We start from the raw sequence: 130,207 nt of genomic DNA, 5'->3' as shown, positions 1-130,207 counted from the left end.
GGTCCTGGAGGGGGTTTGTGCCGGCAGAGCAAGGGCCAGAAGGATCCTCATAAGGCAAGAAGGGAACTACCCTCTCTCCAGGGCTGGGGTGCCAAATCTCCCCACCCCTCTGCTTCAGAAGCACAGCTCAGCAAATTGATCAGCACAATCCAGCTGTCCACCCACGTGGTTATTAATGGATAATAAACAGCTCAAGCACACATGCACACAAACAGTACTTTTCTTACTAAGCACCAGCCTGGAATCAATTAAATAACAACAAGAAGGGTGCTAAGAGGTGCCATCAATTGTAAAAGTTACTACACTCACAGGATGTTTCATTGAAAACTCCCACATGAAGCAATCAGATGTCGACTGCTGCTGCGTCTTCATCAGAAGTTTTCAGCAGGGTCATAAAGCCCCCGGCATGCAGTGTCTCGCGCGGAGTGCCGTTCCCCTGCAAGCCTGCCAGCTCCCCAGGCCCCTGCTTCTTTAGCAGCCTGGCCTGACCACTATGCCGTCTTCAAGAACGAGAGAGAAACTGGAAGCGCCTGGAAGGAGCGCGGGAATGAAACATAGACACAGTGAACATTGATTTGCCTCCAGGAAGAAGCAAACCGTTTTGTAGGCCAGAAAGCAGCTGACAGCTGCCACCACCCCAAACTGTTGTGCACCTTCCAAGGAAAGCATAAGGAAATATGTGGTATCATGTTTTCACTGCTTCGTCTAACAGCTTAATGTTGTTGTTTGTGAAAAAAGAGATGGTATCATAACAGAGGGCAAACTCACCTGATTTTTCAAGGCCAATGCGAAAAACAGGTGGATAGATGTAACATTTATGCTCAGGAAAAAGCAAGACAAGGTTTCTTTTCCTGTTTGTCTTTTTAGCAATTAACAAGTTCTTTTAAGCAGTCCCCAGCTATGTTCTATAGTCTAAAATACTGTCGTATACAGTCTCGTACTGACTCTACAGTGACAAAGAAAAAGGAAAGGGTGATTGACTTCATGTCACAGGCCCACAGCAGGCGGAAAAAGTGAACAAGCATCTCCAGCAGAAGTCAGCAATATTGAACAGGTCTAATTTCTGCTGTGCCCACACTTCTGACCTAAGAAACAAATAGCCCAGAAATTTCAACAAGAATTATCACACAGTAAGCTAACGAAACATATCCAAAATGCCCACGTTTTTCTGTCATCAGGACAGAGAAGCAGGCGCACTGAACGACAGAGAAAAATAATGTACTTAAAGGAGCTTGAACGAACTTAGGAGGTAGCTGAGCGAGGAGTATGCAAATATTGAGCTCAGGCTTCTTATGCAGTAGTAAGATGGCGAGTAGAGGCCTAAGTTTCCACTGGTAAAACATCTTAAGTGCCTAAATACCTGCAGCTGCATTGCTAGCACTGCTTCAGCTTGCTGCACGCTGAACAGGGAGGCACTCAGTTTCTCCGTGAGCTCTGCTGAGATTCAGAAACTCATAAACAAACACTGCTCTGTCTTGCCTGAGGAAAGGGCCATGCAAAAAAAAAGTCCTCGGAGCAACCCGCCAGCCGGGGCCTGTCCCGCACGCTGCTAACAGGGACAGCACACCCCCGCTCTGAGCACCCTCCTCAGGTCAGGGGACTCCGGCAGAGCATGCCAGGCTCGGGCTAACGCACCTCATACTCCCCTTTCTCCTCTCTTGTCAGTGCCCCAGGAACAAGGTCGTTCTGGGTAGCCCAATGGGCAGCAGAGCTTTAGCTGGATCAGTCACTCTTATAAACTCAAATGGGAGGTGTATGCTGGAGTCCTCTTGGGCATGACAGATAAGCATGTGAAGGATGGTTTCCTAGAGCTGGGCAAGCGTTCCTGGGACACTGAACCAGTGCTTCAGGCTGGGAAACAGCAAGCTGGGACAAAGTTGCATGTGAGGACACAAAGTAGAAGAAAATACTTTTTTTTATTAAGCCTTCTTTTTTTCCTCAGTAACCCCTGTTGGCCAGAAAAAGCAGCTCCTCCCCAGCACACCAGCTTTCAGGGCTTCCCCTCTAAGGCACCCAGCTCCTTACAAAGGAAGCTTTTCAGGGCTTTAGGTACCCCTGCAGAGAAGTGTACTGAAAGGTCTGGCATTGCTGTGCCCAGCTCCTTTTGTGGCTCTAACTCAAGGAGTTTATTACTGAGATAGACAAATGTGTAAGAGGTCTGCATCTGACCAAATCCCAGAAGATCCTTTGCTGTCTGTGATATATAGTGGGAGCAATTAGAACCCAATAGAATAATTACTGCAGTAGCCTTAAAAATAATAATAATAAAAAAAAAAACTTACAGATCCTTTCAGTGCTCAGAGGATGCAGTATACTTCTCGTGACACATTCATCACTATAAATGTGTCTGTGTCTGCAGATGGTTGTTGCCTGATGTTTAATCAGAGGGAAATGCAGTGCAATGATAAATCATTCCTGTGGAGGAGTTTTACAGGAGACTCTCCCAGCTGGGGACTCCAGGTTGCCTTCCAGGTTGCTCCCCCACCTGTCCAGTGCTGCCAGACATCAGTCTGCCCAAATCAGATCCGAGGGGTTTTCTCTCCAGCTCTAGAAGAAGGATGTTTTATACACAGCTCTGTAACCTGATTTGCCAGTCAGCCATGAAACCAAAGCAGGCTAATAAGGATTTCATGCAGAAGCAGGCCTGGTAAGTGTGATGATGAATCAGCTCAGGTATCATCACTCAGCACTATTTGTTGAACGAAAATTAAACTCTTGATGACACCTGAACATCCCCAGACCTTCCACCTTTCCTTCTTTCCTCTCTTGCCATCCACCAGCATTCTCCTCAAGGAAAGACTTAGTGAAAATCCATCGCTTTGTTCCCAGTGGCACATGCTTTCAGAGTCGCAGAGATGCTAATAGCAATGCTCAGCATTGTGCAAGAGGCTCTCTTTGAACATGAGCTCCTCACTTGCTGGTAGCCAGCAATCTTCCTGGAGGCTGAAGAGACTGATTATGTTCCAGATGTGTGATTTCTCTGTTCATCTTTAGGACTACCAAACATACCAAAACCAGAGAAAATGGATTCTGAATCCCTTTTCTCTTTTACAGTCACAGTATGCAAAATTTAGAAAATAATGAGATTAGGTTATTGCCACACTCCTCTTCTAGCTGTGAAATGTTTATTTAGATGGCACTATTTATTTTAGAAATAAAACAAATAATAGTAGTTCAGATTCATGCCCAGATAATCCAAACCACGCACCGAATCTTCTTTGAGACTTAACCGATTTGCAAGCCTCTCATTTTACACTAGATAAGAGAATGTTCAAAAGAAATGTATTTTTAACAGTGTATTTGATTCACCACACATTAAGAAAGTGTGAGAGATGCCATTCCAGAATGTCATCTGTATATTTTTAGATACACCACCTCTCCCTATTCCTGGGAGCTTTCAGAATCTACTACATGCTTAGTAAGAAAACAAAGAACAGGATTTTCTGTTAAAATAACCATGGTTTTATGGTTAAATGGAATTTCCAAAAAAAAGAGATTTTTTGATCTTCTTCTTTTTCCTTCACTTGCTCATGTCCTCATTTCCCACATTTCTTTCATTTCCCAGTGTAGTGATTTTGTGAATTACATTTTTTTCTGGAATGATAAATTTGCATTTGTCGTACTTTTAAAATCTCCCCATACATAAAAGTGTGCTACCACCAGGAAAAAAAAAAAGAAGTATGTCTGCCTGTTTCTACCCAGGAATGTCCATCATTCAGCAGATGTAGATCATTCTATACCCCTTCTCTTTGATCTCTGGGAAAAGTTGCATGGGTACATCTCTGCATACCTTTTTAAACTTGTAGTATAAAATCTTGGTGAAAAGAGTCAGAAATTGGTCAAAATAATCTACTTCTTGTGCAGAATGTTTACACCAATGTCACTGATACTGGTGAGAGTCAGGGTTACTTGTCTCTTTTACCAGCTATAACCCTATCCAGCAGCGAGATAGTCTGACACTTACCTGTCCCTATCATATATATACATATACATATATATATCATTTTATCATGGCAGTTAAACACCCTGTGTTAAGCATAACTAGTGACCATCCATACAGAAAAGAGCTACAGACTTTGAGGTCATTTATCATTCAAGCCCAGAAAACAAGGTATGAACTCTTTCAGTGCAGGAATGAAAAACACAGATTTGGGTCAAGCAAAGTTATTCATGACAAGTTTCTCAAAAAAAGTTTTAGCTGGTAAAAAGGGAATACAAAGTTTCAGAATGAATAATTGAAATATTTTGATGAAAATGTCAAAAGGAGCAGTATTTTTGAAAAATCACCTAAATTATGTTTTAGTAAGTGAAAAATGTAAGGAAAGGAAGGGAAAAAAAACTTTGTTTCATTTAAACAGATTTTGACAGGAAATCTGGTGAAATTTATTTTGTTTGACCTAATATTTTTGTCACTCTCATTTACTGTAACTTATGAGCCAAGAATAATGAATTACAAACCTCCATCTAGAGAAGACAGATACGATCAACCTAGTACGAGCTTCTGCATAAGACAGACCATGGAATACCATGGAATGAGTCCTACAGTAGGTTCAGAAATTCTAGTTGAATTAAAACTTATTTCACAGAAAATCTTTTTGCTGAATACTGACACAGTCTTAAAATAATCCTGGTTTAATGACAGCAGGTGTTGGCAGATATAACCCCTTTCTCTAAAAGGTGTTTCAGTGATTGATTACCCTTATCTTAAACATTTGCCATTGATTTCTGCTCTGAATTTGAGTAGCTTCAGCTCCCAGCATGAAAGTCTCTTGCAGTTTGTTATGCCTTTAGAAGGTTAAAATGTTGTCTCCCAGTAGATCTTCTCCTCACATAGGCACTTATTTACGTGAACGGGCACCTTTTACCTTTAAAGATATACTAAAAAGACAGAATGTCATTATTTTTTCTACTGTAAGAAAGATTTTCCAGAACTCTAGCACTTCTTGTAGCTCTTTTCTGGACATTTCAGTTTCCCAATGGGCTTTTTAAATTATGAAATAGAGCTGATTGGGAATACTGTTTTATTTGAAATGCCTTTTCTCCATGAAAGCCAAAGCTCTTCATGAAAACATATTGTTTTAAAGGAGATTTCTGAACTGACTCAGAATTAGACCATCAAAGAAAATAATTTCCAGGGATGTGGCTGACACTTGTTCAAGTCGCCCAGTTCAAACCAGATATCTCAAATCTCTAGCCCCTGTAATCCGAGGGAATGCCCTAATCGCTGAGATACCGGCATTCCAAATCAATAGTCTCCAGATGCAGTTGTTAGTTTTTATAACTAACTGAATCTTGGTGGACCAAAACTGAGAAAATAGGTATTTCCAATGCACTGTGTTGAAGGCCCTCTCCTAGTGTTACTCCTGGCATGAAAAGCTCAGGCTCCAATCCCCGATATGAGCCAAGCAGAGCAGACACTTGCAGAGGTTGAGCAATGGCCCAGTAGGAAGTACATCCACCCTGGGTGTCCTCCCGAGGGGCTGTCAAAAAGGGTAGGTACGCCTGAGCACCACTGAGAGCGGCTGGCTGGGGTGGAAAGGTACCAGGGGGATGGCAGCTCCTTGGGGCAGGATAAGGAGACAGCTTTGGGTTGGAAAGACTCAAGGATACGCAAAAGAACTGGGTGCAAAGAAGTACCCCAGGCACCACAGAGCTCTGCTGAGACACCAGCCACTTGAATTTAAGTCCACGATGGCCTAGGGGAGTGGCATCACTACTTATCACTGGCTAGCATGGATGTCTTTGTGCGCTCTAGCTTTCACACAAAAAAAGTAGAACAATTGCAGTTTTGCAGGGTTAAAAATAATGACTTGCACCTCAAAACAACTCACAAAATAGAATTCTTGCTTTCTAGCTAATCTTGGTATATATATCAAAACTGTATGCAGTCATGCCACATATGGTAGTAAAAGCATCTCTACTTCCTTTCAAAGTTTCTCTGTTTACATGGTCAATGACTGCAGGAACCCTTTTTTTTCTACTACATCATCCTTAGAGCTCATATTGCAATGATTATCTACCCCGACCCTTCAGTGCTTTATTTCATCATGCTTTGCGAACTACAATCTTCATCTAACATAAATATGACCTATAGTTTTCATTCCTAGATGTGTGATCTTGCATTTAGCTGTCTTAAAAAAAGATGTTTGCTGTTCAGCTGAGCCTCCTACACTGTCATCAACATATAGCTTTGGAAAATTTCCATTTGTCTCGTCCTCCCAGCTGGAGAAAAGATTTCCACAACAGATGTGCTCTGAGGAAATCAAGCAAAGGGAAAGTGTTCAAAATGAAGAGAATGAAGATAGGAAAATCAGGGAGATTAGCCCTTACTTGGATATCTGAATGCAACTCAGAAAACTGCAGTGAGAAGATTTCTAGTCTCTAATTACCTACCAGCTATCTTTCCTGTCTAGGAAAACAAGGACTCTGAGAAATGTGGAGCATCCCACACCTTCTAGAGTCCCCTTTGACTCTGCAAATTGGCATTAATACAGTTCATACCTCCTACTGCTTCAGTCCCTGATACATACAATCAAATTTGATAGCTACTCATGGCCTTCTTGCTCTCTGTGACAAGAAATAAAAAGCAGTCCAGACAGGAGATTTGGTGTGTCTGTGTGGGAGTCTGTCTGTGCTTTCCCAAAATATATATATAATTACTGGGCCTCAGGCAAAGAGAAAGAGAGACAGGGAAAAAATATGTGCCTAAAGGCACCCCAGCTTCTCAACTCAGCTAGATTTCTGTATGACCCTTCCAGGTAAAGGCACTATTCAATGCTGAATTGCTGCATGCCCAACAACATATGGGAGTCAGGTTCATATTTTCTTTACGCATAGAGTAGACTTTAATTTTAACTTTTTTTTTTTAATAATTGACGAACTTGTATTTTCAATACTTGTTCCAGTTTCTTGATACAGAGCAACTTCCCATAACAGTGGTACAAACTAGTGAAGTGGCTGTCCCTGTCCCAGTCAAAATGGGTGTGCAAAGGAGTCTCTTCTATTTGTCCTGTATTTTATGTAACTGTATTCCCAACTCGATCTACAGAAAAGTGTAGCTTTACAAAGATGTGCACAAGCAGTCTTGTAGGACTATGGCTTACATGTGAGAGCAAGTACCTTGGTTGTGGAGTCTGTCTTTTCACTATATTCACTTACGTAGATTATTTGTAATTCATCAACCTGAGGTAGTTTTGAAGATCCCACAACTAAAAATACCTAAAACTTAAACTGACAAACACTCTCACCTTTAACCATAATGAAATCCCAGACTGCTGGGGATCAAGCTTTCTAAATACAAGCCAACAAAATTTCCGAGGGAAACAGATAGCTTTTATGAAAGCAATGTTTGAGGAAGGGGGGGAACATACCCATAAAAATGTGTACTTCAACAAAAAAGCTCCTCATTAACTCTAATTGCATGTTTTAGAAACACCAGCATCTTCCTGATCTCACAAACATGTGCAAAAGGAAATGTGCAAAAAGGAAAACAAAAAAGGCATGTGCAAAAGGAAAATACAGAGAGTTGTGCAGCCCCTCAAGACAAATCTGTGGGTAAAGGGAGGACCTTTAATACAATGTCTGTTAAAGGCACCTAGACAGTTAACATGAGACAATAATGGCGCGCTCTCACCCATGTCCCAGACCCACCTCCAAGTCTGGCAGTGAGGAAGCACAGCCCGCAGCTGCTGTTGCACAGCTACACCGAAGCACTGCACGCACCATCATTTCACACTGGGAAAACAATCAGTTTCACAACAGATTAACATAAAACCCCTTTCATTTCCAGAGTGGGGAATTTCTTGATTACCATAAACTTCAACCTCATTAAAATATCACAAGGAAGAGCATATTTCTGACATTTTCAGTGCTTTCATTTTTCTAATTCAGTCATCCTCACCAGGAGCAGTTATCAAGAGTGTGGGAGGACAACTCCTGTTAACCAGAAACAGCCTTCAAGGGAAAACCACTCTGATCCAGGCTCTTGAGGAAGAGTGAGAGAAATCCCCAAATAGAGCAAATCTTCAAAGGGGAGCAAGGAGACTATTCTAAGCAAAGCAAAATACCCCTCAAAGAGTTTAATATCATTTTTTGCCTTGGTTCTCAGCTTTTAAACCAGAGAAGAATATAAACTGGATTTTTATCTTTTTTTTACTGAGTACTGCTTTTTTGTTTTACTGAGGATTGAGGACTCCATTGGGCAATACTTTGCAAACAAACCCCAAAATACCGTAGCTGATTCTTGATCACCTGAATACTCTTGATGATGATGCAGAATATGAACAGGGTATGGGTTAGAATGAAGACACAATATGGGTTGAAAAAATAATAACCTTGTGAGAGGTGAGATGGCAAGAGCGCACGGAAATAGTCATGCCTCTAGTTTATAATTTTAGTAAACACATAGAGCTACTGGCTTATCAGTCTGCAGCTGGTTATGATTTCCATGCAGAATGGCAATGGAAAGAACGAAGACCAATTTAAGTGAATCAAACAATTGTAGATATGTTACACCTCTGAAGAGAACATGCCCTCATACCGTCATGGGCCAGATCCCATGTTACTTCAGTGCAAGGACAGAGGAGGGGCCAGCTTCTGGTTTTCTGTAGCACACAGAACAAAGAGATCATTTTACTGAATGAAGGAGCTGTTCACCTCCACTTTATATTCATTTTGCATTTAAATCTATATAAAATAGATGTAATTTTTACCTTATCTAAAGAGGATCCTTTTGCATCCCCTTTGAACAGGTGTAAATAAAATAAATCCAAAGAGACATATTTTCTTAGTCTACATCCATTTGAGGCTATTGGCTTAATTAGGAAATAAAGGAATAGAAATTTGGACTCAAAGTTTTCAGTTTATGCGCTGGATCCAGACATGGAGCTTGATTCTGCCTTGCCTTGTGATTTTTCTGTACAGCTGTGAAAGGGAGGTGGTAACGTTTCCAAATCCAGTGTAATAGAGCAGTAGGAAACTGTGACTATGAACATGGATTATTTTCAGTTTGAAATGAATGCATGTCTCATGAAAGTGTTGAGAATAGCTGGTGCTCTGAAGCCAACCACAATGAGCCAAGCAGGCACGAGCCATTTGAACTTCCCTCCACAACTCTTTTGCCTCAGCCCTCCCCATTTTCACCTGCCGCAGTACCAGCTACAGACTGCCAGAGGGGCTCATTACTTACATTTCAATTCTCACTGCCATCTCCAAGTGTTTTTGAACCTAAAAACAAATAATAAGGCTGATGTACTTGATAATTCCATTGTGGGCATTAATGGAAAAGATTGAAATCCCACCACCACCTCCTCCGAGCCTTTCTTTTTTTCCTTTACCTGTGATTTCAGGAGGAAATTGAGTATTGTTCTTTCCAATTTCCTCCATCCATATTTGCCCATAGTCTTCCAATACTTCTACAAGGTGGCACACGAAACAAATACTAGCAGTGGGCAACAGAAGAGAGTGTAATAAAATTTAATAAAATAAGTTCACTTGTACTCATGGGTCTCAAAGAAATTGTCATGTCTTTTTACAGGCTCAGGAAAAATATAATGAAACTTTTAAGAGCATTTTTCAAAACAGTCACCATTCTGTTACTCTGTGGATAATCTCAAAGGTACAGAGCTAACAGAGAAGGCCCTTGGAAAAGAAAAGGTAAGATTTCTTTAAACTGACTTAACTACGGGACTTTGAGCTAGTAGGATTATTTTATTCCCACCAAATGCAGGAAGGCTGGGAAAGTGTGTTCCATGCAATGAAACAGTTTGTTCCTGCTAAGCAAAGCTGGTCCTGAAGCAAGTGGGAGAATTACAGCTACACTTCTCTTGAGGATGCCACAGCAGAAAAGAAACATCCAAAAGTCCCATGTCTTCCCCCCTCCCAGTACTGGAGACCTTGAATTACAAAGAGCTACTGTGAAAGGGCTTGCTAAACCCTTCCTTACTTCCCTTCTCTCTTTAAAGAATTTCCAGGTCCACATAATGTAACAACCCCTTTTTTAATCCTCTGTCAGGGTTAATAAGTTGCCCCTAATACTGACATGATATATGTGTGAAGCCAATACTAGGTTAATCGTTCTTCCCTGCGTGGATATTAAGTTCTGAGGGTGAGGATGTAGCAAGCTTTTGCATGTTAATAGTTAAAATGGAATGGAAAACCTTTGCTTCCTTCTACATGGGTTTGGGCATGTGCCCATGCATGCCAAAATACATTTTTATATATATAAAATATATTTATATATGTAGTATGTGTATATGTATGTATGTTTGTGTGTCTATATATGCACACATATATATATATATAACTGATGCTTCTGTAAGTGTGTGAGTGTGCATTTCTTTGCTTTGTTTAGTTGTCCACCAGAACAAATGTATCTGATAGTTTATGCATGTTTATTTGTTGTGCACTAAAACTTTCAGCCATATACAGTCCTCCAGAGGCTCCCTTGGCCCTATCTGTTGGCTTGCAGGCAAACAGTTGTTGCCCACAGGAATGCTGCAAGGGAAAGGGAGAGCTTGTTTCCAATGTCAGTTTATCTGCAATAAAACCACTTTCACTGCCTCACTAGAGAAATAAATCTGGAACTTGTAGCTACTCCACAGGTTATTCTGAAATAGGTCAGTGACACATTGACAAATGAACTGTATTCATTCTTGCCTCTTGCTACAGGGAACTTCAAATTCCTTGAGAGATAGAAGAAATAATAAGGTGGAATTATTTGAATATTATCAGATAACAGATAATGTGTCTAAAATTCATCTTCCCTGTGACTCTTGACTGGCTGTATTGTATATGACGCCTTCATGGTCTCCTTGCACCACCTCTGAGTTATGCCAAATCCTCATCAAGTTAGAGGAGAATTCTCTCAGTGTCAGTGCAGAAACTGGAGATTAGTAGATACCCCTCCATCAGGATACAACAAGGATGAAATTTTCAAAGCTTCTTTTGAGTTGTAATGATCTTTCCTCATAGGTGGTGCAGCACAGCTGTTACAGGAAGGAGATTTCCAAAGACAGAGACAGACATCTTTTAAGACGTTGTGACACTTCCCTGAGTAACACTGTTAAGTGTACTTTTACTGTAATGATATGCCATGATGCCTTCTAAAAGATAAGAAAGGTAATTACAAGCATTGTGCCAAGACTAATTAAGAGAATTTATGAAATCAGAAGTTGAAAGTCAATGCAGAGATTAATTTAAATTAGGAGAGTTATAAAAAAAAGAGACACAGAGACAGGTGATAGATAGATAGTTTTCATTCTCTCTTACATTTTCCCACTCTTTCTTTCTCCTTCTGTGCATTGTTTAAAGTCTAGTTCAAATCACTGGAAAGGATGGTTATTCAATAGAATCCTCAAAATATTCTTTTACATTTTTTGATAATTCAGATTCTTTATCTTTTGGAAAAATTTAAGAGGAGTGAGGGAAAAGGTGTGAGCAGGTCTGAAAAAAGAATGAATGTATGCTTGGAATGTTCACAGTGAATTAAATTTTGTTTCTATACACGATATAGAAAATTAGCAACAAAGTTCCCCACAAACAAACCAATAATTACTAGCAAGACCATATTTCCCAGCTCTCTGAGAAAGGCCATCTGGGGAGGAAAAAATAATTTAATATGAATATGTGTCCTGTTTCTTTTCACTAAAAGAGACATTACACAAAATAGTATCATCATTTGTTTAGTCATGGTCGCTGAGGTTTCAGCATATTGCCAGTATTTATTTTTCCACTGGACTCACTCTCACATTTTTTCTAAATATGCATAAACAAATTTCTGACATATATTCACTTTCAACAATAACAGCTTAAATTCTTTGCCTATAAGAGTTTATAATTTATCATTAACTAAGAAGTTATGTTTTCATTGCAGTCATTCCTCAAACAAAAATGCCCCAGGCATTCAAGAGAACTGGCCCTTGCAAAACTCTAGGATATGGGGAAGAACAGCAGGATTTCACAGATTCATCTGAGCTCTCCAGCATGGAAAGCCCTATTTTAGACCAGCCTGGACGCACCTTGCAGGAATGCAAAAGTAAGACCTCTTCTATGCAGGCTACATAATCCTGAAGTCTGCATATACCAGCAAAGGGGCTGTGTGCCCCTTTGCTCCTAGCCGGAGCAGGGAAGAGTTTGTGGGTGGTTGATAGCTACCTCCACATAGAGCAGCAGCCGAGGCAGCAGGGCCAACACCAGGGATTTTACATAGTTTCAATTTGTTGCTGGTATCAGGAAGGGAATTTGGAGCTATTTAAATACTGCACTTTCCTTCCTAGCCCTCCGCTGCTTGCAGCCTAGCCTTCACTTCCCCGAGCAACTGGTTTCTCTGGAGAATGGAGGAATGAAGCACTTCCCTGAAGCTGAACAGGAGCAAGAGTGTTCCCTCATCCTTTGAAAATGTGTGTGCTACTGTCATCCGTGCCTGTGATTTTGCTCAGGTGGGAGCTGCCAAGACTTCCAGCAGGGTGAGCATCAGGAGACTTTCATCATTCAATATACCTAATAAGCTGGGATAGCCCTTGCCTACAGCTTTTTCTCTCTCATCCACATTGCTGGCTGGCGGCAAAAGAGCAGCAGGAGGAAATGAAGCCAATTTTTTTTCCCACATTTGCCTCAGTAGGTGGCGATTATCATTTCTCTTTAGTGCACAGCGACTGAGGAAAAAAAATTGGTTAAAAACAATGCCAGGAACCAATGAGAAATGATGTTTTCCTTCTGGAATAAAAATAAGAATGGTTGATACCTCAGTAGACAATGCCCTACAAATACATCCATAAAAGTCCCAGGACACCACTGTGATTGTCTAATGTGGCCAACAGCACAACACAGGTCATGGGGCTTAAGGGAGTGAATTTCTTTTGTTTGGATAACAGTATCCTGTATGGAAGCATAACCACTTTTAATGTAACTGTTTTCAAGAATGGAGACTCTATCACAAATCAGGAGAAATTCTTCCAGGGTTAATTATCTTCATTCTTTAAAGAGTGTTTTACTTTTTAAGAAATTGTCTGTCATGAATGTCATTTGAGATATTCAGTGCCCTAGATGGCTTCAAGTTTAGCAGAATTCCAAATAAGCTTTCTCTAGGACAGAACATACGGATTTCCTGAAGTATTTTTTTGCTTATTTTTAAAACTTCAAAAAATATAATTCTCAAACTGACACATCTGCCTAACCTTCTGTCTAGCCATTTGGCTGTTGTTGTAGAAGCATACGAGGCCTTCGCCTTTACTTTCACTAGAAACATTTACGCAGTTTGGAACTGATAATGACATATGTATGCTGGCTAACACTCCCCTGAAGGAACCTGGAGTGATGGGAATGTTTACTTCACTGGACCGACTTCCTGTAAAAGCTTATTCTCCTTGCAATAAGGCATCTGCCCTTGCTTGACCCTGCATTTGATGTCAAGATAATATGTTGCTATGGATGTTACAAGCTCAGCATAATTTCCCTTCCCTAGAAGCTCAAATAGAGTCAAAGGAGGAGATGGGCTCAGAGAAGTCAAGGTCCAATTTAATTGCAAATATCTATAAAATTAGCAAAAGAAAAATTGGTTTATGACTACAAATAAAAAAAAGCAGAGATTTCAACTTCTAGCGTGGCCCTTGATCTTTCTGTCTGGCACAGACATACACTTTTGCATGCCTTATGGGTGTGATAAGTTAATATAACGTTTGAAACAGCAGCCCTATCCATCTATTTTATAAGGAACTAGCATATTTACATATCCTAATTTACATATCCTATAATAAGTATACTAACATAATCAACGGCAATAGTTCTGTTTTTGTCTTTCAGGTAAAATATCAAAGGAAAAATGGTAATTTTTTATATTTTAGTTTCAAAATTAAGAAGCAAATCCCACATTTTTCCCACTGAAAGTTGTTTTTCTTCCACTTTAAGATTTACTCTTTCAAAGGTATTTTTAATGTAAAGTTTTGGCATGTTTCTTCACCAACTACAAAAAAAATTGTTTTCTCAAAATTAAAAAAATGTGGTAACTAGACTCTGGAACTTTCAGATAAAAAAAATAAAGACTGCATAAACATTTTAAATATAAAAGAAATAGCTTCAACTGTTTCACTAAATTTCACAGTTTCACTTTTCCCAATGCCTTCTGATACTAAAAAAAGATCTATGCCAGAGGCCCAAGCTGCAGTGTATTGAGCCCAGGTAACCTCAAAGAGGCACAAGAGCAACTGGCTGTTGCTCAGCTCTGGGTCAACAGAGGAAACTACAAGAAAGTTTCTCCAGCTCAAGTCTTAACTGACTGCTGAGAGGTTTGCCTGGTGAGGGCAGTAGGTCAGTGTCATGTGAAATTCAGAGTTATTCAGTTCCTCCAGAGCAAAATGACAGTTTTCCTTCTCTAAAACCTAGCCCCTGTCAGCACAAGGCCTGAAGAAAAGAAGCAGTCACTGTGTCCTTCCTTACAGAAAAGGAAAACAGTTATCTGCAATGCGACATGATATAACCGCTTGGAAACCCTTTGGACAGGAGATAAGGGGTTTTTTTCTTCTTTTTTTTTTTCTTTTTTTTTTTTTTTTTTTTTTTGCAAGTAGAGCGAATCTAGCATAAATCAAACTGAAGCTTTTCCTCTGCCATCTCCCTCTGTCATTGACAGTTGTTAATAACAATGAAATCACCCATCATAGATGCTGTATTTGTTTAAATCCTCACAAGTATAAAGTTACATCATGTACTTACTTCCATCATTTTTACATCACTTACATCATTTTTTAGTGGCACAGCATGATGGCCTCTCAGAGAAACCTGCACTTTGTCCACATGCCTACAAGGCTCATAGCAAGGTCATAGTTTTAATTGGCCACTGTCCTTCTTTACCTTAAATAAAAGTGTAAAGCGTTAACAAATGTTAGGGCAGTGTAAACGCCTATAAATAGCCTTAGATCAGAGCAAAATGTCTGCACTATAAAGCTTTGCCAGGGATCATGCTAAAGGCATGGTTCTAACAGAAAATACAGTGTACTTCTGAGATCTCTGAGTTTTGAAATGGGCCTATTTAACACCTGAAGATTGCTGAAGTTCAGCACTGCCTAAAACATGTCTTATTTTTTAAACTGTTCTCTTACACTCTTCCATCGTGTTTAGGTAAACTGTCAAATGCTCCTTTGACAGTTGAATGTCATCAGAATATTTCCCTTAGATAAGGAAATCCTCCAAAGGATAAAATAGTCACAGCAGAATTCAAGATGGGTCTGAAGTGTTATTTCACCGTTTAAGAGACAGCCTGTTTCATCTTTTTTCTCACTAAATATAGCTGGCTCTTTTCGTCCCTAAATAAGATATTTCCTCTGAATCATGTCTTTTACCACTGTCAAAGTTAATCTCTATCCTTCTTTCCTGCCTCCTTTCCTTCCCTCATTTCTTCAAATCATAGGCAAGCTTCAGTGCTGATTAAGTCTGGAGAATTTTAGGATAATACGGAAGAAGGATATGACCTTGAAATTATGAAAGGCTTACCACGGTACTCTACGTGCCATAAGATGCTAAAAAGGCATGCGTACCCAACATTGCAATAGTTTACAAGGCACACAAGATAATTTATAATAAATTATAGCCTGTTTCTAAGGTGATCTCATTTAGCTCAGCTGGCTGTGCTGTTCAAGTGTTTGAAAACAATTATAAATAAAAAATAAACTGGCATACTGTACAGCCACAGCAGAAATTGAAGAGGGAACGAAAAGGACCGTTTTGCCTGAAATTCCTGCAACATCCTTCTCAGTTGTCTTCAGGTCATTTTTCTAATAGGCACAAATTCACTTTTTTTTTTTTTTTTTTGGGGGGGGGGGGGGAGATGGAAATTACCTTTCCCTAATCCTGCAACAACATGGAAATACATTGCTGCCAGAATGCAACTCTAAAACTGTGCTGAAGACTGTGCTCCACAGTGCTACAGTCAGCATTTACCTGTACTGGGAATGTTGTGCCATCGCCAGGTATGGGAATAGGAGGGATCAGCACAGCTGCAGGGTGAGGTGAATGGGCAGAGCTTGGACACACAGACATTGCCTTAGGTAGCATGCAGATATAGCTGAGAGAATGCTCATCTTCTGGCAAGAAAGTGGACCAACATATAGGCCTGCACTGTTACTGGCTCCAGCTCTGTTTTTTCTTGTCGTATTTGCTTTCATTGCAAAGGATTTACTCCCCCTTCTAAACAAAGCAAACCAAACCCCAGAAGAGTGAAACAATCTTAAAGAAAGTGAACCCAGCTCTGTTCCCTAGAAGCAAGACTTAGTTGAACCAACAAGGCTTTGAAAGCTGAGCCAAGCCACTACACAAAGCTCTGTGAGATTGTATTAATACCTGATGTTTGTATTGTTTTAGCCGAAGAATAAAAGGAGAGCTGTAAATTATCAGAAGCAGTTTCATAATTTTTTCTCAGCTGAGCTGGGTTTGGCAAGCTAGCCAATCAGGTCAGATGCTTTGGCTATTTGGAGATAGACCACAAAGCATCTGTTACTTAGGGTAGAAGCAACAGGCGTCTTTTGCTGTACTGATCCTCAAAGCAGCCCATGCAAATCAGTTAGACAAGCATACAGTTATCCTTTGAGCAATGTTGGAGAGCTAAGGGCTTCTTGGATTATTCTAGGGTGCCAGGGGGGTTTTCAGGGTCACCACACCTGCAGGAAAGAAATGCCCAGTGACTGAAATTACTGAGAGTCAGTTTTATCATTTGACTTGAATGAAAACAAACTTTTTCGTTAAAAACACAGTTGTAATAAAATGGAAAGAGTTAACAAATACAGAACAACAAAACACCCTATTACAACACAGCTTTGCAATATACATGGTTCAGCATCTTAACTAGCTTTTACCTCCGTTTCTCCCTTTCTCCTGTGCTAAGCTGGAATATCCATCTATTAATAGGTAGTCTTCTTTATTTTAGTGGCCTATGCTGCCTCCTCCTTCTCCACTGCCTGCAGAAGAGGGGGAGGGCACAGAGCTCCTTCTTCATTAACATTAAGTTCACAGTATTCCTGCTAGAGTCATTCCTCTTTTTCTTTCTGTAAGTATTACATAAAGGTTAACATCACAGAGGTAACATGGGGAATTGGGACTCCACATCTATACTGTTAAACTCTGAGTAGATGTTCTCCTGGGCACTAGCATTTTCTACCAAAAATTTCTTACATTTTTCCTAAGCTTCAGTTAACTGGACTTCCTTATTCTGGTACAAGCATAAGACTAGATTCTGACATCTCTCCTGCATAAGTAGCTCCATCCCTGACACCTCCTCCTCCTCCCATTGTACCATAACCTTCAGTGTGAGCAAGAGTACCACAGGCCTAATTTATTGTCAATAGAAGTGGTACAATACAGATCATCAGATAAGAATTTCTTGGAATGAAGGAGGAGTGACAGAGATACCAGCCTGAAAATTGGAGTGAGAGCATTTTGCACAGGTAAATGTTAGCTTAAGGAAGGTGTACCTTTAGAGTATTTTGGCAGACAGCAGAGACACATGAGGTGGATGAGCCCTCAGATTTCCCCTCTGGGGAAGTCTCTCTCCTTCCCAACTGTCTACAGACAGTGTCTTTGGAGATTGTGCTCCTTAGGCAAGAGTTTGTCTGGAGTATTTCCTCAAATCTTCCAATCTGACCTTACCTCCAAGGTCAGGTTCAGGTAGGGATTACTTCCCCATTCTGGCTGGATAGGACACAGCAGTCATCAGACCAGCAATTCAGATTTCAGGTCACTGTGAAGAAGATCTTACAACAAACCTCATTAACGCCTTAGTGTCTACTTTTGAAACAGTGATACCTCAGAGATGAAGGACTCTATCAGCCACTCTATATAGCCACATGGCATTGAAGCAACAGGATTTCCACAACTGGGCAGGCCACTATTTATCCACACAGCAGCTCAGCGGATCCTGTGAGTGTATTTATTCTGCCCTAGTTGTGACAGAGGCCTTTCTACAGCCACTTATGTACCAGGCGTCTAATGCCAACCATGGCCTCCACTACCCATGGAAAGGCTGTTACCACTAAGTCTACAAACCTTAGCTACTTGCCAGGCCTCAGTTACTTAATGGACTTGCAAAATGTATACAGCTCATGTTTTCCTTGAATTACTGTCAGAGTTGAGGTCAAAAATAATCTCAAGAGACCCCAAACTTGACCTTTTCAAAATTTTATGCTCGTCAAAGTTTAATATAGAAGATGAATCACCAATACAAGCACTGGGAGAGCAACAGTTTGACATGTGCAATGCCTTGGACTACTTCAGATGTATAGATATGTATGTCAGTAGGGATCAGAAATAGGATGATCTTTCAGTGGCACTCACAATGGACTCTCCTAGCCCCTGTCCAAAATGGACCCATTATCATTAGCATATCCTTGAATTCATTCTACTCTTTCTGTGAGCAAGGAGCAGTCAAACTAACAGTAAAATAAGCCCATCTATAACATTTCCCACTCCCCTACAATTAGCTTTCCTTTTAAAAGCCTGCTACAGGCTATATTCACTCTGGGAAAGAACTGTGAATTGTGCAGGAAACCTATTTCCCCTTAGGGAGGGAATGGCCCATAATTTTATTCCTTAACATTATAAATTATGTCGTTCTTTGCTGAAAAACTTAGAAAACATAGTGAAGATTAATAACATCACTGTTATTAATTATGACCCACCAAAACACAAAAATTTCCACAACAAGGAGAGGGCATTCTCAACAGAACACTATTCTGCTGGTGAAGAGAAATGACTTAGAAAACAACCATGCCTGAGCCAACTGACAGAAAGCAATTAGAGCTTCTCTCCAGCACTTAGAAAACAGGCAATAGCATAATTGACTTATTGCACATTTTGAAATAAACCAGCCAGACAAAGCACAGAAAATATAACCATGATACTTGTGTCAAACTGGAGTCACAAATCCTGCAGAACAAAAGGGTAGCAAAGAAATACAGCGAGACTGAGGGCAATAAGATGACACTGACATCAGTGACACATTAGATAGCTAGACTGGCAGACAACTTGTAAATAATGATGCGGCTGTACTTAATGTGGCATATGAAAATATTTAACTTTATGAATCTACCTTCAGGCATTACACATCCTTTTGAGTCTGTGCCTGCACACACATGAAGAAAAGGACAAAGATGATTTATGAATGTACTGCACACGCAGTCCCTGTGATGCAAGTAACACCTGCAGTGCGAATAGAATATAATGTCCAAAAGCAGTTAGAGGTTAGATCCAAAAAGAAGCTTAGGTCTTACAGTACCGAACACTGAGCACTACAGATACCAAGGGGGATAGGTTGTTGGGTGCTGAGGCTCTTTGAACAGTTCACAGACAGACTGGAACCCCCAAGGAGCATATTTTGAGTATATATTGATAGGCCTAACCAAATAGGGAATGAAAAAGTAGGGGATTATGTGGAGCTCAGTGACATTGTGCTGTCTATCAGTTTCTGTTAGCAGGCCAGCAGCACCTGCCCTGGAAAAACAGAAGACGAGTTAAAGCTTTACGCTGGAGACAGCAGTGGTCAAAATCCCTTTCCTCACCACAACCACTTCATGCCTGTGCTCAATCAAAAAAAAATTTTTAAGTATATGACTCAGTTTACATTCATTTTCATGTCATCTGGATTTATCCTTTATGCTTTTTGCGTCATCTGGATATATCCTTTATGCTTTCTGCCATTTAGTTATGATTCAATGGCTTTGATGACTATTTCTCAACAATGTGCAATTAGATTAAACTTTAAGCTCATAGTGACTGATCTGTGATTTTTGCTTCCTGTATTTTAGGTTTCCTGTAAAGCTTTATGGTCAAAATAAAAATGTATTTTTTGCCACTGGTTGAAATAAGTGACATTAAGTACTATCTGGAACTTGAGACCAGTGATTTTCAATTAACATTAAATAGGAAACTGTTTAATACCAATTATTATTAAATGGGCACATTAGCATTAAATTAATGCTAAATGGCATAGATAAACTTTTCTATTAAGCAAGCCAGTATTAAGTGTGGATTCAATCTTTTACAGTATACATTATTCAGTCTCAGGTTTCCTTAGCTGAAAGATGCCACTTGTTAAATGGGCATTTATCCCATTTATGCCCCTCTTAGCTTCCAGCTCCATCTGATCCCCATTATAAATATTCACTGGATAAAACATTCTTGTAAATTTTGCTGTGTGTTAATCTTATGGCTCATGCCAACTAATTGTCCTTTTCTTTGAGCCCTTTCTTTGAGCTTCATCTCACACATATCTTTAACTATCTTTTCCTATTCCAGGAGATGAATTTATTGTGTTTGATACTTCTCCAATTTAAATAAGGACCAACCGCTGATATCAATAAAATGGCACTGCATAGGGGAGAAACAAAGGCAGAAAAAGACTTGCCGTTGTTAAAAGGACAACCAGTGCCAAAACATATTCCTCATTTATAGGAGCTGCCAACTTTTAAAATTCAAGAATCATTTTAAAAGGTGAAATCTCTATGAACCAAAAAATGGTCATTTCAGGATATTTATGTTTGCTGGAAACCTTGCCTCTGGGTGAATGTTAGATAAATGTTGAGCTGCAGAGGAGGAGGCTTCAACCCATGAGTATTCCTCAGATGAAAAAACCTTTAAGAGGACTAGGTGTGTTGGACTGCATCTGAAAGCTAGGTGCTTGGATAGTCTTAATGAGAGAGTTACCAGCTCCTTTGATGATCTGGAATTCTGAAGCATCTCTGAAATCCTGCTTGCTGGATATCTTAGGATACAACTTGAATTCCAAATTATTCATACTCAAAGAAGCCTTGCTTTTTTAAATACCAAATGGATCTTAAGCCATAGATTTGGTAAGACCTCTTGAACCAGAGTCCCATCTCCCATTCTCATGGAGACAATGTTCTTAAGCTCTCTGAACAAGTTTATCAAGCTTCATCTTAAAAGTTAGTATGAGAGTCTCTCAAAAGAGACAGCTATCTCTCCCACCTAGAGTTTTGAACTGAAATATCTTCCTAAAAGGAAACTAAAGACATAGGGTAGTGTATCACAGTATAAATACACTTATTTTTTAAAAGGAGCTTTTCATTTTTCCCAACTCAAGATGGGGAAATCAATAGCTTAAAGTATATTTTCCCATGAGCTTGTGAAAGCCTCAGTCTGTGTTTTCTCATATAGATGAGCAGTTTTAGATCGAATAAGAAGCAATTCTTCCAGTCGGCAAACACTGAGTCTTACTGAATTGTCTTCAGAGAGAAAACAAAATAGCATTATACAAGAATTTTGTGCAAAACAGCTTGTTCTGTGTTTGTGAAGCGGCAGCATGTTAGAAAACTGGTGCGACAGTTTGATGGGTTTCCATGGAAACTGCTAGACTTGAATGCATGGGTGCACAAGCAAGCTTGCCAAGTGCCCGTTATTGGTTTGGAGGAGGGAAAAATTACATTTCCATGACAGCTATAGATTAGCTGAGCAAGTAGCTTTCCAAAGTGATGTACTTGCAAAAATAGATAAGCACCATCCAGACTAAAATGTATTTGTACCTTTTACAGCAAGCTGGGTAATTTGATCTCCCCTTGAAAATGTCCAGATTGCAGTTTCTGCCCACTGACTATTTCACCCAAGATACTATGGTCTTCTGCTGCAAGGTAATTTTCTGGAAAAAATTCATAACACAGCAGGTAGGATGAAGAAACCAAAATTGAAATGGGACAGTTCTTTCCTCTAAGAGAAACACACAAGCATTTTTGACACCAAAACAGGGATAAGTAATAGAATGAGCTACATGTAGGGCTTATTTGATAATCCTTTACCTTTACTACCCTTGTCTGCTGGGCTTTTTTTTTAATCTCAACATAACCAGGCCCTCAGCTAGTATAAATCATCTTTGCTTTGATGAAGTCAATGTAACTCTGAAGGTTTCCAAGAGGTGGAAACTTAACAAGATACTCTTCAATGGGCAGACACAGATTAGGAACACAGGACAGCTTGAATTGTACCAGGTTCCTCATGCATTCTTTCTCAGTGTCAGGCAGTCACTGCCTTCTTCAAATGTCAAGTGTGCTCAAAGAGTTAATGAATAAGCAATGCAGATAACAGAATATCGCCGTCACACCAAGTGAGAAAGGCAGTGAACAATTCAGGAGGCTGGAAATGTAATCCTCGGTGATGGTAATGAGAGAGTTTCAAACCTCTGAAAAAATACATAGAAATTTGATTAGGGTAACTGGTTGTGCCCCTGATTACAGGTTGATTTATGCAGGGATCTACTAGATGAGAAGTCTTTTCAGAGGCCATTTTAAAAATGCTAGGAGAATGTGAATAAAATCTCATAGAAGTCAATTCACCAGTTTCAATCAACTAGGAATTTGGTTTTACACACTGGGGAAAACACAGGGAGGGAAAAGTGGGCTGTGCAGAAGACGTGCATAGGAGGAATTACAGAGATCCTAAAGCACCTGGCCTAAGTCCAAAGAACACAGCGCTAGAGAAGAAATTCAGATGTTTCACTGTTTTGCCTAGGTACATGAGTCTCTTATACAATTGGAAGCAAAAACATACATGTCAGCATGCAAGAATCTTCTAACATGCACTGTTTCTGGGGAAACTTATTTTTAAAGACTGCCTATAGGTATTGTTTTCTGGGAAATGACAGACAATTTGTGTGCCCGCACCTTGTGTGTCCACACCATTTCAAGTTAGCCAGAAATAGTTGCATCCCAGGAGCTCACTTCTCTGAAGGGAGTCTATGCCCACTGCATTTACCAGAGAAGTCAAAGCAGCAAATACTGTAACTTACCCAGATCAAAGAAAACTTGTAAGTACATAGGCTCTTTCTTATATATCCCAGAACAGCCTGGTAAGTCACCAAAAGTGAGCACCCCATTAAAAAGTCACTGAACAAAAGCTGAGGCCTTTCACAAAAGGACCTTCTGACTCGTTTCATTGCCCAGAAGGGCTACTATTGCACAGTTCTTAGCCCAGATGGTTAACTCTGGTTTTGAATCACTGTAACTATTAAAGTCTCATCTATAACAAGTCTTACAATTCAGAAACAAATTTTAATGGATATTTAGGCATACATTTAAATTAGAATGGCTTTGTACCCTCCTCAACATCAGTGAGACTCTTCACTTTGATTACTCGCACCATTCAAACCCACAAATCTGGATGACTGTCTGTCGGTATTTACCTGTGATTTAGATGTCTAACCTCTTAACACGATCATTGGAGATCAAGGGCTCAATTCAGTTGCCCATAGAGAGGCCTGCAGTGCCATTTTCAGAAGGGCACAGATTCTCTCAAGTCCTGCATCATATCTGCCAGTGCGAAGATGATACTTCGGATACCTTGAGGCTTTTCAGATGGTTAGACATTTACATGCAGACAGCTGAATCAAACATTGATTCTGCTTTGACTACAAAGGGGGCTTAGGCACCCAACTCACATGTAGACACTTCCTTCAGACATCTAAATGCAGGTGACTACAATCTGGAGCTGAATCTCATCCCAAGTTCCAGCCTCTGTCTGTCAACCATGGGTAGTTGCTTATGAGTCTCTATGCTTAGCCACACACAAAACAGCTTCTCCAGCATCAAATGCTCATGTCATTAATAAGAAGTTGTTTATAAAAATGTATAGGCTGTGTTTCACATAGCAGTCTCCTAATTATATATGCATATGGCTTCTCTATTAATTCAATGATATCTTTTTAAGAACTCCAGCTCCACAGAGTTTAATAGCAATACTCAATGGAAGCCTTAGCCCATACATTTTTTAATTACTTACTTGCTGTTTCATGCATGATTCCTTTCCAAGACACGCACTGTGTCTCTCAAAGTGTGTTGCTGCATTTGCTTAAAACTTTTATCTAAATCTGAGGGGTCCAGTCATGAGTCTTACTAAGGGATAGCTGTGGAGACACGTAACTGTTGCAGATGTCTTTTCTTTTCATATTACTTTTGTTGCAAATGGGCCACTTATGTTATAATGGTAAAGGAGGTGGGAATGAGTGATATCACAACACAGAGTGCAGCTGGCAGAAGTAGAAAACAGTCTCCAAGCTCCGTAGCTTGTCCAGTGGGCCAAGAATAGAACAGAGTAATAGTTTCAGAAAAGGCACAAATGAGTGCTTTGTACACAGGTCCATTATGCCATGTGGTACTTTTCCATTCTTTCCTTTGACTAAATCACAGTTTCAGGATAAAATGATGAGACAAAGAGAACCTTGTACAAATGTATTTAGTATAATGGCTGAATGAGCTGACTCTGGAGAATCTCGCATGTTCAAGCAATTTTTTCTTTCTGTTTTCTCTTGACACTAATTCTGTCTCTGGCTTCCTATAATACATAATTGATATGGAGATTAAAGCATGAGTGGAGATCAAGCAAAAAGTCACAGTACTTGAACTTTGTTATTCTTCCTTGCCTAGACCAAGTCATTCATATTACAGTAATGCAAACTCAGTTACACTAAACGCATACAAATATCTGAAACCAAAGACGCAATATTGGACAATGAGAGGCTGGTTGAAGGATTTGCAGAAGGTGTTCAGGTTAATAAAACATACAGCTTTACATATTTCTGAAGCTCAGGTTCAAACCAGGAACCTTTTAACCTGTAAGTACTGTATTTTTGAAAGGCAACAAAACACATGTAAATATTGCATGTATGTGCTCTTAAGGCACACACATGCAATATTTATTAAAGTTTTTAGCGTTATACTGCTAAGAAGCGTTTGTCAAATAAGACATTCACTAACTTACCTGTGCTTAGCTGCAAGTAACATTTTGTGACCCTTTCAAAACTATCAGATAAAGAAAGCATTGGTCATAATGTGGCTTGAAAACAGCTAAGGATGGTTCTGCAGTCGATATAACCTCTGTCTCCATGGCATAAGTGTATATCACAAAAGTACATGAGAGAGAGTGAACAGGAAGAGAAACAAAAAATAATTCTGAAAAAGTACATTGAACTTCCTGATGAGCATTTGGAGATTTAAGAGGCTTAAACTTACACACTCATGCACTCTTACAGACATACACATCATCCAAATGCTGCAATTAAATGAGAATGTTTCAACACACAGTTCCCCCCACCCCCCAACTTCATACAGAAGTACTCAAAACAGAACCTTAGCAAAGGTTTTCACATGCTTGAAGCACACTTTGAATTCAGGCTCTACACTTTTTACTCATACTGGCACTAGGTACTCTGAAATAGTATCTTTGGCTTTGTGATAGCAAATCAATCAGTCTTGCATATAATGAATTGACCAGAGTGACAACATTTTTGTCTTCAGTGCAACAAGCCAAAAACCTGCTGAAATACTAAAGAATATCATGGACTTCCTACATATCCTAACTTTACTTTTCAAAGTGCCCCTCGGCTGTTTTGGCTGGATTTTGCAAGGGACTGCAAACATTCTCACTGAAATATTTATTGCTTCTGCAGATGTTGAGGAGGGTGCTTTCTGGAAAGGCCTGTATTCATGAGGACATGGCTTATGTGTTCATGGAAGTTTCATTTGGAAGACAGATACGTTATTCTGTTAACTGATAACCTGAATAGGGAACACAGATATGCACAATGTGAAATGCATATTCAGCTTGTCTGACTTCATTCTTCAGACTGAGCCACATCTGAGGCACCTCAGGAGTAGAACTACCACCAGGAGCCAGCTAAGGTCTTGCAAAAGCTCTGATTCATCAAAGTATTCTATGAATACTTCTGGACTTTCACCTAAAAACAGAGAGATGCAATTCCTTAAAACAAAGTGCATGCTTAAATGTTGTCATATGCTTAGAAGCCATCCAGAACTGGGGCACAAGTCGGTAGGAAGAGTTGCCCTGTGTTCATCACATCTGGGAGTCATGTCTGTTGCAGCTCTATACTGTATGAGGCACGATTTGGGAGAATAATTTCCCCGTTGTAAGTGAAGATAAGGTTCACTACTCAGTAACAGTTCATAACTATAGACTGCTCAATTAACATTTGACTGCAATAGGAATTCTCTCAGATTGGCTTACTACATCTTGCAGATTCATACAGTCATAGAAGTGTTGGCTGGAAGGGTCCTCTGGATACCTCTGGTCCTATATCCCACATGAAGCAGGACTATTGACAACACTAGATCAGATCAGCTGTTGCTTCGCCTTGCTGAGTCCTGAAGTTCTCCAAGGACAGAGATACCCTGACCTCTCCAGGTAACCTGTTCCAGTGCCACCCTCCTGGTGAAGAATTTTTTCCTAATGTCCAGCCTGAGCCAGCCAAGTTGCAACATGTGGCTGTTGTCCCTTGCTATACCCTCTGTCACTACCGAGATGGGTTTGTCTGAGGTATCGCTGTAGCTCCTGCTCAAATAGCTGTATGCTGCTGTTGGATTGCCCCGTAGCCTCTTCACCAGACTAAAGTAGCCCAACTTCTCATCATGTCCCCTAGCCATCCCAGTAGCCCTCTACTTGACCCTCTCCAGTTTCTCTCCCTCGCTCTTTGACTGAGGGGGTCCCAAAACTGAAAACTATTGCAGATGCAGCCTCACTAGCACTGAATTATCCTCCCTCTAGGTGGTCTGCTGGCCATGCTCCCCCTGTCACCTGCTTTGTGATTCACCTTGTTTGCAATGAGAGCACACTCTTAACTCATATGCAAGTTGGCATACACTGTAACCCGTAAGTCCTTTTTAGCAGGGCAGCTACTCACTCAGCCTGTTCCCAGCTTGCACTGATGTCTGAGATGATTCTGCTCCAGGTGCAGAGTTTTGTAATTCTCCTTCTTGGACTTCACGTGCTTCCTGCTGGCCCAGTCCTCAAACTTCTTTGGACTGTAGCTCAGCTGTTCATCATGTTAAGCATTCCCCCAATCTAGCATCATCTGCAGATTTGCTAAGGGTACATCATGTCCCCAGAGTTGAGTAATTAATGTTAATACAAGCTACAGGAATTAGTATCGATTACACTGTTATTCCTTGGGGCTCCCAAAGCTCTTGTGATGAAAATGAAACAATCCAGTCACAGGATTTCTAGTTGCCAAAAAATAACCAGGCACAGAATATCAGAGTCCATAAAGCAGAAACATCTGCTAAATAGTTCTTGCTTGTTGCACGGAGCAGTCAGAATGAGTGCAAAATAAAGGGAGAAAAATAAGTGCTCGAAAAGAATAAATGAGAGCAGAACAGATACAATGGCTTATAAAATATGGATTGGAACAAGCAGGGTTAATGGTATTTACCATTTTTGTATATAGCAGTCATATTTTAGCTGGCTGTGACTCCATACAGGTCCTCTCAGCAGACATTTGAGCCCCTCACAGTGAACAATATGCCTTTGAGGTAAATCAGAAGTAGAAACTGAAAACGAAAACTAGCAACCTCCTGTGTTTTAACCATAGGTCCCTCCTTTAGTGTAACATATCAGTTTTTCCTCTCTGGAGAGTATTTCCCTGGGTGAGCAAGGGCTATCGATGTCACATGGGATAAGGTTTAATTTTTTAGGAGCCACACTCAATCTGAATGCAGAAGAAAAAGAAAGCAAACAATACATTGTCCCTGTGCACTGATTAATGTTTTGTTAGAGTAAATTTCCTGATTTACTCTTCATCTATTAAAAAAAATCCAATAGCCAGAAAAGGTATCAAGCAGGTTATTTTCACTTTACACAAGGCATTGCATTTCATCAGGTTGGAAGAAAACTCCATTTTGTTTGGCCCTACCCACTACATATCATCTTCCCTCAAGACAAGAAAGCTTCCATATTCAATATCACATCATAACACTATTGCAAATTGGTCATGGCAAGGGAAAGGAATATTCAAGATCCATGGGAGGCACAGTTTCTATTTTATTGTGATGACGGGATTGAGGATTTATATAGTCTTCAAAAAAACAAAACTCATGCAGTTTTTCTCCTGAAAGAGGGACGACAAACACAACAAACAGTTCCATCAAGACTGAAAGAGGACTAGGGGAGTGGCTAGCTTTGTTTGTGAATGCATCGATCCTGACCTGCATTTCAGAGACAGCTATCCTATTCTGTGGCAGAATAACTCCACCGGAGGATACACTTACACAGTTTTACCACTGAGAGGCTCCCATTGTTCCCGTAACAGCTCTTGCAATTTAAAAATCAGTTTGCTTCACACTTTAGCCCTAATCTCTGCAGGACCACTGAGGAAGGAGCATCTGTTCCTCTGTCCCTTCCTAGTCATGAGACTATCTTTTCACATGTTTTTTTTCTTGCATGGGGCCTTCAGTCTGGGCCATCAATACTGCATCTCCATACTCCAAGCAGAGGCATAGTCAACCCTCCTTGCACTAAGAAAAAGTTAATCCACAAAGAGAAAAAGGTACAGCCAGTTTTCTTGAGACTGATTCTCTACTGAAATGATCTGATGCATGCAGAAAAGCAGGTTAGTCCCCGCTTTCAATCAAGCTGATTTAGCATTCAAACATGTTAGTGTTATAAATCAACTGGCAATGCTTTGTGGGAAATAGCACTTTTTCCTCAGAGCTGTTTTTCGTTGATTACTGGAGGCAAATGTGAGACACATTTTCTGAAGCATCTCTACTCAGACTATGCTAAAAGGCGCAGTGAGCACCTCAAGGGACAAGAAGCATGAAGTTATCAAGACTGTCTTTTATCTGAAGTTAAATGCAGACTGAGGCATGGCAGTAACCTACCTCTTTACAGGAATCTTTTGGCTTTAAATATGAAGCACTGACTAGCCTAGAGCCTCACATATTCATCATCAGAACCCAAACTGCAAGTGAATTTTACCACAAAGAGCAGCCCTAGCAAAAAGTAGATCTCAGGGTGATGATTGGTCATGAAATGCTGAATCAAGGAGAATCTGAGGAGCTCTCCTTTGGCCCCAGGAGTACACTGAAACTTGATTTCTCCACATGTAGTATTTTCACTCGTTTACCTGCATCTCCCCCCTTAAACTGATGCTAAACTGTTAAATACCTCCTCACAGTGAAGAACACTTACTAATATGGGAATTGCATATGCAAGGGAGAACTCACTATCATGAGTAGTTGTTGCAAAGGGTGGGCTTGCATTTGTGTTTGGATCCAAGCTCAGCTAGAACAGCAGGGCATCTTGTGGACACGTGACTGAAGTGCATTGGGAAGTCAGATGCTGCCTCTAAGCCTGTCTGCCACTAGCTGCCATCATAAAAGGCTTCTTTTGTTTGATTTGTTTTTTATCAGCAATTTGTACAAGTTATTCCTGAGCGAAGTCCATGTGATGCATTGTGGCACATTGAGCACACACCTGGAAGGAAATGAATCTGTGACTTAGAGGTCAGTCTATTGAAGGATTGCTATCAGCTACTATCAAATCAAAAGTGAGAAATGTTAATAGTGAGAGCTGTGATCCTTTTTTTTCACTGGCTATGAATCAGTGCTCTAAGCTTGTTTATTGAGTTACAGAATATTGGCAAAATGCTGCCATTATGCCCAAGGAATATTCTTTCACGTTTTTTATAACTACCCTGCACAGACTGTAGATGTCTAACTGCCCTCCCCCTGGACTGAGACAGTCTGGGCTGTGAAACTCCTCACAGTTTAAAAACCACAGTGGTAAGAGCCTGCCTGTCAAAGACGATGGCTAGGCAGAAGGGGGGAAGACAACAAAATTGCATAGGACCAGAGCTCAATCAAAAGCTCTATCTGGCCTCACTCTCTGCTTTGCCCTGGTGTTCCCGTTCTCACAGTACCCTATACCAGGCCCACATATGCCTCCTCAAAGCACCAGCTGCTCTCCCATCCCCACGGCGCTCCTAGCAGGCCTCTTCTAGCCACTGTTCCCACAGACCCCCAGGCCCTTTGCCTGAAGTGCAGCAGCAGCTGTGGTCAACAAGGCCTAGCTCCGACTGCCTCTACTCAGTGCGCCCCAAGGTAGGGACCTGGAGGAGGGAGCCACTTTGCTGCAGCTCAGCATAAGACAAAAAGGCATTTTTTTCCCTGTACATAAACCTACATTTTTCCAGACCTATGAGGTTAATCTATAGGTTAACCCTTGAATAATGATACCTGATTGTCAACAATTGTAGGTAAGGCAGGGCTAGTACTGAAGGACGTACTATAAATATCAAATAAATTTCAAGCATATTCTACTGCTTGAAAGACAGACCAGAATCTAGGCTAGGAGAGAGAGAAGCTTTCTCCTACCTAATTTCATCTGTCTACAACGTGGATACTTGTAGATGAGCTAAGTACTTCAGGCTCACTGTAGAGTCAATAGGGAAAACATAGGCACCTTCAGAGTACCAGTCCCCTGAATCCTTTCAGATGCCTCCTTTAGGACAGGGTAGAGTACTGCAAAGTCTCCCACTGCTCCTCACAAAGGAGGCCCAGAGAGATACTGGTGCAGACGGCTATGTGACAACCAGTTCTTTCAGCTCAAAGATCTGTTTATCAAAGATGAATGGTTCAAATGAGAAGAGAGGACAGGTTTTCAGAAGAGCCTGGAACTATCACCCTCACATACTCAGTTTTCAAGAGCTGAATGACTGCTAGAAGTAACACCTCCTTGTTTTGTGATGCTGATGAAAAGAGTCTGGTTCTGCCACCAGCTACACTAACGGCTCTGGGCTTATTGTCATAAGAGAAGCTGGAGATCAGGGGACAAGTGCCAGAGTGCCTGATCCCCTGGAGATATGCTGAATGTAAAAGACAGAAAAGGTGGTGTCTGTCTGGGGAGCTAAATCTGGAGGAGTAGAAACTGTAGCTGATGAAGAGTGGTAGCTGATGCCCTAATGGCTGCTCATACAGTGACACAGAAGTTGGTTCCTGCTTGCAGGAACACTGCACGGGGCCAAGGTGATTCCTGAGTGAATTTCTGCCTCTCAAGTGTGAGAGCTTGGTATAACTCAGGAAAAAGAAGAGCTCCCACAGCCGCTTCTGATTAATAAAGTGGGCTTGATGAGTGCTGAAGAGAAACTTGGCTCCTATGTGTCATCTAGAAAGGTAGCAATTGAGGGAAAAGAAGATGAGAGATTCTTCCAGCTGTAAACTCAATTGCTTTTCCAGATGGTGAGAGAAGAAAGTCACAATATAGTCAGAGTGTTTGTGTCCCTGTGTATTCTATGATGTGTAAATGTTACTTAGGATGTGCTTCCTTCTGCAAAAAGAAAAGGTATGCAATTAAAGGAGCAAATAAGCTGAAACTTTGCTTTTACAAAAGCAGATGGTTTTCTGCAGAGCTCCCTTTTCATCATATCTCTGCTCCCCACCCCACTAGTGTAACCAATAAAATATTATCTGTCTCTCTAAATATGCCAACAGTTATAATTGCAGCTAGTAATGAACTGGAGATCTGAACAAGGAAGCAACAAGTCAAGAATATTGCCTAAACAAATATATCCCTCTATTGAGGGGCATTTGAAGGGTATGACAGGATAAAGTTAGAAGGCAGCATTGTCCTTGTATAGTCCCACAGTCATATGAAGTTAATGTCCAAATGACACCACCACTATAATGAGGTCCACATCTGCTGCTGAGTGATGGCTTAAACTGCCCAGTTTTACTAGGGCTTTGCATATTGTATGGTGGAAGATCTCTTCCTAACACTGGAAGGGAATTTTTTTTAGATTCAAACCAATACTTTTCTCTTAGTAATATAGCAGTCTCTTCCATTGCCTGTTTATCAGGCATATCCAGCAGATAATGCAGAGAAACAGGCCAAGTGGAGCCATAGTATTAATAGCTGTAAAGAAAAGAACATTATCATGTCTAATACGGTCATGGACAGATGACCTGCTTGTAGTACAGCAATCCTTCAGTCTTAATTCAGATGGTAAAATAAGTCCTCTGCCTCAAAAGAAAGCATACCGAATAATGATTCAGGATCTTCTACTTCCTTTACAGAGTGAGTCCCATCACAGAAAGAAGTTTCTACTTTTCCTGGCTGTTTAAATCAGCAGCTCTTCTTACATTGAAACAAAAGTTTTAAAAACATATTTTTCTATTCCTACATCCATTGCTTTCCTATTGAACTTGATTCCCTCTGCTCCATTTCAGCTGCCCTCCTTTCCTGAGGTGTCTCCAAGAGCCCTCACAAATGCAGTAGCTTTCAGCAAAGCTCTTTCTGGAACAATTACTCCGTTCCCTCCCACCACCATTCTCCCAGTGCCTGTTAAATCTCAGCAGTTAGGACTTGTCAGGTTGCACTAGAGCTTTGCATAGCTCAGTTTGAAAGAAGCCAGACAAAGTGAAAAGGAGAGGAATTTTTTCCAACTCCTCTCTCTTTTGACAAGCTGATGGTTTTATATGGAAAAAGATGAGAACATGATGATTTTTTCAAAAACAAAGTAATAATTAGAGAGAATGAAAGAAGGGGGGGGTGCAGCAATAGACTTTAATCATGTGATAATTGAGAGGCAGTGAATCACTGCTGGCATGTGTTGTGACAGAATCTTTGGACTGCCAAAAAGTCTTGCATTAAAAAGCCTTGTGTACCCCTCCAAGTTGCTTGCTGATGCCCCAGGCACACTGGCTATTCTAAGACAAAGCTGAGGGCAGCTCAGATATTTTTAAGATTCTTTTTTAAAATCTCATTGGCTTCCCCACAAGTGCACACATTCACTAGAGCTTTAAATATGATCCTGGAAGGGCAAAGTGGAGAGCACATTCTGTGGCAGGGTGCCCTTCTTGGCTGTCACAGCTCCAGGTTCCTCCATACACTCAAATCCAACAAGCCAAATACCAAACACCCTGACTTCCCTACCCTAGCCAAGAGGCCTTCTCTACAATGATTAATAATTGCAGAAGCTTTTGTGATATCTTCTGTTGTCTTACTCCTACAGTCTTGTACTTATATTGTTGCTAATATCTGTGGCTGCTGTTTCTCCAACATCTTTGAAATCTTTACAGTATCCTAAAACTCACATTGTCCTGTCTACTCCTAATGCCAGATCTTTTTATTGCTACTTTTGTTGGATGAAAGCGCACTTGGATTCAGTCATCTACATTTAGTGCATGCTTACAGTGCAATGGACTACAACATCTCAAGTGACCTCTAAACTATCTAGCCCAGATACTGAAAGCAGTCCCTGCTGTTATAAACTGAGATACACAGTAAATTAGTCCATGAAGGACTGTAGCTGAAGAACTTCTAGATTCTGTGGCCAGTCCATGAGATACCGTAACTAAAATGACCTCAGTTATCTCTATAATACTTTAATGTGCAAGCTAAATATAACCATTGTTTACTCAGGAGCAGCGCGCACACACACACGTGTGTGTGTGTGTATATACACACACACACATCTTTTCTGTGCACCTTACTTTGAAATAAAGGAAAAATTCAGTATGATGTTAGAGCTGAAGGTCTAAAAGCATTAAATGAGAAAATAGAAGATATTCACCCCCAGGAACTTGTGTTTGTCTATGAAGCAAAATATAGATTTTACAGCATAAAAAAATATGGGGCTAAACTCTGTGCTGAAGTGACTCTCATGTCCTCTCTTTCTTCTTCCCACCACTTCTTGCTATGTTTTGGATTTGTGGTTGATTTCCCACTGTTGTGGGGATTGTAATTTCAATGTCTTAATTTTGCGTCTTGCAATTGTTTAAATTCTCATGTGAGGTTGCTTGCAACTTCACCACAAAAAGGTCCTGAAGTAGGAAATGTGGCACTTACACGCTGCCAATCAATCCGTCAGCAGCAGAATGGCAGTAGCTTTAATGAAAAGCAATAGCAAAACAATAAGAACCAATGTACTACCCCTGTCAAACCGCCATGTTTAGCCAGTTTGTTGTTAGCAGGGCTCTGAAAAGGGCTAGTTGGAATTGTGACTAGTGGGCAGTTCTGTCTCCTGATAAAGGAAGCAGACATGCTCAATTTCCTTGTAGTCTGCAATGCTGGATTTCCTACCTTTCATGATTCAATCAATTTATGTTATTGAAAATAGGGGGTGGAGAATGGGAGGGAAGAGACCAGACAATTTTTTAAAAAGTTCATTCTTCACTTCTCTGGCCAGTCTAGTTCAATTTATTTTATCTTGACTGTAGGAAAGGATAAACAGCCTGCCTTAGGACACCTGTAAACATTATTAGTAGAAAAGGGTTGATTTGCTCTTCCCTTCACAATTGAAAGCTACAAGCTATTAACATCAGCTATCATTTTTAAAAAGGCAGAATATCAGTTGTATCTACAGTTGTCACTGTTCAAAAAATCCAGGCTTCAATATCACCCTGGCAAGAGATCTGTATAGGAGTAAAACTAAGTAGCTATACTGCAAGACTAGTCTAATCCTTGCTGAGGTAAGAGCACCAGCATCACCCCTCTTTCTCCCCCCTTCTCAATCCGTGGAATTCATAGCATTGCTTTCAAAACACAGATTTCCTGGTTTTGTGACTTTTAAAATATTTTCAGAGTTCACGTGTTAGCAACATACAGCTTTATGATAGAAAAGTCCTAAACAGCACTTGCCAACCCAAATATGCTCAGCTCCTATAAGCCAGCTTGGTTCCACTGCCTTCCATGAAGCGATGCTACCATAAACCGGCCAGAAACTGGTTCACACTGCAGACTTCCACAGCACTGCTCTGTTCCTCTCCCTTAATACTGCTCCAGACTCCCGTGCCCTCCTGAGACTACCCACTCAGCTAGTGGGCTCTAACAGCACACAAGCTGCATGCTCTGCTGGTCTTGCTCACAGATCTCCTCTTCAAACAAGGTGCATTCACATACCTGAGGCACAGCCTGGCCCTTAGAGCTAACTTGCTGTGATGGGAGCCAGTAGTCTTTTGCTTTGCATGTCTCACCTGGACCCAGGCTCATTTCTGCCCTCTCTCCAACAGCACCAAGCATCCTTTTCTTCATAAGGGATTCCAGATCTGTGTCCCTGCTGGGATCTCTGAGCCTCATTTTTAATTCTCAGTATTAGAGAATACCTATGTATTTGCTCTTTTCCAGCAAAAGGGATACAAATCTGCTTGACATCACTCAGCATTGCTTGACTACAAAAGCTGGAAGCTTGTTTTTACCGTGTGTTAAAGCTACATAAACAGCTGACAACAGAGACACCACTATGGCAAATGTGGCAGGCTGGATTTGCCTGCACTTTGTAGACGCACCTCACTAAAACAAGCTTTATCAACATGGTCAGGAAAATGGATCACCTCTATATACTCTATGCTAGCTAAAAGATATTTCAGTGAAAAACAGTTAGGCCTTTTTTTCACAATCCCTTTTTCTTCTACAAGTTCCTTTGGAGGAGAGGCATTTAGTTTTAGTCACCCTGAAGGTGTGCTGAACCTAAATGAAACAGCACACTTCAGGCTCTTGAAGCATTGTATCAATGGGTTTCTGAGACCAGTGCTCACCAGAGAGAGAAAGAAAGCCTCAGAAGGTTTGGCTGGAGTGATTTCTGGCTTCTGGCTTCCTCTCCCTGCACCATGGAGGGGAAATGTATTTAAGGAAATGCTGCAGAGTAACAGTTGCAAAATAAGATGCATCTTTAAAGTTATTCCAGAACAATTCCCTTGAGAAGGTATTTCTGGAGTATCACTTTTATCCCAGAATATTTACAGTGTGATTTTTTTTTTTAACAGATTTATGCCTTTCCTCTATTTCGGAATAATTATTGCAGAAATGCTTTTTTCTTGATAGCTCTTCTGGTCGATCACCCCACACAACCCTGAAGGTAGAAGAAAGGGAAGAAAGAGAGGATAATGCACTGCAAGAGGGAACTGTGGTCAGATGATTCCAGAGGGAAGCTGGATTTTGGAAGAAGGTCCACTCTAATATGTCCCCCCCCCCCCCATTTTTTTCTTTGCTACCCTTTACTGAAAACTTTCAAATCAGAACATGTTTGCTGATAGCTTCCACTGCCTTGCTGCCAGGCTAGTAATTGATTCTACCACCTCATTAACTAATCCATTTCCAAATTAAATATGGACAATTGCCATATAAGCAGGAAGGGGTAAAGAAGGCTAGCGTAATGGAAATGTACTTTTTGATGTGATGTGATGTCAGTAAACACTTTACATTAATTAGTATTCCAGGGCAAGTTGTCTGTTCTCCTACATAACCACCCATATAGGATGCTAGCTGATGTAGGAATATATACAGAGAAAGCTTTTTGGTCAATTCTCCTATGTAAACATCAGAATTAAATGATATTTGGATGGGAAAAGGATGTTGAATAAAATAAAGTGCCCATGACAATAGTGTGCTTTCTTTACTTAATCCACAAAGTAAATTTGTCCCCACTTAGTTAAGGTTTTATAAGCACAATATAATTGCTTGCAGTGATGTTCCACCCCCCCAACACTTTTCGTCCTCACTTGAAGTTTCAGCAAAGGCAGCAAGACAAAAAAAAAAAACAACACACACATACACACACACACCCCACAGTAATAATGTGTTCAAGGCCTCAATCACAAAAAACAGGCAGCAGTCAATTCATTTCACTATCAATTAACGATGTTTCTTTTGATCAAATTCACTTGCATTGTAGGCCAGCTATATTTAAGTAGTAGATTGAAGAGGAATGCTTCAAGCTGTTACTAGCCCCACTGAACCACCTGGATTTTCCACTTTCCCAGAAAGTTCATGTTCTCTTCAGCAATATACACAGTAGTAAAATTTTATTGTTTGCTCATGGGGTCATAGCACATTCCAGCCCCTGTCAGCAATGGCTGGTTAGCACTCAAAATACACTCTGCCACTTTATAAAAGTCAGTACAAGCTCAAATTGTAAATACACTACAGAAAAAACAGGAAAAAATGCATTCCCTAGGCAGAAAGACTGTCTCCCAGATTATATTTCAGAGTAGGCAGAATAATGAACTACACAGGGGTGTTCACCTGCTATTGAAGCTTTCCAGCTTACTAGAACTGAAATAAAGCATTTCATTACTCATCAAAATATCTGAGGGCATGATCCTTCAATTCCTGATTGTCAGGCTCCCATGTAGCTCTATGGAAATTTAGCCAAAAGCAGAAAGTCAAACCATAGCCCCAGATAAAAAAAACTCCAGGTAAGGCAAGTGTAAAGTGTATTTCACTGATAATAATTCAGATCATACTATCTGAATTCACTCTGAACACAGAGATTCCATTTTTCTGTTTATTTTCCATAGTCTAGCAGTATGGTTTGCTGGCAAAATATCAGAATAAATAGCTCATTTATATCAATTTTTGGATTTGCAACTGTTAATATTTCTGCCAGTGAGGCAATTTTCATAATTTCACAGAATCACTTACAGGACAGAGACACAGCTCATGACATACTGCACATGTTCAGCAAAGAAACAGCCAATGCAGCTCAAGACTTCACATAGCAAATCCCTGCAGGAGGATGCTTGCATTTAATTTCAGCTTATGAATCCCTCACTGACATGTTCTGATAGAGCATTTTAAATAGAAAAATATCTCTCAAGCACACAAGAAGCTGCTTAAAAACAGCAAAGGTAGAGAAGCGCAGATTGACCATCCACCAAAAGAAAAAATTAAGGGAAAATTATTTGCCCTTTTAAAAGATAGCAGTGAAATTGGGATAGATGTGACAGCTTAAAAAAAGACTAACATAAGGTTGATATGTGATGTGTTGCGCTTTACCCAAACCTGTGGCAAGGCTCTCTGCAGGACAGTGCTCCCTCGTACACGTGTAAGAAGTACAGACAGTGCAAAGAGGAGCCAAAGCCCTCACCTCAGCACCCTGCGGGCTGCAGGACACCCCGCCAGGGTAAAGGTCCTTCTCAGCTACCTGCCATTTTTGATCTTCTTGATCCCCATTTCACTATGCTCCTTGACACCAGGTTGCTGTTGCAACAGAAGGAAAGTGTGTTTAATAAAGGTTATGGTAAGGAACTCAGTGGGCTTACAGTTAAATACTGGAAACATTACAGAAAACGTGAGAACAGAGCTGCAGTCCAGCTAGCTCTCTGTGGTGCCTCAAACTGGCCAAAATGCTTTTTGTCCCCTTCTCTCTCTCTCTTTTTTTTTTTTTTTTTTTTTAATAAAAATCATTGTTCCACAACATCCTTAGTTTATCTGCTATTTTTCCCCCTTTTTCTGCCCCAGAGGGGATGGGACTGTTTTTAGAGGGTCAAGCCCTGGGATCAGCCAATACAGACAGTGGCCAGCAGCACCTGGAAAAAGGATAGGGACAGGACAAGTTTGAAGATGTCTCAACTGCCAGGTCATGTCTAATCCCAGCTCACTAGTTGCACCCTGAACACTGCTTAGGTCAGCAGGAGTAACTTTTCATTTAGTAGTCCTGAGTGGACTTTTTTTCCTACAAACTTGTCCAATCACTTTTTGAACCTGTGTAAACTTTCAGCACCTGTACAGACCTGCCAGGAGGATTCCCACAACTTAACCACATGTTAAGTTCACAAAAAGTAAATAATGAAGTGTTAATATACAATGTTAAAAATATGTTTAGATATAGATATATCTATATTGTCAGGGAGCTGCAAGGGCCAGCAGCTCCCTGGGGCCAGTGTCAGGGGGGCTCCCAGCAGGGCAGGACTGACTGCCCCAGGCTGGGCTGAGATGGTGGTCCAGGGGGTAGGTGGAGAAGGTCCTGGGGTTGGGCAGGGAGGGGTCTCAGTGCCTTCAGAGCAGCCTCTCTCCCAGCATCTTGCACAGATCCTGGCTCTGAGGGGACTCACTGCAAAGCAATTTAATCACTGTGGGGTGTCAGTAGGCTGTTTCAGGGGACAGAGCCAGAGTAGGGACAGGGACCAGGAAAGGGACAGGGCATGGGAGATGGGGCTGGGTGTGGGCAGGACCAGGCCACCCCTGACAAGCCCCAGAGGCCATCTGTTAGGGCACAGCACAGGCCAGCTACCTCCTAAGGGGCAGGGAACGACAGCAACACCACAGCCAAAAGCAGGGACCTCACCAGGCAGGGCCCCATCCCAGCACACCCAAGCAAGGGAAGCAGAACAGACCTGGAGGTGGTGGCCAGCCTCAATGAAGGCTGAAGATCACCAGCAAGCTCCTGGTGATGAAGCAGGTCTGAGGCCAAGCTGGGAAGTCAGCCCTGAGTCAGGGTCCAGCTCAACAACCCATGGCCAGGCAGGGGCACAGCTGAGATGGAGACTGGTGCTCCTCCAGCACATCCCAGTCAGGGGCTGAGGGTACAGGACTGGGCATAAAGGGGATCCTGGGCTCACAGGCAGGGGTGTGGGTGAAGGACTCAGGTGAGGCTGGTCAGGGCCATTAAGGCTTATTAGTGCCCTCAAGGCCCTGACATATTTATGTATATAAACATTCTCAGACTCTCTCTCCTTATATAAATATATATACATCTTTGCAAGTACATATATTTTGTATAAATACATATAAGCAAGTTGCTTTTTGATCATTTCAGTAGTTCTCTCGCATAAGACAGTGCAAGTCTAGGTGTGCTGGCCAGCTTGTAAGGCAGGAAACCTGCTGTCTTGTGTTGCTCCTACTCTCCAGTCTTCTCAGTTTGGGGTAAAACCCCTTCTCTCTGTTCCCCTTCTTTCTTAGATTTTGCTTTCTGCAAGCAGAACTGATGAATCCCATTGCACTCCTCTGCTGCATTTAGGTCCCCTGGCACGTACCTTTCCCCTTCTTTGGCTGGAGCTATTTGGTTATATTTCCAGCTGACCTCCTTGTCTACATGGCAGTTAGGCATACTGGCCATTTTGGAAGCTAGCAATAACACTCTACATTTCATCCATTATGAAAAAATGTGGCATGCATAAACATTATTTAAAACAGTCATCTCCAGTGCATTCTCCACTTCTGCCAGATGGGCTCTGGCAAATGGACTCTGTGGGACATCATTAACACAAACAATTGATACAGGAATAGAGCATTTTTCCAGGCACGTCTTTGGGACCTAATACCCCATCAGCAGAATCTTCTACTGGCAGGGCAGAGATCCCAGAGTCACAAGAGAGAAAGATTAAAGATTGCAGGCCTGAAAACATCAGCTGTATTTCTCTTCACCATTCCATCTCATTTTCTCACAGTCAGCTCTTCAGAAGGCAGAGAGGAGCAGTGCCAAATGGTGCTTGTCAACATGCTGCTCTTTGCAGAGCATCCTGCCTCCTCTAATGCTGCAGTTGGGTAAAGGAATACATGGGATGAGATCAAATCCAGGCATTCCCCAAGGGGCAAGAGAGATTATGGGGGAAGCTGTTTGAAATGGAGGTAGGGCTCAGGATCTTCCAGACCAACTTTTTGGAAAAGCAACCAGTCTTAGCTCTTCATTTGGGGAAGCTCTTCTTTCAGTTGCATGGAAAGAAATCGAGATTTCCTTCTAAAATTTTTCAAGAGATGAACAGTTAAAGGGGTGTATGGAAGGCTTATATTTAAAGAAGTCACACAGAAAAAGCAGATGAATAGGAAAAGCCTTTAGCTACATCCCATGACTGTTGAATTTGTTTCATGAAGCAGCTTTTTATGATGAGTTGAAGGTAACAAGCTAAGCAGCCTGAAGAGGCGTATTGTGCTATGACAGTGAGCAGGGTATGGAAGCTGTGGAACAGCACCAAGGAACAACAAGTTAAATTCTCTAAGCTCTTGGTATGATAGCCTGGCATGCTCAAGTCTCCTTGTAGCTTTATAGAGACAAATGATGCAAAGGAAACAGAGTTTATTTCAGCCTTTTGTTCCAAGCCAAAAGGTATCTGTTATCCATTTGCTGCCCCATTAAAGTCTCTTGATTCAAGCTGTTGACTGTTTTGAGCAGTGGCCTGTCTAATCTTGAGTGCTGTTTTGCAAGCCTACCTGGCAGACTGTGAAAACAAACTTCTCAGGAAAAGATGCTTTCTCTGGCAGAAGACCAAGATGTGCACTGCAAGCACTAGATAAACACGGCAGTAAGAAAAAGCATCCTGTCATCTATACAGCTTGTCAGGAGAAACCTCCTTGAAATAGTAAACCAGGCTTTAAAGTTTAGTTTTCTTTTGCCTCTTTTTCTCCGTGTGTTTCACTGTGAATCTGTCACCTTGCTCAGACAGTGTTCATTCAAAACTTCTCAATTTTTGTTATTTCTTTTCTTTTGTTTTCCTTCTTGTTCTTTTCACATAATTCTAGTTCACTTCATGGTCTAGCAGTTGTCCCTTTTGTCACTGTGGAGGAATGACTGCAAAAGACCATCCACACCTACAGCTTGCCCAACTCTGATACCACAATATAGCTGAGGTTCAATGTCTTTTTTGAAAATAGAAAGCTACGATTTCTACGAATGCTAGTTTCGTACTTTCAGCATGACACACTGCTCAGCATTATGAAAATTCAGACTCTTACACAACTGTTTCTTTCTCCATGGACAGTTATAAGACATGGCTTTATCTTGAGCTGGGAATCTCTATATGTTGCTTTTTTCCTATCTGTTTTTTCATTTTCCATTTGATTCTATAGCTGGTTTTGGCTGGCTCTTCTTTCTGCCATCTGGCAGAAAGGCAAGAAAGGTTACAGAGGAACAAAGTTTGTTGGAGCCCTTAAAATCTGGAATATCTAGTCCTGTCAGAGATCAGGGACCTGTTGATTTCCTAGGTCAAAGGCCATGCCAGATTTGCACAGCTGAGAAGATTGCTCAAATTCAGGTCCTCAGAGCAGTGTAAGTCAAAGCCAAAATGGATGACATTTTTCTTACACTGTATACAAGAATATTAGCACAGAGGCTAGTGTGTTCCAGGAATGCAATCTCTTTCATGTGGTATAAGGTATAAAATATAAGCTTATTTACCACCTTGATTTGTTGCTATTGTTTGCTTTCTAAATGGAAGTCCCTCACTGAGGGGACAGTTACCTTGTAAAGATACCTTTATCTGAGGTGCTAGTCAACAGGCTTGTAGCCTCTGAGGAAAGAAGTGCTGTGAGACGGTCGCCGTGTTACTACCTTGTTCCAGATGCATTCTTCACACTTAGGATTGTGATGACAAAATTGCTTAAATAAATTTCTGTAGGTAATTTGGTCTCTACTTTCCTGCTCACATGTACACAAAGTAATCTCTATGTCTAACACTCCTGTTATTGCCTTTAGAGATGCAGTATGTTCCTCTTGTTTCCCTCAGTTCTCTCCCATCATAGTCTGAAGACTTCAGTGATGTTAACTAACAAAGTTCTCCCATCACTGATAGAGCTAGACCAATTTACATATGCTGAACATTGTGTGCTTTTTCCAAAGCACATTACTGTGATGGAACACTTGTTTGCTTCAAGATTTCCCATTTCCTTTTTGCTTTACCTCTCTGCCTCACCTCTCCTACTTTATATTCCAAAGAGGCACTTGCTCACAGAATCTCCATTCTACAGTTTCTAGAAAGCTTCATCTCATTCCACTTGGAAAATCTCTCCACAGGTGAAAATGTTGTATCAGAAAACCAAAAGCTGCACCAGCAGAGATTATAAGACTACATAAGAACTAGTGATAACAGGACTAACAATTCATATGGGAGAACTGAAACCTCTTTATATTAGCCCATTCCAAAATGAGCTGCCTTTAAAGGTACAACAAAAGAAAAATGAAGGGGATGACATCAGGTTTGCTGAATGCACAGAACTCCCCAGGTCTCCCAGCTGCTCATACCTTTTGCAAACTACTGCTTGACATGGCCTGCTCCTGTCCCAGCCAGCCCTGACCTCCACGTCACATCCCGCATCACACTCGACCAATTTACTATGTAGCTTTAAATTGGAACTATTGAAAAGATTATCTCAGCTTCTCAGCTGCCACATCTCAGAAGTTTCTGGCACTTTGGGCACTAACTGACAATGCTCCTGTCAGCTGAAAGGCCTAATTCTCCCTATCTCAGTTCTCGGATACGGGCAAAGCAAAAGTATGGAGAATTAAGTTTGTTTAGTTTACTATTTGTGGTGGTAGGGGGAGTTTGGTATCTTTAGTTGTATTTGATTCATAAAGAATATGTCTGTTCTGATTTCCAGGTTTTGGCTTAGATCCTCAAAGATGTTTTTAGGCATCCAATTCACGTGTTGCAAAGCTTCCGCAGGTGATTCAGACAAAACAAATATGGTGCCTCCCGCCCTCACATCAGCAGTGAAAGAAGTTAATCTAGAAAACAGTAAGCACAAAAGTATGTCTGAGCTCCTCCCTGCTTTGAAGCTGAAGTTTGTCTCAGGACTTTGTATTAAGGTCCAGTTCCTCTAGACTGATTCCTTCTTAAGGTCCAGTACCTAGTATTTCCTACTGGATTGCTCTACACTTTCAGAGGTGCCCAGCCAACAGGGAATACTATTCTCAGGAACACAGGTAGAATTAAGGCTGTCTGGATGCAATTCTGGGTGCTTCAATGCACTTGGGGGAAGGGTCCCTTAATTTAGCATGTGCTTATCTCCAAAGCTGTAAGTTCAGTCCCTAGCAATAACAGCACAGGCCTGCCTACTGTATCTGCTACAGAGATGAATAGAGGATTATTTTTTATTTGCCTTGATTGCTAAAGCCATAATTAAAATAAAAATTAAACTTAAAAGCGAGCTCAGCCTTTCTTTTTGGAGATGACATGATTTTGCTTTAAAGCAAAAACAGCACCAGCTTGAAACATGTCAAGAAAAATATGGCAAATGCAGTGCCCCTACCCATCAGCTCTAATTCATGTGCTTAATTCTGTTCTTCTGAAACTCCCTGATAGCCCTGGAAGTGGCTGGCCCCTTTGGAACAACAGCACAGCCTGTCAGTTGCAGCCCTAAGCCTCCTTCCTCTAACATTCACACCTCCCGCCTGGCACTGAAAGCACAGAGGAGGAATCTAAATATATGGTTTCATCCTGGCAGAGGCTCCGACATGCCAGGCATTTGGCTTGGAGTTCTTGTTGTTTCAATAGTTGATATGGATGTAGGGGGAAGAACATTGGGCTGACAAGAACAAGCCCATGCCAAACTGAAAGCAAGCAAGGAACTAGGATGCGAGTAAGAGGGGCCTGTGGGCACTGTGATATTTTTTTTATGTTTATGTAGCCTGCTTCACCTGAAGAATTTAGAAGTTTTTGGCCAGATTAGCTTTTCACAGAGAAAAGTGGTTAAGATACCAGTTTTTGGTCTCTCGGGAGATGCTGAACCCCTTGTGGGATCAAGTCCTAAATCTGTCAATGGGCAATTCTAGATAAGGAGTGGTCCTGCAGAGCTATTTCCAAACCATCACCATTCTCGCGCCACAGCCCCTTCTTGCGTTTGCTTGTTTCCAGGAATTATTGGCCTGCTGTTGAGAAATGTGGATTTGCTGTTGTTCCCAGAACGGCCATGAAAGAAGTGTGGCATTAGCATCCATCTGCAGATTCATCTCCGGAGAGGAGTTTCCTGTCACACCTGCTGTGTCGCACAAAGGACGCTGAGCGCCCACAAGGCTCGGCTCTCCAAGCACTGTGGGCAGCAGAGCCCTTCTCTCTGCCTTCTTCCTCCCCTCAGCTGAAACACATAAATGAACAAAAGCTGAGATTTTCTCCCTCGCTCTCTCTCTCTCTCTCTCCCCGCTGCCTCAAATCATCGGCTCCGTCTGGCATTTTCCACACAGGAGCAACTAAGCAACAGTTGCTTTGGGCCAGAGGAAAGGCCCTTTGGCTAGGACTCCTAACAATTCCTCCATTCAAATTCTGCAGCCTCCTGGATCGCACCCCAGGATCTCCTCAGTGGCCCCCACCCGGCAGAGGCCCTGTACGGTTGGCGTGGGCCTTGCCTCCATGGGTAGCAACAAGCATCCATCCACCTTATGATGCCTCCACCTTGTGATCCCCCAGTCTTGTAATTGCCTCTTCAGCTCTGCCAGCCATGGAACTGATGGCAATACCGTTGTTGGGGCCAAGAAGGAGGCAGTCAGCTCTCCTATTTCACCTCTCACGTTCTCCATCCCTGTTCAGGGCCTCATTATGTGGGGAGTCCTCACTCCCCGCTCTTTGATATGAAACGGCTGGTTCTGTTAGCCCTGGGACTTTAGATCTGATCAGTAGATGCTATATGACACTGCCTTAGACCAGTCGTCTCATGTTTTTTTGGCCCCTATCATCAAAGCTATTAAGACCCCTTACTTTTAAAACTTCTAACTATCTTTGAAGTGCTGGACTTCAGTGTTACAGCTTACTATCTTAACAGGAGGGCAAATTATAAGGCGAAACTCAAATCAGATTAATACATTTAATCTCTCCACAGTTAGCAAAAAGAGAGGCCCTTCATGACATCTTTCAGACTTGCCAAATTAGCCCTTTACTCTGAATCACCTTCTGAATAGACTTGTCGTGCTCCACTGACTGTACAGAGAGTCTATAGACAACCTCGGAGATTAATCCTCCACCTCAAACACAGGGACGGTGGGTACTTAGCATTGCCAAATTGCTTAGAAGGCTTTGAATCAAAGATGTTAATCAAGTGTGTGTTAATAAGCTATGGCACAAAGAATAATAATAGCTATTGCTGCTATCATTGCTATTAAAAAAAAAAAGCAATAATGTGTACAGTCCTGGTTTTAAGATTAGAGTGTTTTCCATCTTCCCACCTGCTTCAGGGACGTGTGCCATAAAAGCCACAAAAAGGGAAAGTTGGCTGCCTTTTCTGTTCCTCTTTTCTTCTAAGAGCCTGACATTCTGCCTTTATTGTGCCATCTTTATTGTGACCCTAAAGTTAAGGTTGCAGAGCACTTGCTGTTCTGGGTACACACTGCACTGAAATAAAATATACTGGCCTTTTTCTTCCCAGGCTGGTAGATAGAACACTTGCTTATTTAGGAAACTTTCCTGATAAGACAGCAAGTAGCACTGCTGATACACAGACCGATCCAAAGTCAACTCCTTAAAAAACAGTCTTTATCACAGAGACTGTATGTTTTGTCTTTGCAACACTCAGTTGTGCAGGCTGCTTGATAGACCTCTGTCATCAGGAAAAGACAATAGCAAAGAACACAAATTTTGTACTTCATTCTCAGCTAAATGAAGTCCTGAGCCTGCCATTCCTTGGCTTTTTTGCAATGGGAGGTATGCTGTTGAATCAGACTATCTGCAGCACATAAAGCAGAGCACTTGTGCAAGTTGTTACAGGATCAAGATATTATATATTTTAGCATCTGTATATATTATATCAAGAATCTCAGGACATTCCTCCAGGCTGAAAATGGGGCACTTCACATTCAGAACATATTCAAAATCAAGCCCTGAATTCAAAACAAATCTTATTTACAATCCTTGGCGTCAGAAGACAAGAGGAGGAATCCCTGGGTTTCCTTTCAGCCAGTTCTACCTCCTGCTCATGTAAGACTATCTCTGGGAAGGGGCCTTTCAGCACCTCAGTCTAGACCCTTCTTTGTGCTTTTCTCTGACATGCATACCTAGTCTTCTGTTGTATTGGTCTTTACATCTGGAATTCCTTTCTTGCCCTTCCAAAATCACCTTTTCTCCTCAGAGGCTCTTCACAAAACACACATCCCCACAGAAGTTTGGAGACTATTTACCACAGACGCTCCCTGCAATTGTAAACATCACGGACATTTCCTTTCCCAGATAATCACTTGCTCCCTAAGTTCTGCGTTAGCAAGAAGCAATTTACTTGTGCTGTAAAAACAGAAGAAGGAAAAGACAGAAACACAGAAAGTAAGTGAGAGAGAGAAAGGAAGAGAGAGAAGGGGAGAGAGGGAGAGAAAGAAGGAGAGGGAGAGAAAGAAAGTGAGAAAGACAGAAATAGAAAGAAAGAGGAAGAGGAGGAGGAAAAAGAAAGAGCAAGAGAAAGAAAGAGACAAAGGAGGAAAAAGAAAGAAAGAAGAAGAAAGAGAAAGAGAAAGAGGAGGAAAGGAAAAAATAGAAAATAAAAGACAGGAAGAATGGAAGAAAGCAAGAAAGCAAGAAAGAGAGAAAGGCCAACAGGAATGAGATTGTTCTGTGTTACCTCTCTTTGCCTGCTACCCCCACCACAAGACCCTTGAGGAGGAAGTGGAAGTCAGTCCATTACTGCAGCTGCAGATTACCTCTGCATAAAGCAAATCTCCAGCCAGCCACTTCCGTCAGTCTGATGCCCACTCTGCACCATCAGATCAGTACCAATCACACTTGACAGAGGCTGAGTATCTAGATACCATGAGTATCTGTGGTGCTATGTAATAAATAATAGTAATAAAAGAATTAATGCAATACAAAAGCCAGAGCTTCTCAGATACAACTGCACAGGTGCAGAACTTTTTCAATACCAGCAGTAGGCTTTTACAGTTGTGTATCAGGGTAAAAAACAAAATAACATACATAGACTATATTTCAAATTGCAATAGCATGCAGGTTAATAAAGTATCACTGTTAGAGAAAGTTCTTTTCCTTTCCTCTATCCCCAGCAAACACACTTCTTTTTTGGTCCCTCTCCATAGCCTCCAGTAACAAACACTTATGCACTACTAAATGGCTATCAATGCATTAAAAATGTTTATCAGTTTGGGGGAGTAGGTGTTGTTTTTTGTTTTTTTATTTTAAAGAAGCAACCTTTACTGTGTTTTGGTCTTGAGACACATTACCTACTGAATAGGATGAAAACTAGTCACTGACCTTACAAGATTCAAGCTTTCATCCTTTGCTCCTGGGGTAGAAACGAAGGAAAGCAAGACAGAGAGAAATACAAATAAAAATTTTCTTTGCCATGGAGACAATAGTTTCCATAGTGATGGTGTAACAATGGAGCTTTCCGTAATTCAGGGGACCGAGAAGGGATGGAGATATTTGTGACCTGATTACCTTGTAAAAGAAAGAGTGTGTGTGTGTGTGTGCACTTGCATGCACGTGTGTTTTTATTTAGTATTGAATCTCTTTGACTGTGAGTCACACACACAGTGCTCCTAAGAAATGCTCTCAGAAAACTGTCAGGCATTTATAATAGAGCTGTGCTTGACTATAAGATTACAGGGGTTTTTTTTCCTCCATTTGGGTTTCTCTAGGGACAATCACTACAGGCTGAGCAAGACATCCTCTGAGAGAGGACCTCTGTTTAGGTGACTTCCTGCATCACCATGAAAAGAGGAGAAAGGGGAAAGAAGTGAACTATTACTTTGCTGAAATGCTTCATTTTGAAAACAAAGAGTGGACTATGCAAATTCTCCTCTGTCTTCAGTGACAATCAGGTGTTGCTCTGTCATCTGCAAAGCAAGGGACAAAATGAGTGTGTCTGTGTGTGCATGCATATGCATGAATATCATGCCCTTGAGTACTAATTACAAGGCCAAAGGTACTTGCAAGATCATGAAGTGCAAACAAGTTTTTAACTTCAACTGTTCTTGTGTGTGGATTGAGCTCTGGGGTTTTAAAGGTCTCAAAGAGGTCTTTACACTGCCAGTGGCTATTTTGGTGGGGACAGCTCCTCTCAGTCACTACTGGCAGTCCTTCACACATGCATAGACCCACTCAACAAGTGGCCACCCTCAGCAGCGTGGAGCACAGAGACTTGGGCCTCATTCTGCACCCAGTCCTCTCCAATCCATACCCACCATGTATAACAAAAAGAGGCTACACAAAGGACAGATAGCCTCCTAAGACCCTGCTCAATGAAGGCAACTCACCAGAGGAGAGCTGATCTAGTTCTTTGCCAGGCCTACTTACGACTTAGCGTTTGGGGACAGAGGTTGGAAGGCCAGGCGAAATCAGTGAGCTGTGTGAAGGAGCTCTGGGAAGCTGAGCATGATGCAAACAATTGCCAAGTAGCTTACAAAAAGAGATTTCTTTTTTTCTTTCATAATTAAACAACTGTAATTAATTGGTCTCCTTTCCAATGATAGGATTTAGGTTGCCAAGTCTATTAGTGGTTTGAAGAATGCATTCTCAGTTTTCATAACTCATAATACTTAACATTCTTCCAAACAATTCCAGCAGCCTGCATAATTTTCCGAGTCTTATAACCAGTACAGAGAATCTCCTCTCTAGGCAGTGAGGGAGGGAATGGCTTGTAGGGAGTAATTAATTAATCTAAAAATTTAGCTAGACATTGGACACAGAAACAAAACCAGGAAGAGATTTGGAAAAGAAAACAGATATCGGAAAAAAGCATAACTAAAGGACAAGAAGAAAGCAAAAGAAATGAACAGGTAATTGAGGATTACCTGAATTTCCTCATTATTCTATTCATTCCATTAATGTAATTTAACATCTCTGCTCTACTTTCGGGACTTAATCATCTCTCACTGAACACTCATTAAAAGCACTATTAAAGTATATAAGCTGAGCATGACAAGGCTGGGATTATGGTTTTCCCACTCCTTAGCTGATAGACTAATTTAAGAAAAACAAAAAAGTGATCCTAAATCCTTCATCTATTACCCATTATTGTGTCAATATTGCAGAGGCTCAAATAACTATGTACTGAAACAAGCTCCTTTAGAGAACTGAAAAGTGTGGGGAATTTGGGGAAGACAGACTTCAGTACGCATGAACCAAAGAACCATCTTCTGCCAGAACCATTCTGGCAGATCTTTTCCTACAGATTACAACTCTGCCTCAGCTTATAGAGATAAGGGTTTCTTTGGCAGGCAACACCTCTGGCTGATAGAAAATTAACACCATAAAGAAAGACCACTATGAATATTTGGAATTAACTTAAAAAACCTCCAAAGTTCCCTACAGTTTCAACAACAAAATGAGGACACCACACTTCTGTGTATTAGTTTATTTAATTCTTTATCGCCACTAAGAGCAAGTAAATTATGTTGATACAATTGGTAAACATATACATTCGCTAGAGCCTCCCACAATCCCACAGAGCTAAAGGAAACATTAAGGTATGTTACAGGATTAATGCTTTCATTCTACAATATGGATATATGGCTTTCATACAAGTTTTAAAAAATACTGAAAAGGTAACACACTGCTAGCTTACAAAATCAATATACAAACCAGAAAAAAAAAGGAAAAGGAACAGGAAAAGAGAGTAACCCATGAGAAGATATCATATAGCACTGGCTTAATAGATATACACATAATTAGCAATTCATTGAACATGATATTTAATTTGTTATTTTAATTTTCATTCCTTTTTATGTTTAACACCCAAACTATAAGTATCAAGAGAGGTTTTGTTGCTTTTCTTTCTTTTTTTTTTTCATTTTCTTTGCTTGTTCTTTGCAGGGAAAAAGCTTTCTTCTCCCTGGGCTTCTATATTCACACTTAACTGAATCACTTCTTTCCCTCCGAAGTGTTAAACCAGGCCCTTCCATGTACTCGGTGTGACACAAGAGAGCATCACTCTGATGCTATCCTTAAACTGCTATGCTGGGGAGTGGGGAGAAACTTAGTTCTTCATCCTATATCCTGCCCTTGTGTAACATAACACAGGACAAAAAAAGCTCTTTCCCTTCTGCTTTAGCTTTAAAACATGGCAGTATAGTTCTGAGTTATGGATACACTTTTTGAGTTATGGATACACTTTATATTATAGTGTTTTGCCTCTCCATATATGGATATAAGCATATATAGATATGTGTATATAGATATAGATAGATATGTAGTACACATGTACGCATATTTTTAGAGAGAGATATTGTTTCTGATACTGAAATCCTCATTAGGAGGTTTTGAGGTCCAACAGCAGCAGTACTAGTCTGCATTCTGCTTCAAGTCCCCTCAGTGACCACAACAGCCTCTGGAGCAGCTGTAAAAAATCTAGATGAACCATATAATTATAACATGGGCAGTCTAACGAATGATCCATTGAAAAAAGTTAGATAGTGCCTTGTTGCCAGGCAGTTAGGATGAGGGAACTCAAATGGTGTAATTAATTAAAAGAAGCTGGCTATGGGTAAGAGCCTGCAGGAGCTAGACATTTTCCTAGCTTTACAGCATAGAATTAAATGCTAAAGTTTTTGTACAACCTTTAACGTTGAATGACCTTCCAAAATTGGAACACCTGGGGAGCCTCTGTCTTAGCTCACTAGTAAAATCAATACATTGGACACAGGCTTTCAGTTTTTGGGTTTTATAAAGAAAGGCATAAGAAGACTGTATGTACAGCTTTGCTATAGGCAGCTCATTCAAAGCTGAAAGAATTAAAGGCTAGAAGATTTGAGTTTTGAGCTGAGTTTTAAGCCATCTGGGACTTTAAGACACTCCACATTTAAATGGCAAACTGCAGGAAGGGTAAAGGGATTGCACAGCTCTCACGAAAGAGATAATAACAGCATATATAATTAAGTTTTCATGTTTTCCGTCAAGTATCTCTTGCTTGTGCTAGGGTCAGAGAGAAGAGACCACAAGGCAGATTTCAATCAAGTATCTTGCTTGTGCTAGGGTCAGAGAGAAGAGGCCACAAGGCAGACTGCCATTTTTGAAGAGTGGCAGAAGGGGAGCGTTATGGGAATGATTAGACGTGGTATCATTTAATTTCAGTATGTAAGCACATGAAGCTTTGTGCTGCTAAAACAAAATTTTCTAGACCTTCTTCAAATGAAAACACCACTGGGGTGGAAGAGGCTCTCTCCATGCCCTTCTTCTCTCACTATCCCTGAAGCTCTGTGTGCCATTTCTCTTCCCTTTAATCTGATGGTACAAGAAGATGTAGTAGGAAAGGATGCAGTTTCTTGCCACTGTTTACCTAGCTAAGGGGCTTTTCTGTTTGAGGGCAGCCCCTCTTTCATCACTGTCTCTTATCTTCCACCAAATGTGATGTATTTCCATCCCCTAGGAAGCCCAGATTGATCTATACAAGAAAGGTTTTACCAGCAAGCCCACCCTCCCAAAGAATTCAGAGAGTCTCTTTGCTCATTCTCCTGTTACCTTGTTCATTCTCACCTTTTGATTTGCAAGTTGTCACTAAGTCTTTTATTTTTAATCCTAAAAGGACACAATGAGAGGTGACTGGTAGCAAGGGCTTGTTGGGGCTGTTTTGCAACCAGCCAGCCAGGAATGGAAAATACACCCTCTAACATGAGGAGGAGTTCAACAACATCTCCATAAATTTGGGTGGGAAGTGGAGTTCCTTAGCAGGATTGACAGGAAATTTATGAACGCTATCAAAATTAGGGGTAAAGCAAGGGTGAAGGCAGTCAGCATATATAGTATGTCCCCTCAGAAGAGAGAACACAGTCAGAAGTTCAGAGAAAATGCTGTCCTTGAGGGTTTAAAAAGATTGAATATGAGATACCTACCATCATTCACATATTCTTTCCCCTTTCGGTAAGTATTTGGGAGATGTGGAACACTGTTACAACATGTTAACACGATACATCTCACCAATATTTCACTTCAGAAAAGTGGCAGATTTACATCACTAATATTATTGCAGAGCAATTGCAGCTGCAACTCAGAACAGAAAATGTATTTCTACCTAGAAAAAAATCCTTGGAAAACCAAGCTGGATTGCTACCCACTCTCACCCCTGATGTTAGACTACACAAACTCAGAGAAAGCTGGTAATTTGTTAAGGAATTTCATTAAACGAATGGGAAAGCTATACAATTTTTATCTTTCGATGCTCCCTGCTAACAGTATGGTTAGTACCAGTTTTTCTACAGGCCTATTCTCATAAGGTAAGTACTCACTTCCCCTTAGTTCACCATAACTAATGCTCTGCTGCATTACTTGAATTGTCCAAGACCACATGCCAAGCGATGAAGGACAAGATATACTCCAAGATGAAACAAATAATTTGTCCTATCAACATCATCATAACTTGCACTCCTAAAACAGAAAAGATGGTCATATTACTTTTGCCACTGCCTCCTGGTGGACACGTTCTTTTGAGGCTGGAATGAGACTCTTCACTTCTCTGTATTTTAGTGACATTCTACATTTGCTTAGTTCTCATTAAGGCACAAATGAAGCAAAGCATAAAAAGCGAACATCCTACCAAGTGATCCTGCCTTCTCTGCTCAGAGGAGCAAGCAAAAGAAGTTTGTATAAAATGATCCCAGTATATATCCCAGTATATATCCCTTGAAAAGTAACACAGTCCAGAAAGTCACTATGGAGTTAGAAGATCAGAATTGGTGGGTTACAACTTATTATTCACCTGAATGTACAGCATGCTTCTTCCCTTCCAGGAACCTTGTCCTAAAACATACTTTATGCTATAGTTTTGCTGCACTTAAAAGTCTATTAAATATGCTAAGCTGACAAGCAAAGATTCTCTTTCAATCTGGACATCTTTGTCAGGAGACATGTCAAAATGAGAAAATGCCCCAATTCCCAAATACAGATTTGAATCAAGATATAGATAGGCTTAATTGCTTAGGAGCACGGTTCAGCCTACTTAGAGGCTCCAAACTTCCCTAAGCTTAAAGTTGCTGAAATCCAGGGTCTGGATGCAGATTCATGCTTAGGTGATGAATCTCTCTCACCCTAACCCTAAACCTCAATCCAAAGAAACTTTGTATTGTTTGGTGTAACATTCTTTTACCCTACGCCAGTCTCTATTATAACTGAGAATCACCTTATGGACAAGAAGGGCAAAACACATAATTCATTTGAAGCAGCGAGCCCCACTGCACTGTCAGGCTGACCTCCCAAAGGAGAGTGGAAGATTAGGAAACAAATAAGGAGGAATTTCTGAATAACTCTGGTGGAAATTTTGAGCAAGATGGAGCTGGAAGAGGATTTGTTCAGACACTTGCCTCTTACTTTCTCAGATAATCTCACTAGTGAAGCAATTACCCCTGTTCTTCTAGGAAATGAATGGGGTACCTCCTTTCAGAGCTGACCTGACTGACTTATTCCATTCCACCTTCCTCTGTGTTTTGCCATGAAATTACTAATTATCTCCTCCATCATAGCCAGAGCTCCCACAGAATGCTTTCCACTGTTTTCTTGGATATTTTCTTCATTCTTTGCAAAGTAGGACATATACGACCCAACTATTGTTAACAAGAAGATACCATTGTAGATCCAAACAACTGTGGCTGGGTAGTACAGAGGAAGTGTTCTCTTATTTCACACCTTTGCTCCTGGCACCGCTGTGCTTTCTTCTGGTCCTAACATGGACTTTTTTTCTTTGCTTGTTTGTTTTCTGTAAACTCTCTCCATGGAGGCCCTACACTACTGCCTTAACTATGGGGACTTGACTGGCCTCCTTCAAAAATTATTAGGAATGTTCTTTTAACAAGCCAGATGGGCAGTTAATTATGAGGGCCACAAGTCACGGAGCACAAACACAGGGAAATATATTTTCTTCTTACTCACAGAGGTGGAAATCAGAAGTCACATCTGAAGATTTGCTAAAGGAGAGTCAGACTGTTGGTTTCAGCAGCATTCCCAACTTCTGCCAGCTCCCTGTGAAACAGGGACTAGATTAACCAATGTAATACAATGGTGCAACAGTGTTTGCGCTCAAAGCTGAACCACTTTAAGTGAACTGATGCAGCATTTAGACAGACAAACCTTTGGTGAGTGAAAAAGCTTCTTCCTCCCTTTACTTTCAGACTTACCAATCCATTAGCTTAAGTCTGAGGCATGAGCACTAGTAGACCTGATTAGACCATGAACAAACCAAATAGCACCCAGAACCATCCAGATCTAAGCCTTTGCAAGTGGCAACTTGAAAAGTTAGTGGGATTTGGTCATTGCACGTCCACCACATGTTGGGGACATTTTTAACTATACCATTGGCTCAGATATGTTTAACAGTATAGTCACAACATGAAGGGTATCAACACAGACTGCAAAAACCACCCAAGGAGACTGGGAAATACTTGTGTGGCTAGCTATCTTGAGCTATGTGTAGCCTTGGCTAACTGACTTCAGAAGGACTTGGGAATGTCTACAGGAGGAGTTGAGAGTTCTGATCAGTGATTCCTCTCATGTGAGCAAAAACAAGGCAAGTCTTAGAGTATTTTTTGCATAGAAAAGGGGAATGAAAAGTTAGTCTGGGAAAAGACTCTCTGCTGTGTCTACAAGCTATCTCCCAAAAGGGCAAAATGCTTTACTCATACGAATGTACCTTGCTGCAGCTTCACTGAAGTCAATAGATTTCTGCAGGAATACAAGGGAGCCTATCAGCAAGCAGGCCTGGGGCCTATACAAATGGCACAGCTTAGTTCTTGCCATTCAAATTTAAGGTTTAGATTTTAAAAGTAATGATTTTGAAATGAATTTGTGCACTGAAATCCCTTAAGTTTCCTCTAAGAAGGCTGGACTGAGGGTTGCTTAGTTTGTAAAACAATCCTTTCTGCACACCAGCCTTTTGTCAGATCTTTTTCTACTTTGTGACTTTTCTCAGCACTCACAATTATTTGAAATACTCAGGTAAAATGTGGCAGAATGAAAACCAGCTGGTTATAATTTTTCTTTTTTTTTCTTTTCTACAGGCTGTTTTTAAAACAAAAACTTTCACAGAATTATTTTTAATTTGGATGAAATTTTCCAAGGTTGTTCAGTTTATGTAAAAATGGAAGAAAACAAAAGATACTGTTCTGTCATTTCCCCTCTGCTTTACTAACAGAGAAATAAGAATTAATTTGGTTCTATTGGTTTCAAGCTCCCACAAATTGTCTCTTTCTTGGTCAAAAACGTGAACTATCCCAGGCAGTTTCCAAACTGATTTCTTCTATTACTTTCCACAAGACATACTTTCTATTTTTCAACCAGCTATAATTGAAATCAACAGGAAGATTCCTGCTGATACAAAAGGGAGTTGGGTCAGGCAGAATCACAACCCTTTCAACTAGATTTATGTGAAAAAGGTAGTCTCCCTGCTGGCAAAATAAACAAACAAAAGAAAGCATTTTTCTGCTTTTGCAGATAAAAAGGAAGACTCCATCATCCACCAGTGTTGATACGGTAAAAAACAGAGAGTATTGCTATCATTCCACTTTGAAAAAACAATCTTTTTAGCCTGCTTCAAAATCATGAAAATTTAGGACTCCGCTGTATCCGGCCATTGAAAAAAAGTATTTAAGAATTTTTACTGCACACAAGAAAAATATGGCCAAGAATAGAAGCAGTGCTACTGATCTTTTGCCCAGAAATGGTGGCATTTTGGAATGAACATTCACAACACATACAAAAAAAATTCTTTGCCTGCAAATACTCAACGAAATGCCCTCATCCTTTCCTTAAACAAATGATTTCATACAGTCATCCAGATGTACTAAGAACTTAAGAAACAAAGTCTGGGGTTTTTTTCAGACAAAAGGTTCCAATCTTAAATATGACTGCATCCACATAGACCCCTATGTCCACACAGGACACCACTGGCTTCAGCTGGGCTCTGCACATGTTCAGGTTCTGCTTCCATGGAGTAATTACAAGATTGAGACTTACAGCAATATTTGAGAAAAAATATTTTTAAAACTTCTACATTGTTCAATATACAATAGACATAAATTTCTAAATGAGTTTGGAGTCCTTTATTGCAGGCCTCTAAAAATTGCTGTTAGGGTTATACATTAAAAATACTAAAGTAATAAAAAAAAGATTTTTTTTCTGTGTGTTTGCTTGTTTCCTTCTATTGTACCATTAAGCTATAAATAATTTTAGGATAAAATGCCTAGGTATAAATGAAACTGTTAACTGATCGTGTTTGCTGATGTCCCTTTCTCACACTGCCCAAGTTGGCTCTATTAATCCAGCATCTTCTCTTGTTTCTTGCCTTCCTTTTTCTTCTTCTTGGATTCTGTCGAGATAACAATAATAATGACCATAAAAAATTAGTATCTAGCAGTCACTGAAATACATTTAAGCCAATACCCATGAAAGTAAAGCTCTTTCCCACCTCTCCCCTGTTTTCTCTATGCATGTAACTAATTCTGTTTCTTCATTCTCAATAGGGAAAGGCGAAATAGAAGGAAAAAAAAAGGGAATGATTAAGGAGCTGGAAAAGATGGAAAGGGGAGTTTATGTCCAGTTCCAAACCCTTCCAATCTGAGTGGCTGACCCTGTTTGGCATGCACAGCATTGTCTCAGGATCTTGGTTCGAAATAAGCAAACAGCAGGCAGCTCCTGGAGAAACCGGGTCATGGCTCAGTGGAGAGCTGGAAGAAAGCTTTGCACATGCTACCCACACGCACCCCTCCCTTACTTCCCTTCTATTTCATTATTAGTCTTTGGCTTCCTCCAAATGTGAGAGCAACTCCAGAGTGTGGTGAGAAAGCTCAGCTGTTTCTTCAGCACTGTCAACCCTTTTGTCCCCTCTTTGTTGGGACAAACACCCAGGTACACTTGAAAGGCAACTGAAGTTTGGCCCAGAGCCATCAGGGCAGGGTTAGGCCAGACAGTTAGCACTGATAGAATAAGGAAAGGAGTAGGGAGTATGTGCTGCTCTGACAAATCTGGGGCACATAAGGGAACAATGCAATGGTAGAAGTGAAAGTTGATATCTTAGTATTACCACCTGCAGTAATTTCCACCATGGCAGAAGCAGAGGAAATACAGGTAGAGTAGGTTTCCTCTATAAGTAGAAGAAATTCAGAGAGGCCTAGCAAATGAAGATAAACTAAGGGGATTAAGAATTACTCTTGCCTCACATGTCACCTTGCTATGGGGGAAATAACAACTCTCACTAAGTGCATGAATAAATCCTCATGGATATCGCCACAAAATACAGCACAATAGATGCTACAGAGATGGAAACAGTTTCTGTGAAGATCTTTCCTGGAAGCCTAACAGCAAGCAAGGAGTAGACCCATATTTGCTTGAACCCAGATTGCATTGATAGGTACTTTTCTCCATTGAAAGATGCTTCTACTTCATCCTTCTCCAGAAAAAAAAAAAAAAGAAAAATAAAAAGAAAAAAAAATCAATTTCAGGTTAAATAATAAATACCACAGTGAATGAAGAGACAATCACTTGGCCCTTAAGGTAGTGGTCTTCTTTGGTAATATGTTTTTTTTTCTCTTTGACAAGTTTGTGTAACACAGGCAATCTAGTAAACCTCACGTCTGGTAAATCAGCTTAATTACATTAAAGTCAAAGGAGTTATATCGACTTCTTCCAGCTTTAGATAGGCTCAGGGTACCTTCAGTAGAAAGCAGATTTATGTCCTTACATTTCTCTGATTGTTGTTCTTCCTGTTTGAGAGTTTTTCAAAGCAATATCTTTTTTCTTCAGCTTCTTCAACAAGACAAAAATTACTTTAAGTAATCCTGAAATCTTTTAATCAATGCAAAATAAAATACCTTTTTCATTTCTTCAATAGCATAATCTGTTCTAAGATCTATTTCCCTTAAAAACTTGGCTTAACATTTAAAAGAATAATAATATCTCAAAACACAAAGTAATTTGTTTTAGTTTGAAAAAGTGAAAATGAAATTTTGAAGACTTTTTATTTCCCTATGTCTGTGTGTGTGTGTACACGCACACATGCACATGCATGTGGCCTGGAGCCATTCACAGAATCTGGCACTATTTTACAAATTGTCACTCCAAAATGTCATTTTTCATTAAGTTAACATAGTATATGTTTTTAGCAAAAGCTTTTTTCTCCTATTAAATGTATGTCTCACCCCTCTTATCCTCTTTTAACTCTGTCTTCCTCTAATTTTCCTACTGAAAACTGAAGCTATTGGATTAAGCAAAGGCACTGTATCACTGACTCTCCTGGATTCTGTATCGATTGATCTCTCTCTCTTTCTTTCTTTCCTTTTCTCTAAAAGAAACAATGACTTTTTATCAATCTGACTAGTTCTGGAATTTTTAAAATCTATTCAGGCCCAGGGCAAGCAGAAAGAAAATCTGTGAATTTCAATAAATATATAAAGGAGACATATGGATGTATGCTGACCACTAATAGTACTTTACTGAAAGGAAGAGTATGCACAATTCACAACAGGGGTGAAGTCACTTGTTACCAGGAGAAGGTTTTGGTCATGAGATGTTGTGTGATCAAACTAGGTCCCCATTCTCAAAGACCATCTGCCTTGCACTCAACTTGACTTGACTTCAAAAAAAGGCAAGGAGGAGGATCCCAGGAACTACAGACCAGTCAGCCTCACCTTGGTCCCTCAAAAGGCAATGGAGCAAATAATCCTGGAAACCACTTCCAGATACATTAAGGACAAGAACGTGATGAGGATTGGTCAGCATGGATTTATGAAGTGGACATCATGCTCAGCCATAGCCAACTTGATAGCCCTCTATGATGAGATGATTGGCTTGGTGGACAAGGTGAAAACAGTGGATGTTGTTTATCTCAAGTTTAATAAGGCTTTTGACACTGTCTCCCATAACATTCTCATACTGATGAAGTACAGACTAAATAAGCGAATAGTGAGATGGACTGAAAACTGGCTGAACTGCCAGACTCGGATGATTGTGATCAGCAGCACAAAGTCTAGCTGGAGGCCAGTCACTGGTGGTGTAGTGTAGCAGTGGTGTAGTATCAACCTAGGGGTTGAAACTAGGTCCAGTACCATTTAACCTCTTCACTAATGACCTGGGTGATATGACAGAGTGTGAGTTCAGCAAGTTTTTGCAGATGATACAAAATTGGGAGGAGTGGCTGGTATACCAGATGGTTGTGCTGCCATGCAGAGGGACCTTGACAGGTTGGAGAAATGGGCTGACAGGAATCTCATGAAATTCAACAAAGGGAAGGGCAAAGTCCTGCACCTGGAGAGGAATAATCCCATGCACAAGTACAGGCGGGAGACTGACTGGCAAGTAGCTTTGCAGAGAAGGACCTGCGATGAACAAGGAGTTGAGCATGAGCCAGCAACATGCCCTTACGCAAAGAAAGCCAACAGCAGCCTGGGCTGCATTACGCAGAGCATTGCCAGCAGAATTGTTTGTCAGTGCCCCAGACAAATTGTTGTTCTGCCTCTGGCGTGCCTCAACACACAGCCACATTGGGGAAGGCAGCAAGAAGAGCAGCTATGTCTTCTCCACATGGGATGGGCCTTCCTTCACATCAATGAAATCCTTAGCTACCCACTTATTTTTACCATCCCTGGGTGTCCCTGCAGCAAAACAAAAGGACTTGAAGAGTGAGGTAGGCATGGTCCAGAATATTAATAAGGATAGCTCAATTATCCTCAATTTCTGCCTGTGTTTTACAGTATATACTTTCTGCTCTCCCTCCCCCTTCCCTCCTGTGAGGCTGATGAGCAGTGCTCTTGCACAGCTGGAGGCCAGGATCTTGGATCAAGACATATGCAAAAAGCAAGTTCAGAGTACCTCGCAATTCTCACAGAGAACAGCAATGAAGCACTGCACAGCCAACTAGCTCCCTCCTGGAACCCAAAGTACTTCCAGCCAGATACAAACACCCGATACTCTGTACAAATAGCCTTGCATGAGCAAACTGGGTCAATGTAAATGCACTTGATTTTCTAATCGTTCATCACCTGAATCACCCTATGAAAGCTCATACACAAAAGAATTATTCACAGGATTAAAGGCTGCATGGTCATGGATTAGCGCTAGCAACCTGTATGATGACATGTAACAAAAATTCCAATGAATTTAAATTCAGGACCTTACTGAGTAAATGACTTCATTTGATAAGCAGAACCTTTTCTATACAATTTGGAATGGCAGTAGCCCTCTTTAAATAATCTCTGTTTTGGAGCCTCACTGTTATTGTGCAAGCAGCAAAGGAAAGCAATTATGTCAAAAAGAAGCCACACACCATTTGAAGCCACTCTTAATGTATAAGGCACAAAAGGGAAGTAATTACATTTTAATGGAAGCCAAGGTTGTAAGCCAAGGTATTTGTAGGTATTTCTTTTCACTTGTTGAGGCAAAGGTAACAATTCATTCATAGCACTGCTGAACTCTCACACATGTGAGTCAGTCAGTGTCCCCAAAAGCAATAAAAATCATTTGAAATAGTAAAAGCAGGGATGATGGAAGGTTAGCACAAAGAATTTCAATACCAGGTGTTCAGGACACAGTTTTCCCAGTAACTAGTGCTCAGCCCCACTCAGTATAGAGGAGGTCAGCTTTTCTAAAAGGCTCTCTACCTGTCATTGGGGCAGATTTTCCAAAGCACCTGGATGAAATCCTATGTGGTAGGTAGCAGCCTTGACTTTGAGGAGGCCAAGGATTTCATCTCTTGATGAAAAAAAATCTCGCCTTAAAGGGCTGCTGCTCTCCAAGAACAGAATCAATACTGTTTTGTTATTTCCATTATAGCAGGAAGTCTGTTGATTTTTGAAATAGCCTTGAAACATAAAGATATTTCTTTTGCTTCTCAAGAAAGAGCTTTTCATGGCCATCTAATTGCTTTTCTTCCTATCTTTGCATGAAGCATCTACCTGTTCCTAATCAGTTTAAGAAGGAAAAGTTATATTATGATGGTGATTTTGTTCCAAAATGATCTCTTCTGAAAAGCTCAGTTCTACTGGATGGAAGAAAAGGAACATTCCACTAGCTAAAGAGTAGTAGAAAGCAACTCATCAGTGAATCAATGACGTTGATGTGACTTTTACTTCATTATTATATTACAATTGATTATATCCCCTATACTGTACCTCTGTGCTGTTTAGCCCCCTGCTCTAGTTGCCTATAAATGTTTTTCAGTTTCTCCACTATTCCAGTTAATCCTCTCCAAGTAGATTCTGTTCTGCTTCTTGCTTGCTAAACTTCCATTTTGGATAGCCTTCAATTTCTTCCCAGTTTAACACATGATGGACCCAATTCAAACCTAATGGGTGGAGCCGCACCATTTAACCCAGGAAGGCATTCTGCAATGCGTGTTATCACAGGAAGGCATTCTGCAATGCGTGTTATCAATGGGGAACCAGCCCCATTTAGGCAGTAACAAACATTGAAGTATCTGACAAAGAAATGGATAAAAGAGCAACTCGTGGAAAAAGTTCCCCTAATTTTCTTTCTCATTTGCACTGCAGGAAAAGTAAATGCAGGGGAAAATGAATCCAATTTATTTACTTATAAACATCCACAAAGTTCTGAAACAATCTTAGTCAGCAGCCATCACTTAAACCTAATATTTGGACCTAAGACTTAAAAAAAAAAAAAAGTAAAAAACACAGGTAATTTGTTGACAGTAAGGATGTTCATCAGATATGGTTTAATTTTGATGATTTCCTTCGCCAAAAAAATTCAAGAGAAAAAAATTCAAAATTGTCCCTGTTCCCCACCCCCACCCCCAAACAAACACAATGGCACATACATTTTCTGATTTTGCTAGATAGGCTATTTGTCCAAAGACAAAACCAAGAAAGTTCCACTGATTTTCTTCTGCTTTGGGCCTCATGTATCTAACATGTCAGAGCCTTAAGAGTAATATTTGTGAGACTGCAATGGATAACTTTTCCAGTTGAAGCCTTTTTGGTCCTTGGAGACTGCTTAAGGGTCCTGGCTAACTGGACAGTGGTTTCCTGAGGTTTGCTTTGCTCTTCCTTTTTTCTGCTCCTTCTGATCTGCATCTGGTATATTTGCACTGTTGATTCTTTAAGTGATTCTTAGCAACTTTCTTACTATTCTTTGTTATGTATTGCATTTTGCACAAGAGGGACCCAGTTTCAGTTGGCTCTTTAGCTCTCTGACTATGCTACACACAAGATCCAAATTCATGCCAGTGAGACAGGTGCAGGAATGGACTGATGCATTCGCAAATCACAGCTTACTCTGTAATTACATGTCTGCAGGAGACTGATGAAAACAAAAAGTATTAATACTCCATCTGGACTTTGGCATTTACCTATGTCCAAAGAGAACCAAAGATCATATATTGAGGCAGCTTATATGTCAAACTGAGATCAGTAAACAGGTTTTATGGTAGAAAATATTTTATTTGTGATTTACTGTGAATAGGGACACCAATTTATTTAGTTAGTTTTTAAAAATCAGACACATGCATTTCCCAGTTGTGTTTTTTGACTCTGCCCCAGAGTCGATCTACTCTTGGGCATAGGCTTTGCTTTGATCAGTGTGCCACACTGAACAGTTGCCAGCAAAACTTCTGCAATAAGCACAGATAGAAGAAAAGACAGTTAGAAGGTGACATGGAAAATGAGATGGAGGGAGAAAGAAAGGGGGGGAAAGGAAAGCTTGAAAGGAAAGGAAGTGGAAAAGTAGAAAAGGAAAGAAAGGAAGGAACAGAGCTTTCTCTCTGTGTCTCTGCTGGGAACAGTAATGAGTGTAAACATTTGCTGATGGCATATCTTTTATCACAGTAAGTCCCACAGCTTCAGGCATTTTCACGGCTCAAGGGCACTGACTAATGCCAAGGAGGCTGGACTGCTGCTGCAAGCCAGGAAAGTGAGACAATGAGCATGTAAGAGCACTGGCACACATAAGGCTATTTAAACTTTCACCCACAAAGGTCTGTATTAAACACTAAAAGAAACTCCTGCAGGCACAAGAAGGTTAAACAAGAGCATTTGTCACATCCAGTTTTTCATCATTTGCGGCAACACTGAAAAAAGAATCTTAAATACAAAGCAGGGGATGAGAAAACATGGAGGTCTAGGTTTCCCATGAAACTTCTCAAACTTTCTCTTTTCAAAAACACCTGTAAAAGCTGCAGAACAACTAAAAATCCTGAATTTTGAAAATTACTTTCTAAAAAGTATTTCTTTCTCCCTTTCTTACATGCATTTCCTGCCCCCTGGAATCAGGGCTGTGTCAATCAGATAAATATTATGTTATGATTTGACAATGTGTTCAAATTATTTGCCCAAACAGTCTAATTCTCAAAGGCACAAAAGCAGTCTCAAGGGAAACAGTAGTGGGAAGCCTCCAAGAAACATAAGGAAATGGAAGCAGAAAAAACACCATTAAAAGAGACTCAAACATTATCAGCTTAGGGTTGCACTGGCAGCTTGCTAGCAGCTTGAGGCTGGTCCACACTGTAGCCAATGTTTTGTTTTATTTTCTTATATGGCTTACTCTTGTTTCCATTTAAATTCATAACAAAAATTACATTTCCTCAGGTTACAGCATCAAGGAGCCAAATCACGGAGATCTGTCTCAGAGACCAAAGTTTCCAATGAGTTGTACGTCATCTCGAAATAACAAGCCTTGTCCTCAGACTTAGCAGGGAGCACTGGGAAACACAACCAAGCATTTAGAACTCAGTCTCACCCCTCCAGACCACTATTGCTCCTCTTGCTTTTCACATTTCTCAGCTCCATAAAGCATAAATTATTCATAGCAAAACTGTCTCTCACAATGTTTATACAGTGCTTAGTACAATGGCACCCTTTTTCAACTGGGGCCTCTGGGCACTCATGCAAAATGAATAATCATGATGATAGCAGCAATAATAACAGCAAGCGATGCTGTTTCCACTGGACAGTCACTGCCAGTGTTTGCCCTGCAGAGCTCAGAGCACTGTATTTCACTGCCGGCTCCCAGTCGGTGTCACAGGCCATTGCTGAGAAAACCAGCCTCAAGCTTTAGAAGAAGAGAAAAACCTCCCAATTTTGCCGTTCAGGTTTTTGTTCAACTTTCACAGCTGTTTCCTAATATGAGAAAATCCCTCATTTTTATATCTAATTAGTTTGAGCAGATCCTATTATTCTGCCTCCTGTAATACTAATTATTATGCTAACGGCATGCATGCACAACTAATGAGTTACATTAAAGACGGGGAACTCTGCAACCTACAGAGGGAGATAGAGCATGGGTATGATGCCAAAACAGAAGATATTAGCATCTTTCAAATAAAACAAAATCACAGTGCTAATAAGTCATTCCTTCTCCTCCTATGTCGTTCCCCACCCCCCCCCCCCCCCCCCCGGCTACTCCTTAGAAGCAGGTAAATCTATTTTGTTGCTGTGCAAAGGCAAAGTTGAGGGAAGGCACCAGAGAAAGGGCAGATTGTCCAGCATGCAAAATGGAGGGGGCCACTGGTGGCCCTTTTTTTCCAGTATGGCACCCAGTTTGTCTGAGGAATGAATAGCTTCATATCAGGTAAGCAATCCATTCAGACAATATCACCATCAGCTCCTTCCAACAACCAGCAGCCAAGTCATACTGCCAAAACGCAGACAGCCTGTTCTGGCAATGCACTGATATGTCCTGTCTGCAGGCAGGAATCAAGGCTGCCACTACAGAGCCCTAAAAGCACCTGCTGTATTCTGCTTCTGGCACCAAAGTAGGGATGGGATATATCCACTCAGTAATAAAAGTCCAGTTCTATGTTTTCACATCAAGCAGGCCTAAGAAGATATAGGATAAACTAGCGCCAAACACTATCTTAAATCCATTGAGATTACTAAAGTCAAAACAAAGACCATAGTCAAAGACTGTAGTTCAGACACTTACCCTGAAGTAAATTGTCATGTTCTGCTGATTTCCGAGACTGGAAAAAAAGGGAGCAACAGCTACTAGTCAGAGCATGTATCTGAGAATCAACAGCTCCTAGCTGAGTGCCTGGATCTGCCACTGATACTGTGTAACCCTGCAAAATCGTTTAGCCTTTCTACCTTTCAATTACTACTTTTATTTAAATTCTTCTTCCTCAGGTCTCAGGAGTGATATAGGAGGATTAGCTAATTGTTTCCTGTAAAGATTCCTAGACAAAAGACAGAATGTAATGCAGAGTATTCATATTACACTAACCTCTTAAGTCAAGCACTTCGAATTATGTGAAATCAGTAAAAACACACAGAGCATAGTATTTCCTCTACTGTGGGAGTGCATACACTCTGTCAAAGACAGGGAACTGCACCGACACCTTGCTAGACTCTCAAATCCTACATCTGACCTACATTACAGGAAAGAAATTACAGCCATTATTAGCTGTAGCTGATCTTTCCTTAAGGTGAGCAACCTTTCAAAACACTGGGTGCTGCAGGATGCAATCTTTGGATGCCACTCCCATTATTCAGAATAACAGTGGCTGCAAGCAGTGTGAATGTTTCCCAGCTCTAGCTGGAATTGTTTGCCTATGTGGTAAGGATTGAGCTTGGCCAGGGTAAAGTAAATCACAGATCCGATATACTATAAACTGATAGAAAGTTGGTAAAATAGAATTATAAAGAAGAAATAAATACAACTGGGTGCAAAAAGTTATCTGAGAAAAAGTAGCTGAATTTTAAAAAATAGGTACCTTGTAAAAACAGCAGGTGGTCTTTGCTTACTCTATTTAATTTCATCTTAATCAGAAGAATAAATGGCTAAAAGTACAAGAGAGACTGAGAAAGAGACAGGAAGAATCAGTGTGACATAAAGACAATATGAAAAAAGAAAGAAAAGCCTATCGGGCAACCCAGCTCACTAAAAAATAAATTCCTTCTCTCTCAGCAGCTAAAGCAAAATGTTTCCTGAATCTTGACAATACCCCATTCTTTTACTTTCTGGTTGGCTGCAACCTGAACAATCATCAGTCAAGTTTGGGTGGCCGTGAAGTAGGCCAGATGGAGCTTGTCGGCAGTGTTTTCTTCTCTTTGGTGCAAGTTGGTCATTAGAGCAGCTGCTCCACAGAAGTGCCCGATTCTTTCACATCTGTCAAGACAGTTTAGGGAGACCTTGAACCTCCCTGGCATTGCAGACACTGATTAGAATATGCAATTGTGCGTGTTAGAGGAGATGTGGCTGCCTCTGCTGGGATTCTGTGATAAAAATTATCCTCTCATCCTTTCCAGCCTTTGAGACATGTTTTCTCATGACCTCATTTGTGTACTAAATACAGAAACCATAGTGTCAGGGATATCATTTTCACATTGCTGACAATCTCCCTCTCAAAATGCATAAGATTTAAGAATGTATAACAACTTTCATTCTGGGATAGCTATACTTTGGCCCAGCAGCCCAAGACCAAGCTGCTGTCATCCAATCTGAGAACACCTCAGCAATACTATGGAGAAGAGAGCTCATGAGAAATCCAGATAAGCTTCCAATTCCTGATTCATCATCAGCTGTCCCTTAAATTCAATATTCAGCAGAGTTTCTCTAATAATTTTCCTCTTACAAGTAGTGAGCTCCAAGATGTCCAAGTGTCCCAGCCTACGATCCAAGTCAGCTGCTCAGAAGTACTAGCCAAACACAATATTCTGAAACAGAGCAACTGCTGATGAGGAAAAAAATACAAATGTTTTTAAGAAAAGTTATCCAAGAGGTAAAATTAGTTTCCAAACTAATGGGAGTGCTTCAAGACCATTTTAAGGCTTTTCCATGAATGCTGACTAATGATAAAACAAATCCTTAAGAACTCCTACATCGCCAGTTTATCAGGCAGGCATTGATTCCTAAGGTTAATGAGTATCTCCTGGTTTAATTTAGTAGAAGTTTTGTTGCAGCTTATAAAAGTTCCTGCAAAAGCAAAATATTCTTCCATCAGCAAATCTGCAAAATGAAAACCCTCGGGATTTTTCTGTGGGTATACATTTCCTTTTGATTTAACATAGATCAAACTCTTATGAAAAAAAAATCTTCTTCCAAAGTAGTTGCATGAAAGCGGGGAGACATAGGCTTCATCCTATGAGCAAAGCTGCTGCATGTAACTGGTCATGAACTGGAAATGTGGATAAGCCAACAGGAGAGCAGCAGTTACAGATGACATCCATTTATCTGCATTATTCTCCAAGAGTAGAGAATGCGAGGAGGAAATTCAGAGACCAAGCCACACTACAGAAATGCATCAGATGAAATTCAATACACAATACCTCACTGCACAACACTAGAAGACATAATCTGACTTACCAACAAACCTTCTTGGCCTCTTAATTAACTGCACTAATTCATTTTTTAAAAAAGATAAGACTCAGGGACAATTGTAAAAGGCTCAGATAAAAATATCTGCTCCACATGCAGCAGTAATGAAAAGAAAAAACATATTTAGTTTAGTGAGTAAGCATGTTACACTTAGGGAGTGTAATGATGAATAATAAGGGAAACACTACAGTGCTATTTTTCTTTTTTAACACAAATCAGTAGAGGACATGCTTGGAATACTGTGTACAGTCCAGTCACTTCATCTCAGAAATGATTTAGCAATAATAGAAGGAATTTAAGTAGGTCCAGTAGAGAATATTCTTATCATGGATAAACTGTCATGCAAAAGAATACTTAAAAGTCAAAGGTTTTAGCTTTAAAAGCAGGCAAGTGGTAGATAATAACAAAAGACACATAAAACTACAATTGACTGGAGAAGCTAAATGAGGGGGCTTTTACTCTCTCTATGTATAATATCAAATCAAAAGAAAAAGTAATGTAATAGGTTACAAACATAACTCTAATAAGCCTAACAAAAAGAATATTTCAAGGCAAAGAAGGTTAGTCAGCGAAACCATTAAAACAAACCTTATATATATTGGTATTTTTCAGTGAAAATGACTTTGTTGAAATATTCTCAGCCAGTTCACATCTGCTTTTGGTATTCTCAACTTATTTGTGTCAGAGATGTACTCAGTGATGCTGTTCTTGAAAAATATACTAGTCAGAAACATCATAGTTCAGTGGAGGAGTACATTATCGTAATCAATAAGACCCTCACTTACTACTCTCTTGCCAGAGACAACAAGTGCTACATAGCCACTGCCTTGCTATTCTAGGCAATCACTGTGGGAACCGACTGCAGTTAATCAGCATTTACAGGTCCAGTTGCATATAAATACAGACCTTATACAACAGTGTGTCTCAGAAAAAAGTGCTTCTTCCAAATAAGCTATCGTACACTTTTTCTCTTGTAGTCTTGAGTCACTGATGTGAGACTAGCAGGGGGTGAAAAGCGAGCCAAATATGTGCCTGCATTCCATTCTAAGTGATCAAACAACAAATACCTCATACTTCATTCTTCAAAGAATTAAATTGGGTCCTATTCTAACTATACATTGAATATGGTTTAATTCTTCCTCCACTTAGACCCGGGGGGGGGCTAACCTCCAACCTGTAATTTCTTTCACCTCAGGAAGAAAACAGAAATACAGATTCTTGTTCCCATTAACATTTCAGCATTCAGATCTTTAAAATAAAGTTCAGCAGGGCACAAAATTTCATACAGTGTTAATCTTATTGACGTAAATTCTTACTCTAGTTCCTACTATTACCACCAATACACTGTCCCATGTAGCTTCTATGAAGTTACACACAGACTCTTGTCTCAGATCTGCAATATGGATTTCTTATCTTTAGCTTAGGGCCTTGACAGACTTGCTGTGTTTGACTTCCACATGTGCTGCCCCTGCTAATGCCAACAGCAGATGAATGAGCAGGCGGCATGCAGGAAGATGCTATAAGATTTCTAATGCAAATCAGGAGAGCAGAATTTCTGCCGAGGGCTTATGATCACAACCTACATTTGTACCTACTTCTCCATTCACGTTCTTTCAAATCAAATGAAGATGGGTTTCTCATTTAAGTTGCACCACATAACTATATTTGCTGCAGCCAGTCACAATCCAAGTTTCACAATCCAAGTTTCACAATCCAAGTCCAGCTGCAACTCACTCATATCTAGACCTCAGCTAAAATTACTCCAATTCAGCAAGCTCTGAGACGCTGCCTTTAAAACTATAGCTTGAAAACTCCTCTGTACCATCCAACAGCACTGCTCTCACAGAATGATCCTGCATCACCACTCAGCTCTGTCTGCCTCTTCCCTCTTCTGACAGCCATTGATAGAATATACTGACTCAGCAAGGGCCGAACAAGGCAGACAGCTAGTCGTGGCTCAGACGGCAGCGGCCTTCTGGCAGCACAATAGGAAGCTTCATTCAGTAAACTCCCAACTGCCACTTAGGCATGGAAACTTACTCCAAAAAAGAAAAAAAAGAAGCCGTCCCCCAACCTAATAAACAATAAAATTACACAGCTCATCCTGTATTTATTCCCTTTCAGTCACTTCCATCCCCAAATGAAGATGCTTATTGCTGCCAACTCAGTAAAGTCAGCTGGTCTCCGAAAATCTAGTTGTATCCTTTCTGCTTCACAGCTTGTCGTTATCCACATAGCTTCCAGACTCAGTGCTTATCTGATAACTCCATGGAAGATGTGCAAGGAAAACCAGTTACAGCTCTACTGACTGCAAAGTAGGTGGATGCGTGCACACTAAAGGATATGCTTTTAACCTAATCAGATGCGTCTCAGACTACACAAGCAGCCCAGGCCACCTGCAAGTACCCCACAGATCACTGGTGCACTGAAGTCCACAGCTTGAAAATTGCTCGTCCAAGCTCCACCTGTCACTCCTAATCAAATGTATCTTCATAATAATCCAAATATTCAAAGCCTGGAACGTGTTTAACCACAGTTGGTTTACAGCAAACAAATGCCAGAGTAGCATAGCTGGTAGCATCCACATTACTTCTGTATTTCAAACAACATCTCACAATTTCATCTCTCACTAGAAATCATTCTACATACATCCTGCTATTGCAACAAATGTGTACATTAAAAACCCTTAATGGTTAGAAAGAAAATAAGTTTGTCTAAGTGGTATTTGGAAACACAAAAGTAGTGACAAGGCATATACCTATCCATGTGCTAGGAATTACACTGTCAACTGCAGTTGAATAAGACACACACATTCCCTATTCTCCTTCCCATTATCCTCTCCCAGAACAGTTTATAACCCAAAGCATGCAGAACATTCACATATCCTCTTTTCAGTGCTCAGAGAGCATTCCATTACATCCCTTCATTACCACCTGCCCAGAAAGAAAGCAGTCCCTTTTCAACTAGACATTATTCATTACCAAATACAACCTATATGAAAGGTATGTTTATCTTGTAAGAGACATTTTTGCATGCTATTATTGGTGCGTTCATGTCAACAAATGAGTTAGGAAAAGCATCTGTACTCTGAAGATCTAGTGAGCATCAGCAAACTGGTAGCAGTGTAAGTGGTCTAAGGTTCAAATTAAGGCCCTAATCTTCAGCTCATTTCTTGTCTGTCAGACTGCCATGGCTACACAGCTCAAGAATATTGTCTGCCTGACTGCTGGGAGATTAGACGCAGCAGTACAGCACTAAAGAAAGACCAAGTACAATCTCTTCTGTACTACTAAGTTCCTACTGAAGCATGTGGGACATCACAAATCCAGTCATTTAAATGAACTAGTGTGTAGCTGTCAGCAAATGGAATTTACCTTGAGGTTTGGGTTTGGTAAGCTTCCCACAGGGCTTTGAGATTGTGACAGTCTTCTGGCAGTCAGCATTATGAAGGGCTCTCTTTAGGTTCCCAGTTCGAGTCTTCAGGGCAGTATTCAAGTCACATTCTCCCCAGGCCTGGAACTGGTATTTACACTCCGCTGCAAAAAGTGAATACATGGCAATTTTTAAAACAGAATGACTGAGCATGAAACAAGTTATCTGAGTCTAATAGGAAATCACGGACTGCCAGTGCTTGTAGACAGAAGGATCATGCAACCAAAGAAAGCCCAAGACAAATTTAAAGAGCAGTTACAAGGATAAGTTTGTCCCCCAAACAAAAATGCTTTAAAATGGAATTCTCTGGATTGGCACCAATATGGCATTATTGTCATATAAAGGAAGACACATGCAACTATGCAGTTACCAAATAGATAGAAAAAACAACAGTGGGATATGTTGTTCACATTCTATATGGCTGATACTCCATTTGTGTGATGCCAAAGAGCAGCAAACAGGGCTTAAATAGTTTCAAGAACGTATGTGCAGCAATGAACTTGTCAAGTTCATGCTCCATGCTACAAATCACACATCATAAGGTCATGTACAGACTATCGTATCCATAGCACAGATTCACACCTGTGAGAGAACAGTGCTGCCTTAAACATGACTGTCCACCAAAGGAGAGCACAGTTACACATGCTGCTGGAACACTGAGGTTATACTAAGTAGGTTATATAGACTGTCTGCTACAGGGGTTGCTTGCTCTGAGGAGGCTGCCTTCTGATAGCCTTACATCATTTAGTTGCAATGAATTTGAAACAAGGAAGTATCAGCCCCTTCACCAAGACACTTGCCAGAGCTAAGCAGAAAATACAGACTTCCTTCTCCAAACTTAGGTAAAAAAAAAATAAGCAAATCCCTTGGGAGAGTGAAGCTTACCTCCAAATTGCTTCTTCCAATTGCAGGGAATCTTACACTTCTGAGTCTTGGTGGTTTGTTTGCACTCAGCTCCACTGCGAGTGCCCTCACGTGTCCCCAGGCCGCAGTCACCACTAGTGGGCACACAGACACTCCACTGCCATTCCCCACAGTCGGACTTCTTCGCCTTTTTCTCTGGATGATGCCAAGGAATCAAATGCAAGCAAGAGAAATGGTCAATACCCAGAGCTTATGGAAAAGTTTCCATTCATTAGGCTTGTTAAACAGTCACTACACATGAAAGAATAGATAAAGGAGATAGTCTTAACACAAGTTCTTCAAAGGCAAAAGATCCAGCATCCTCTTCACAGGTCTAGAGAAACAGATCAGCCTCCTAGACTTTGACTCCAAACCAGAATGGATCACTCAAATTCAGTCTCACTGTATATTGGACCACACAGATATTCTGGAGTGGATTCTCATTTTGGGAAGGGGGAATAGTCTAGACACCCTCAAGGATCACTGATCAAAACATGCAGGAATGCTCACTCAGAAAGGACGTTCCTCTGTCCCCTAGTAATGGACGGCATATAAATATTTTCAGCGTCAGCTGAAGCCTTACACAGTAAGGTAAGAAATTTCTGTGCTGACATCATATATCAAAGGATTTAAGCACCTCCAGGGAAGAGCATGGGATACAAACTTTTCATTTGTATAGCATGTTACAGTCTGTGTCAGAATATAACCTAAGCTTCAAAGGAAAGAGCAAACTAGATGGAGCAGGGTATTTGAATGCAAGTTTAATATGGTTGTTGATCATCCTACATGTAAATGGTCAGAATCTGATCAGAACACCTCTAAATGCTGACAATAAAGGGGTTTTGCTGCTCCGGGACAAAAGGACGGGTCTTCATTTAAATCCTTACACCTAAGTCTGATGAGGAAAATTAGCAGTGTTATCCAACCCACGTGTTCAAAAGATTGCGAGCACAAGCAGCTTTAAATAACATGTACAGAATGATTTGCCTTTTAGTTTTTGTATATGTTGGTTCACATTTTCTCATATTTCCATACAACCACAACAGTTAGAAACATTCTTTTCTAATGGGAGCACTAATTCTAAAGGACTCACAGGTCATATTAACCAGTATGTAAGTAGTCCGTAAATAGCAAGACTTTAAGAAAAACACCAAAAGATGTCATCCGTAAAAATCATTAAAACTGGGTATGATAGATGTGAATTTTCCACCTCAGGCCTGTCTCACCTATAATGAGGTCTGAGTTCATCACTGACAGGAAGCAATTACCACTGGATGTCTGGTTGTCTATGTGAAGCAGAGGCTTAGTTCAATTCATTGCTGAATGATTTCCACATCACATAGAATTGATAGCATTTTCATATACGACACTGAATGAGCAACGTAACTGCTCCTCTGTGGTTCTCTCTTCAAGCATGAACTCAGACCCAGAGCAAATTTTAAGGAAAGCTGACTTGCAATACCCACTCTGTGATAAACTGAGGACTTCAGTCTCTGGGGCTGTCTAGTTGGCAGCTTTCATGGAAACTAATTTCTCTTTTCCTATTTAACATAAAGTAGCATGTCACAGCCACAAATCCCTACCCTGTATGTCAAAAGGTTAATGACTGCCCTGAATTTCATAACAAGACCAGAAGCATTTGACATTCTCCCACCCATGCAATCTACCTCAGGGATTAATTTTGGATTACATTGGACCTTACCTAGTTTCTCTTTTTTGCCAGCCTCAGTGGTGCTCACAGCTGCCAGAATGAAAACAAGTGCCAGAAGGGCAGCTGTGAAAATTCGATGTTGTTGTTGTTGTTGTTGCATTCTGGGGATTAACAAGAGAGAGGAAAATGGGTTGGTTAGATTGTAAAGTACCTAAGGTATAGCCACAGCATTTCTGGGAGCTATACTTCAGGGCCACAAGACACAAGACACTATCAGCTATTGGTAAAATGGGCAATTATTTTCATTACAAACAGAATACAAAGATTTTTAATGCTTTATTTTCCATTCTAAGTACCAAATCCCTAATCTACATCACTGATGTTATGGATGAGCTTTGCCACAGGAAGTTCAATAATTCAATATTGCTCATTTTGCAGAAACTTGAGAGAGACACGTCTACTGATAGGCCTGGAACTTCTCTCTTCTTTCTTTATATTTGACTGTGATTTATTGTGTAAAACTAAACATAACGTATACTGTGTCTTTCAGCTTACCCAGTAGTATAAAGTAGGAAATGCTACACAGTCCACCTTGCGAGAGTTCAAGTTTTTGTCAGGCTTATTTGACATTTTAAAAGAGCTTCTTTCACAAAAACAACTTACATAGGTAAAATGTGATGCATTATCTTAACTGCCATTGGCATGTTGCTTCCTACCTTTTCCTTCCCGCCCAATTAGTGTCTATTCCTAATATCAGTTAAGCTAATTGCCTCAAATGCAAAATGGATACACAGATTTGCATAGATAGCTAGAGGCTATCCCTAGCATGCTAATGAAGTATACGCAATGAATCCAAAATCTGGATTTCGGAGCCAAATACTCAAATACAAAAAGGAATTAAAAGCATTTGCTTGGTAGTGAAGAATCAATTATTAGCCAGCCACCAAAAATCATTCAGTCCCGGCAGATTTAAATGGCTTCCATAAATATTTCCCCTTCACTTTGTTATAATTTGCACTGCCTTATCTAGGCTCCCTGAAAGCAGGGCCATAAAAACAACTGAATATGTTACAACTGAACAACATCCCATTTCCCAGAGACACCTCTCAAGTCTGCAGCAGGGTACAAAGAGGGTGGACTACAGACTAGTTGGATGGAAGGATTCCCCACCCTTTTTTTAAACCAGGGCCCATGCCATTCACGCTATGCCAGTGCACAGAGGAAGGTGCCAAGGGCACTAGCCATTAAGACAGCCTTGAAGACTCCACAAAACTGATACTACAAAGAGCGTAAAGGCAACCTGAGCTCTTTTTGCTGAACATAGCAAACCTAGTGGAGAAATAATTCTCACCATGAACACAGAACAAAATGTATTTGAAATTTAATTTGGCACTTTTCAGTATCTCCTGCTGGCAACCATCTTGTTCCAAAGCAACATAATTGTAACTGGACATGGACAACAGGAGAGCAATCCCAAACATCAGAGACTTTTAAGTATCCAGCTTTAATATTATGCTAAAAGTGAGATGAGAAATTTTAATAAGCAGGTTTGTTTAAATAAAGTTCATGTGTAGACTGCAAGAGACCTGGCATTTAAATGTCTGAAGCAGCTGTCATTAGCATCAGTTTGGTTTACTTCAAAGGCTAGTCCTGTCATGAAAAAAAGGCCACCAGTGTTTTCAAGGGCATTCTGAACTTAAACAGAGCCTGGAGCAAGAGCATACAAGAACCCTGCACAAGCTATGGGTTGTTTTTTCCTCCCTTCTGCTAAGTTTCTATTCAAAGCCTCATATCCTTTACAGAAAATGAAATGAAATAAAACAAAATACGCAACTTGCTTCTTCACTCAGCTTACATTGCAGACTGGTTCTCCATAACTAAACATAGTTACAACACTGCAAGCATGTCAGCCTTCTCCTCTTCAGCCCCTTTGCTTCAGAGCAACTTTGCCATCTGTAGCACTGCACCTCATCTCATGCCCCATTTCCACTATAATTTACCTTCTTACTCCTCTCTTCCAAACTATTAACTAGCACTCCTTAGTTGAAGAAGCATTAACAGCTGGCATGGAAATATATACAGAAAGAGAGCTGCTGTAATTAGTTCCATAATCCAAGACACCGCTCTAGAGCACTGTCTGGGAGCATCAGAACCTGGCACAAGGCTGTACCAGTGGGTTTGCCGCATGGGAAGTCAGCGCGTGTAGGAGAAGCACCGTGATGGCTTAAGCCTCCCTTCTGAATCGCTGCTACCTGCCCCGGAGAACCGGAACGTGGTAAACTGCACCCTGTGCTGTTAGCAGTCATGGGGAGCTGTGAATCATTGACTCCAGGAAAACTGCATTAGTTGAACAAAGCCCCTAACGCAAATTTGTAAAATCAATACTATTTTCCCTGAAAGAAAAGCAGAAAAAATACCTATTTTGAGTCTGAAATGCTCCAGAAGCCCTATGAACAAACGAACAAAAACATCATGGAGCCTTGATATAGCATATTTGCCTAAGACCTCAAGTCTCCCTGCAGCCAAAATATTTGCCAAGTTGTCCAAGACAAACACCAAACCTGCAGATATGTATATCCCTCTGGCAGAGAGCGCCAGCCTCTTTCTTGAAATGCCTTTGCTATTAATTATAAACAAGTGAACAAACGTGTAATACAGAATGCCTTGCTTCACATCATACAAACATCTAGAATCTGATATAACTGATGCAACTACAGAAAATTATGTAATTAATTGTTTTGTACATGATAACTCAGCAAGGGCAGGTGCTCCCAGGAAATTACAAACATCACCCTATGCCCTGTATTCAGTAAAAATACCAGATATTTTTTCAGAAAGCTGTAAAATCCCACCTTTAAATAATAAATTAATAATTTGAGTTCAGTCTTCAGTTTTCCTTGTAAATATTTCAGCTGGCCATTAAGAGGATGGATAAGGAGGAAAACTTGTCAACATGGGCTTGTTTTTGAAAACAAAGCCCAGTGAAAATAGCTTTTTTTCCAAATTTGAAGGTGACAATTTTTCCCTTCTCATTACGATCTGTGATAGCATTTGCAGTTCAGCCTTTAACTCCAGTTCACCTTTGATTTAAAGTACCACCAAAAATTTTAATAGCAATGAAAAAGTAGGTGTTTCATAACATGCAAAACAGATGCCGCTTTCATGTTTTCATTTTTGTAATGAGTTTTCCATTTACATCAATGATAACATGCAGATTTTGTGTGAAGAAGGAAAAGTATTTCCAAAATCCTGTATGACAGCCACTGAACAGAGCAAGACAGAAGAATTTAAAGAACTGGCAATGCTATTTACAATCAACAGAAAAGGAAGAGTCAAAAATAAAAAAGAAAGAAAGACAAGAGACATTTGGGATGGAGGAAGTTGCAGTAAACAAGAGAGAAAAGGTAGAGAGAAAGAGAGTTTAGAACAATTTAAAGGGTGAGCTGGAGCAAGATCAAAAGAAGAGAGTAAGTATGAAAAGACACAGCTAAAATCATGAAAAGAGCATCAAAACAAGAACGAGAGAAGAGAGAAACAGTTAATGAGAGTTAAACACTAAAAAAAGAGAGTGTTATGAAAACATGAAGTGTGTAATGAGGTGAGGACTGAAGCACAATTGAAATGTACTGCAGCAAGTGGCTTCTCCCAACTAAATCAAGGCACAGGAATTATTTCAATCTAACAGTTGATTTCACAATCAATCTCTGCTAGCTAGCAAAAATGAAAAGAAAATAAAAAATTGAGAGACAATCAGAAAATGGATGAGTTCATCAACCATTCATGCATGAGTTCAATTGCACACTGAGCTCCAGAGAGTCAGGCACAAGTCATACTATGTCTGCAGCTTAAAGGATCTTTGGAGCGGAGCTCGAGCCTCCCACTCCAAATCCTTCACTACTTCCTGGCCCTATTTTACAGTCACATCCATCCCTCCTGAAACTCTTCATTAAGTCATTCATTCCCTGTGTTGAGTACCATTCCCATGACTAAATGTACCAGCTCTTCAAGGAAATATCTATTCCTGGGCCTGCAGCATAGAGCTCCCAAATCAACTAGGGGCCAATACCATACCCACATAGTGCAGCACTTTGATACGCAGACACATCCACTTGGGTCCAGAAACATGACAGACATGTTCATACAGTGCCGCTCCTGGTCTAATGAGCCCAAAAAGTTTATTCCCTCCAACACCAGATCCTGCAGACATGGCTTGCTGCTTCCACATCCAAGTTAGCATCACGGAGGCGACCCAAGTGTGCTCCCAGTGCATTCCTTACACCTTTGCACCTCAGTTAGAGCCACACTAGTGAACCTGGCTTGCACTATCTGTGCTCATGCAATAAACGCACACAGCTTCTCCATTTCTCATGGCCGTTTTCTTCATCTGCTCCAATTTGAACATGCCTTTCCTGAACGCAAGCATCCAGAACAAAACACCATTTCAGATGAAGATCCATCGGTGAGCAACAATGTTTATTTTTCCTAGCCCTACTGAAGCTATCATATGCAGCACATCCTAGGATCACACATGCCTTTTGCATTTTTTTTTTCTTTCTGTTAATAACTATTACTCACAAGCCCTCTTCTTCATCTGTTCTTTTCAAAGTAACTGGCAAGGTCCCAGCTTATAGAAGCAATATGTTTTCTTAGTCCCTATGAGTATCACCTTATTCTCTGAACTATTAGGTTTTGTCACATGACTTAAGCCATCCACATCTTCCAGCTTGGGCAGTATAATATGCCAAACATCATCTGTGCTTACAGTGCTGTTACTCTGTAACACAGTATTATCATTAAGTAATGGGCCACAGGCTTTGTACTGAGTTTGCAAGGCCTTAGGACTGAGGCTTGTCAGGTTTACACTGTCTGAACTTTCCTTGACCTATCTACAGCTTTGTTTCATTTGGTTTAGCTGTAACACCAATTATTCCAGCTGACCAGGTGGCTATGGCTAATATGTTTTACTTTAGTTTATCTTTGAATGGTACCACCCAGGTTTTATGACTCTAAAAAAATGACATAGTAGAGAGAACTACAGGCCTGGTGTCTTAGCAGAGGCCTGGAGAAGCTGAGGCACAGCAGAAGTCCAGGCACGGGATGATTCAAGATGGGACACAGACTCGACAACAGAGATCCCACAGCTATAAACCACTCAGCAATGGGCAGTCAAAGAAAGGCAGACCTGGGGCTGGACAAAACTGGTCTGAGGGGCAACAAAGAGAACAAAGAAATAGTATCTAACATATGTAAAAGGCACCAACCATATATAGTAAATTCAGTTATAACACTGAGCAGCAGACCAGTGAAGAAAGAGCAAGGCGTAAAAGCATGTTAGCAAACATAAAACTGACCTCAAGTGGCACCTACAGCTAGGAAGAAGAAACCATCAGCATGAACCTTGTATTTTCCCAGCGGAGGACTCCAGATGCTAACGACTTGCCTTAACACTCCCACCACCACCACCAGAATGAAACTACCAACCTCGGCACCCGGAGGGCTAGGGCAGGGTGAGTATAACATCAGGAAAAGTGGTAGAAACTAAGAAGTGTGTGTCCAATAATTTTAACTGTATTATTACTGAAACTTCTTCTGCCTAGATGAATTCTCTCTCTTTCTGTAATAATTACATCTGGACTAATAATGATTCTTGGATTAGGCTGTTAAGATTTCATTTACACTACCAATAAATTCTTGGTTTTATATAAATTTATATAGAAGTTGTGCTTACTCTTTGCCCATAAACAAAATTTTGAGCATAAGAATGCCTCCCAACTTTGTTATTTAGCACACTATCATTTTTATCCCATGATCAGAAATAAATAAAATAAATCCCCAAATCAGACTTGAGAAATTCTTACAGCCCAATGTTTCTGTTCACAGCACAGCTCATTTTTGAGTCCTCTTTAAGTTCCTTACCCATGTTAGAACTACCTTTTGTGTGAATCCCCATTTTTTCTGATTGATTTAATAATTTGTCAAATCCCATAACAAATGCTTTAATAAATCAGTTAGATTAGTCCCAGATTAGTCAAGTCTAGAAAATCCGTTTTCAAGCAAGCTAGTTCGGGAGATCAGTCTCCTTTCAGTAAATACACACTGTTTAATGAAACTTAACATTTACTTCCAATTCTTAAATTATTGTCTTATTCAAAATTTGTTCCATTTCACAGTCATCAAGAGCAGACTAACAGGTCTGCAGTTACTTTGATGGGTTAAATATAAATATTTGCTATCCTCCAGTCACACAGCACCAGGAAGTATTGGATGTGTATTTCAACAATATTTCTTAACAGATCTGAAATGGCATGTGCCATTTTTGCAGTATTCTGGCACGGAAATATATAGTTTTCTCTGTAAAAGAGAAGATGATAACATTTAGCTCTTAGAGTTTGATCTCTGTGACAGCTACAGAAACTTCTGCTTCCTCCTCTATCTCATTAGCTGTCAGATACATGCTGCTGTGCTTTCTATGATCTTACTTATGGAAAACTGAGGCAAATACTCACAGTTTTGGAGCCAGACTGGTAAACATCCAAACTGTCATCTCTCACTGTAAAGTGTTCTCCCTCCCTTGCACACGTACACACACACACCCACACACTTTGTTGTCTTTATTTGCAAGACTAGAAAAACCTTTTATATTTGCTTTCAATTTCTCTTGCAAGATTTAAGTTAGCTTAATTTTTGGAAAGTCACACAGCAGTCCACCATTTCTGGACTTCCAAGACACTTTCTTAAGTGATCAGTATCATTTTTCTAAATTCCTATGGGCTCCTGAAAGCACTTTAATGGGTTGATCCCCACTGCGGTTTGGAACTCCTCTCTAGAGACTCCCCCCCCCGCATTTTTTTTGAGGACACAAATTTCAAGGGTTTTTTTGTCTGTGATAAAAAGAGATTTGAAACAGTCTCTTATTAAAAATATCGCATTGTTGAGTCCAGTCCACTTTACCAATTTCCTTAATTTCTCAGAATTCACCTTTTAAAATCGAAAACCTTAATTAGACGTCATTTGACATGAACTGAATCATCTTGTTAATGTTTGATCCAGAGTTATATTTAAAGAATAGCTTTTCTGTAAGGTCATGCTGAAATAAATTCTAAAATAACATCAACTTATTATAGCCCTTTGTAGCAGGTATTGAAGAAATCATGTCCTCAAATATCTAGCCTATATTATTATTATTAGCATCATTTGCCCTCTAATCTAAATCTGGAAAGATATACCTTTTTTTAAGAGATCCTTATGATACTTTCCTCACGCACAAGATCACAAAGACTGCTACCAAAATCCACGTCCAACTTTGAGTTGACACAAAACCTGTAGATATTTTTTTCCTTACTTCTCCAAAGTAGTTTTGAGTCATGTGAATTCTGTGTTATACATACTGGTAGGGTTTTGGTTTTTTTTTTAACACTGTATCATTAATTTCCATTACAGCTATACCATTTTTACTCTGATTTCTATCTTTTCTGGACATACCCTTCAAGTCCTATGTGCCAATCATGATTATTAATTCAGTGTGTGTGGACTAATCCAGTAACATCCATATGTTCACTTCAAGCAGAAACGCAAGTATAGCTTAGGGGTTTAAGCCTGTAAGTGAGCCAAAGTTTGTGAGGAAAGAAAATACCTTTAATTACCACAAACAATTGGTCTAAATTGGTCTACCAAAAGATACTTTCTCTGCCAAAACACCCTTGCCTTTTTCTCACTAGTAACCATAGTTATGTTTAAAAAAAAATTTTTTTAAGAACAACTACTAGAACAATGATGAAATGCCAGCTTTTCTTGGGTCAAATTAAATAATGAAATGATATTTTATCCTCATTTGTTGAGGGAGGGGTTGGTGAGGGAACAACAAAAAAAAAGCAGTAATGCATTTTCTCAAAGACCTACCACTACTGCATCAAGCACCACAAAAAGATGCAAAAATCTATGTGATCATTTCTCTTATTCCTTATACGTCCCTGTGAGGGATCTGTACTCTTCTGTGATACAGCCATGAAATTTTGGGAGCTACATCAGCAACACCAATTGTTGGTGGCCAGCAGTCTCAGTCTGTGTGCTAACAAAGCAGTTCAAAGTGGTGCAGGAAATCATCAGCCCTACCGAAAAAAGCTGCCTGCACTTCAGCAGCAGGAAGACGGCTGGTTCACAAGGGCTGCATCCCACTCCTCAGTCTCTGGGTCACTGCTTCAACGAGAACAAAACTGCACAGCCAGTGAGTTGATCAGGTGAGCAAAAGGGTAGAGAATCAGGGAGTTTCTACTACCAGGCAGTTCTCAGCTTTTCTTTTTTTCACCTACTCTCCTTACCCTTAGCAAACTTTTTTTTTTTTTTTAACTGGCATTTACCCTCAGCTACAGCAGAGGGCACCCGTAATGACAGGCCTGAATCAAACAGTTCAGTTAAAACAGAAAAAAAGCACAGCATGACCCTGATGACAAGCCCAAGTCAAATGCTTCACTTCAAAAATTGCAGCGTGCAGCTTAGGGACTACATTTTTCAATATGTAATTAACTTCATGTTCTCTTCTCAACATGGACAGCATTAAGGAGCAGAAAAATGAACCTTGAGGCCAGCGGGTTATGCCAATGCTGCGAAAATAAGCAGGGGAACTAAGAGTTGCATGAATATAGAAAATTATTAAAATGTAAAAGAAGAAAAAGTTGAAAACAATGCTCAATTAGCATTCCCTGCCTAGCTTTGTTTAACCAAATAAACTAAAGTAATTAGTCAACTTGTGGATAACAGTTCCCCTAGCCTTTGATATTTGTATAGTTGATTGTGTGCTTGTCTCTTGCATCAAGCTAAGGCAAGCACACATGCTGTGGATATTTTATATTTCTAGTTCCCTGGACAGAAATTAATAGTTCAGGTTGATAACAGATACTTGTGGGAACATAAATTCTGCCTTTTAATGCAGAGCATAATTTAGACTGACTTAAGACTCGAGAAAACAGCTGGCCCAAAAAATACAGAAAGAATATTTTTTCCACTGAAAATGTTTTGTCAAAGTTGAAATGTTTCATGGGAGAACATCAACAAAACAAGATGGCAACTTTTTGAAGTTATTTTTATGAATTAAGTTTATTTTTGTTCTTACTATCTCCATAATATTAAACTGTATTCCCTACCATAAAAATATAATTTTATAGGAGCCATACAAAGCATCCTGCTGTTTCACACAGGCAGAATCTCCAAACACTTCTGCGATTCAGTATCAGATCCAGAAATCTGGACCTGCATTTGGGCTTATTATTAGCCAGCTCAGGAAGCATCAAGAGCCATCCAACTCCTTCACTGCAAATTTCAAGCAAAATTTTGCCAACCCAGAGAACCATAGTCTGTATCTGGTCACAGAAGGAGGAACCGATTCATTTAATTTTGAAAGATGACAATATTTGGTAAAAACTTAGCATTCATGCAGTAGTGCTACATACACAAATATAAGGGTAACCAATAGTTGTTTCTATGCAGTAAAGTGTAGCAAGTGGAAACATGGTGCTAAACAAACACAAATAGTAGTATGAGTGGTTAAAAGGCCAGTGGACCAACACTCTAAACAGAGAGGGGCAAAACCTTCCAAAAGAGATTTAAAATTCTATGCTTCCCTCTTTCCAAATCTGCAACCTGAGATTTCATAAAAGTGATTTTATTTTCAGAAAGCCCAGGGCACACACTTTAAAAAAATTAAAAAATCATTAGTCCTTCAATTCATACGATGCTTGGCCCCACCTGGACACTCACATTTTTCACTACAAGAGTCTTTCTTCCTTTCAACATCATCACAAGAAATACACATTTTTAGTACTATAAGCTGATATTAGGAAATTAACCCTGTCAAGTAAAAGAGCGAAAAAGCCATACTGTCCTTTTAAGAGAAGCACATTGTACATTTATTAAATGTAAAGTGGGAGGTTGATAGCTCTCTGTTGGTTCCTAGCCAGCGTATAGAGATGATTTTCCTAGCACCGGCCTTCAAAATTGCTCTCTTAGAAACTACACTGTTCAAATGAATGTTACTCTTGAAAATCAGTTTTCTCTCCTTCTCCTCTCCCCATCGCTTCTTTTTCTCTCATCCACAACACACACATTTTTATCCTCTGCCTTGCTCATGGTGGCCTGAGTCAGTCATGGCTTTCAAGTGACAACTAATACTGACTTCTACACCTATCTCCTCTATTAACCTTCTCTTCCCACAGCTCTAGTTGAGAGGCTTTGAAACAAAAAGGAAACAAAACACAAAACAAGGCTGAAGTTTCAGTTCATTCTACTGTATTCCTGGCTTTTAACTAGAAGCCCCTTTTAAGCCACTTCTGTTACAGCAGTTTTGGTCTCTCTGCTCATCCCACAATGATCTCAATTGCTGTAAATATCACTATTTATAAGACACACTGGGTTTCTTCACACTTTCATTTTCAAGACGAGAGACTTCAAAACTGTCCTGGATTTGACATACCAGGAAGACCACAGAAGATCCACCTCGTTCTCTACGTTTTTGCTGTTGTTTCAGTGAGACAAAGTCAGAGACGCTGACTCAGCTGTCTTGTACATCACCTGCAATATCGTATCCCTCCTGGAGAAACCACCTGCTCTAGTCATGAGTTTCCCCAACTGGTAAATCTTCTCACTTCCTGCTCTTTCACCTCGTTCTTTACCACTTTAATGAATTCCAATATGCAGAAAATCTGGCTGCTTGATAATGGCAGAGGGACAAAGCAAGTCTATCTGAAAACAAGCTCTTGTTACAGTTATTCCTTCTGCCTCCTTTCCCCCTGCCTTTGCCCGAATTCACCAGTTTGTGATCTGCCTAACTTCTTCTGCTTGCCTGGAATTGTTAACACAAAAGGTATCTTTTCACGTCTTTGCAATGCCTCAGACAAGTGTCCAGATCACTATTGTTTAGGTACCATGATACAAGACTAGAAAAGGCCAAATAAATACCATAATATGGAGTCGTCTGGTATAAGCAATGCAGCTGACACCTACTTGTCTAGCTACCATTTCCTTCTACCAGAGATGAATTTGGGTACCATCTGAAAATGTTAAGAGTGAGGGGTGGCATAGCCTCATCCCTTTGCTACATGCAGGGGAGGCAGGGAGGAGAGTTCCTTGTTGTCCCTTACTGGCAAAGGGAAAATTTTCTTCTCTATTCCAAAATTTTTTATTGATACAGAAAAAAATTAGAAGGCCTGATTTTCTTGCTTGCAATAGATATAACAAGGTGCTACAAACAGCACAAGTCAGAAAAACAGGAACAATCAATGAATATAACTAGTTTTGTACTTGGGTACACAGCCAAGGATTACTGCTTTTACTATGAGGAAAAAAAATGTGTACAGATATATACTGATTTCACCACAGTCCCAGTGGTCATACCGTTATTGAGAATGTGCTGTGATTTGAGAGATGTTTAATCTGTGATATGCTTTTCACAATGAACAGCCACACTGTATAAGCCAGGCAGTTGCCTCCACTGTATTCTCATTCTCATTTCCTCCTTCTGCACTAATGAGGATGTTTTCAGCTGGATGACACTGGGCAAATAATAGCGTCTGTCACTATCCCCATTTCTCCATCTATGAAATGGGGATAATAGCACTTGCCTCCTTCATAAAAACAAACAAACAAACAAACAAAAAGAACTGAGAAATCCATAATGAAAAGCATTATATGTGGGAGGGATAATTTTATTATCCAGCATCAACTGCAGCTTGCTCTGCTCTCCTGGATTTTTGTGTTTCTGCAGTTCCAGGCTTTCAGCAGAGGGACCTGACCACCCTTGGGCAGAGAAGAAGGGCAGCAACAATGTGCAGCTCCCCTGGGTCAGCACATCATCATGGGAAAGCTGCAGGACACAGCAGGATCCCTTTACCTTTGATAGGTGCCTTTCCCTGAGAGTTTTCAGCTTTTGTCAAATATTTGAGTTTTTCTTTGCCTGAGCTGACTGTCAGTTTGGGTAGGTTTTCCCCCAGTCAGCCTCTGGGAAACAGTCTATACTCCTAAATAAAATAGCCCATTTTGTTATTTCCTTTACTCTTTATGACTCCCTGTCTCCTCTGCTGTCTGCCTGTTCAGATGGCACTTCAAAATATGCAATGCAGTCAGAAAACTATTTAAGCTGAAAGCACATGGCCTCTCACCTATGCCCTCCATTAATCTTTTCAAAGGATTGTCAACCCTGCATATTTTTTTCTGAGAAATTGTCTCCTTGCTTCAAATGACAAAAATCTCACAGCATTGGAACAGCTATGCAGAAATGAAAGGGGGAAATTAATTCAACCAAAAGAAATGCAATGTGCAAATGAAACTGAGATTTCAGCCACACTGGAACACAGCACTAAAACATGTTTTTAAATCATTCTCCTCCAAATAGTGAGCAGAGGGCAGCAGTTGTGCAGCATGCTCTCTCCCCTTTGCCAGGCAGAAAGCAAATGGCATCACTGAGGTACATGTTCCATTTACCATGATGCTGACCAGTCAGCAAAGAAAGAGAAGAGCACAGACCTCATCTTCTGCAATTAGCATTCCCCAGACTTCACAACCCTTCCTATTTAACTAGGGCTTTAAGAATTGCCTCTTATTCCAGTGTATTTAACGACCACACAGCAAGGGCCCTACCTTGAATTCACAAAAGGACATTCACCATGGCATTTAATGGGAACAAAAAAAAACGAGTTCCCTGTTCAGCGATGAGAGCCCGGCCAATATTCGCCACAACCGCGTTAGCGCTAGTAACAAGCAACACCTTGCGATGACTGCAGTAAAGTGCTGGCAAGCACCAGTGACAGTGGACACCAGCAAATAGCAGTATTCTGTGGCAGCACTTCAAAGTAGTATCTCCACCCATAGCAGGTCATCCTAGAAACAGGCAGATCAGGGGAAGAGAGGGAAATGCCATCATCTTCACTTGGCAGAACAGAAACTGAGGTTTGGTGATATAAAGCAACTTGCCTGTAATTATCCAGAAAGTCTGTGACAGAGATAGGAACTTTTTTCAGACAGAAGTTCAGTCTAGTACCTTAACCAGCAAAGTGTCCTAGACAGAAGGTCCCATTTTTAAATACCACCAGGAAGACAGAGCTGCCATTTTTGCTCCTGTTACTTATCTTCCCTACCTTAAGTTTCATATTTCTACCCAGGGCAAAAAAATGTCAAGGCATACTACAGCTATACCATCTGATGCAGACTGCTGAGGACAAAGCAGTACAGCGTGCATTCCATGAGAGCTCAGACTTCAGAGCAGCCTTTTGGGCTTTTAGACTGTTGGGCTGTTTTGCTATACTCCATAAAATCTAACTGACACCTTCCATTTTGGAAGTCAATACAGAGCTGCATGCTCTCACCAAAATTCTGGTAGCTACAGAAGAAATCTGCATGCTGCTGCAGGAGGGCTTTCCAGAGGACACTGTGCCTGGCAGCTACATTCCAGCCATGCAACAGGTCAAAATACTTTCAATTTTTTCATGTCTGTTTTCATCCAGCCACAAGAGAGAGGTGTGTGTGGGTGTATATGTTTGTGCATGTATTTCATAAATCATTAGCCTTCTCTGTTATCTTCCTCATCTGCTGAAAGATACTTGGAAAATATATTAGAAAAAAAACTCAAAAATTCTTATTACCTGACATCTCCTCTCTAGTCTGATATTCACTGTCTCTCCCTGTTCTTTTAATTATCCTTCCAGCTCTCATCTTCTCTAATCCCAGCTGTCTCCCATCCCCTCCCCCCCCTCCCCTTCTTTCCTTGATCCTTGTATACACACTTTTGGACAGAATATCTTCATGAGTCATTATGTATCTTTTGGCTGCTTCAGGTCATAGAGTTCTCTTAAGACCATTAAAACAACTCATTATTAAAAAAAGAAAAAAAAACAACAAAGAACAAAAAACCCACAACTCTCTCCAAAGTGGAAGACAGCATTCACTGAACTGATGGAAGGTCAGAGTTCCTTAGAAGCCAGGTCCTTTCAAAACCAGACACATACCTCATTCCATCTATTTTTAACATAAAAAAAAGGGGAAAAGTATTAATGCTTGGGAAACATTAAGGAAGAGCACAAGAAAAAAAGGGAGGATATTAATCTAGTAGATATTTAACATACTCATTGGATGAGAAGATCATACATGCCGGAATCAGAGGAGTGAAAATTCATTGAGTAACAGTAATGCAAAATTTGCAATGCAAAAGCTGAAACTTCTTAAAATGTGGGCAGGCAAATGTGTATTTCACACTGTTTCCATAGTCTCAGTTTTGCATCTGCCAGAGATCTCTGTATTCACTGTGCAAGTAGGAGACAGAAATTCTCAGGAAGAGAAGTGGAGATTTTGGCAGCTGACTGAAGAAGAACCAGACCCACTGTTATCCAGGGATTGTAAGGTCAAACAGGAGAGCTGGATAGCCCAAAAAGTGTTAAATGTGTTAGAATTCAAGACTGTCATCTTTGGCATAGAGAGTTGACAGCCAACTGAGAATAACAAAATGATCTATGGATTATTTTTCACTTTACTCAAGATCCAGATAGATAAAAATGCACTGTGTCACACATGAACAGCTTTCTCAGAGTTGTCTTTCCAAATCACGATGGCTAGAGAACATCCTTTTTTCCTTAGAAAGTCCAGATTCTGCACAAACTCATGCAGTAAGAGTTTTATTTGTGACACACTGTATCACCACAGAATCACAGAATAAGCATAGCAGATGCTAGAAAGGTAGGACTCCATTTAGGAGGAAAGAAGCTGGCATTCTTAATCTCAAAAGGGAGACTACAGCCCTGGATAAAGTTGAACTACTGCTGGAAGGCAGTTTTGATTCAAATGAAGTTCTTATTAACATACAAATAAGATAATTTTTAAAAGCCTTTCATATGCTCCATATCTAAATGTAATAATAACTCAGAAAGAACTGCAGGCTACAAACAGCTCAGATTTGCTGCTTATCTACTGGTTGGTTGCTTCCCCACAAAATAGTTCCCTACTTCTCTCAAGACTAGCACGTTTGCAACATCGGACTTCATATCACAACATCCAGGACCTTGCTGAAAGCAGTTTGAGAACCTTTCCTTCGGGACCTTCAAAAATCTGTTATTCTCATGAACCTAGTGCTAGTTCACCAGCAGCAATTGAAAGAAAGAATGTTTATGGTTATGCCTTTTGTTGAATTTTGTATTAATTTCAAAACAAAAATTTAAAATTTGCAAGATTAAAAAAAGTCACTGCTCTTGTTACTTAAAGTCAACAGCTTTCATGCCTAACTAATTCTTCCAACCCATCCTCCTAAAGCTGAGGTCAGGACACTCGTTTGGGAGATTCATCTTCAAATCCTGTCTGTGATTGATAGTGGAGGTTTTGATTACTGTTTCCATCTCTTCCAGAGTGTCCTAGCTGCTACTCAGGTGGGCATTTCAATCTCCCATACAGATAACTTGTCTCACAGTATAGATACCTCTAGCGGCTTCAAGGGAATTCTCCTGGAAGGTAGGATTATGCCCTAAAGAATATTTAAGTATTGTATACTACATGATTAGCTTCCACTGGAGACCTGGAGAGACTACAACTATAAAATGCCTTGTAGGGCAGTATTTACAGCATTCAGCTGTGGGAGACTTTAGCTGAAAAACCCTGTTTCCAATCCAGCAGAGAAGATCTGAATCAGGACTCCCTCACAAAATGTCCTATCCAAAAGACTACTAGGTAATGGCAAGGCAGTACGATAGAGTAAGTTCACTACATTCTCCTCCCTTCCATGAGTAAAGGCTATGCTGTAAATTTTTAATTCAGCCTACAGTTATGTATAGTTTCACCCCATTTCTCAGTGAATAATGTATTTTCCAAGAATGATTCAACAAGCTCTTCTTGAGAACACATCTCACAGCAGAGCTGCAACGCAGTTCTCTTTCTTTATGTGTAAAAGAAACTGCTCATGAGCGCTTCAAATTCTACCATAATAAAGGCAGGATTTTTAGAACAAAGTTTCAAAGTCTGTTCCCTGCATGGTGCACTTAGGAATACTTAGAGATTCAAGTGAGAGAACTCCGTAACCTAAAGCCTGTGTTTCACACCGTCTTCCCAAACTTGAAACCCAGGTGGTCTCTTTAGAGGCTGCTGATCAGCGAAGCTCTAGGGATCGTGCTGTTTACATAGTTTTGAATGTACATATTTTCCCCTTCTCAAGTGAACTGCCACCTCTCTTCCTCCTGTTCTTCTGCTACGCTATTACGTGCAGAAATTCAATCCTGTATTTCCCCATATGAAGAAATTGGCAAGGAAAGACTGTGTGCTCTTGGCAGAAGTTTATCCTGGGATTATGCCAATAAACAATCATTTTCTGGTTGCCACAAGCATTCTATTATTTCAGTGCGGCCATTCAGGCCACTCCAGTACAGCTCCATTAGTGCTTCCTTAATAAACCCCTATTATCAGGGGCTTAGGCCTCAGTCATTTGAATTCATGCTCAGCCGAGACTTGGTATTCAGGGGCTCAGGCCGAATGTCCTTAAAAAAATAATTAAAACACTTACTTTGCCACAGAGCAGAGACAACAGAATTTCGTTGGCTGCAAGCTATATTTGTACTTTTAAAGACTTAAGAAAAGCTGGATTTTGAGGCTTGTTTTATAAACAACACTTGGAGGCTTTGGTTCTCGCAAGAGAAATGTGACAGCAGCCTCTTGCCTTCATGCTTTTTTGCATGTATATGCCTGTTGTTTACAGTACAGAGAGATTTCATTTTCTCATCCATTTTAATCACATGCTTTTGCGGCCAGATTTGGGTGGAGAAAAAAAAAAAAGACACAGAAGCAGGTACCTAAAATTTCCCCCTCTGGTATGTATTGCACAGGGACAGTACCTGAGACAGCTCCTCATTCGGCATAATGCACCGCTGTTCAGTGGAGTTTGTGCCGCACAGAGCAAGCTGCTCAAGCTACTCATCTACAAAGCATGCACTTTTCAGTCTTTGAACCAGGTCCTTCAGTTCTCCTGTAACTTTTAGTTACAGACTAAAAGTCTGTATCACTGGAAGCACCACACACCGGCACTGAATTAGCAAGGTGGATGGCTCCAGATGTAGAATTCTAAGTAACAAAAGTCAACTGCATTGCTGTATAGGTCAGTTAAAAAAAAAGAAACAGTTTACCCCAAAATTAGTTCCAAGTCCCAGATTGTTGGCTTTGCTACTAAAAAAGCCTATAGCCACCTCCTACATGTATCCCATGGTCATAAGCCGTAATATTTAACTTGTTCTTAATTTCCTATTCTTGGTAAGGGTGTAAAAGCCATTAACTCTAGCAATTTGCTGGCCCTCAGCTGGATTCACTATGCTGCATAGTGAGAGCTGTTCCTGTGTACTGCAGGAGTAGCTGAGTGTACACCTCAGAAACAGCAAGGACTGCATCTGTCTGCTCTTCTGCAGCAAGTTGTCCTTTATACAAGTTGGATGCTATTGTAGTTCCAATGGCAGCCTCTGGAGACCAAAATTTACACTACAAAATATGTATCATGCAGGAATCAAATTAGCAAGGCTTTACACTATATTTATCTTCCTTCCCTTTATCACTTTAATATAAGAGTAATGCAAACAGCTGGATAAAGTAAAGAAGCCAGGAGAACTTCAGAGAGACCTCTTTCCAGTATGATATCCAGCAGTATCATGCCTTCCTTGCCTTCCTAGAGGCAATAACCAGTGAAACACATTCTCATTCACTCCATTCTCTCCTTTCCTTTTCTCTCTTTGTGATTATAACCAGATATGCAGACCATGGAAAATGCAGCATCTGCCCTGACTCATAGTAAGTGTGGCTGGTCTTCTACAACACACTGGCTTGTAAGACTTGGGAGTCTCTGCTGACTTGTATTGAAATCAAGAACAAGAGAGAGCCAAAAAGGTGTGATGAAAAGGCATATGTATTTTGGATTGGTAAAATGAGGTCCTTCTCCATTTGCTGCTGCTAGTTACTCTGCAGGTTGTCACAGGAGTAGTCCAAGCTGAGAGAACAGGGGAAGTACATGAGGTTTCTCAGAGAGGCCTTTTACTGCATGCAGATTCAGTAGGCCCTCCCTCTAGGAACACTTAGCATCTGTCCCACACATCCAACTGAAACTTTTCACTCATTGCTGGTGGAGAAATTTAGCATGGCAAAAGCAGCAGTCCAGAAACTGCGGTACTGCTGTGAGCTGCTTTTGTGGACACAAAGGGGAGCTGGCGTGTGGCTGGGAGACCAACTTTGGAACTGCTCACTTGGGGCCCTTGGCAGAACAAAGACCTCCTGAGGAGTCAGGCTCTGGGTTCATCGGTCATACCAGAATGACCCACAGGTTGGGCCTGAGACAGCAACAGCGCGGTTGTCTCCAAAGAGGCCAGAGACATAGATGTGTCTGAGATTGTAGCTGTCTAAAAATCAAACCAGAGCACCAGCACCTATGAGGTCTCTACTGTGTTTTATGTTCCTCCTGAGGGTAGGCAACGGAATATATTTGTAGCTCTGAAGGGCACTTCCCACTGGCTCTTTGTTTCAGGCTTCTTCCCCGATATTCCAGGGATAGAAAAGTATCATGGTACACAAGCCATACAGTTTCTGTAAAATTGGAATTCAGTTTCAATGAGTTTCCCAAGAATACGGTTAATTTGATTAGTGAATTTTGTCATTTCTTGGCATTTTTGTGAATATACTATAAACAACTATGGAAAAAACTTAGTAAAACTACAGTAGCTGAAGCAGATGATAGACATGGACTAAGGAAAAAAATGGTGGGGGATGTTAACTCTTGACAGCTTTAGTGGAAAGTTATAACAAGTCATCTTTGTTTTATTTCTGTGCAGCTCAAACACATGGCACAGTCAGTCCATTACTATATCAGCAACATGCCTACCACCACTGGGAGCAATTTCCACAGCAATACTCTACTGCAAAAACCCAACCACAAGGTTAGTATAATCTATCATGAATTAAATGCATGATTTCTCATTAGAGAAGATAATTCAAAGGTCCTCGAGGTAGACTCATTTGCAGTATCTGTATAGGTGCAATACAGCATTGCCCTCTGCTGGATTTTAGGAGGCTTATTCACGTGCAAAAGTTGCCTCTAACAAAGCTATAAAGGATGATTTTTAAACAAACACTGTACTAATTATCATATGGATATATCTTGCCACCAAATAAGGAAAGAAGTAGTGAGTTAGCACTCATGTCTAAGCCCTCCTTTTCTCACAGGACTAGCATGGGCTCAGACAAGACTAGTTTTCATTCATTTAGTGCTCACTTGGCTCAGCAAATGTCACAGATTAAAATGCATTCCCCAGAGTCCAAACAGTGAACAGAACCAGTGCAGAATCAGATCCATAACATCTACACAGGCAAAAGCTAAATTTTAGTTGAACTACAGCTGAAGCAATGCCATGGTTCTGGTACCTCCAGAAGTGGTCCACCAGAAATGGCTATCTTTTCAAATCTAGTTGGGTATTCCCTGGCACACTGCATCCCTGCTAGACCAAATCCTGCTGTCATCAACACCTTTTTGGTATCTCACAATGAAAATTCAAGTGCTATTTTCAATCTTCTGATATATATGAATATTGACGCGACCTCACTGTAGAACGATGCATGATGAATGTGACAAAAACAGGCAAGGGCAAACTGGACACAGCTCTACAATAGTGTCAGGCAAAGCCTTTCGATTGGTTTTGCTGCTCAGCATCTATCATTTGCTGACTCTTCCCTAACTTCTTGGCATTCAGTATAACTAATCAAATGCACACTCAGCTGCATTTATAGGTATATAGGTATACCTATGTATGTATGCATATATATAAACACAGCTGCCTGTGACAGGTTAATTATAACCATATGATCTAGATAAAGAAGACAAATTCCATTTCTGTACTCCTTCAGATATTAGTCTTGCTGATCATGTAAAAGAGGCACAGCAGGGCATTTTACATCCTGTAGTTTGATGCTTTGCAAGATGGAACCACATCCAGAGAACTGGGACATCTGCTAATTCGGACTGATATATGGGAAACTGAGAGCTAGCAAAATACTATTTCAGAGAAAAAAAAAAGTGCAGAAAGAAAGAGAGAGAGAGCTATTTCCCATTAATTCTAATTTCCAACCCATAGTCTACCCTTGTCCCTTCTTAAATAGTCCTTTATTGCATTTCTTTTAACTTTCCTTTTCCCACCATTCTTCCTTTCAATCTCTGTTCTCTCATTCCACTCTCACTTCAACACTTTATTCACTTTCCTTTCTCGACCAATAATACATGTTGTATTTTTTCTTCAGAATAACTAGCCTGTAAAAATAGCTACTTACATCCATAGTTTTCCTCAGATTCCAACTCCATCATGTATCTATTGCTGTGGGAGTAATTCACTCTTTCCCTTGGGTGACATTAGTAGTAGTAGTAGCAATAATAATAATAACAATGATAAACTGAGTTTCTCAAGATACTTTCTTGCTTTGTTACTTGATAATGATGGTAATCTCTGTACTCTATAGAGCTCTCTCCAGTCTGTCTCTCACTGCAAGGTGTTCTGCAGTTCTCTGTGGGAGGCCTCTTCCTAAAAAAAAATGGCATGATTTGTTTTCTCTTATGTTACAGATAATTAAATTTTGCTGCTATAACATCTCACCATTGCACTATGTTGTATTTCCAAACTATCAAACAGAGCTTTGTCCTTTCCTGCATCTTTTTTTCCCCTTTGTATTGTCAAGCCAAGAGCAGTGGTTGAGTTTTAATATGAAAATCCCAGTCAAGCCCAATGAAAACAACAAGTCCTAAATTGTTCAATCTCTTAGAGGAACTTAGCACCAATACAAAAGAAGATCTGACAATCTAGCAAGTTTGGTTTACAAACTCCGGCAAGTAAGATACTGAAATGCAATAAAAGGTCCGTGGCACTACATATGAGAGCACTCAAACATGAAAATGTGAAGAACAATGTGCTGAAAGGCTGACAGATAAAAGTTAAGAATGACACACTTTGTGAAAAATGATGAAAAGGTTCACATTATCCAGAATTCAATTCCTTAAAACAGTTTACCTAGATACCAAAATGCAGTTTTGCAAACAACAAAGACATCAAAGACCACAGTTTACATCATCAGCCCAATTCTTCACTGACTTCTACCTTATTTAATTATGCATACTTGTGCAAACCAGAGGACAAAATGATCCACTAGCATTTCATCCTCACCTTGAGCAAGAGACTGAACAATATTTAAAACCCTAAAATGGATCTTGTTGCAAAGATGGCAGAAAAATAGGCATGCTGTAGTGCCAAAATAGTATCAGCTATGAATTATTTTGGAATTATCAGCAGTTACTATGGCCAGTGGTGGAGATGACCTCCCAGGCTTAAAGACTGACCGAGTAGGTCACAACGCAAATGGTTCAGCAGTCAGAGATGCCAGGGAATATACAAAATTCTCAAAATTACTCAGGTATATTCCCTAATTTACATTGTTTTAAAACACAAAAATTCAAATGAAAACCATTGACATTTTAAATGTAAATTGCAAAGTAAGACTTTATCTAAGACTATACTTATGTTATGGACACGCTGTATAGCATGACTAATTATAGGATAATATATATTTACTAGAACATTAGCTATTTGCACTTTAAGGTGGAAAACGTTTTCTGATGACAACATATCAAAATTATATTTGAATTGTGAAAAATCTCCATGTGACCACTCTCGTGTCTTAAGCCTACCAGTAGGTAAAAATCCATACAGAAAAAAAAAAAGACTTTGCAAGGCTATTAGTGGCCACAAATAAGGTAGTGACAATATATCCCCTATGCTCCTCAATAGCAACATCAGAAAGCCAATGCAAGAGAGCTACCAAACTGCTGATTCTTCTTTTCTTTCTTACGGCGTAGGTGTCCCAAAGGTCTTGACACATTCCAAAGTGGTTTGCAAAGAGCTCTGGAGGCCAGGGTAGGAGTGGGAGGATTCTGGCAACATTCGGACTCCTTTAAACCTTGCCAGTAGACTAAGAACAAAAATAAGTTTGCTGTCTTTATAGAAATATCATATATCTGTTTTTGGAAATTATTGCTAGCAAGCAGGTAGAAGGAGTCTAATATAGACTTCAGAAGGTATGTGTCTGAGACAAGAGAGTGGTATTTAAGCTTCTCCTTTTTCCTGAGGCCTCCTTTTAGTTCCTGTCAAACTACCTATAGCCTGTGATAGATGGTACTGAGGGGGTAATGAGGGCTCAGTGAGGGCCCAGGTCTAGTTTCAACTGCAGTAAGGTCTGAAGTATACAGCAGAGTCCAAGCCAATCAGAAAAATCCTCTGACTGACTTACCTCCACTCAGATATCTTGGCATGAGCGGATTCTTAGGTAAATTTGGAAATAGGAAGAGCAATGATGATAAAAGGGCATGGAACATCTCTGAATTGTTGAAACTTTTTGAGAATCATGCTACTTGTTATTGTCCATTGTACACCAAGAAAAAAATAGGGCCAAAAGATGTTTTATTTCAAAGACCAAAGGCTGGATAATGCTATGCACACATATCTCTTTCTCACCTCAAATTCTACACAAATCAAAAATACCACTCAATGGACCTGCAGTCAGACCTTTTCTTCCATACACAGCTATAGCTTCTTTCATGTATTTATTTCTGTAAAGCTTCATGAGTTAAAAAGTAAAAACCCTACATTAAACAGAACTTGCTGTCTTTAACAAATGAGGAGGAAGATCCTGCAAAGTGCAAAAAATTTTCTGGTAACCTGCTGTGCTGATAGGGTTAACCAGGCAACTGCTTGGAGATAAAGTCCAAGAGGGACTTTGCAGCTTCTTGGCAGTTAAGTGCCTATAGTCACAGAATGTGGATGTTTTGTACCTCTGCTTAGTAACCAGCTAGTGCTGGTAATGTCACAGACTGCACTGCACTTTAAATATACCTAAATACAAATATAGCTCAGCTTTATGCTGGCCATCTAGATTACTGGAAATCTCTGGTACCATAGGGTTCACAATAAGCTAATTTGGCTCATTACTCTTCTGTAGTACTGTAGCCACATAAGCTTCAACACGAAGCCACCGCTCAGCCAACAGGCTTCTATGGATTTCAGTCAAATTCCTAATTCTCCCTGTACAGCAATCTTTATAACTTCTTGATTTCAATCCTAAATAACTAGCCCAGCAAGCCTGAACCCACCCTCTGTGGCTGTAGCCTCAGATTTTACAGGGATATGTGCCAGCACAGGAGACAAGGGTTCAACCCAGAATCCAGTCTAGCCATGTTAGTGCGTTCCTTCTGAGCAGTTTGTGGCAGATATGGTACTGAAACCTGTTGGCTGTTTTCTATTTTCATTTTTTGCTAAGAAAGGAGAAGCTCAGCTTTTGGATAAGATAGATTTCCTCACTCTCCAATACAGGAAAGAAGGCAGGATCATATCCAAACTTACCTGAAGTTCCAACCTATTTCAATTAACTTCCTTCTCCATCAGCTCCCCCTCAGCTCACTGCATCGCATTTGCCTACAAGGACACAAACCTACTGCCTATCTGTTCACAAGTAACTTTCACTCCTCTTTTCACTAACTGTGGAGAAGTGTAGTCACAGGGCATGCCTATTGTATCTGCTCACATAATGGTTGTATGCACACGGGATTACTTTTGAGAGTATTTCTGTCATTCTTCATTCTAGCAATAGGAATGACCAAAACACACAAAGCCGTACACAGAAGGAAGAGAAGCTGAGGAAAGAGGACACTTGATCCTGAAGCATTCCTCCATCTTCATTACATTAATATTCATTTCTCCTATGATAGAAGAAAGAAAGAACAGGTTATATTGGCAAGGATCATAACACCAGCTTTCTCATGTGTGGATTCAGAAAGCCAAGAGGGAGCATTCCTGCAGGTAATTAGCCCCGACTGCTAATCACATCAGCCAAAAATGATGAGCGAATTAGAGCTTCAGTAGAGCAGCTTGTCTGATGCTCTTCCCAGATCCCCAGAGCAGCACTGCTGGTTACTGTGATGCTTTGATGCAAAGCGATCAGCAACACTCACTAGCATACCAGGCCTGGCTTTCACAGCAGTTCAACCTTGGAATGGATGAGACTTAATGAGTGCATGCCTCCACCAGTTTGTTACTCCACCCCAAGGACCATGTGTCCTTATGGGATAGGGCAGAGATTTGACTTCTGCGCCACTCCACTGATCTGCCCCAATGCTGCAACCAGTACAAGCCAAAGAGGAGAAAAAGCGGTTTGCTTGATTTTTTCAGAGTCAACATTTCAGAGTCAACAAAGCTGCTTATTTTGCAGCTTTGCAAAAAAAAAAAAAAAAAAAAAGAAAGAAAAGAAAGAAAAGGAAGAGTCGTGTTGCATTCACACATACCTGGGACTTGAAGGAAGACAGCATGCAAGCAGCCCCAGCAGCCTGTTTTTACAGACCTCTGCCAAGTCTCCCACATGAGACTCATGAGTTGATTCCCTCTAAATGCCTGCCCAGACCCAAGGCTGGATCTTACGCAGGCAGGCTGTGGCACTTGCTACCTTCCTCCCACTCTCTGAACCCACAGACCTGGAACTACTTCCCAGCAAATGCTCTGCCTTGCTGACTGACTACATCGGGGCACAGAGAAGGTACACGCTGCAGCTGGGCACAGGACCAACCCTTCTCTCAAAGGAGTACAATTCTAAGATGAACCTAGTACAATGTCTCTTTCCTCATCTTATGTTTGAGCACATCAGGTGCATGTGACAGTCACAGGTCTATCTGCAGCAGAGAAATAGGGCCTACGCTTCAGTGGCATGCATGACCTCTCCAACTGTCCCTCCAGAAAGGGAGCCAGCCCACACCATGCAGTGAATGCAGAACTATGACTCTCTACTACAGCTATTCCTAAGAGGCTCCCAAGCAAGAAAAGAGGGCCCTACTTTTACAGATGTTGCACATACATATTATGAGAGTCTCCAAAATTTACTAGAATAGGAGAAAGGCTATCTACATTAGATAAACTGAACTGTGAAACCCTCAGTCCCGACTCAGTCACCCAAGAAACAGACTCTGAAACCTTTCAGGCTAGTGGATTTTGTCACAGATGGCAAAGGCATAACAGATGGGATGAGAAAGAACTTGGAAGAAGGAGATGATCAAGAACAGAATGGGCCGGGAGACACAACTGTAAGTGGGCTGTGTATTGAGAAGGGTCCCTGCAGGAAGAAGGCTGATACAGAGGGCATCTCAATATGAAGCCCAGCCCAGCCAAATGTTCTGAAGACACAGGGGCTGAGGTGGCTGCTAAAGTGCACTGAGAGCAGATAACTAGTTTCTGTACCCTGACACTTTCAGAAACTCAGTGAGGGAAATAGAGAAAAATAAATCCTTCCAAAGATTCTTTTCAGATTCCAGCATGATGGTAGCTTAATTACACTGGAACTTATTAAGGGCTAACTTGAAAGAAAAGCACCCTGTAACATTTCATGGATAGAAACAGAACTTAATAGCTATTACTAATAAACCCTACAGAATTTAATTGAAAACAGTTACAAGTAGATGTCAGATTTTCAACAGCTAGAAGATCAGAGTAATTTGATTCTGCTTCATATAAACATTTACATAAGTCAGAGGCTACTGAAGGACTTAACAATAGAAGCTCTACGTCAGAAGAGTGGGATTTCCAGTGGCTATTTCCAGACCTGTGATTCAGGCTAGCCTACCCCAATTCCTCCTCCCTCTCCCTCTCCCTGCTGCAAGACAGGCTTGTTGTAAGCAGCTTTATGCCAAAACAAGCTTGGATGATTAAGCTAACTACCTCACAAGGCTCAAGGATTATATCTCCCTCTTTACTGACCCAGAAAAAAAACTTAGAAAGAAAAAGCAGACCTCTTAGTGACAGAGACTGGAAACTAGGGGCAGGAAGGAAGGAATCCATTGATGAGTTCATGAGTTCAGCACACTCCAGTGCCAGAATGACATCAATGCCCATTCCCAGGAAACTCCTACCAGCTTTGCTAGCGGCAATCCACCCTCATAGGTTTCAGGAAAGCTATATTTAAACACTTCAGGCAACCAGGACCTCTGCACAGCACCCAAACTGCACAAAACAACCAAATGTTGGTCTTTCTTCCAAAGCAAAGATCTCTGATTTAGACAGCCTTCCACCAGTGCTAGTCCCTGGCAACACTAGCTTCCCCCCACCCATAGCCAAAGAAGCTAAAGGACCAACAGGAGGCTTAGAAAACTTCGCAGCTGTAAGCACTAAGTCAACATAAACCACAGCACAGGACTTATTCCCCTGCAGCTCCAGGCTATCTTACACTGCAGTAAAGTCTCTTTGAAGGAGCAAGAACATTTGTCCCTCCAGAAACAAATGTTTATCAGGAAGTCAGTCTGTGCACATGGCTGGAACAGCAGTTGCAATGCCAACATTTCTGTAAGTAGTTCCTTCAGTAAAAGGCTAGTTTAGTATTATCTGTTCCCTCCTCTGGTAACACAACACAGAGTATATGTTCTTTTCTTCATCTCTGCTAGCATATATTGCTGTTCTACAGCTTACAGTTTTATCAACAGAATGACAGAGATGGTGTACAAGCTTGAACAAGACAATGTTTGACAATCATTAGAAATAGTCAAAACAGGAAGAGACCCCCAGCCTCACTTATGCCTAATTTCACAAGCAGGCCTGTTTTTTGTACAAGGTTGAGCACTCATGGATCTGACTGAATTCACCTAGTGTGGTACAGGGTTTTGCTTCTCCCAGTCCTGGAGTATCCACATCCCTGCCTGGCATCCAGACTAACGAGTGGAAGTTTTACATCCAAGACTCTACTGACTAGGGAGGCAAAAGTCCTGTGGTTAAAAAAAAAATTCACAAGTGGCACAAGAAACTCGCATTGCCCTAAGAAAGATATTGTAGGCCAGTTCAGAAACACTTCTGTGACTGGAAGTATTAGGATAACAGCACTTGCAAGTGTTGGGAAAGAGAGAGGGGAACTACCGAGATCTACTGTACAAAAGGCAGCTTATCTAAATCCCTACCTGTTCAAGGAAACAATGTAAATCCTTAATAAAGGCCTGATTCAAATATTGTCTATCAAGATTATATTCTTTAAGGTTAATACACAACCCTAGAACTGACTCAGAGCCACAGGTGTGGATTTTGAACAACCACCTACCTACCACACTACGGCTTAAACAGGACCTAATCCCAAGTCATCCTTAATTTGCCTGCAGGAACCCAAGTTTTCCAAGCTCTCTTTCACCCCACTTTTTTTTCCTATCTTCTCTTCAGTAGGGTACATCTTTAAATGGAAGGTAAAATTGTTATAGCTTATACAGTGCTGTATTTCTGTATTCTAACTCTTGAGAAAATGGATTGAAAGAAGAATGGGAATTAGTGCTTTACCCAATGAATCCTATTACGGCCTCTGCAAAGCAATGTACTCCCACTCCTCAGAGAGCAAGCAGATTAACCAGTAGGTCAGCTTCATGATTACTGCTGGCACTGGCTTCATTAAGGAGAGTCAACATTAACAGCGGTGTTTGTTACAGAGAGAGGAAGAATAAAAAGAGGAAGAATGTATTTCAAGCAGGTCTGAAAATACGAAGAAATGGGAAGACATATGTAAGCAAGACAACATCCCTGAGGGTGAAACTACAGGACTGTGTCATGAATCAAAGTGTATGTATAAAGTAGGATCAAGCACAGCAGAACAGGTAAATCAAATCTCCACATTAAACCATGTTTCCTCCCCATTGTCTTCATTTCTTTTTTGCTCTGTCTGAAGTGAAAGGAAAATACAGAGGACTAACAAAACTGAACAGTCTGCTGCAGCAGATTTATATCAGCCAAGCATCTTACCGGTAAGCACAAAGGAAAAGAGAAGCCAAATCTCTTACAGGGAAAGAGAATAGGTCTAGTTCACCAGTCAGTATTCTCATTACAAGTGCTGCTATCAGGGGAGTTCGCAGCACTTGAGAATATGCTGCAACTAACATCAGCATCCAGCAGGCAAAGAGACTTAATCACTAATCAGATGACATAATTGCAAATGTGATAGCTGAAAGGACAGCTGCTCCCCCCTGCTCTGGTGCCTGTAAACTGGGAGTCTGGGTCTACCAAAGTAGGCTAGTATCTTCCCTATTAACAGAAAAACTCTGCATCCTTAGTCCTGCACCTCTTCTTTCTACCTCTCACGTAAAAAGAACTATGTGCTTTTATTCTCCACTCACTTTGTCTCTGCCCTACTTCCGAGGTCCCTTTGGCCTGAGTTTGCACACCAGTGACTGCTGCTATTATTTTGATCCTTTCCCTGGCTGGTTTAGTGGCCTTTATTAACTGCAGGCACGTCTCCAAAGTTAGATACATTTCTCTCAGCAGTCTCTCCTTTAGCATGGTATCATACATATTACAAATCATTCTCTCTAATTAGAGGACTTTTAGCATCTCCAGAGTTACATATGACTGACAGAGTTCTCATCTCATTCAGTAAGGTAAGCAACTGTTCCTCCTTTGCTTCTCAGTTTAGGGTATTTCTGGCATCTCAAACCATTCTTTCTCCATCTTCTGTACCTTTAAAAGACAATAATAATTAAAAAATCATGAATGTCAAACTTCCCCAATTCCTCATTTTTATCTCCTGTAGTCAATCTATACAGTCCCTGTTCTTACTTTTGCTGTATCACAGAAGTGCGGGATCTGTGCAAACTTTTATTGGTCTGAAAAATCCAGCGTTCCTTTCGATCCGAGTTCCTCCCTGTTGCTAGTTAAGCAAGAGAAGAAATGCTAAGAAAACTACAAAAAAAATTCATTATTTTGCTCTACTAATTACTGTCTACTACTGTCTTATATACCACACATGGAAAAAACCTCGTGAAAATGTGGACTTGTGGGATTAAAAAAAAAGAATCTTTAAGATTATTATTTTAAAAGATTCTGCAAATAATTAGTGGGAAAAACACCAATAAAATGCAGGCAGGAATCTGTCACAGTTTACTTTAGGCGTAGAATTATGATGGCCTCCAGAAAAGACAAAAGCAATTTTCTAGCCAAATTAAAAAAGAAAAAAGAATTCTTCTCCATCTAGAACGTATTAAGCCATTTGTTACATCGCCACATGGGAGTTCAGGGATGCGAGCAAATTGTAGGATACGCAGAGGAACTGTAATAATGTGAAAGACCTAGCTCAGAGGTGTGAAGTCCTTGAAAGAGGAAGAATTGAATCTTTCCAGACTTCCAAACTTGACCTGGGTGCTGACGGCTTCGTATCAAGTGTGATTCAGAGTACAGAGATACTTCTGTAAGTCTTATTTGCCGAATGCACAGCACAAGGGCAAGGACGGCTCTTGACAGCAGCATACTCACGACTGGCAGTGACAGTAATGTGTAGGTTTGGATATACATGGATTGAGCAAGCTGAGCAATATTAAGCTGGGGGAGGTTTCAAAGACAGTTCCACGAGAAGGAGCTTATCATCAGTCTTCTGCATTTTCAGAAAACATGAAAGTGAAAATGAAAAAAAATTTATAACAAAATTAGTAGGCTTTACCAGTACACATGAATATCAGGACACCATAAAGGAGAAATGAATGACCTAAAGGATGGAGGGATAGAGAGTTCTGAAACTCAATAGAGCTAGAAGCAAAATCACATGCTTGGGAACTAATAGAAACTTCTGTTTGAAATGGTAGCTTATCAGGTGGCATGAGTCCGAAAGGGAGAGTCTCCATAAAGACTCTGATTACGACCATGATGGGACCATTCAACAGTGGATACGAATTCAGGATATACTGGTAGAGGTATTCTTTATGGGGATAGAGAAAAGTTGATACCGTTCTATCTGTCACTGGTGAGCTCTCATACAGCATAAACATGCATGACCAAAATTGTACAAGAAAGATGGCCTCGGATTAGAAGCAAAAAACGAACAGCTATTAGGTTGATCATGGGAAACAATGCCTACCTTATGACAGAAGTATAGTTCATCTCAGTTTACAGAAACAAAGGCTATTTATAAATGGGCATAAATTGGCTGTGAATAAATTTACACTGGATATTGGGGAAGACTCCTCTCTAAAAGGTGACTGAAGCTCTGAAACAGCCTTCGAGGAGGAGTGAAGTAGACAGTAGGGGCAGGGAACAAAAACGCTAAGTTGCATTTAAGATGGAATCAAATAAAATTAAAAAGGCTATGTCATGATGCCATTCAATGGCATGAGGCTGGATTAGACACAGAAAGTTCAATCTGGATCAATGTTCCTAATAATAGCTAGCATCCAGTGCGCGCACAGAGAGAATGAGGTCCCAGTGCCTCCTTCATATTCTTCCTCCCTGTAACCAACTTTCAAAGAAGAAACATTTGCAAAATGCAAGAGACAAAATGCAGGGTTTTTTGTTTGTTTCTTTTTAATGTAGGAATTGACGTGTTTCCAAATTTAATGGTTTTGTTTTCCAATAAACATCAAAATTTTGGAGCTGGAAACAGCTTGGTACACTTTACTTTCTAAAGATGGGCTGGACATCTTAATTGCCACCATGGAATATAAGTTTTTGTTTCCTGTCAAAGCTGGGTATGAGAGAAGACTCTCATTTGGAATTTTTACATTCAGTCCCATCTAGGAAAACACAGGTAAAGCTAAAAAGAAGAAACAGTACTGTAGAACCTCAGAAGCATGAGCATGGTTCAGTCTCTCTAAGTGTCAGCCCCCTACGCAGACAAAAATATCCAGCCCTGTTTCCCTTACCTTACCTGGCCTGTTTTGTCCATCAAGAATGTTACACTTGTTGAAACTTTGAGGGGAATCCTCTCTACCTCACACGCTGTCTTTTGAGACACAGAGTCTCTCTCAGTGACTTTTTGTACAATGCCAAGAAAAAGTCCCCGATCTTGGTTGGTTGAGGCCTCCTGGCACCACTGTGAAACAAATAAAAAATAACCTAAAGAAAACCCAAAGCAGTTGGGACATTTATCTACACTCATTCCTCCCTCCTATTTCTTGGAGAAGGATTGTTTACTTATCAGAAGATTACATTTGTTGACCAAAGGATGAGGGGAATCCTCTCTACCCTGCACACCCCATCCACATGCAGATTTCAGAGCGTGCCCTCACAGATGCACAGTACAAGGTTACACAAATGAACTACCCCTGTATTAAGTCACCAGATGTAATCCTGACAGAAACTCCAAGCTCTTGGATTCTTCCTCCTCTGATCTCTCTCCTTCTCCTCCTTCCCTTTCCCTCTGCTTTGATTACTTTGACAGCCAAGTTCTTGGAGAGTTACTCTAGGTTACAATGTGTCACCTTTAATAGAATTCAAAGCTTTAATTCAGAAAGTGGCCACTCTTGACCTCTGACCCTACTACCACCCACTCTGCCACCCCCCTCCTTTTTCCATCTCCATGGAAATGAATAGCAGAGCAAAAAAATGGGAGCAGGCAAAGTCTAAAGCTTTTCACAGAGCCTCCAGAAGAAAGATGAATGAAACTCATTCATCACAGAGCGACAGACCCAGAGAGCAATGCTGACTGAAAAGCAAGCCAGAGGGAGAGCAAGCAAGAGAGAGAGAGAGGCAGAGAGATAGAAAAGGTTACCTCATGCAGGAAGTTATGTGATTTGAAAAAGAAAAGCACAGGAGGTATGAGGGAACATAGTCCACTTTCAAAAACTGCGGATTCTACGAAGAAAGATGCTGTTACTTGGGGGGGATTAGGGTGGCGTTATTTCCTCAGCCCCTTCCCCAGAAAAGAATTTCTTGTTAGATTAACAGAAAAGGATGGAAATTCAAGGGAAGAGAGAAGAGCGTAAAAAGAAATTGCATTGAATTGAATGCCTAAAGGATAGGCAAAACATGGAAAAAATAAAATAAGAAACAAATCTGTCTGAAGAAGTGTTCAAACTCCCTTAATCAAATCTCCTACTTCAGAGGTATTTTGCCTCCTTGTGTACACCTCCCATTCATCCCTGTCGCCTCTGCATCATACAGCTTGATTTGTCTTAACTTCTGCTAGAGGGTAATTTGTAGCACTAGAGATCAAATGCACTTAAAAGCTAATAGCTGATTCATTTAGATACAGCAGTGATTTTATAGTGTGCTCCTCTAATTTCCCCTTTTTCTCACAACCTTACTAAAACAGCAATAGCAAGAAACACCTTCTTTGAGGTATCTGAAACAGAAACACAGTAAAGAAAAGTAAAATGAGACCATCTAGCCATCAAATGAAGGAAAAGGCATGCACTCCTAAAGAGCTAAAACAGGAAGCTCACTGATGTCAGTGATAGAAAGGAAGGGAGAGGGAGAGAAGGGAAAGTCTGAGATGCAGCAGATCCAAAGAGCTTGCTTACTTGCCTGCACCACTTGAAAAAGAGATAAGCAGGCCAAAAAGAAGGCAAGAAACAGTAGCGAGTGATTCCCTAACACCAGAATCTTTTGCAAAGGTACTAGATAAGAAAGTCATAGATTATACTGGGATATTTATGCAGCTGATGACATCCCAGAAAAACAAGCCAAAATTCATCTCAAGGACACCAAAACTTGGGCAGAAGCCAGCAGGGTACTTTGCGATGCTTATGGGAGAAAAAGTGGTAAAGGGCTGACCTCGATAAGAGGCAAATTCTTACCTAGGAAGGCCCTTGTGCACCCTTATCGGGTCTGCAAAGAGACAGTGAAATTCTCCTTTTCACTGAAAGCCAGTTCAAAGCTTACTGGTTAACTACCACTTAGAAGAGGGCCTACCTAGAAATTAAGTGATAACTACTGGAGATAGTTGCACCTTGAAGAGTGACTACCATCCCAAACCATGTGATTTTTTACCTCCTTCTGAAAGCTAATCAGACATGATTCTTTTTCATTTCCCCAATTTCTATACTACAATTTAATCCTCCCCCCCTCCTTTTTTTTTTTTTTTTTTTTTTAAGTGTTCTAGTGAAGATGTATCACCCAAAAGACAAGAATCACTAAACTGTATTCAGCACTAATGCAGTGAACAAAGTGCCAAGTCAAGCTTCCTGGGAATGGCATCAGCACCTCTACTGACCAGTGAGCTCAGACCCAGAGTTCATACTTAAACTTCAGCTACACTTCAACTTTTTGATAAACTCTACTGATGTCCATGGTGGCTCATTTTTTAGGTGGAGCCACTCTGCTGATTCTACAGGCAAGGAAACTCAGGCACGCAAGGAAAAAGGCTCACTTTAGCTGTGCTTCTGCTGACAGTACATGCTGAAGCCACTTGGCTCAGAACAAATCACTGCTCCTGAAGGTAGTATAAACATAGTCTGAATCACAGCAAGAGAGATCCAGTATATTCACAAAATCTTTTGAAGACAGAAAAATAAACGCAATAACCTATTTACAAATGAACTGAAATTAAACTAACGCTGACAAAAAGGGATGACATTCTCCATTGTTCCCAAGTATATCTTCTGCAGCTATCAGAATGTCTCTATCAAAAATGGAAGCAGGCACAGATAACACCTTTTTTCCCCCCTGCTGAACAGCTACTGTTATTAAGGTGGTTTTTTTTTTTTTTTTTACCTTGTTGCTTATTTCGCCTTATTGGAAATTATTACCTCCAAACATCCAAAGACTCTTCCCCCAGAGCTAGGTGAGACTGCAGGCATCACCCAGTAAAGCTGGTGAAGCATACTTCACTACAGAGGGAAGTCAGCATTGAAGGCCAGATGCAGAACCACTGATGCCTCTCTGCACCTCACCCTTCATGAGGAATAGACCTAGAAGGGATGGAAGTAGTGCTACAGGTCCATGGAGCAAGCCAAACAGAGGACAGAAGCAAGAGGAAGCACTGCAATGCAGTAGTGGAGGAGAGGAAAAATCCTACAGTACCTTACAGTGCTGTTCCTCCCATCATCCCCACTCCTTTGAACCTCAGCATTACCTCTTCCCCTCTCCCCATGCCTGTGGACCTGTAGCTTTGTCTCTTCAAAGCTGGCAAGCAAAGAGAAAGAAGTAGATCATTTTGAAAAGGTTTACTAGTTACCAGAAATGACTGCATTTATTCAAGGCATGGCAAAAGTTAATAGGATTATACTAACCCCTGTATGCAGAGCAACCACACAGCTCTAGTCTAAAACAACTGGCTTCAGTGTAAGAACAAACAACAGAAACATCTTAGTGAGGAATTACTCACTAAATGTTCCTCCTCTCTAGTTGCCTCAGGCTAAGGCTTTGAATTGTCTTGACTGAAGATGCCTCTGGTTCATCCATGCTTAATCCCCACTGTAGGGAAGTTCAGGTCAGCTCCACGCCCCACATCTGTTTATGCTAAATGGATTGACTTTGGTGGCAGTAAATTCTGCCACAAATGGCTCCACAGAGGTGAGAAGCCTCATTTGGTCTTCAAAGAAAGTAACCCCATGCAGTAAATTTAAGAACTTCAGTGCTCCAAACCATGAAGGACACCTGCATGTCATTAAGTACTTAAATGCTGAGCATACAGCTTTCTGGGTCACCATCTGTTCAGCAAGAGCACCAGCTCTTGGCTGCTGTTATCCCAATTCAGCATACTCTAGGGTTTGAACTCTCAATCTTGGCAGTTCACAGTTTTCCAAAAGGTAGTGTGGGTGGATCTTCTGTGTCAGCAATACAAATTAAGAAACAGAATCCCAGAAGAGAACAATTCAGCCCGGCAAAGTTCAGTAAAGTCTGTTTTAGGATCAGGAGCTAATCAGAATAGCTCAGAAAGTATGTGCATCTCCTGTATCTACTGCTGCCCTTCTAACCTCAACTAGATGCCTACTTACCTGTAATTATCTGGCTCTGATAACACGTATCATCTGTGTTGTTTAAACAATATTCTCTCTTGCACTAGGAGATTTGCTATCTAGGCAACTCACCACAGGACAAAGTTCAAAGTTAACATGCCCTCAGCTAACTTACAAAGCTTGTTGAAAACAGTTACTTGTTGCAATGTGAACTACCTGCATAAAGCTAAAGAAGAGGTATCTATCCCTAATCAGCTCAGGATACCCAGAATGATTTTCCCTTATTCCACAGCAGGCAGGTAGGCACAGTGCAGGCAGTTCTTCTATCCAAAGTTTTCTAGCCTAGAGTTTCAGCTCTTTTCAAGCTGAATCTCCAGATGGCTCAACTATATTTTGATATCATCATTAAATTAGGCAACATTAATCACAGAGATAAAACAAATGGTAGTAGGTCCTAATGGTCACTGGGAAAGTATGATCTTTGTATGAAATAAAGCAGGGGAATAGAGCACAGGGGCTTCTCCAAGGTCTGGAAAACTGATCCAGGCTATAATCATCCCCCATATCACAGGCTTACAACATCTGCTTCTTACCCTCTGTCTTCCCCACCCAGGTTGTATTACACATGAAAACCCAATTCAAGGAAGTGTACTCATGGAACAATTCTACATTCTCAGGGAGAGAAACGAACCGAGTTTTCTCATTTGGAAAAACTCTATTTGGGATTTGATCTTTCAGAATCTTCTTAAATAATGCCAGCAATTTATTATAACTGTAGTCAGTGGTCAAATTGAACTGGAGTTCAAAGGTGCTAAGTTCCTTCAGTCTTCCCTTTTTGAGAGGAGAATCAGCATTTTTTCTGATTCTGGATACATAATTTTCTTATCCACGCAACTAAAAGCAAAAATAAAGGTCCCTCACTTCCATGAGCAGAGAAAGCCAAGAAAGACTAAACCCTCCTTCTCTGTAGTGCCTCTATCTCCTCAGTCTCACTAAGTCCAGAAGACTTCCTTAGCCCTTGCACATTCACCAAGTACAAGTGGGCAAGAAATAGCACAAATTGGTATGGATACTCTTCTTTGAACTTGCAAGATCTTAATTTAATTTATTTTAACTCTAAAGAAGTCTCTGCTACATAAAGATTGAACACAATTAATTATTTCACCTTAAATATGTATCTTTAGTCATCCAGATTCATTTTTCCAAAAGACTTCATACAGACAAGCCCTAAGTATACTAAGACAATACCTGGATAGACACCTTTTGTTCTAAAGGACCAAGATCTCAGGAATAAGGACTATGGCCTGCATGTCCACTATCAAGAAAATCCCTTTTGACTGGAAAGCAAAGCATACACTTAGCTAGCATTCCACTAAGGCAAGATAAATGGGGAAAAAAATATTTACAATGCTTAGAAAGGAAAAGGTAAGCAATTCTAGATTTTGATGGTAAATGCCCTTCCTGGCACTTCTAGTTTTCATAATGCACGTTTCCCTGTTCACTCTGTTTTTCACAGTATGTTTGGCTCTATTGTACATTTACAGCAATTGAGTTATAATTTGATATGATAAAGGACAATATAATAGTTTTGACTTACAACATGTTATGGCCTTTGTATGAAGCAAATTGGCATCCAGATTACAGTATCTGTGTTTTTACAGTTAAAAAAGATAACTCTATTAGCTGTTAAAGCACGTCACATCTGCTATCTTGTAAAACACAGACTTCTACTTCACTAACCTGCCCACGTTTCACCTGAGTAGATGAGAAAAAATTCTTCTGTCAAGATAAAAGTCTTATGCAAAAGCCCCAAGTTAGTTCCTTATACTAATCTCCTGGAACCCATGACTCCACATTTGCCATCTAAGCTTCATAAGGTAAGAGACCCAGTGCCTTCTATGATAGCTTTTATGAAGCTATCATCCTGCCTGCCGTCATCCACACTGTTAAACAGTAAATTAGTTTTTAATTGGTTATATTTTATTATAGCTTTCTTCAGTAAGTCATAGAGCCCTTCAGGATCCACTGTCTTTTTCCTGAGGAGATATTTATGATGTGGTTATCTGCTCTCGAGTCTGTTAGATAGACTGTGTTCTTTAAATCTCAGTGCAAACTTTCTCCAGCCATTAATTTGTTGGAGGGTTTTTTCCTCTCTTTTCTTTTTCCTTTGCACCTTTTGAAAATGTTGACACCAATACAGAACACATCAATCTGGCATCGCCCTCATCAGTACCATCTCCTTGGTCTGGCCCTCTCGCATACATGCCTAAGGATTATTTTTAGACATTTCTCCACAGCACTACATTCAGAGCTCGTGTGTGGATGCCTGTCACCATGATCCCTAAAATCCTTTTTAGTCACTGTTTTCCAGATGCAGCCCTTTGTTGTGCATGTTTGGCTCATACATACGGTCCTAGAAAGAACCAGAACATGTTGTGCTAAGACAACTCCTTCTTTATTTTCAATCCTGAAAACACCATAGGAAAAATGTCACTCAACCCTGATACACAGACATGGGAAGAAACAGGTAGAAAGAGGCTCCCTGCCTCTTCCTGGCACATTTTCCATTTCCAAAAAGGTAGAATGAGGTCTTCAGATGCCTGAGGCTGTTAATAAGGGTGCCAATGATCAGTTAGTAATGAGTTTTGCAATATTTAGCATTTTCCTTAAAGCCTGAGGTCCAATTCTTCATTAATTTTAAAAGAAGAAATAAAAATGTGTTTTCAGCTTTCAGCTTTAAAGAAAAATACTTGAAAGTGTGACCAAAGGGTTACATTAAAATAATAAAAACCCTATGTAGAAGGCCAGAACAAAGAATCCCATCATTGTTTTGGACTTTCTAGTGATTTTTAGGCCAATATCCTGACAGGAATGGGGGAGGAACAGGGCTGGCAGTACTGTATTCAATGAGTATAATTACACTGAATTAGCACTGAGGGGTTTAGATAGAGAAAAAAAAATACTTTTCCACAGAGTTAATATAAAGTGGGGCTTTCTTGTACATACAAGCCCACAAGGACCAAGCTACTGCCTGCTGAGACCTATTTTAGAGCCAAGGGATTGATCGGACTCAGCCAGCCCCTGCTGAAGAAAAAAGCTGCAGTTGTGAATTACTGTAAAGCAGTATTCACATGATGGATGGGTTTACCCCCACTACCACATTTCTTTCAAAGATCCATTTTGTCTTCTACTGGGATGGTGTGAATTAACCCCTCTCACAACGGCTGGCTTGATCCTGCAGCACCAATCCAAAGGAGCTTGCTGAAGCTTTTATCTTATGTAGCTGTGTGACTGGGAACATAGGAAGGAGACACTATTTAACACTCAAGCCTCTGAGGAACACCATAACACCAACCTCCTCAAACAGCCTGCACACTTTCTGCCATCAGACCAGCCAGCCCCTCACCTTCTCAGAGAATTTGCTTTAAAGGAGCTCTGCCTCTGATCTCCCTTGCAGTCTGATACTCCCCCCACTTGTCCTTACATCCAAGGGAGCATAAGGTATATTTAATTCCATCTCTTGACTTTTTAACCCAGTTTGCTTCCAGCAATAATTTTTTTTTCTTCCTTTTCCCCTTGTGGAGAGGAGGAAATAGTCTGAACTATTTATGCTGTGAAGAATCCAGAAATTCCAGGTAAATTTGTGATGGGATTCTTCTCAAGCATCAGGCTCCATAACTTAAAAGAAACAGTTAGAATGGCCAAGGGAATGTGGGAGAATAGCTAGAAATGGGGCTGGATCACAACTAGCTTTTAAAAAGCTGCCAAAGTCTTTTGAATTGACAATACAACACAGAAAGACAGATTTCCACAGAACCCCCAATCTATGTCTGCTTAGGAACAGGCCCACAAGACCTCAGGAACAGATTATCCAGCCAGGAATAAAACCTGTTTGTGTCAACTGCAAACTGCACTGTGCTCTTTCTGGTTCCCAGTGAGGTACTTCACACATGAATAAGATTTCTTTCTCCTTTAAAAGGTAAATATGTTGCTGATAAGGTGGGGGGATGCAAAACCCAGGGCACTAAATACTGTTAACTACACCAAGTTGACTGCAGGCAGGTGTAATGTAACCGTCCCACACACAGGTCCACCAATGCATTTCACACTAAATTTCTGCCCCATTTCTCTTTCCTTGGACTTCCATAAAACTGTGTGTATTTTCTGCAGCACCTCCTCTGTATTCACACTCCTGTTCTAGCCACGGGGGGGGGGGAAGATGTATTGCCACCCCAGTTACCTGTGTCACAGCTGTACTCCCTACCACCACATTGCCCGTGTTTCTTTATCATTCCCTGTGGCACCTTCTGCCCCTCGGTAGTGCCAGAGCACTTCAGCCCAGACCCGCAGCACCACCTGCTGTTCCTGGCCTGGCCTTCAGAGAGGGGAAAAAAGCACTCACAGCTCAGGTGGCTTTAAAATGACTCTTAGCTGCGGAGTTCTTCCAGTATATGCTGTCTTGGTTTGCTGTGGTATATCATAAAAATTCTCTGTCCTCAGGTGTAGGGCTCCTTGTAACTGTCTGTTCTGATGGTCCTTTCTTGCATGCCAACTTCATCTGTCTTGATAGTTACAGTAGATGTCAGAATCATCAAATGCCAAACCCAAACACTGGGAGAGATCTCCACCTGAAAAACCCAGTCTCTAAAGAAGCAGATGCTGAAGTAGTAGTAAGGATAACAATAAGAGCTACTCATCAGTTTTTAATTTTGGAGGACCAGTTACTGCTGCTAAATGTGGTCAAACACACTCCAGCGTCTATATTCTATTCTTAGCCAGAGACGCAAATTCTCAAGCCAAGATGTGTAATAACTTTAGGCGTCCAGTAGCCAAGTTAGTCCATATGCAAACTTATCAGAGACCACTACAAACCAGGATAACACCTCAGCTTTCCAAAGGTAAATGGGTTAGAGGATGAACACTCAGCATCCTCTGCAGTTGTACAGTAACTGTTCACAGTCAGACCATCTTCTGCTATGCTATAACTACATTTCCAAATTTTATGTGTGCATTCTATTAATCCCAAAGAACAGCATGTTTCATTTCTCCATGTAGAACTTTGTCTCAATTTCAGAGAATCTGCCCAATTTATCAGGAGCATTTTGACTTTTACTCTGCTTGTGACCTCTGTTGTTATAAATTTGCAAGTTCTACAAGTGTACTTTCTGTTCCATCAAGCAAACGAGAAAAAAGGAGCAGCAGATCAATGACAGACAATTCTGGGACCTCACAGAGCCGCATGCGGCTTGTAAATCACAGATACTGCAACTCACACCATAAGACAAGGAATGTAATATCGTGCCAGTAGGGAACACCAGAACAGCAGAGTACACTAGCATTATCAGTGTAGTAATATGGCACTGCTGTGTTAACAGAGCAGTTGACATCCCATAGACTATACAAAGCTTAAGGCTCACTCCAGTCCCAGGAGGCTGGTGGTCTTTGCTTCTACCTGTCATATGACAGAAATGTTTCCACTGAGATCTGATCAGTGGACTATGATATTCTTTTCCCCCAAATCCCCTGACTGTGCAATTTACTCCAGCACTAAAAGCAGCAGGATGTGAAACACAGGTGTGCTATTAAGAAAGGTTATGTCATTTAACTTTCAAAGCCTACGCACAGTGAAATACTATTAAAAATAGACATGTTTTCTTTCTCATTCAACTTAAACTATGATTTACTTTAAATAGAAGACACTACTTGTCACCCCTTGGGTTTCATTTGCCATGTTCAGAGGTGTTATTAGCAGGTAATCTAAAAGGATCATCATTAGAAGACGCAGGTTAACTGCATCCTCAAATTGTTTCTATTGCTGCTGATACTTTGTGTGTCACAGCAAAAGCTATAATGCATTTAGAGAGTCACATGATGACAAGCAGCACTAAGCCCGGTGCCCGTTCACAGCATCCCACTTAAAAGCTGCTTGAGCTCATCAAGAATAGGAACAAGCAAGTCCACCCCAATCCAGTTAACAGGCTTATACAGAAATGCTGAGAGATAGGACTTACAGGTGGCAATGCACATTAACTTGCATGCACTATTTTGTTAAGCATTAAGGAAAGGCAGTTTTATGTATCCAGCTGAGTTTCATGACTTCCTCTCTTTGCTCTCTATATATTCCTTTACAGCTCCTTTTCTTTAAAAATATGAATTTAAGAATGGGCTTGAGTGACCTTCATGATTAGTAATCATTACTATAAATCTTCCACTAGGAAAAAAAAAAAAAAAAAAAAAAGAAAAACACCACCACAAATTCAGCAGTACATTTCTCTCTTCCTGGTCAGTTAGCCTTCCCCTCCTGCTCTTGGCATATGTTTGTGTAAGTTGATTTGCTTTTGCTAAAGAAATGCCAGTGTACATCAAAAGAGAAAGAAGCACTGAGACTTTCAGATTGCTTGTTGTGACATTAGTTGGTAATAACACACTATTCTCCCCTGTCTCCCCCACCTCATCTCTGCACAGAGATGCAACTTGGGGAAGAGGTTGTAGTGACATTATATTGAGGACCAAGCGCGTATAAAAAGTGCCCAGACCGTGCCCTCCTCACCACCATTGAGCATGAGGTGATAGCTCCAAAATGAAGGATGCAACAAAAGATGCCTCCCATTCAGGAAATCTAAGATTTGTTTTGGGATTCATTACTTAAGGGTAATAACCTCAAAGAGCCTGTAACCTCAACCTGCCAACTCTTGACTTTCCACAATAGAAGTGAGGGGGAGGCATCAATTTTGCTCAGAATATGGATAGTTCTAGCAGTTAGATGAAAGACATTTTAAAAGTATGAGGGTTACTAACAGAAGTTAACATTAAAAACGTTCTCTGTAAGATGGAGGGAGACTAAGTCAGCATCAGATTAGTTGAGTGCAGCGAGATGTAAGGGAAAATGGGACATTTCCACCGGATATTCCAAACAGTTGTCCCTTTTCTACAGCTGGAAAGAACCAAAGTGTCAAATTAGACATACTTGTCTGCAATCAGCTTGCACTTCTGTGATCACAGCTTCCTGGAGTATTGGTTGATCAAGTGTTAATGACAAAGGCAGCCACAAACCATATAGCCTGGTCCAAAATGCAGTGAACCTATACATACATTTTTAGCTACTCAGTGGACTTTGGATCAGGCCTTTAGCTAAGATGTTTTGAGGTGGTTCTCCTGAAAGGAGACAATGTACAATCTTGAGCTATATATATATGTACACAAACACACCCCAAGTGAGATGGGGAAGACAGTCAGAGTCAGAAATACAAGTCTGAAGGCCTACAGACTCTTCAGGCTCTCTTCAATGAGCATTTCCTCTTAAGGATGTACATTAAGAGAGTTTTTAAAACCAGAAATTCTCAGCTACAATCTTGGGGATAGTAGAACACAAGCCTCCAATTCAGACCAGAGTTGCTCTATGCAGAATACTTAGTGACCAAAGGATGATGGCATTATTGCTTTACACAAAGGTCGAAGTAAGATGCAATTTTTATAAATGAACTCTTGTAAGCATAAGCAATTCATACAGTGGCAGCTGGTTTGAAGCTTTCAGGAGGAGGGGCTACAATTAGTTAGTCCCAAGCCATAGAAAAATAACTGATTTAGGAATTAGGCAGGACTACCTTTCTAGACTAATTTCCAAAGTAATGGAGAATTGCCACAGTTAGGATACATTGCAGTGGGATGTAAATATTTAATTCTCTCACAATCCTTTCAAATCTTCACCCCAAAGTTACTATATAATTATGGTGAGTGTTACGATTGGGAGGTCTTTATCAGTCCTTAAAGGACTAGACTTCAAGAAGCATAGTATTTCAAAGCCATTTCTTTTTCTTTCTGTTCTTTGTGAACTTTCCTTCAATAAAACACGCAAAGCATGAACATGGACATTCTGAAAGGATGCCAAAGTGCAATCACTGAAGGGACTGCTGGCAACCAGGAAAAAAAAGGGCTTTTTTTAATGTAGTATAGAATTTCTTCACACACAAGGTATCTTTAAAAGAAAGGAAATGGAAATCCAGCCCAAGTGATACTAACAGAAGAGGACAACTTGGCAGGTGAGATGTAAAATGGAGGTTAAGAGGGTCAGAAGCAAGCTTGAAGAACAAGAAGGCAAATACATAGTGACAAGTAGTATGGCATTCCTCAGAGACTTGGGAAACAGGAGCTCCAGAAGAGCTGGTGGGTCCTGCAAACTAGTGTTACGCAAAGCAGGCAATAAGAAAGGATAAAGAGATTGCGTGGAAGTTAGATGGCCCCTCTGCTTTAGTTTTCACTTCAGAGCAGGGAAGAGAAATGCATGCCCCAGGGTTATTGAAGAACTTGAGGCAGAACTGCCAGATAGAGTTAAGGGAAAAAAAAGTGAAACAACTCAAGAAATTAGATTGTAGTAAACCACATTCCAGCACTAGGAACCAGAGCTGAGAATAATCAGTTAAAGGCAGGTGTAAAGCAGATAGTCCAAAATAGAAGCCTCACAAACCAAAAAAGTCTAGAAAAAGCACAGTTTTCACGAACACAAATCGTGCCTCTCTAACTTGTGAGAATCCTCTAAAAAGAATTATCCTGCCTATTCATCGCTAGATGCAAGTTGTTTGGATTTTCAAAGACTTGGGGGGATGGGGGGGCAAAATCTCCCAGTAGAGGCTATTAGGAGAACTGTGTAGCTGTGGGTTAAGAGGTAAGGTCCAGGTAAGATCCAAGGTAAGAACAATAATCAATTCTTTGTCTGGAAAGGGGCTAGTAGACAAGTAGTGCCTAAATGATCAGCCCAGGGCCAGTGCTGTTCAGTGCATTACGAAGTTTCTGAAAGAACAAAAAACAAGTTAACAAAATGCGCTGCTCATATAAAATGATAAGGTTGGTCAATAATATGGAAGTCTTTGTCCTCTTAAATAACTGGGCACTTGGGCAACACAAATATCAGATAAAAGTCATCACAGATACATGGAAGCATCATAGAAGGAAAATAAGTATATGTATTCACATACCACTATATACCAGTGACTGCTGAATTAACTACTTTCTAGACACCAAAAAAGTCCCTCAGGCAAAAGATATCACTTGCTTGTGCTTAGCAGAAGAGTCATCTCAGACTACAGAAAAATTAATAATAGAGCTTCTAAAATTTTAAACTGTAATATGAAAAAAGGTTGACTACGGGAATTGTAAAGCAATTATAAAATGTTAAGCTATATTTAAGTTAAGTGTGCTCACTAAAATAAGAGCATGAATTGTCAGCATACTTAGATGAAAACAAGCTTAAATTTTTTGCTGATTTGGAACTTAGTATAGGGTTGTAAAAAGCCACTGAAAATGGGACATGGGGGGATTGTTTTATTTTCATGAAAGGAAATCTAATAAGCTATTTAAATAGTAGAGATGTTAAAGCAGATAAAAGTTGTGGTTATGAAAATAAGGATATTAGAGACACAGGAATTCAGAATTAAGATTAAAGAAATCTCAATTATTGATAGGTACAGAAATGCATCTTCAACAACAGAACAGCTTGTTTTTGTCCACAGGGAACGTTTATCGGGGGAAAATCCATTTCAGATCTATGCACATTTAAAGCTAAGGAAGATGAAAGCTACTTGCAAAGAGCTTTAAGCACTCCACATAACCCCTGGTTTTATAAAACTGGACTCAAGCTCTTCCATCCACTTTCATATCTGGCATGGGTGGACTACTGCTTGCAGGGTTTGATCCATGTCTTAGAAAAATCCAGGCCTGATACAGCTTTTGCTTATGCTATAGAAGCAATAGCAGCCTTTAATAGCCTTGTGAGACACCAAAACTGGGATTGGATAGGAATCAAGAGTATGGAAACTAGGGAAGTAGGTAAGGCCATGCAATGCAGGCAACTTACGTGAGAAAAGTGTGGAAGTGCGGCTACGGGGCCGGGGGAGTGTGGGGGGATATTTTTTAACTTGAGAGGGGCAGAAAAGAGACATCAATGTGATAAAAACAAATTCCCCTTTCATTTCACGCAAATCATATACTGTATCAGACAGTGAAAACTGGACAATGAGGTTCCTGTTAGTACCTCCACATACATCTATTCTAGGCCTAGACTCTACTGAACCCTGAACAAAGGCTAAAATTTGTTCTGCAGGAGAACCAGTGATTATATGGAGGTGGCAGGGAAAGAGAAATCACAATGTCCCATGGAGCAACTGCAAGTAATATATACATATCTTTCTGAAAAGCACTGAATCAAAATTCTGTTTTTATTAAAATATCCTAATTTTCAAACGTATACTTTTTGAAAAAGTTAAGTTTTATTTTACACAAAAACCCACAAAATGTTTCATTCTAACACTGAAATAGCATGATTCTCTTTTAAAAAGTGATCAGAAAAAGATATATTTCAGAAAATATTCAGCTTTCCGTTTCTGTACCTCATTACCCATTGAGGTATACTATACTAATACTGTTGTGAGACATCACGATCACCAAAATCCCATCTGGCATCAGCCGGACATCATAGGGCATCATGAAAATGCTAATATCCATCTCACATATGTAGCTTGAGTTCTCATTTCCATTTCCTCAAGACTCATTAAAATACTGGAAGAGTTCAGATACAAGCTAGAGTTCCACTGACCAGGAATAGAATGCAGTAACTCAAGAAATTCCTCTCTGATAGGCCTTATATGAAATATTTAAACTTCATTTTTTCCCTGACTTAAGCACATCATTTCTCAAACTTTTTCTGGTTTGGGGGTTTTTTTTTGCTTGTTAGTTTCAGAATTTTGCATTTAAATAAGACAGGAAATTCCCCTCTACCATTACTTACTGAGTTAATTACTTTTACTGAGAAATCTCAGTAAAATCCCAAATAGAATTAGGCCCTTATTGCATGTGTTGAAAGTGTCAATACAGAAACGAGTTAACTTGTCATTTATAGTAGATGCTGTGCAATTGAGAATCCTAAAGTTAGAGAACACATTTTTACTACACATCACTACAGCTTGGAAAGTTTCTCTAAACAGAAACTCACTTCTGATGCCTGTGTGTGAAGCACAATGTTGAGGCACAAGTTTCTACACATCTAGGGATTTTTTTTTATTTCAAAATGAACAGTCTCCATAACTTCAAAGAGTACTTCATTTTAATCCACTCAACCTACTATTAACACAAGAAAGAGGAGTTCTTAATCACAGGCTTACTTCCTTGTAGATATAAATGTAATCATAAATAATTCAAACTAAATTATAGTACATACCAATTAAATGAACAGTGCATTTCAAAATGTACTACACTTTTTAAAAAAAAAAAGAAAAAAAAAAAAAAAGGACACCTTTCCTGGTATGATACAATTCAAATTCCAGCCGTTCACAATAGCTCTTCCTCTTACTGCAAATTAGCACTGATATGCTATATTTGGGCACAGATAAACAGCCCAAGAGAGGCAAGGACCACATTTCACATTATTCTACTGAATAGAAAGAACTTGTAGATATTAACTCAATTGCAAACTGTTAAGAGGACCTATAAATGTTTTTGAAAGCAGCCTAAAAAATAACTTATCTAGATCAAAGTAATGTATAAAAGCAAGTAGCTTCACTCACTTTTCCTCCCATTTTTATCCCTTTTGGAACTTCCAATTTTTTCACCATGAAAACATGACCGGTTCTGCATTTAGTTGGGCATGGGGAGAGAAAATGACCCCACTTTCCTACCTTTCTGATTTCAGGCAGCTGTACGAAAGCACTTACAGTGTTAAACCCAAAAGTTGGCTCCTTTCAGTGGTAAAAACAAAGGCTGATCTCCGTGGAAAAATGGCAGTCTCCATTTATCGTCAGGATAAAGTCAGAATCTTTAAAACACCAGAAGGTGGAAGAGTGACAGATTTATCAATGGGTTATGCCTGACCCACATTGTGCCTTGGAAAGGTACAGTTATTAGAATTGAGGGACAAAATAAGTTTATATCAGAAAGAAAAGAAGACAAGCAGTTGTCCAAAAGTTTCACTTTTAACATAAAACACATGGGCAGCTCATGCTTAAATAAATGTCCAGGAAGATAGTGAATGAGGCTACCAAAGGTCCCGAGTAAACGTATTGCTCCAAGCTTATCACGAGGGATTTCACCCCCACATATGAAGGGTGCATACCAGGTACACTGTGATTTTTCACTTCAACTAATTGTGTTAATCTTATAAATTATGGCACTGACCAAGCAAAGGTTTCATATGCATTTTTATGTTTACATTGTCTAAATAATCTCACTGTTCTCACTGGGTAACTCATGGTACATAACGCTATTCTAATGCATAAGACTTGGCAGGACTGGGCTTTAAATTACAGGTAATTGAGAGAATAGCCTAACATCTCTTAAAAGACATACACCTATCATCCGAATGGCCACTCAATATTAATGACTCCAAAACACAAACTAAACTCAACGAAAACAACAAACAGGCACAAAGGGAGTAGAGCTTGTCTTTTCTTCTTTATCACCCCATAAATACAGTTCCCCAACTAGCTATCTTGCAAGCACAGGGAAGTTCCCAAAAAACTAGATTCAGTGTAGCCACCCCTATTGATGCAGTCCATAATCCCTGGAGCTCTTTATAAATCCTCAGCTGATCTATTTATGATTGTTACAAGATGGAAAAATAAGAGCAGCCAGTAGGCTTTGCTGAACTCTGCAGGTCTCTGGTCAATGTAAAACCAGCCAGAGGATCACCACACTGTAACTGGCTTCCTGATGGTTTTTTTCCCTTCTGCTGCATAAATAAACCTAGAAGAGAAGGCCTGCAGCATGGAGCAAGTATGCTAATACCATATGATACTAACTGCCATACCAATGGTAATCACGCACATGCCTGCTCGTACACTTCTGCCAAATAATCACTTAAGCAAACATCTATTATAGAGATTAGCAAAAGCATCTGACAACATGCAAATCAGACAAGAAACATGGACTGAAGGGACCACTTAGTAACATGAAGATTTAATAAGTGAAATGAGATGAAGTTTCCTGAATCAAAACTTTCAGTGTTTTTGGAAGATTGCTGGAAATCCTATCTGTTGGCCTTAGAGAGAAAGCTAGCAGATTTTTTTCCACCCCTCAGTCTCTACTGCATATCAGCTGCACCCAGGCAGGCTTCTAATAAAAGCAAGTGACTCTTGCACAAACAAAAACATCTTTGTGACCTCTGGGAATGCAGCAGTCCAAACAAACAAGCCAGGCAGTCAGGTAGCACAAGCAATCAGAGCATCTCAGGAGCCTTTCTTCAGCACCAGAAGGAAAGCTAAGGCACTACAATAGAAGAGAGGGTTTTCAGGAGAAAACTGGGGGCAAACCATCCTAGGTTGATAAAGAAATTCAAACTATTTATGTTTAATATGGGTGGGGGGAGGGAAAGGCTACTACTGAATGAGTAATTTTTATTGTTCAAACTAAAGAAATGAAGTACTGTCCTACCAGAATTACGGCAGAGTATCCGAACAATCTCTTGGTTTATCTTAGCTCACTAGCTTGTACTTCACTCGAAAGGCACTTTCAATGAAAGCAATGAGCTTCTGCTGCAAAAAGTGCCAGCACAATCGCAACCATTTACTAGCATCATAACACATTTGAGTCTTATTCTGAAGAATTTATCACCAAAACAAAGGGATGGGCATCCTCTCTAAACATTAGGATCAATTCCATAGCCCTTCCTCTGACAAGGCTCTTGCTGAAGCATCAACTTTGCCTGCATAATGTTTGGAGAATGTGGCCCTGTACTAGTAGTCTTCTCCATTTGACAGGCTGAATGTAATCCCTGGTGAGCTGAGGAACAGATCCCAGTACTGAAACAGAAGAAAAATTCAGCTGTCCCAAAGCAGCCTGTGGGCTTGTAATGCCATAATACTGCAGAGACAGCATTGTATTAGAGGGGCCGTCTTTCTCACAAGCTCTCTCTAGGTCCCTTCATGTATCACCTTCAGAGAGATTACAGACAATGTTACCTTCCTTAATAGAGCAGTTCATAACCCTCTACCAGAGTGCCTAACAAAGCATCACATAAGTCTGAAAATGTGCATTTTGAGCAAACGTTACTCTTAACAGTTGTTTGCACAATAGAATCCTCTTTTGCCTGTAAAATATGGGAACTACCTACATGCAGCATCAGGCCCTTTTTGGATACTTCTGTTACTGAGCCAAAAATGCTCCAGACTGTGAGCCTTGTACTGCTGACCACAGAGGGGCGCGTGCACTTGTATCGCATTGTTGGGGCTCTTCTGTGCTTTGAGGCACGTGATGTGTGAGAGGTATAACTAAAACAAAACAAAACATCTGTTTTACTAATGATCCAGTCAAGACAAGGAAGCTTTAAACCCAACAGTCAGAACATCTTTAATAGGCCATGAAACTGATGTCATTGTTCTCATGACACCGAGAAACAAAACCAAAGAACAAAACAGGTTTTGTGGCTGGTATCACATGGAACTGAATTGGAGAAGCCAATTCAGTCATTTTCGTTGTTGCCCTCAGACATGAACACTTTAACTTACCTAGATATCTCTATATTTACTACTTGCATCAACATACAGGGAATTACTGTCTCAGAATGTACCCATAGAGCACAATTATCTGGTTTTTACCCTCTTCATCCCTAGGGGCAGCCTAAGGCAACAGACTGAGACAGGCAGCAAAGTCAGATGGTAAAGACAACAACAGAGTGGTCTATCCTTCTCAGCAGGATGAGAAGAGCAAGACCAACTTTGCACTCCCGCCCGAGGAACAGGCTTCCTTGGCCCTGCTGCCGGCGCTCCTCCTGCTGCGCCTGCCTCCACTGCCAGCTGGACCAGCCCCACCAAGACAGCAGAGTGACAGGCTCAGTGTGCAGGAGGAGGTGTGTTGAAGCAAAGATGAGCCCCCCAGCCTGCCCTTTCCACCTAGTCTGTCTGTTTTCCCCCTTGTTCCTGGGGGGAAAACTTGCACAGATGGCGAGTTGCTCCAAAAATATTACTTGAAGACAGCAAAATTCAATTTCATTTGAACTGCTAGCTAGCTGTGGACCCATGCCAAAGCAGGCATTTGGACTGAGATATTAGAAAAATTCTTTCCTTTCTCTTCCTTCCCCACAGGCACTCAGTGATGGTATCACCTACAGGTAGATAGGGGAAGTTTGCAAGGCTCAGGCTACACTGGAACTCTGTGGAAACTGATGAGGAAGAATGATTTTTATAATGCTCTCACAAAACATTTAATGTACTCTGAAATAGTGCTGGCAGGCCTCAAAGGAGCAGGGTCCAGTTTAAATGTGAACCTCCCAGTTTGCTAAATGGTGATGAATGACTGAACTGGAGCCCCAAGCACTATTTATTCCCAGAAACTATTTTTATCTGAAAATCCCCAGCTCCTGTAATGCTCTTCTATGGTGTAAGTCTTTACCCTTCTGTTGCAGCTGCCATTGAATCAATGGAATTCTCCAAGCATTGTGTTCTTAGGGCTTGAATTAACATATTTATACATTTTTCTTAATATGAGGAAACTGGATTTTGCCTCAAACTTCTCACCTCAAACGAGAATCTGCTATTTTAGGAAGGCAAGGAAGGGCAGAGGCCTTTTGAGAGGGAGAGGGGGGAAATCACCTGACTGCATCAGTAATCTAACTCTTTACTTCATTCCACATTCCCTTTTCTCATCTTCTATGAAACAGCCTACAGCTGTGTTCTCTCAACCTTTGCTCTGAGAGATATTAAAAGTAGTCTGCAAGATAACTTCAGCTTTTAAAAAGTCACTCCCACATATGTAAATAACCATGGAAATGAGAAAAGTTAGAAGAAACAAACAACAAAATCAGACCAATTGTTCATATTTGTTATAAATGGAAATCATCATAGTGGCACTGCAGAAGATGGCACCAGATATTTTAAACAGCTAGATAGTTCTACTGCTTGGAATAAAATAAAGTGAGGCTTACTGGTCAAGCGTGTCCAGCTTTGAACACATAGTCACCATATGGTTAAAAAAGAATAATAAATAAATAAAAAGACCCTTTCTATCCTAATAATCAGTTGCTGAAAACTTAACATGATAACTACTTTTATATTACCATGTCAAATATCACATACAAAAGGGTATCTTCTGCCTTAAAGGTTCTAACTTTTTTACTAGCGAAAAGACTGCTAAGGCCTGAAGAGGGTCTGAAAAGCATTAATGAACCTGGCATCACAGAATCAGCTCTTATGACAACACAGAGCAAACAAAATTTTAAGCAGCAAATTCCATACTGACTACCAAATCGTATTTCCTGATTTGAATCAAGCTCCTGATAAAGACAGTGGTATTAAAGACCTTCTCCAGTTGATGGTCACCTGAGTTGGATACAACATCAATGGTTTGCAAAGTATATTGAAATAAACTATCTAGTTGTCTTCAGCATGTATTACTGCTGGCACCAGTAACATGATCTGAAGTGTCATTCACTGGGAAGTTAAGGACAATGGAAGATAGGCCTTTTCTCAAATTGTTTGGTAGCTGCTATGCCAATCCACAGAGACACAGCTCTTACACAACTATAACGCTCTGTGAATTGTTGTGATGAAAGGCAAATATCCATGTTATAGAAGACATTGTTCATTCCTTTAATTTCATTTTTCCCCGCAATGCTTCCCGGAGAAAACTGGTTGGAGACAACTGGCTCTTACATTTAAATTTCCCCCAACTCTCCTCAAAAGCACTTTGAATATTTTACAATGCCCACTTTTCTATTTTTCTCCATCGGAGAGAACATTCTGCGCATTCACAACAGCACAATGGATAATGATTTCCAAAGCATTAACTTGGAGCTATTGAGACTTGGATGTTTTCAAAATGAATCTATTGTGCACAAAGGATTCTAGATTACCCCAGCTACTCTAGAAGCGAGTCTTTCTCCCTTTCTCAAAACGTCCATTCCTTGAGCCATCCCTGGAGTGCATTGTCGGGGCTGATTCCTTAGTGCAACGAGTTCCATCAGTCAAAGCTTAACAGCTACAAATAATATCAGGATATGGATATAAATTAGTGAGACAGACCCTAAGTAGTTTTGACAGGTTTAGTAAGTATATATAGTGACACAGAATGCTATCCCTGCTGTCAGACATCAATATGTAGACAGAAGGTTGGGGGCACCATGGAAACTCAGCGACATAAGAGTGGTATTGATTGGATAGAAAATAAGGCTGCAATTTAAGCTTAAGACTGCCAGAGATGCCAAGAATGGAGAATGACCTCCAGCAGTGAATTTGCAGCATAAGCTCCCTGTGAACAAGCCAGTCCAAGAAGGATAAATCAGGGACAAGCTCACCAGGGATATGGGTCGACCGAATGCAGGCTACTCTAAGCAGATGAGAATCTCTCTGTGTGTGTGTGCGTGTTACAGTGACCTAGTTCGTTCAAAGACAGCATTTTGAATGGTTTATTATAAAGAGGCTTGAAACAAAGAGATTTCCTCAATTAGAGTCCTGAAATGAATCCTCCAAATGAAAATGCTTTTGATACACTGATCAGCAAGAGGTTGTAAATATTGAAGCAAAGCTTACATTGTTACTTAAAGACCAGTTCCCACAGAAAACACCACTGTTGGGAACATAGGCAATGACAGGGCCTGAAGAGAGCAACAAGTTTCATCAGCAAAACCAGTTCCATCCCAAATGCCCTAGCGTAACGTTTTAACAGTTCATAAATCATATCTTCCCTGCTGAAAAAATGCACTAAAATATAATAGAGTATGCATCAAATAAGTACATTTTCAGAGCTCCAGTAAAAGGCTATTTTTAATTGTTATCCAAGGACTCAGGAACAACTGTTCCCAGAGTGACCAAAAAGAAACATAAGATGTGTCTGCGAAGTATCTTGCCAGAGTTGTTGCTGGTGGAATCAGTTAGGTATTAATATTCAATTTAGCAAGAGAAAGCTGAACCTACACAAAACCTCCATCACTAGAGCTGTGACATGAATAAGATACGCCTCAAGAATGTCATCAGTGTCAACACTACCATAATGGCATAACTGGACTTTTTCTGGGGAAGTTTGTTTCATATTACCAATACCGCAATACTGGTACATGGTACCAGACTAGCACTATGCTTTGTAACGCTGTAGTAAAACCAACCTTCTGCTGGCAAGCATTTATCAGCCACAAACTCCATCTCAAATAGCTGCTGATAGACATCTGGATACTGGCAAAAGTCATTTTTTCTTAGGTCACTTGTACACTATAAACAAAACCTTTTTCGTTTTTAAGAGAAAGATGTGTTGCTGGCTTCAAATTTCCCTCTCTGCATCCAAGAGCTTGCTCTGGAGTCAATAAGCATCTATGCTTCAACTTCACCAAAAGCTCCTTAAGTAATAAGGCACCAGGGAATTTAGTTTAGACCGGAGTCAGGAGTACACTTAAACCTCTACTTTCTTGCTCTTTTTTAGGGGGGGCTCACTAAATCATGCAGTGGTTTTCTTGTTTCTATTTTTTGAGTTGACCACTCTAACAAAATACCTTCTGCATCCAATTCCATTCCCTACAACAAATTAACAACTTCTTTCACACCTAGGCAGGTCTCTTTTTCTTTTTGGATCATTTCTCTTGATGAAAATTTCAGACTGACTGTTTTTTCTAAAAAAAAAAAAAAAAAAAAAAAAAAAAAAGTGCTCTTTGGCAGGGTGGGAACAGAAGCACACAGAACAAACTAAAATTTGCTCTGTAGATCAGCTCAAGCACACTGTCCAGAAAATCTATGAGAAGTATTTCTTTATAACAACCTTTCCCATACCCTTCCCTTCTCTTTCTCCTCCTACCCTTCCTCCTCCTCCTTAATACAGGCAGAGTTACACACTCAATCCAGTCTTTCCTCAAAAAGTTGAACTTTGCAAAAAACTCAGAACAGTTGAGGTCCAAAGGGGAAAGGGGAACAGGACAGAAAGTTCAAGGCTTGACGAATCACAGGTAAAATGTTCTTCCACTATAATACAAGTTGTTTAAAGCAAATAGGATCTAGTTAAAACACCTACCACTATGCATAGCTGCAGGGCTACCTCATAGGAAAAGATTTAACACACGTCACAAACCAATCTGCAATGCTCCAAAGAGCCAGCTAATCTGGGACTTACATCCCTGAGCCCAGCTACGGAGCACACCACTAAACCAACGCACTGTAGCCATCCACCTCCACGGCACACCACTCGCGGTGTCGAAGGGAGAAGTGTGCAACATCCAGCTGGAACAAGTAGGCACGGACAAGCTCCCAAAGAAATAAGACTACCTTTTTTCCTATAGAGAGGTCTACTTTTTAAAAGAGAGGACGAGGGAAGGGTAAGGGGTTAAAGAAATACGTGCTGGAGACCGTGGCATATTTGCAAAGTAATCTGTACACTCAGTAGGAGAACGCTGTATTTTCACCAGTGTTAACTCTACTTTTAAGAGGAGACGATGAGGGAGGGGTAAGAAGCTAGAGAAATCAGTGCTGGAGACCGTGACACATTTGCAGAATAACCTGCAGACCCAGTACGCAAAAACCGTGTTTTCACCCGTGTTAACTCATATTTTTCTCCTGAACCATCCCTCCAGAGCAAACGGCAGGCATAAACTAACAGCAGTACTTCTAAAACACATAAATCGGCACTTGCTGGATTCAGCTATTTCACCAACAGCAAAGTAGGGTCCAGCGCGACTTTAGGATAAGTCCTGAGGAAAAAAAACGGGTTAACGTGCTCTGCCTGAGGGCGCGACTTACCCCCAGCTCCGCGGAGCCAGGGCAGCCCCGACCCGGGGCAGCGTGGCCGGGGGGGGGGGGAGGGGGGGGGAAAGGGGGTCCCGCCGCCTCGGTGGAGCGGGGCAGCCCGAAAAATCCTCCCTCCCCTCCCCCGCTAGATCCTGTGTCCTCCCGCTCCGCTTTTTAACATCTCCGCTCTCGACCCGCCGCCGCCGCCCCGGGCGCTGCGGTGGGGCCGGCGGCAGCGCCGCTCCCGGGCCCCGCGGCAGGTGCCCGGCGGCCTCCCCCGGCGGCAGCGCCCGTGACTTACTTGGAGCCGCGGGAGGCTCTCGCACTTCAGCCAGGAATGGCGGGCACGGCCGGCGCAGCGGTCCCTCCTCCGGCCGGCGGGCGGGCTGCCTGGGCTGGCGCTGCTGCTGCTCTCCCCGCGCGCCCTCGCGCTCTCCGGCTCGGGCTGTTTCCTCGCAAGATCGTTATACGCGGGGGCCGAGGGGAGCCGATGGCCGCGCTGCCTCCGCAGAGCCCCGGGCGCCGAGTGCGGGAGCGGGCGGGCGGCCGGCGCGCAGGGAGCGAAGCCGGCGGCGCGCGGCCCCTCACGCGATCTGATTGGGGCGCGCTGCGGGCGCGGGTCACTCGCGGGGCAGCCTCGCCCCCGCCCGCGGGGGAGGAGAGCGGAGAGGAGAGAGCGGAGCGGGGTGGAGGGGAAGGGAAGGGAAGGGGGCGCCGCAGCCGCTGGGCGCGGCTCCTCGGGGGCTCCCCCGTGCCTCGGCGCCCGCCGGCCGCGGGGCCTCGGCGAAGCCCGGCGGGGGAGGCGGGTGGCGCGGCCCCCGCTGCGGCGGCCTGCGGCGGCGCCTAACGGACTTCCCAACGGGCGCAACGACCCCTCCTCCCGGGCGCAGGGGCGCCCAACGGCTGCCCGCCGGCCGTTGAGGGGGCTCTGGCATGGCCACCCAACGGCTGCCCAACGGTCGCTGAGGGGGCACCGGGACAGCCACCCCCCAGCTGCCCCCAGGTGCTGAGGGGGCTCCGGGACAGCTGCCCCATGGCTGCCCACCGGCTGTTGAGGGGGCCTGGGATGGCTGCCCCACGGCTGCCCCCCAGCCACTGAGGGGCTCCAGGATGGCTGCCCCATGGCCGCTGAGGGGTTCTGGGATGACTGCCTCACTTCTGACCACCAGCTGCCAAGGGGGCTCCAGGACAGCCGCCCACAGCAGCTGCCAGCTGCCAAGGGACTCACCAAGGCACCAGCCACCGCTTCAGTAACTGTTTGGGGAAAGGGGAGCGTTAACTTTAACCTCGCTGGCTTCCAGCTTGCCACTGAGACTGTGGCAGTGTTGGACTGGAAATGTTGGGGAGGGGGGGAAAAAAATAAGGCAAGCAGCTTTTAATTTCAAGTTGGGCTGAAAGTAGCATGAGAACAACTTTTGTGGTGGCATTTCAGCACTTCTGGGTGTATTGGTTGTTGGAGTTGTGTCAAGGCTTTCATTTAGGAGCAGGCCTTTCCAGCTTTTAGGTTCATTACATCCACTGAATAAGAGCATTCCCCAGTCCACAGCTTAATTTGAAACTAAGTGGACTTGTTCCAAAGCCCAGGCAATTTCTGTGGAATTCCCAACTGCCAGAGCAAGTCTCTGGTCTCGATTTGAAAGACTCAGCTCATTGACGGTTTGGGTCTCTGCTGGGATTGTAGCTCGCAGCTCCTGCTCCAGGTCTGCACAGAAATCCAGTTCAGATTCTTCTCTTGTTTCCAGAGGAATGAGCTAAAAAAGTAATTTGTCTGGCAATGTATGCATTGCGTCATCTAACACCTACCATCTGTGACAATGGAAAGCACTGTATGGCTGGTCCCAGCGTGGGCAATTGCACCCACCTGGATTCCTTCTCTGTAAGCTACTCTTTTCCTTCCATCCGCACCTTGGCATCTTCTTTCCATCACACGGTTACGTGTATAGTTCTGGCATGGCTGTTAAGGATTTGCACCACTGGCAGATTTAATGACAGTGATGTAATTTTAAACAACTTTGACTTGCAGTGCATGGTGGTGGCTTCAGGTGGAGAGACTAGTCTTTCTAACTGGGTGAGTGGAAATGAGCAGTCAATAGTACATTTCGTCTCTGTGTTTCGAACTATGCAAAGCTGATCAGAATAAAAACGGATCATTGGTAACTAGCTTGCACCTTCCTGAGGGCTTCTCAGTGAAATCCTGGCAAGACTGTGTTAAGCACCATGAGAGGAAGACTTTCCATCAAAAAACAGCTGATAGTGGTTGACCCTTTGAGCCCTCAGAGTTTCTCCATACCACCACAACTGTGCACTTCAGACGGGCCATGATGTCTGAGTAACAAAGTGGAGGAGGAGAAAGGCTGATCTGTAAATTCACCTCTTAGATTAAGACCAAAACAGATGCTTCTAAGTGGGTCAGGATATTTCT

The 130,207-nt window shown here is 40.9% G+C and overlaps 1 protein-coding gene across 3 annotated transcripts; it reads right to left on the bottom strand.

Annotated features, from left to right (window-relative positions):
* Positions 1-49,530: 49,530 nt before the first annotated feature.
* On the bottom strand, positions 49,531-128,347 carry PTN (pleiotrophin). 3 transcript variants are annotated; one of them, XM_026119737.2, is made up of 5 exons: positions 128,087-128,347; positions 73,465-73,574; positions 71,745-71,918; positions 70,802-70,963; positions 49,531-56,478 (listed from the first exon to the last, which is right to left on the bottom strand). In XM_026119737.2, exons 2-5 carry the CDS (start codon positions 73,571-73,573, stop codon positions 56,426-56,428), a joined length of 498 nt encoding a protein of 165 aa, XP_025975522.2. In that variant the 5' UTR covers position 73,574; positions 128,087-128,347; the 3' UTR covers positions 49,531-56,425. The 3 variants fall into 3 exon arrangements, with proteins under 3 accessions (XP_025975522.2, XP_025975519.2, XP_025975521.2); XM_026119734.2 differs by lacking the exon at positions 128,087-128,347 and adding an exon at positions 97,111-97,194; XM_026119736.2 differs by lacking the exons at positions 49,531-56,478; positions 128,087-128,347 and adding exons at positions 64,964-65,073; positions 97,111-97,197.
* Positions 128,348-130,207: the final 1,860 nt, after the last annotated feature.

Source organism: Dromaius novaehollandiae, chromosome 1 (assembly GCF_036370855.1).
Source record: "Dromaius novaehollandiae isolate bDroNov1 chromosome 1, bDroNov1.hap1, whole genome shotgun sequence".
NCBI lineage: Eukaryota > Metazoa > Chordata > Aves > Casuariiformes > Dromaiidae > Dromaius > Dromaius novaehollandiae.
The sequence above is the reverse complement of the archived record's forward strand: the minus strand, read 5'-3'. Positions and strand labels throughout refer to the sequence as shown.

Coding starts and splice junctions, on each gene's coding strand:
- PTN (XM_026119734.2), bottom strand. CDS start 97,187: ATGAATATTAATGTAATGAAGATGGAGGAATGCTTCAGGATCAAGTGT. Junction 73,575..97,110: donor TCAGCTTCTCTTCCTTCTGT/GTACGGCTTTGT, acceptor GTTAATCCCCAG/AATGCAACAACAACAACAAC. Junction 56,479..70,801: donor TACCAAACCCAAACCTCAAG/GTAAATTCCATT, acceptor TTATCTCGACAG/AATCCAAGAAGAAGAAAAAG.